Source organism: Enoplosus armatus, chromosome 3, assembly GCF_043641665.1.
Source record: "Enoplosus armatus isolate fEnoArm2 chromosome 3, fEnoArm2.hap1, whole genome shotgun sequence".
Lineage (NCBI taxonomy): Eukaryota > Metazoa > Chordata > Actinopteri > Centrarchiformes > Enoplosidae > Enoplosus > Enoplosus armatus.
In genome coordinates this window covers 21,134,427-21,278,605 of record NC_092182.1, presented here as the reverse complement: position 1 = coordinate 21,278,605, position 144,179 = coordinate 21,134,427, and the positions used below count along the sequence as shown (strand labels likewise).

The 144,179-nt window shown below is 38.7% G+C and overlaps 6 protein-coding genes across 6 annotated transcripts; 5 read left to right on the top strand and 1 right to left on the bottom strand.

Moving 5' to 3' along the window:
- The first annotated feature begins 32,367 nt into the window (after positions 1–32,367).
- On the top strand, positions 32,368–52,333 carry igfn1.1 (immunoglobulin like and fibronectin type III domain containing 1, tandem duplicate 1). Its single transcript, XM_070903257.1, has 25 exons — positions 32,368–32,416; positions 38,315–38,434; positions 38,912–39,054; positions 39,547–39,646; positions 39,778–39,822; positions 40,801–40,834; positions 40,978–41,161; positions 41,325–41,438; positions 41,526–41,694; positions 41,894–42,166; positions 42,346–43,038; positions 43,491–43,526; positions 44,955–45,032; positions 46,319–46,443; positions 46,595–46,736; positions 46,902–47,195; positions 47,294–47,590; positions 48,160–48,339; positions 48,431–48,559; positions 48,657–48,965; positions 49,817–49,902; positions 50,008–50,200; positions 50,307–50,603; positions 51,222–51,548; positions 51,667–52,333. Exons 1-25 carry the CDS (start codon positions 32,368–32,370, stop codon positions 51,669–51,671), a joined length of 4,422 nt encoding a protein of 1,473 aa, XP_070759358.1. The 3' UTR covers positions 51,672–52,333.
- A 3,290-nt stretch (positions 52,334–55,623) lies between these two features.
- On the top strand, positions 55,624–63,437 carry igfn1.3 (immunoglobulin like and fibronectin type III domain containing 1, tandem duplicate 3). The gene is made up of 23 exons (XM_070903255.1): positions 55,624–55,675; positions 55,866–55,988; positions 56,084–56,220; positions 56,363–56,462; positions 56,561–56,602; positions 56,690–56,735; positions 56,874–57,057; positions 57,184–57,297; positions 57,443–57,605; positions 57,753–58,025; positions 58,143–58,670; positions 58,766–58,890; positions 58,975–59,116; positions 59,258–59,551; positions 59,655–59,951; positions 60,083–60,262; positions 60,426–60,554; positions 60,650–60,958; positions 61,071–61,156; positions 61,259–61,451; positions 61,781–62,077; positions 63,014–63,340; positions 63,433–63,437. Exons 1-23 carry the CDS (start codon positions 55,624–55,626, stop codon positions 63,435–63,437), a joined length of 4,146 nt encoding a protein of 1,381 aa, XP_070759356.1.
- An 8,208-nt stretch (positions 63,438–71,645) lies between these two features.
- LOC139283268 (immunoglobulin-like and fibronectin type III domain-containing protein 1) lies at positions 71,646–85,769 on the top strand. Its single transcript, XM_070903254.1, has 24 exons — positions 71,646–71,691; positions 72,860–72,892; positions 73,399–73,521; positions 73,989–74,128; positions 75,117–75,216; positions 75,481–75,562; positions 75,643–75,835; positions 76,020–76,133; positions 76,584–76,752; positions 76,942–77,214; positions 77,397–77,636; positions 78,011–78,046; positions 79,681–79,746; positions 80,665–80,780; positions 80,998–81,139; positions 81,230–81,523; positions 81,702–82,004; positions 82,299–82,478; positions 82,567–82,695; positions 82,802–82,881; positions 83,083–83,275; positions 83,803–84,099; positions 85,342–85,668; positions 85,765–85,769. The coding sequence occupies exons 1-24, from the start codon at positions 71,646–71,648 to the stop codon at positions 85,767–85,769; spliced, it is 3,681 nt and encodes a 1,226-aa protein (XP_070759355.1).
- Positions 85,770–88,731: 2,962 nt separating this feature from the next.
- LOC139283267 (immunoglobulin-like and fibronectin type III domain-containing protein 1) lies at positions 88,732–105,976 on the top strand. The gene is made up of 26 exons (XM_070903253.1): positions 88,732–88,792; positions 92,754–92,876; positions 92,972–93,111; positions 93,378–93,477; positions 93,604–93,630; positions 93,939–93,978; positions 94,072–94,267; positions 94,558–94,671; positions 94,803–94,965; positions 95,107–95,379; positions 95,545–95,874; positions 96,164–96,288; positions 96,463–96,604; positions 96,714–97,007; positions 97,113–97,412; positions 97,828–98,004; positions 98,114–98,242; positions 98,386–98,694; positions 99,471–99,556; positions 99,685–99,877; positions 100,359–100,655; positions 101,457–101,783; positions 103,344–103,690; positions 104,626–105,095; positions 105,198–105,345; positions 105,476–105,976. The coding sequence occupies exons 1-26, from the start codon at positions 88,732–88,734 to the stop codon at positions 105,974–105,976; spliced, it is 5,412 nt and encodes a 1,803-aa protein (XP_070759354.1).
- Positions 105,977–108,470: 2,494 nt separating this feature from the next.
- Positions 108,471–115,192, top strand: LOC139283243 (protein phosphatase 1 regulatory subunit 12B-like). The gene is made up of 7 exons (XM_070903226.1): positions 108,471–108,728; positions 112,185–112,201; positions 112,368–112,500; positions 112,812–112,913; positions 113,307–113,357; positions 113,455–113,505; positions 114,806–115,192. The coding sequence occupies exons 1-7, from the start codon at positions 108,627–108,629 to the stop codon at positions 114,890–114,892; spliced, it is 543 nt and encodes a 180-aa protein (XP_070759327.1). The 5' UTR covers positions 108,471–108,626; the 3' UTR covers positions 114,893–115,192.
- A 5,858-nt stretch (positions 115,193–121,050) lies between these two features.
- On the bottom strand, positions 121,051–127,981 carry LOC139282506 (synaptotagmin-2-like). The gene is made up of 8 exons (XM_070902259.1): positions 127,777–127,981; positions 127,486–127,643; positions 125,269–125,400; positions 124,331–124,498; positions 123,356–123,523; positions 122,750–122,867; positions 121,408–121,541; positions 121,051–121,266 (listed from the first exon to the last, which is right to left on the bottom strand). The coding sequence occupies exons 1-8, from the start codon at positions 127,979–127,981 to the stop codon at positions 121,051–121,053; spliced, it is 1,299 nt and encodes a 432-aa protein (XP_070758360.1).
- Between the last annotated feature and the right edge of the window lie 16,198 nt (positions 127,982–144,179).

Sequence of the window (144,179 nt, the reverse complement as noted above, 5' to 3'; positions counted from 1 at the left end):
CAATTTATTTCAGTTTATGTAGCTTCAGCTCACCAGAAGTGCTCGAATTTAGCAACAGGGAGGTCATACTGAAGGACACTGATCATCACTACAGTCTGCCCACTACTGATTAAATCATTCTGATCTGTCTCCCATGATGTTAATGCAAACTCTACAATCCCTGCATCTTCTTCACACTAAAACTGTGGCTGGAAGCTTTTACTGTGAAGCGGGAAGGAGTCGAGTTTCCATTTAACACTAGAAAACACAGCACGCGACAACAGATCTAATGAATCAGTAGAGCTGTACAGTACTTCTGATAAAAAGCTAAACTCAAACCAACAACGTGGCGAGTATGACATGAGAGCAACTCATCAATTCATTTCAATTTTTGCCGTTCCATTATTTGGGGCCGGTCTGTATTTGAGAATTTATAGTATATTCAACACACAAGCTAACAACAGAGCTGCTATCTTAATAATCTCAACATGCATTAAAGGAACCCTGTGGAGTTTTTGAACGCTACCTCAATGGAGCAACGTTTTCAAGAGTGGGTTCGCGTTTTGTTTATATTTCTCGTGCACATGCATGAGACCCAACACACTCTTACACAGCCTTTCGTGCGATCGACTGTAGGAATAGAATAGCGTTATTCAATCGATCAATCAATTTTATTCAAAGTGCAGAATCACCACGCAGCATGGTCTCAATACACTTTACAATTAAACAAATACATTGGACAAAACGTACAGAAAGCAAATAAAATAATAAAAACAATAAAACAGCCACATTAGAAACATCAACGTTAAAGGGATGTTTGAGTATAATAATAATTTTGTTTATAAAACAACCATATTTAAAAACAGCAATGTTAAGGGATGTTATTCTACTTATCGACAGTTGGTGGCGGTAACATGCCTTAAAATGTAGCAACGTGCCAACAAAAGCAAGGAAGAAGAAGACTGCCAGTAAGCAAATACAGATGTTATTTAGGTTTCAAATTATTCCGAAAATCATGAATCATGAAAATGTTTTATGGGCAATAATGAAATGATTGCCCTATATGATAAATAGATAGAATCTGTAATGTCTCAGTATCACAAAGTATCACATGACAAAAAGAGAAATGATGGCACCACCAGTACTCTTACTGTGCACATCAGCTCCAGCCAGCAGAGACTTCAGTGTCTATAACTAAGGACTTCCCTCCCAACTGTGAGGAAGACAGGCGAGTATGTGTTGTTTCTCCAGCAGCTGGCCTCTCCTTGCTTCAGTGTGTCTGAGTCTGAAAGCCAGCAATTTTCAATAAACTCGAAGAATATTTAGGACAACTTGAGATGTTGTTCGGCAGCGTAATAGCAAAATACACACGACTATTGAGGGGTTCAGTGCGATCTACTCGACTGTGTAATTGCAGATCGGGAGATGCAAATGCTCAGATAGAGGTTGAGAGGTTTGTCCATCCGGCTTATATGAACTGACGACACTATGTATGTTACAACTACGCCACATAGTCCATGAGGTGGTGTTATGATGTGGGAGCAGACAACAAAAAATCCAGATTCCTCCTGAGCGTAGACCCCCTCCTCATCGCTACGTGATCACAGTGACAATGACAGCTCCTTCAGATTAGTGGAGTAAATTAATTCAAATACTGCTTGCACCGCAGTGGGGAATATTAACATGAGCATAAGTACCCACAAAAACCCATCACACGAGGACTGGATCACAGTGCAATTATTAATCCTTTCGTATGTTCTTCAAATGGTCTTGGCACACTTTCCATGTCCATGTCAAAGTCCGTAAGAAGTGTAAACGCAAACCGTCTTTTCTCGCAAGGAAGCTCTCAAAAAGTAATTTAATTTGGTTTCAGTCATCAAATAACTATTTCATTTCATTAACCATGTAAACTGCAGCTGATTGCAGTGGATGGGGACTGAGTCAAAGCTGTCTCCAGCAGTAAAGGGACAATCCTTGTGCAAGTATGAATAGCTGAGCTGATAAAATGTGCATCCGCTCAGCCCCCGCGTGCACCTGAAGGTAATACAATGCAACTGCCCTCAGGTGACAGAATGAGCACAGGAGCACATTTGTCTAGAATTGAGCGCCAATATACAGCAGGATTGGGGGGGAAAGAAATGCAGTGATGTTTCTCTCAAGGGTCCTTTGACTGAGCTCTCTCAGCTGTGCTGCAGCGCTATTGTATACCATCATAAACAGACTCAACACTGACAGTGCCTGCTTTGCAGTAAAAAGTCTGATCTAGAGGAGTGATTTTCCGACAGAAGAGACAGCGCCAGTCGCACAGGCTCAACAATTCACGGTGGACGGCGATAGAAGAGCGAGCTTAAGGGGAGAGAAGTAGCTGTGAATGTATGTGAGAGGCAAAATAACAAGAACAAATACGACTGTGGAAAGAAACCAACAAGCAGTCATAGCCTCACGTTCTCTCAAATAGTCAACTAATATTTCATTCACCTTTGGTCTTTGATACTGATGAGTGATGATGTGGTACTGTGGCTTATACACAGTGCATACACTACGTTGCTAGGAAACAGTACCTCATGAATATCCTGCAGTTATTGCACAATCAAAGGAGTAATGTTCTGATGGTTCAGTGACTGCGTAAAAGCTAAATGTTGGAAGGTTACCTCCCTGCAGGAAAAACAAAGCAAATGAGAAGTAATTAAATAAATCAAATACTTAAATGTTTCTATGTTAACTAAATGCTGTAACACAGATGCACCTTTCAGTACACTGTAACAAGTATCCTGCTTGCCCATGTGGATATAATAACAGATAACATTAATCTTGTAATGGCAAAATTGTGAAGAGTAACTTCTTAGATTGAATAGTTTTTCCCCCCCCAGTCAATAGAATACTGTAGTTAGCGATAGTTCAATAACATAAGAAAAGACATTTTTACTGACATTGTTCTTTATTAATTTTCTTTCAAAAGGCCTCTATTATTCTTACTATGCTTCTATTTGTCTTATTGTCAAAAAAAAATCCACGAAAAGACCAAAAACCAACAATGTTTCTTTAAAATCATTAAAAACTAGTTTATTATTAATGGTTTGTAATTTCCTAAAACAGCTGGTCACTGTAGCTTTCAGCAAACGTTTCTCAAACAGGAGTAAAGAGTGCGTTTGTTGGGGACTATTTTCAGCAGCAGGACGTTGTAAGTGGGATTGACTCCGGATAAAATATAGAGCCCAAGTTCATTGTGATGAAGGAACATGTCACCCAGTGCAACAGTGTGGCTCACTGATGTGTTTTTGGACAGTAATGGAGCTCTATTGCACTATATCAGGCTTTGGCTATACAGGAAATACTTAGGATCAATTCAATGTTGATTTCGGCCTTTTAATTGGACAAAAATATAGAATCAGATAGATTTGCTGAGTGCTGACAGGCAGTAATGTAATTAATTCTATCCATCTATCTGCCTGTAACATTAATGTAACTCAGTCACAGAAGATATGCAGCTATTGTACGAAAAGGCTCCACATTATCGGACGAAATTATCATATGAAGTGATATTCAGAACAATAACAATAGTTCATTTTCTCATTTATCTGAGAACAATGTATATAGTATGTATGTAGATTTCATATTATATATATGTTTTTTTATTATTCATAACGTATTTATTTTAAGGGGATATACAATAGTAGGTATAAATATTGCCATTTGATTTGTTGTACCAGAGTAAGCTTAAAGCAAGGGCAGGTTACTATGTATGTATATATTTATTTATGCTGTATATATGTATTTATTTTACAATGTGTATCAATGTTTTTGGGTCCAAAAATGTCCTTTGGGATGAATAAAGTTCTATCTTATCTCTTTTAGAAGCACAAGTACTTCTATTATCATTATCATAACTCCATCAGTCTTGATGTATTTAGATAACACAAGGGTGTAATCAACATCCAATACTTTTGTTGAGATACTGTGTTCCTCCGTGCAATTCACTTCTCCTCTCACTTCACTGATGAAGTAGATTCAGATTTAATTCATTTCATTAACTCCGAAGCAGTGGTCTGTTTCTGTCAAAGTGAACAATATGTAGCTGTCATCCACGGCAGACAAAAATGTCAGTAGTCGTCTTATCTCCGAGGTTGTGCTTTTTAAAGAGGACATGCTCGTCTGTCTGTAACACGGCCAGCGATCATCTCGACTGTAGAGTCCACTGAACGACGCTTCTAATTGAGCCCGAGGGAAGGCAGGGGAACCAGACGAGTGGTGTATGTAGAGATCCCCAGGTTAGAGAGACACCCGGGTAACATGTTTCCCTCAGGGAGGCAGGGGGGGGGGGGGGGGGGGTGTGAGGAGGTGGGTAAAACCTTAACAATGAAACTAGGCCATCCTAACAAGGACTGGGAAAGACTGTGACAGTAGAATACAGAGCCTGGTATACCGCAGCCAGGGTCTCTCATAGTCACTGCCAATATGGCTTTCATTTGCTATGCACCATTTCACTCTCTCCTTTAAGCTCTGCCGACCTCAAATGCATCACGGTGTTGTATAGTAAATGTATTTCCTTAGGTGTTCTGTCACTTCAAGTATCTTGTTATTCAAATCATGACAAAGAAATGTTTTTGTCTGAGCAGATTCAACACAAGAGCACCACATGTCAGCAGTGACATGTCATCCCTTTCATCAATGGTTTATTAATATTGTGTTAATGTTTCATGCTCTAACTTATTCATATTTCATAACTACTGAATTTCCATTTCTGAACCACCACTTCTCTTTTTGGGCACACGTATCCTAAATTTACTCATTTGGATTAGAGTGTGAATTGTGTTTGATACTTTACACGTTCGTTATGAGGCAGCAGTGCATCACAGTTTTTAGCCAGGCTTGTTTCATGTCGCTGGCAATGTTGGCCAGTCCACCGCTTTGGTCCAGACTGAGATATCTCAGCAACAATTGGATGGATTGCCATACAATTTGATAAAGATATACATGTTCCCTTCAAGATGAGTTGTAATTACTTTGGTGATCCTTTAACTTTTATACAGCCCCACCATCAGGCCAAAACACTTTGTCCAGTACTTTGTTTTATGACTAAATACCTGCAAAACTGATATTCCCATCTGCTCTCTGTGTTTAACATATATTAGCAAATGTTCGCACGCCAACACCTAAACTAAGATGATGAACATGGTAAAATGTTATACCTGCTAAACATTTGAGCTAGCACTGCTTTGCCTAAGTACAGCTTCACAAAAGCATTTTTTGAACTTTCTTGGGTTGTGATCAGTGACTAATTATACCGACCCCCCCAACACAAACACACACAAACACACACACACACACAATTAAGTCTCATACTTGTTCACCTGGCTTAAAGCTACAGTACACTCCCTGATTGTGTCATTACGCTCAATAGCTCCACAAATCCTCCACACATTTTGCTTGGAGAAAATGTGGATTTTAAAACCTCCTGATCACAGAGGAAACATGCTCCTGTCTGAAAAGAAAGAGAAACAGATCAGAACTGGAAATGAAACTGCATCAGCGCGAACTGATGTAACAAGCTGACGTCATCGGCATCATTCTCCCTGAGACGAATCTGGGTGTCCATCTCGGCTTAAGTCACAAATAACTGTCCTTTTGTATTACAGTATTATGTAACTGACTGAAAAATACAGTCACATTTTTACAATATGTCAACCTTATTTGAGCTGCAACAGAAGCATTCAGTTATAAAAAAAATCATCATCATGCAAACACTGAACTCTAGCATAATGCTGCTGACTGGCTAGAGAACTTGGCTTTTTTTTGCTTTTGTTGTTGAAGTCTCTCAGGACACCTCTCATTCTTTTGTTGCACCTCCCTTCTTTGCTGAGCATGTGAAAATAGCAGTAGCTGGTAGCAGGAGGGAGTTGTTTCAAAAGTACAAGCTGAAACCCAGAAATCCAGATGAAGAAATTGTTGAGGCATTGGTATTGATCAACAATCTATGGAGGCCCCCTGGGTACAGCTGAGAAAAAGAAGAGCCATGTGTAAATCTGTACTCTCGGTTTATAAACCTCATTTTTATATTTTCTAGCGGGTTTAGACGTGGCGAATAATATCTTACAGGTAGCCATGGAGCCACAACTGCAATCCACAGCTACACAGTGTATCTTAACTCCAATGAAGCTGAAATGATTGGACAATTTATTAATGAGACAATCTACAGAAAATCAATAAGCAACAATTCAGATAATCGAGTAATCATTTGAATCATTTAACAAGTAAAACTGTTAAATATTTCCTAGTTCCAGCTTCCCCACTGTGAGGATTTGCAGCTTTTCTCTCTTTTATAACATTTGCAAACTGAATATCTTTGAGTTTACTGTTTGCCGGACAAAACGGGACATCTGAAGATGGACTCTAAGAAACTGTGGGGCTTTTTGAACTATTTTTCTACATCGATCTTGAAAAGAATTGTCGCAAAAAGACACTGGAAGAATTAAATGGTGATTTGTTTTTAACCATTTTCTGGCATTTTCCAGAGTAAACAATTGGTTGGAAAAAGAATCAATTGATTAATAAATAACAAATATAATAGTTGGCTGCAGCCCTAAACACAAAGTCCACTTGCTAGTGTTTGCCAGAGCTTTCAATTTTGATCTGCAATCTGAACCTTTGAATTACGTCAAGCAAACATTACATATTTTATTTCATCACGTATACCTCATACTTAAAAATATCTTTTTGAGGACTAACAGTTATTAGACTAATGTGTGTGGTGTTGCACAGCACAATGATGGAGCAGGTGATTATGTAGCATGTATAACAAATGAAATGACAAAGTGGACAATGAGTGTTTAGGGAAGATCCATATTTGTCTTTTCCCACAAGGGACTCTACAACAACTTAGTTTGTGTGGACTTTGCTAAGAAGTAGGTCAAGTCTAGATAGAGGTGAACTCAGTCCCTGAAGCTGCTAAAAATCATGATTTATTGCGAGCATATTCAAACCCCCTCACCACAGTGACACTGCGGATGACACTGTAGGTAAATGTGATGCATGGGCTAAAAAAGCATTCGGTTTTTATAAGCAGAGAGGGGTGTCTGGTCATGGAGAGGATGGAAGCTCGAACAGTAACATATTTACATCGAGGGGACAAGATGCAGAGGAGGAAATTGCTGCTCATTTTTAATGTAGTTCCACTTTCCAGGCAGATAGTCTGCACGGCCCTCCTAATATGTCCACTCACATTTCAACAAATGTGGTCACCACTGAGCAGCACTTGCTTTGATTATGTTCACAGGACTTTGTGTTTCCCGTGTGAAAGACTTAATGACCAAAAGAGAAAGTGTTTTTCCATTGAGACAGGTTGGCAACAAACCATGAAGATTATGAGCTGCTAGGGAATGTTTATCTCCTACAGACTCACTTTTCAACCAGAGAAACTATAATTTTACTGGATTTATTGGGCTGTTAAACCTTCTATTGAGATTAATATTAAATCCTCATATTTTCTGGACCAGGAGACTGTTGTGCCCATAAATAAAGCTCCACTTAAAATGGCTTTAAAATCACTCTTCAAGCCACAAAGTGTTGATACAGTTATTTTGTGTGTGCGTGTGGAGCTCATCTGGTGTGAGTGGGATTATTATTCTCCACCCACCCAACCAAAATACTATGAAAATAACTTTTTTTTCTTCTATCTTTTTTGACTTGATCTGTGTTTGTGTCCGTGTACAGTGTGTACAAGAAAAAAAGAAAAAAAATACACAGTTCATAAAACTTAAATTACGATATTTACACCTGAAATAAAGTTCTGAAAAGCGTTTATTTATTTATTTATTTATAAATTAAGTTGTTGGGCTAAAAGTAGCAAAATTAGAACTTCTTAAGTTTTAAAAATAATGAAATCAGCTAATGAAATAGCCTCTATGTCTAAGCTTTTAAATTGAGAATTAAATGAATACATTTCGAGGACACACACTCAATGTCGTCAATGTTAGCTGTGGTTCTTGTTTTGAGCTTCAATTTGAGTTTCTTCAATCAGAGTCAGAATCGCAGCATGTAAAGCTGAAAGAGCAGATCTGAATCTCTGACAGCTGTGTTGAAACTTTCATTCTCATTCAAAATCCTACTTTCAAATCATAACTTAAGCTTTCATGAGTTACTTTTGACCTTTTAAATCTTAACTCTGGTTTTAAGATTTGTGTATATGTAATACAATCAAGCCCCCCCCCCCCCCCCCCCCCCCCGTGGCCTGTGGTTTCATGACGTCCCCTGGAGGGAACAGCTCCATTTCTAATGGACCCGCTGCACCACATGCTGAACCAAAGTGACAGCTTTAGCTTTTCTTTTTACTACATTAATATAATTTCAATGCAAGTGTCAAACCTAAGCTGTTGGGAATCACAATTTATACTGTGTTTTGTCCCACTGCAGCAAGAAAAACATTAATGACACTATTGCTTTTTGCCTCAAGGCAAATTTTAAATTCACCACTGGGTCTGAACAAAGTCTCCAAATGCAAAACCAAATGTATGTTCAACAACCTGTGACAAATGCTATTAGTCACAAAGTCCCTCTGATGTAGAGGGTCTGATACAGGGTCTCATCAAGTCTTATCCAACTTAATCGCTTGGAGTTTTAAGTCTTGATGAGTGCACACAGGTACCCTCTCTCACTTCATTTGTCGCCTTAAGGCCTCACGCTGTGCTCCTACGATCAACACAAAATATATAAATAAAAGACACAAACTTCAATGTTTCTGTTTCCTCTTACATGGGAGGACATACTGAACAAAACAACAGGAATGCCGGGTAAAGGATAATGGCTTATGAAACCAGAAATCCTGCACCAATCAAAAGCCAATACAAACAGCTGATTAGGCTGTAAGCTGAGGTGCTGAGCCAAAATGAGAAATCTACTGTGGAGGAAATGGGCACACTCCCGGTAACCACACTGTATCTTTCATCAAGAGCTTAACCACACCAGTCCTCACTGATGTGTCAATTAAGTGTGAGGAATAAGAGGGTGCAGTCTGGTTTCAGTGCAGCAGAGCCAAATACAATGCTCATAAAAGTGACATATTTCAGCCTCCTAATTATCAGCCACCATCTGCATAGTGTCGGAGGGATTATGATGATCTGTTTGGGGAATCCTGAAAAGTGAGCTCCGATAAACAAACTGTGGCACAAAGAAAACCAATAACATATTTTAGATACGTATTAGTTGATATTTTTCTTAGTGCACTAGTGAGATATTAATATTACAATGAAGATCTGTGTTGTCGCCCTCCATGTGTTTGCAACAGTTTATCTATCCGTCCACCACTTCTTTGCATCGTCTGTTTGCCTTGCAATCTAACAGTGAGGACAAGACTCCAGGAAGACACAGCGTCCGACTGTTAAGAAATAAAAAAACAGAGTTATTGGTTTTACATTTGTGTTTGTGCACCGCTTAAACAAACGAGATAAATTGTGACAACTAGTGAGCTTTATAGGTGCTGGTGGTCTTATTTTTCATCTTTGGACAGGGCCAGGCTAGCTGTTTCCCCCCGCTTCCAGTCTTTATGCTAAGCTAAGCTAATTGCATCCTGGTTCCAGTTCCTCACTTAACGCACAGACATGAGAGACGTATTAATCTTCTCATCCAACTCTCAGACAGAAAGTGAATGGACATATTCTCATATTCTCATAAGCCTAAAAATAATGTTCAGGGCAACAGTCTGAGGCACTTCAAAAGATTCTGAACCAAATTCTTAAACAGTCCAAAGAGGACGCAATTTAAAATATGCACTCTAAAAGACAAACAAATCTTACAGAATTGTTGAGAGCATTAAAGGAAATGAGTCGAGGGAACTGCTCCGCATCTGTGTGAAAGTTTACAAAGCATAGGAAATCATTGCAGCTCACTCCACTCGCGCTCACATGGTGTGACAACCTACACATGTTTTTCTGGCACTTTATCTGTCTGAAAATTGCACTGCCAATAGATATTAAGTGCTAAAGAACTGCTTAAGAGATGGTTCCGGGAATACGTGTCCAGAAGACACAGAAGTATCTGTTCTGAGGCCAAAGATAATAAATGTTTTCTATTCCCGTTTTCCTGCACTTCTTCTTCTCTGCCTTCCTGTCTCCTTCTGCCTCGACAACATACTCTCTATCTGCTGGGATCTGACATGTCCGGCCTGCTGACTGATACAGTAATTGAAAGACAGGTGATAAACTGTGTGTCAGCCTACCACTACAACGTGTATGCTCACTGCTGATACGAGAATTGATTAAACCAGCCGCGGCGTCTGAAGGCATCGCCACTGTCCAATGAGAGGTTAGAAATTACAAATAACTCAATATCCACGAGGAAACCAGCTCTGTCTGTAAACGGATTAGTGAATCAATGCTGTTTGTGTCTGATTATTTTTACCTGTCAGTGAACATGTAGGGTATCTGTACATATATGGATTATCTATATCTATAATAAGAAGCAGCACTATTGTTTTATGAAAAGCAAATATAATCAGATATGGTAGTGGGCTGTTATTACCTTATCTAGTGGTCATACACGCACACGCCTGCTTGTGAGATCAATACTGTTTTGTGTCAGGATTGAGATGGAAGCATTTAAACATAGCAGGAGTATTTAAACATATTTTGGTGAAAGTTTTTGGGACAAACTTTTAAGCTGACTGCAGCCTCTGTTCTCCACGAAAAAGCAAAATGAGAAACTTTTTACAGCCACCTCTGAAGTCTACAGAGTTTAGGGTTTCACACTGTTGGTTTTAGGTGGAGTATATCACTTTAACAGCCTGCAGGTGCTTGGGCAATTCACCACACTGCCTGTCAGCTCTTCGGAGAGCCTCCCTGCTGCTTTTGTTTTAGTACAATCATGAGTCCTTGAAGCTGACAAACTGCTTTCATCCCTCTCTAATGGCTGAAGACATTGACAAGGAAACAAACAGCACAAGAGGAAGGTGCAACCTTCGGTTTGCATGTACAGTAAAATGAATGAACCTCATCAGATGGACTCATGATTCATAATCTACAGACATAGGTGGGTGAGGCGAATGAGTAATACTGTCCCTTTCCTTGGAAATTACCGTCAAATTGCCTTTGATTAAGGCGCTGATGTTCTTATTCGGCAGGGAGGCCACAGTACACTGTGCTAGCTGTGGTTGTAACATCCCTATGGTGATTTTATTTGCTTTGTACTGTAACATTTAAAAATGTTGAGAAATAAAACATGCATGTCTTATTAGCATCACTGTGGTGGTAATTAGTGGTGCAGAGAATAGAGAACTTATTTATTTTGTTAAAAAAAACAGGTGGTGCTGAATAATCACGGATGAAAAGGATTATGATCAAAAAACAATGTTTTTACTTCACTGGAACTAACTAGTTGTTTGGGAAGACACAAAGCCCACTGCTGTATGTGTACAAAAATACATTTCAAACCATTTTTTCCTTTAAATATTTTTTACTCAAAACCTAATTTGTAAAAAAGTACGTGGTCACTAAGGATTCACTGATTACTAATCGCACCAATACCTGATTGATCTTTCTTTGTCCTATTCAGTCTTTTTTCTCCAGTGTCTATGGATTGTGAGCAAACATGGTGACGCATGGCCCGGGATTGTATTCTAAAAATACCGTATTGTCCCAAATATAAGACGTTATTATTTTTTCGTGTTTAACCTACGGGTGTTTCTGACGGCTCATGTGACGTATTTCACTGCCACGGAGGAAATGGATTCCTGACGAGTGAAAATTTGTCTCCCGACATCTTTACTGCAGAAACAGAGCGAGGACCGAATCATCTGTCAAACAGCCGAGAAATACCTCTGTCATAGATGAAAAGGAGCTCAAACAGAAAAATGCTAAATGACAGTGAAAATCAGTTTGACTGCTTCAAAGAGCCTGACAGGAGTGTGTGTGAGAGGTGTGACAGTCTACACAAATGTGGGATTTACGTTATATTTATAGAAGAAATATACAAACTTAATTCAGAATATATATATTGTTTGGGGTCAATAAGACACCAGTGGCCAGTTCAAAATCATGTATATAAGCAATTCTTGTAAAATTAGGAAACAATATGAAGCATCAAGCTGATAAAATAATGTTGAATATGTTTTCTTTTGTTAGAGGGGGCCCAGACCTCCAAACAGAACATTAGAGTTAATGACACACTGTAAAACTCGGCACCACAAACCTGCTAAAAGAGGTGTCACAAGACTCGTCTTCACTCACAATCCTCATGTGCTCTCTCATATCCTGAAATCATGCTTTACAGTAAATGTGTCAGAGCTGAACATCAAAGCCGAGAGAACATAAAAACATAAAATATCAAACACTTAGCGTAAGTGCATGCACTGCACACTGGTAACATGATGCCAAAACACACTGATAACAAGGTAATGTAGAGGAAATGTGAGTGATAGTGAAAGGGTCGACTCTGGAGGTAGTTTAGCCTCTTGCTTCTTTATAGACAGAGTTATCAGTCTTAGCAGCACCACCAATATCATAGTTGTGCGATGGGTCAAAGTCACTTTCTTGAGAGGGAATCATCCATTGGAGTCCAGGATTTGGGGGAGTTTCTTTATTAATGTTACACCATTTCTCCTTTTCTTACTCTTTTTAGCTTGAGGAGCTTAAAATAAGTGAAGCACTGCTGCTCGCACAGTGTGACAAGTGGAGAGCCTGGAGAGATTACTTTTTTACTGCTGTCTACAATAACGTAATATTGTAGCTTCTTACCCTCCGACCTCGGGGCTACACTCGTCACTCTCACCTACTCACACTGAATAGACGTGGATGTAATATATAACGTCTAAAGTATATGTTCAAAGTACTTAATGTGAGTCTGGCTGATCATATTCTGCACACGTCTCCTTGTCCGTCCTCTTTCTTACTGCTATTTTGTATTGTTATGTTTCTTGTGACTGTTTGTTTGTGAGATACAGTGAGGGAAGTTTGGGTTGCATTGGCCAGACGAGTGGATGAATGGTTGTTATGGTGGAAGGTGATAGACTGCGCAAACATAGTTGTTTTTTCTTCCTTATTGGCTGTTTCCAGCCAGGTCCGAAACAACGCAGACAGCAGAAAGCATTAAATGAGCAATTCTGCTTCACATATAAAAACTAAATTTGTGCACAAGTTTTTCTTCCTGTCTAATTCCTTCAACAACCATGTTTATTCTCTTGAACTGGAAATCCATCACAAAAAAAGGAGACTTCCTTTGCAAAAGTCCACTACAGCTGAGATAGACTTCTAAACAGGCGGGAGGTACAGGACTTTTCTTTCTCTTCAAGAGTAAACGCACAGTCTGAGCTGCTGCACTGTATGGTTACTTCAGCCTGCCTGCGAGCTGCCTGTGACATGGCACATGCTCTGTAACAAACCAAAAGATGACTCACATGCCTGAATTGCTCGATGGGCTTCACAGGTCGAGTAACAAAAGGCCATCTGATTTCTCATTCACATTCCAAATGCCCTTTTCTCCACGTGATCCATGGCAAGAAGAAGAAGAAGAGTATCTCACAGGGCCATTACTATGAGGCTTATCAGACAGCTCATCAGCTACAGGCAGATGAATTGCATTCAGCGTAAGCAAAGCCAGCGATGGGGACCTTAAGATATTTGCCTGAATGATGACCACTATTTCCCCCTGCAGAGGATACGGTTGTTTGGTGGGACAACAATGAAGGCAACAACAGCAAAAAACAAGAAATGTCTGTAGAAGAGTTTGGAATACTTCCCCTTATATTTTGAAAATGGCGGAAGGATACTTATACTTATACTTATATATTTATTACATTTCATATAATGCAATGAAAATGTACGTTTTGAACAGTAGGTAAAAAGAGTACTGAAACACAGCGGTGCCAATGAGCTAAATGTGAGCGTCAGCGTGCTAACATCCTTACAATGACAAAGCTAACATGTTGATATTGATTTGGTCATAAGTATGAGACAAATCAAAATGTTGACCCAATGATGGCGCTAAATAAAGAGTCAGAGTCAGAGAATACATGTAAATGGACTTCTTTAATGTACACTGATGGCGACCGAGCTGCCATGCAAGGTGCTAGCCTTCATCGGGAGCAACTTACGGTTTAGTGTCTTGCACAAGGACACTTGGACAAGTGGGCAGGGATCGAACTGCCAACCCGCTTTACCCTGGTCTACCTCCCATGTGCTAACCACTGCGCCTCCAGAGTCAGCAGGATTGATCCTCTGGGGGACCATGAATGTACAAAATTTCCCAAAGTGGAGGACCAACTAATAGGCAGACTTTGCCATCCAAGAGCGACGTTGCTAGCATGGCAAAAAAAAAAAGAAAATGTCTCAGCTTCATGAGGTTGACCTCTGGCACTGTGAGGCCCAGAAGTGCCTGGTGAAGTAAATACATTCACAGGATTTCTTTCAGCACTGTTGGACAACATATTATTCTGCATAGGGACAACCTTGGGCAGCTCAGACATACACAGGAGGTATGTGGGGATTTCAGTCTCCAAAGTCTTCTCCCACATGAGACTTCCAACATAAAAGACCTTTATTAAAGAAGTGTGTTTTATTAAGAATATATTCCTACAAGGGGGGCTCGTCTATCATCATGGCTGCGCAGAGGTCCATTATTACACCAGAGTTATCGCTCCTGTCCCTGGTAACACTGCAGTGTTCAAACGGCTACTATAAGGAAGAGTTATGGTGACCAAGACAGAGAGATATATTACGGCCAAGCATCACATGATGAATTACTGCTTTTCCTGGGCTTATTTGTTGGTACTTAGGGTTGGCTGTGATATATACCAAAAAGCTGTGGCCCGATACGGAGGTGGTTCGAGGTAGTCTGTCAGCGTAGTTGGGTATCAGACAGGCCAACAAGCTACGAGAAAGCGGAAGGTGGGGGTGTGAAAAACACAACATAATGTTCAGATTATTTTCGGTCGAACAAATAAGGTGTTCTCTATTTCATTATCCTGTCATCCATCACTACACCGAGAAGAAAATGTACAACGTCTTAGAGAAGATTCACGATTATGGCCATTCTACTGAGGTGTCCATCTGAAATACGTTTTCCACGCATGTAGATTCCCTTGCAGCCATGCAGAGAATAAGCAGTGTGGAAATTAGACAGGTGGATATCTGATATACTGACTTATATTAAATAATGTATTTGCACTGCATCATAGAATATATCAATTACTTGTCAGGTTTCCATCCAAATGTTGCTCAAATTTTAACCAGAATTTACAGAAAATCAGCAAAAGAAAAATCAAATGAATGTGCGTTTCCATCCACCACCATTGTGCAAATATTAGGAGTTGAGGTCATTGAGATTAAGAGTTGGTGGTGGTGCTAATTCTCCAGTTGGGTGCATTAAACCACAGCGGAGGAAGAGGGCGCAACAAGATGACGAGTGCCAGTTAAACCTCAAATGGTGGAAGTATGACATTTATGTTTTATGTTTCATGTACACATCTGATGTTTTTGTCTGCTGCTATTTTTAGTTTCTTCAGTGGAGCAGAAGCTTCGCTGGACGTTTAAGTCACATGTTTCATCTACATCATGAGTTATTCACTCGCTTCCATTGCACTTTGTTGCATTTTTATCAATACATCAACTTTTCCACTTCAGCCAAGCATCAACACATTTTTTCTCAAAAAACAGGTGGATGGAAATGCATCTACTGGAACAGCATAAACACTCACACATGATACACTGACATACATTTATTGGCATATTAGAATACACCAATTATTATCAACATTTAATGCTCCACCATTTATTTACCATATATTCACCATATGTGAACATGACAGGTCATGTTTAAAATAAATCACTGTTGACTCCTGGTAGGAAACAGGATGTTTTGGGAGCTTTCTGCCTTCAGCATGGTCTTCTTCAGCAAGTGAAACACACCATCAGTTGAACTGAGTGGATCATGTGACTGACTGTCAGTCAAGAAAGTCAAGAACATCTACCCAAAAAGTTTGACAACAAATAAATGGTGTCGCTGTAGCCTTGTTATGCCCTGTCATGATATTACAAACAACTTCTAGAGTCTGCATATATTCAATTCTATTTCTAATATAGTTGCATTTTTTCAATGTGTACATTTGTACTTGTGGCAATATTAAAATGCACAGACATATTTGACAGAATTCAACTGATTGCAGAGAAGTACTTTTATAATACACCAACCTGACTATTTCTATTCAACACTCGCTGTTGGGAAGAAGCAGTTTTCGATTTTGATGCTTAAAATCATTTTCTCAGAAAAGAATAATATGCTTATCTTCTTAAAAGTGTGCTGTAGGGTAATTCACGACGCAGCCATGAATCATCCCATTGTTTGATCACACATTAGTGTAAATGCATGACTACACTTTTAGAAAGCATCTTTGCTTGTACCTGTATCATGTCCCCGGATGATCCCCTGCTTTGAAGCTTCGTGCTTCGAAATGTTGCCTCAAGAATCTCTAATAAACAAATTACAGAAATAAATCCTTTCATCCAGCAGTCGCAGAGGGTCTTACTATAGTTGGAAAGGCGCACAAATCATTAATAGATCTGTTTACAAATGTTAAAACACTTCCATCATTGATTTATATTTCAGCAATCAAAAGGTTTTGTCCTGTCTTGTCAAGTATATCTTTTGTGTTTGTGTTTTTTTTTTCATTATGAATTGCCCTGTGACAGCTGGTAATCTCCATATTTTCATTTTATATGAACTTAATTCACAAATTGTCATTCAATGCCACCTCCAGTATGTTATCCACTTGAGAAATGGTTAACGTGACATTAAAAAAACAAAGCAATTGTGTTGGTTTCCCCTCGATGAAAGCTTGGAACAGTAGAAAAAAAATGGTTTCCCCTTGGCAGTGCAATCCAATTTTACCTCTGCCTTCAACACACTGCTGTATGCCTGCTAAGAAATGGATGGCCATTAAGAAATGGAGGTCTTTCTGTTTATGAATATACATATTCCAAGACACCACTTATCATCTAAGTGAATTTCATAATGCAATCAATACGTCATGGTCACACCAACTGCATCAACACAATGGGAGCTTAGCCTCAAAACCGCATTGTGATTCAGGGTCTATAAATTCTCACCAGTGTGCTCCAGATGACTCCATAACTTTATTTTTTTTAAATTTATTAAGCTCATCTCCTGCTTTGAGAGAGGCCTGTAAACAATAAGGTGTAACAATGCCATCTAGTGGCAACCCCAGACACAATGTGACACGGAGCAGTTCATCTCAAGCAATCAAGTCAAGCCTGTTACTCTGCATGGTGAGGTCTTCATCGGAAGTAACAGAAATGCATCATCTTCAAATGACCCACCATACACAATGTTGTTTCATAACGCTGACAAAGCCCTTTAAGTCTTGTCCTCACTCTAATATGGAGTAGAAATCTGATCTATCTGGTTTTCACTGCTGCTCAGCACTGAAGATCAGTTTCCCAGGGACTATTTTAAACCCTGCTGGCCACACACAGGCCACCGACACCAGAACATGCCTCTGGCTCTCGTCTGGTGCTGATAGATTGTAACTCTGTAGGTTCAAGCGACTCAGTTTGTTCATGATTAAAAGCAACAATCCATTCTCTCAACCAGGTCCAATGTCTGTTGCTTTAATGAAATATCTATGGATGAAAGTATCAGGAGCAAATACCATGCCAAACGGCTTTGATCCTACTTTATGTAAGTATGTGATGGATGAGGCCACATGATGAATGAAGGAGTCACAACGGGTCATCCTCAGTTCCTCCTGGAAGTCACCAGGATCTGCTGACCCACATCAACAGACAGATCAGTGCCACTGTTTGTGAGAGACTCAAGTTCAAAAACACTTTCCTGGTTAATCACTGCTGTTATGTAGAATACATGAACATCCAATGAGAGTACTGCTTCCTTAATTAAATATAGGGCAAAACAATTCCCGTCAACCATACAGAATCAAGAAGATGATTGTCTTCTTAAAAAACACATTTGTTTCTATCAGCCTACCTCTCTGTCGACCTTTCTATACACTTGCCTGTATTTCTGCCTAATTAAGTCTGTGAGAAAAAGAGACGGGAACAAAGAGTGTGTCCAGTAGCCATGGAGACTGAGGAGAATTAAAGAGAAGGATGTAATAGAATAATAATAATAATAATAATAATAATAATAATAAGAGGGAGCTGCTTCCTGTGAACCTGCATTGTTAAAGTAAAACACAAGGTCACCTTTTTGACAATGAAAAATACAAATATATTCACATAAACTGTATAATTGAAGAGTTAAGACATTAAGATGTGTGGTTCTCGGATCACAACAATGTTACTGAAGTAAACAAACATTAAAGAGCAGCAGAAAACATTAATTACAGCTTTAGTAGCGACTGTGTGTAGCATCAGAGTCTGCACTGAAAGTTATGGGTTTGTTTGTTTACATTTGGACCACGGATTGTGACTTTAAGAAAGAAATACGTCATTTTCTCTTGTTATCTAATCATTTCTAAATACTGCCGTTCAACATATGAGATTATGAGAAAATAAATGCTATCTGAACACTTTTAAGTGGGTCAGGCTTTTTTTTTTTATGTTTTTAGCAATTTCCTGTTAATTCATATAAATAAGGAGGAGATAAGTGATCTTTGCAGTCCTGTTTTACACAGCACTTCCAATAGAGGATAATCACTGTGTCGTCAGTACTGTGACTTCTGTTTCCATTGACTTTCTGTTGATAAAGTTTGGAATTCTGTAGGTGGCGCTCTTTTCTTTGTCTATTCAACCGCACTGGCTTCTAATACCTTGCTAATAATAATGAAACATCTTTTTGCTTCAGGCAAAAATGTATACATAAACTTTCTGTATGCAAGAGGATCTTCCATGAAACAGTAGAGGTTGTTGAGCAGCACATGTACTGTAAAAGCTTTCATGAACTGGACATAGACTGGATGTCATGCAGCATCTGAAAATAACAGAATATACATGTTATTTCAAGGAAACTGTCGAGGCTTATCTCTTTAACTCAGAGGCCTTCTGGAAACTCTGCAGCAGCATCTTGCCAAATACTGGAGCTTCAGAAAAATGGAGGCCGTTCATGTGAGAATGTGCCGATGGCTCAAATGTCTAAAGGTTCCTCTGTTTACTGTTGCAGAGGAGTCAGGTTGAAACGGGTCAGACGCTTTGAATCACAGTATCATCCATCATCTGCTGGGCAGGGTAGGACAGGGGGAAACTGGTGACACTCGGGCTATCCCAGCTGATGATAAAAAATCATCAAGATGCCAAGAGATGAATCACTCCATGATTATTTAAAAACTGCAGGTCAGCGAGAAAAAAAAACAACAACTATAAAAAACTTAATGATAATCATAGCATGTGGGCTCATTAGTTGCAATAGAAGAAAAAACAATTTTTTTTTTTTTAAAGTTTTAGCGCACAAAGTTTTATTCTTGTAAATAAATATGACTGTTTTGTGATCATTCCTACAATAATCAGTTGCCAGTATTCTGTGAGGTAGTCCTTACTGGAAGGCTGCGTTTACTCTCCCAGCAACCCCCATGAATGAAACTGTTAGAGATAGTCACGTTAACATACGTTAAGTCAGTATTTTAAAGCACATATTTGATTTTATTTCACAACAGTGAGCTGACCTGGTTCATTTAACGAGGAAAGGGCAGTGAATGATAAGATTTGCAAGCATTCTTCACAATTTGACCTTTTAGTGGGGGAAGTAACTTACAATAATTGGACAAAATTGCACTGTTTTGCAAATAATGCACCTACTGGGTACATTTTCTTTAATTCATGCAATTGCAGGATTTCCTGGAATAATGAAAGAGAAAAGAAGGTCTAATGGTGCGTCGATTAAGTATCTATCCAGATTAAATGTTTTATTACATTTTTCATTTCCTTTCATTATTTAACTTAAGGTCCTCTTACTTGTTTTTCTAGAGCTATTAACTGCTTCACAAGGTCTTTATGAGTGGATGGAATTTCTGCTGATGAAGACCGCGAGATGTGGTTAAAGTTCATAAAGACTGTGAGATACAGTTAAAAGCCCAGAAAATGCTATAAAGAGGACCTTTTAAGTGACACACTGTGTTTCAACGAACATGCCGGCTGACAGGGTGTCTGTATTAAAGAGGATCTCCGTTACAAGTGTGACTTTTCCAGTTGTTTGGCCAGCGTTTAACTGGATTTGTATGGATGTGTTATGGTGGCAGCCATAAGCCACTGGTCTATAGCAAATTGCATCACAGCTGCTTGATTAATTACCAAGGAACACGCGGGCATTAATAAACAGTAGGATATGAGCTTTTCACTGGAGCAGCTTGTATGACTAGCTTTTCTGTGTCAGTGGATTTCAAATATATAATTACAACCAAATGTACTGCAGTTATCACTGAAGCTGGCCTTACAGGCTGAGTTGCAGACCTGAAGTTTAAGCTTTCACGTGCCATTACATTCGAGTATTTCACATCACGTGCTTAAACCTACCAAATGTGACAGCAATAGAGCTGTGGGGGACATATTGTAGGAGCCATTTCAGATCTCTTTTAATCTGTAAACATATTTTCTACTAAGGAAATTATCTAAGGTAATCATAATTACTTCTCAACAGCTGTGAAACACAACATGAAAAACACATTTCCCCCATCGCAAAAAAAGCTTTTGCAAACTAATTTAGCAGAATCTAATGTCAAGTATCCAGGTTTAGTTCACTGAGCCTGCAGAGCATTAAAACATAAATAACAACATCATCATCAGAAGGCTACAGCCTGAGACTGAGCTGACTAAAGACGGAGGCATTGGGTAAGTACTGTTACAATTACATATGTTAATTCAAGCTGTGAAACTGTTGATCTCCTCTTTGAAGATGTTCATGTGATTATTTCTTGTACTGACTGATCTTCATTGTCCATTTCATTTTACCCGACAGACCTCAAAAAAAATTCAGGTTTCTGCAAGAAAACATCGGATAGAAAGGTGGAGATACGCTGCACTTTTATATATAACATTTGCTCTAACAGCTGAAGATGTTGGGCAGTGTAGTAAAACAAATAAAAGTCCTCCGAACTAAATGACAAAATACAGTTTATCATCCGTTCCAAAAATGACTCATGAGCATTTTCTGATCTCGTGTCTTCATCAGCAGAACAACTCCCAAAACAGCTACATAAATAATTCATATAACATTTTGCTGATCTGCTGCCGTTATGGTAAAGCCTTGGTTAGGTTTAGGCACAAAAACTACAGTTACTGTAAGAATGGTTAATAAACAGTAGAGGTCATGGTTAAAAGCAGTACTTGGTTAAGGTTATGGAAGGACACCATCATGGTGATAAGAAACCGATGCTGACTGCTGGCATGAAACAGGAAACAGTGTTCTCCTATGTTCGAGTCACGAGGTTTGTTGCCCAATCCATCCACCACCAAACCCCCCCCCCCCCCCCCCCCCCCCCCCCCCCCCCACACCTCACCCCGGGCTAAAAACAGTGCTCCTGACTGTCATATTTCACACAGCCGCTAGAGGTCCTTGTGAGGTATATGTAAACACAGGTCGTATTAGGCATCTGAACAAACAATCAATACTGTAATAATAGTAGAATTATGGCGTTACAGTAAAGTACGAAGGCGCAGAAAGAAAGCCCTATATATATTATTGTTGTACATTGAATACAATCCACTAGCATTAAGACTGCACACTGTAGGATATTCACAGATAGGACATATGCTGTGTTGATTCTAAAGATCCTAGTAATAAGCCACCATCTTCCTGCTTTTCTGCTTTACCTTCTGTTAGCAGTAGATTGAGCAGCATTAATTGGACACATGTCACCAGTAAAATGATACTGGGGCGGGGGGGGGGCTGAGTTGTGCCAAGTTTGCAGTATTCCAAGTTAAGCGTCCCGGCATGCACTAGCAACAGGTGGTGCCTTTATGAGTGTCCTGAGTGTTGCATGACAGCGACAGCTTTGGGTTTATCACCATGGTCAAGGAGAGAGACAGGCGAGGGGAGCAGGAACAGGAGTTGAATGTCAGTGGATGAGACAGTAGAAGTGCCACATAGCAAGGTGTGAGAAAGAAGGAGAGGGCAGATGATGATGATGAAAGAGAGTTTTAGGCACTACTTTCTCTTTTTTCCATCATGGTGCGAAGAAATGGAGCAGATCGCTCCTTAGCTGGAAATAGAGACATCTCAGTAATCCCAAACGCTGCCTCAGCAGCCGAACCACGTGATGGACAGAGAATTCCAGGGAGGCCACGCCAACCTCGACCCCCGACTCTCTCGAAGCTAAAAGAGCCTCTGATCGTGACTCTAGCCGGTCGGGCGGCCCCAAAGAATCTCAACCAATCACGATGCTAAAATCTTGTGACCTGCATGAAATACTTCCTAATGAATGAGTCAATGTTAACAACCACCTCCACCAGCCAACACAAATCAAAGACGCAGTGTTGTTTGAAAATAATCATGGATGAACAAAATAACTCAAGTATCGCGCCATGCTAACAGTTCAACAGCTTTGATTTTATGTTTGTGGAGGAGACAAGGCTGAGCTGACCCATATCCACACTCTAAATCTATTTCTACTGTTGAGTGAGAGACTCAAGTTCAAAACACTTGTCCGGTTAATCAATGCTGTCAAGTACAATGTTTAAAGATCCGAAGACATCTCATATAAAGGACTGATAAAGTGCTTTTTTTTTGTTGTTGCTCTGAATCAATCTCTAAAAGCAAGGGTACAGTTTCAAGCTCAACACAGCCATTGCTCTTTTTAAGGAACATCTAATTACCATAACCTTGCTTACACCCATCTAATTACTACCTAAATTTGATGACGTTAAACTCCATCTTCGAGCCAAGAGCCCTGTGAAAACCAATTTAGCTCAATGTGCTATGTTGACAGGTTGACACCAGCTCCCGCTCTTGTGATGGCAACACGCCAAGATGTGACCATTTCACATTCCTGCTAAATTGTCAATTAACATGTATGAAGACGGTATCATCTCTCATATCGAAGTGCTGCACTTGTTGTTCAACCATCTGTTAACGGCGCCATGCCAGAGCCGTGTATGGGCCATACGGCCAGAGAGAATTCAGTTTCTGCTGCACACACTTGTCTCCTCATTAGAGAAAAAGATTCATGTTGTTGAGTGAACCATATGATGGTTCACACCTTGAAATTGCGCAATATATTTAACATCTGCTTTAGTGACGTATTTAGCATCACCGAGAATATACTCTAGTTTATTATTGACTTAAAAGTACATCAGTTTTCAGCGGTGTAAAGCAACAAAATACATTTACTCAAGTACAATTTTGAAGTACTTGTTTTTCAGTATTTTCATTTTCTACTAAATTATACTTCTACTCCACTACAATTCAAAATGTGTACTTTTTACAGCTTTTTCCACTACATTGACAGCTATAGTTACTTTGCAGAATAAGAGTTTACATTCAGAACATATGAACACATTACATATTATAACATATTATATAAAAATGAAGTGTTAAAAATGAACCTGCCCAGCTTCTATAAAGCAGTTAAAATCAGCTCACTAATATATAACTGCATTTTACATATTTCAATTTTTACTCTTTAAGCACATAATAATTCTGTTCTTTTACTTAAATAAGATTTGAATGGAGGACTTTTAGACGTTCACTTTTAATGGAGTATTTTTACATTAAGGTATTCCTACTTTTACTTAACTAAAGGATCTTTTAGGTACTTTCACCACTGTCAGTTTTATTGTGTCACCACAAGAGAGAAGGCCCTCTGTAGTTTATTTTGCACAGTTTAAAGTATTTTGATTTCACAAGACTTGGTTCACTCAGTAGCTTCACATCTGTCCAGGACGAAACAGCATGTTCTTCACTGCACCACTGATCACAGTGATAATATAGTTTAAGGCTGACTACTCTTAAGAGTTATGATATTAAGATGGCAGCTGAAATCTGTCCCACCAACTCACTGAGTTTGTCTGTCTTACTGACAGTCAGGTGAAGGTAATACCACATGTATAGTACACTTGCTTCCACTTGATTCACATCGGACCACAGGTTTCCTGGGTGTGATAAGCATTTCACCACAGACGACTCCGGTCAGTGTCTCTTAGAACATTTTCAGTAAAGTATTCATTTGAAAGTATAACTCAGCCAAAATTGAGTTTTCCACGCTGTTGAGTCCATGACGGGGACATGATGAATGCCACTTTAGAGTCAGAGAAGGGTGAGAAGTAAGCATTCAATTACTCGGGAGGTAAAGTAAGAAGTTTAGCTGCCTCCTCTACTTCACTGGTTGGATGCATGTGTGCTTTAGGGAGGTGAATGTGTTTTGAAAAGGTTTGACTTACTTTGAACCTCCTGGTTCAGAGTTCAGATAGAGGCCAAATCTCAAAAACACACTGCAGCCAGAGACAAAACCATTTTTTCTTGTGTGACAGTTGCCATTAAACTTGAAAATAACATATGAATGCATGTCACTTTTGTGTGTGTGTGTGCCAAAAGAAGAGAGTAGAGAATGCTAAGTTCTACATGCTAACAACCCTGACAACCCTGTGCAAAGCTATGAACTGAACATGAAGAATGCATGGTGAAAAAAAAAGAGCAAAACTGAAACAACCTTCCACTTTTTACGACTACTTTTACAACCAAAGGCATCACAGACATCTCCTGATTTATATATGCTGTGGGCTGAGGTCTGACTGAGGTGTATCAGCATAGCAAAGCTAGCAGAGCAGTAAATCAAACACATGGTGTGACCTCATCAGCCACTCGCCTCTTGCAAGCACTGGGGGCATTACCTTTCCTGATCGCGTGGTGCCCTCCCTGAAGCTCCAAAACATTATCCACGGTTGATAAAAATGTCTTTCTGATTCTGACATTATTAAAGCGGTCCAAATGAAAATAGCGCAGCCGCAGACACCTGAGGACGAGAGCTGGTGGCCTGCACTGTCGCCTGGGGAGGTTTAACCCTTGCAGTCTAGCTGCTCTCAATGCAAAGAAACTCTTATCACGTTGAAATGTTCAACAAACACGGAGAATTATAACTGGCAACTTTTAAAGCAGCTTTCATGTCAAAACGATACAATAACAAACATTAAACCAATGGATGCTTCACAGACAAATATAAAATACAGCTACCTACGTCTGGATATAATGTAGCGGTAAAATACTACTTTGACCGAGGCGGATCAAACTGAAAGAGCGAGATAAGACATTGCTTGAGGGAGCACAGAGCAGGCTTAAAGGACGGACTGGAATATCAAAGAATAGGTAGATATTGACGGTAAATGAAGTGGAAGGGAGGCAGCAGGGAGCCAGAGGAGGTGGAGTGTGAATTATGAGACCATTAGAAACAGATACAGACAGTTGTAAGGAGCCAGATGGTATGTAGGTCAAGGAATTTGAAGAATACTAAGCCATCTCTGTACACATATACCTGAAAGGTTTAGTCTGGAAAACAGTGAACAGCAGTATGAGGAGGCGAGTGGCAGCACATGAGGGGAGAACCTGGACGAGCAGGTTATCTCTCCTTTTGCAACTAAACAAGTTGACCTCTGAATCTGTGGCTGAGTGTGACGACAGCAAAGGTGACGAAACGGACCTGGCACAAGATTTGCTGACAGCGAGTATCTCAAGAAGAGGGTCAGGAAAACTGGTAGAAATCACAAGGTAAGGCTCAAGTTACTTAATTCAAGTTGAAATTAAACATTTATTTCATTCATTCTATCTGTGATCACATATCTTCCAAAGTTTACAACTGATGAATCACTCCTTGTTAACATTATTACATTGTTCTTGCATTAGTACAAACGTGTATATCTGAGAGGTCTTTCTGTTATGTAGCCTAACCTCATTGATATAAAAGGGTATGAATAAAAAAAATAAAAATAACCTGTCAGTGTAACACAATGCAGTTCAACAGCACCACAAACTGCAGCCTCCAAAATGACCACAGAGTCACATCAACACCTCTCTGAAACTAAATTATGGCCTTCATGAAAGTAGGATTGACTGCACTGTTATATTAGACTGCATTAGCTTTAGCGTGTGTATATGTCTTTACTTTTGTTATGCATGCGCACGTGTGTACCGCTTATGTAGCTAATAAAGTGTGCATTTTACAAGAAAGTTCTCAAGTTTCATGTTAGATTCAATTATACTATAATATAATTATATATGAAACAACTGCTTTATGCCTTATTCACTGAAATTATTTTCTATAGGCATCTTGTTGTATTTGTGGTTTCCGATATCAACCCAAATATAGCGCGGGACAGCTTTTATGCTCTCCATCAACCCTTCCCAGACCCCGACCTGACCAGATGACATGGCTAAACCTCTGGTCAATAAACCACAACATGCCTGTGGTGTCATCTTTCCATGCAAGTGAACCAGTAAGCCAGTTAAGTAGCTGGCGAAAATGTATGTATGCTTAAGCATTAAACACTTATGATTGTATGACATCTAGAAACATGTGAGCTACCTTCGTCTTACTGTATCAGATTCTGAAATCTTATTGGATAGTTTTTGACAACTAAACATCAACATTAAAGCAGAAATAAAAAAAAAACTGAAATTGTATTTCAAAATTAAACATGAAAGCAGATCAGCAATGCTATTTGCAATGACCTATACATTTATCATGCATACTGTATGACTTAAATAGTTACAGACCCTTGAAGATGATAACTGGAGGCACATTTCTTTGAGTGTGACAGGTTTATGGTTGTTGTTATTGCAGAAGGCAAAGTTCACTGGTTTTACTGTCGAGGCAAGAAAGACAGTCAGGAGGACCGGCATGTGTAAAAAATACATTTCAGGGAGGTCTGTCGTATCTGTGCCTTTAAGATATACATTTGTTTGGTACAAATTTGGGTTGTTTTGTCCTTAAAACACATATATCATTTATAGGTAGTAAGTCACTCCAGTAATCCAAGCCCATGTTATTGGGAGCTAAATTTTAAATGCTGAGGAACATAAAAACACTTCAATGTAAGTATACTGTACTTAACTGTATACTGTAAATAAGTAACTAAGTTTATCATCATGTTTCATACATAAATAAATCTGGATCACTTGTGTGTGTGAATGCTTTTATTCCGTAGTATCATCATTTATTGTATGTGTATTTCTGGTAGGGATGTTTGTGTTGGAGTTATTAGCACTTGCTGATACTCTTGATCTTGTTTCAGATGTTCGTAGGAACAATACGGACTCATAACAGCTGCCCCCGTGTTTGTCACGACACCCAATGGGAGACGACAATGTGACGCAATCTCTTTACTTCAGCCTCTGTGGACAGCGGATGACAACGTTTACAGCATGTCTTAAAATAATACAACAACTCTGGGCATGACGTGCAACTGGAATACCAGAGTCTGTAATAAAAGACGAGAGAGAAGCATTCAAGGGCTGCAGCCTTGAACTTTGATTTGGTAGCTGTATTCATTTATAGATTTTATTCAAAGCCAAATGCAGAATAACATTTCTAAGCCGACCTATGGTTAAATATTACGTGATAAATAACTCTATTTAAATTCTAATGGTCTGTTATGAATACTTTCAAAGGGATTAAAGAGGGCACTTTGTCCTGGATATCAAACTTCATCCGATAAACATCATCATATATTTCCACTCCAGTTTGTCAAATCAATATTGAACATTTAGAAATGCCTTATTTTGTTAATTGAAGCTGGCAGGGTGGTAATTAATATGTCCCAGTTGTTGTCAGGAATGTATTACTTCTACTCAACATAATGCACTTTCCTTTTTTAGGTTTTATGCAGTGTGTGGTCTGTAATAAAAGTGTGCTCAATGATGTGAGATGGAGTGTATTGTTAATTATATGTCTATATGTCTACTGTCTTTAAGGATTTAATATGAAGATCCTTTATAATGTGGAAAAACAAAAACATCATGGGTTTGGTTGCACTCAGTCTTCTTTATTACCATAAAGAATCATTTAAGAGCACATTTATAAATCAGGACACTAAACTTTATAAGTGAAATATTTACAGCGCACTTACACATAACAAACCTAATCAAGCCCTAAACTTGTGAACTCCGATATATCTCGATTTCAGGCTTGTGAACAAAGAAACTTCATCTTCATTTGTGTCACTACATCTGGTTCATGGGAACAAATGATTCTTTAAGAGGTATTTAACCTGCTCTGACCTACCCTCCACTGTGCCCCCCCCCCCCTCCCCCTGCTTCACCGCCCACTCAACCTCCAATGTCTTTGGAGTCACCACAAATACAAAAAAGCCTAAACAGCTTTTGGCAGTCACTGGGTCTAGTCAGTAGAGGAGCATCAAGCACAGACTTGCACGCTGCTGGAAGGATCTATTACATTGAAAAAATTAGGAGACGGCACAGTGTGACCAGACTGCTGCCTGAAAGGGAACAGAGCTGAGAGCACTGAGGACTGTGAGCAGGTAGGTGGCCCTCAAAACGAAGGCTGGATGGGAAAATGTTCTGAGCAGAGAGGAGATATGGATTCCAGTCAACCTATTTCTTATTAGTCAGCCCCTGCGAACATAATCGGGAAAAATACAGGTGCTGTCAGTGTTAGCATCAGAAAGACGACAGCAGGTGCACAAATAGGTGCAGCACAAAACTTAAATTGGTCATGCATCTGTGTATTGAAGACATGCTTCTTTTTTGCTCTACAAAGACCTGAAGTTGTTGTGCTTACAACAATACAGTGACTTACAGTAAACAGGATTTTATGTGCTGTCTAATTTCAGTTGCTCAAATTACCAAGTATGTAAACATACTAATAATTTAGATATACGTTAAACATTGTATAGGATTTTGTTATATAGAGGACACTCAGATTTGGTGTTGGTGCATGAAATCAGCTTCTCAGTTTGAATTTCACAGTTTTAAATCTGCGAGGCTGGATCATAGTGGTGAGGTCAGAGCTGTGAGGTTGTTTGGTGATGACTAACTTTAGATGGAGGTATCAAATCGATATGTAGCCTGAGCTGCATGGAGGGTGTGGGTTGTATTTTGGCAGAAAATAGGATTTATTTTCACATTAAAGACACACACAGGACTGCGTTTGATACTGCTCGCACTGTGGCCGTTCCTTCTATCCTTGTGTCTCACATTGTGCACATGAAAAAAATTGTAAAAAGCAGTTACCTTCAATTACACTTCATAGATCTGAAAGGACCCGAGCAATTTAAAAGAAACGAAAAGTGAAGGAGAATAAACACAGAATGATCAAAGCATGTTGCCACACATAACATGCTAAGGCTTAAGCGTTTCTTACATGTTTTGAAAAACATGCTGTACATGGATCAACTTGTCAGCCCTCTTACAGCAATTGAACAAATGGGCAAATCCATTGGGAAGTTCAAATAACACCATTAGTGCTCATTAGACACCAAAAGGCCTTGTCACCAGGCCCAGTTTTGTGTGAGTTACAGAGCTGAAGCCTCTTTCTGTCTCGTTCGCTCAGCTGCAGTCGGCGATGTGTGGAGAAATGCAGCGAGGGACATTCGAGAAGCTACCATATGCCATTTCAAGAGTACGTGGTCAGTGGTGCAGTCATCTGCAGTGGCTGGCTGAATCACTGAGACATGTCACGTACTACTGACACATTAGGCGCAATTCGTGCTGTGAAGCATTTCAAGCGTGTTTTTTTTTTTTTTTACAAACTTCAAATAACTCACTGGCATCTTCTGAAGACTGTTACTGTATTAATAAAAATAATAATACGAGAAGAGGTCAACTTTAAGTAATGTGGTGTTGTACACAGAGATCTTTTAAATTAAGATACCAAACATCATATTAGGAAAATAGACTCGTCTATCATATTCATATCAATACTATTTTCTCTTTCATGATTGCGCGTACACAACGTAACAGAGACATATTTACTGTATATATAAACATGACATCACCAGTAAAGACATGGGAAGGCAAGAGCCAGAGCAAACTTTGAGTGTTGACTGACGGTGAAAAGCTGGATATATTTTCTTTCTGCTACAGTGGTCCAACATTTCAGATAGTCCTTCTCTAATTTTAAGCTTGGTGACTCGTTATGTTGCCCGCAGTGACAGCCAGCCTGCCTACATACTGGTTATATGTAATGATGTTATGAAGCATGGCTCTTCATTTTTTTTTTACTGTAATGCAGCCAACAGCATCTATAAAATCTTTAAAATCTCAGGGACAGCGACTTGGAAAGATGCTCAGGATCTACTGCCAGTTATTCTGTCTACAACGTCCCCTCCCCCACAGGCCAGAATTCACTCAATCAGACGAGAGCCTCGGCCAAACATTAAACTATAAATGTAATGAGCTAAAATGGCAAAACTATTCGGTGGGAGGGAAGAGGAACGGGTTTCCTTTAATGCAAAGGGCCTTCTGCCAAGATGTCTCCTGTTGCAGGCTGTTTTGCTTTTACCATATGTGTTGCGTAGTTCATTTTCAAGATCCGCCAAGAGCCAAGATCGGTGCTGGAGCCCAGAACCTTGCTGAACATATGCTGGAGCATGTGTACAACTAAAAATAAAGCACTTACTATTCAAGACAGCAGGTTTTATTTTCAGTGGCACATCAGGACAGACTGTAAATATTTAAAATTTGAGGTGAAATATTTAAGATTCAGTGTTTTTTGAAATTATGGTGCAAGTCAAAAAAGAGAAGCCCTCCGTTCAACAAAACCAGACACATGTTTCAAACAGACATTTCAGCTTTGTTTAAATTCGTTTAAAGCCCCTGAAAATCTATTTTCTCAAACAGTTTCTTATTATGGCCAATTGGGTCTTACATAATCACGAGATTAGCAGAGTGTTATTCTCTTAATAATTAATAACTAAGGATGTTTTTGTTTTCCAAACATGAACTTTGATTGTTGCTTATTTAGTGATGAATATTTAATGTCAGAGAGAAATAGAACATTTTCAGGGGCTTTAAAGGTTTAGAGGAGTGGGAGCAGGTTGAGTGCACATGCTGTTAGAACAGGTGTAAAATGTAAAAACCTTTGGTAAACCCGGCATCATACTACAGTAGGTGTGCATCTATTACAGTAGATGGACAAGATAATGACATTTAAAGAATCATGCAATTAATAGTTACTTAAGATGTTTTCATGCTAAGTGAGCTGTACACAACAGCAACCGTTCTTTGTATTATTAAACAGCTATTATACAGCTATGGCAGCACTTAACAGCACTTGAAAATCCATAATCATAAACAAAATCCTAATAATAGGTATTTTAAGGCACCGGGGGAAAGAATCAGTCATATTACCATATTAGGTTGTCCAATTAAAGACAAAAGTGCAATGTTATTCACACTGAGCACTGAAAGCAGAATTTAAACAGCACTCACCTCTTCGAGTCAACAATATTTTCTGGAAATCTACATTCAGCTGCAAAGTAATGATGACAATAATATGAATTACCCTTATGTAACCACACCTACTTCAAGTCCCTGTCCAATGAGAAGGTTAAGACCTCTCAACTTGAGTCATTAGGTCAAGTTTTACAAGAAGAAGAAAATAGCAATGGCATAAAGTGATGCATGTGACATTTCAAAACAGAGAGGGGATATGACTCATGTGACGGTCAAACAAGTGTCATATGAGTCAGTTGTGAGTGAGAGTCAGTTGAAGTGTCACATTACATGTTTTTTGTATGGAAAACTCCTGTGGTGTGTCAATGAAGATCATAACTAAGACTAAAACTAAACTCAGAAATGTTGTTTCTTTTTTTGAAAAATAATGGATATCATTTGGTAATAAAGTTGATAAATACTGTATATGTATATATTAATAAAGTGAAGGGAGATGCTGCATCTTCTAGCACTTTTTTCCCTCTAAAGCCTGTGAGGAGGTAATTTAAAACATGGTATACATACATTAATACATGCATATATGCGAGGCTGTAGCAGTGATAACGCGTACAGTATTTTAAAATAAGCCTAACTCTTCACCCTGTTTATCTAAGGCTTCAACAAGTTCCTTGCTTAATTAACGCATGCCTCAAAGGATTCCTGAGATAGGTATTCATCCCATGTTAAGGCCAACAGTTACTGTAAATGACATTGGTTGCTGCCTCTTACTGACTGGTTAGAGTAACTGCAGTGGGCTTTAGAAAAAGCCATCTGAGCAAATTAGAGCAGCTGGTTTTCCTCCACAAGTTTTAAATAAATCAATGACCACCGCTGTGTGGCATCTGCTTAAATGTTCAAAAAGAGAATGAGCAACTAAAAGCACAACCATTCTCAAAGTTAAAAAGACGGACACCTGAAGCTCTGAGGAGAATGTCAGTCAGTGTTCACTGATTTGCTTTTGAGCCATGCATGTATGCAGTGCTAAATATTTCCTCTTGTATCTTCTGTCTTTTTTGCTGCAGAGCTTTCTGAATCAGCAGAGCTCCAGAGGAAACCAAGATGTGGAAGAGGTCAAAGGTGACCGACCAAACTGCCGCTGGGCAGGCGGGTAAGTGCTGGGTGATGTACGGCCTCTCTGGTTAGGTCAGTCACGGGTTGGTATCGCAGCTGTCTCCACCTATTTACTCTTGCCCGCGGAATAAAGATGAACAGGATCCATTCGACTTACACAACTAATCTCTATACAAAATAAATATATATGTGGTATTGCATTCAAGAAAAAATGAAACGCTGCAAGAAAAGAAAACACCTGGGAAGCCTACCACTTCGAAGATTTCACAAGGTCGGTGTCTACAAAATACATCTTTTTTGAAGACGTGGCGTACCCAAGACATCTGAATAATGCTGTATGATGTTGAGGGCTGACCATTTCAGCGAAGAGAAAACAAAGATAAGCACCACAGCTTCTTTTATCAAGTGGAAGCCGTCCAAGTAATATTCATGGTGTTTCAAATCCCTGCAGTGTAGAGTGTATCCTCCATGATGTCAAGAAAACTCAACAGCAAAGACCACATTTATGTCAACAAGGTCACAGATGCTACTTTTTAAATGGACGCTATCTGAAAAAACGTTTGAATGTGGCGCTGACCATATTGTTCATCAACTTCTCCTCGCCAAGGATGCGATTATGAATATGTCGGTCAAATAAATGATCAGAGGAGTCACCGATGCCAGAAGATGAAATGCAAATAAGCTGTAATCACTGAACGAGTGCACACTGTGGAAAAAAAAAAAATCTCTTCATGACAAATAGAAAAAGTCAAAGAATCTCCACTCAGGGTCACTCTGAGTGTATCGGAAGAACAACACTGACATACAGATGATGGCTTCAAGGATGAGCAAGAAAATCATCATGGAGGATCAATGCAAGTGCCACAGCTGAAGAGAAAACTGAAAATGAAATGGTGTCCTTGTTTGATAGAAGACAAAATGAAGGCTTATTTTACATTAATTTCCAACAAATTGCTTTTCCACAAAGTACTTTCACATTATTTCTCTCAAGCACTGCGCAGGAATCATCCTGAGATGTCAGCCATGAGAAAATGCTGGAAGCGAGCTTGAAGTTAAGTGTAATCAGCAGTTGCAGTTGCTGCTGTACATATTGCTAACATAGTGTATTATACTGTGTCTATTACTAACCTTTTTTTGTTGTGTGATGTGTCTCTGAATATTTCGTTCTGCCTAAGTTGTGTCTGTGTTTGTGCTTCCCACTCCTGGGTGACACTGTATATTGTGGTGTTTCATGTTCAACGTGGCCATAATCCTGTCGAAGTTCCAACCTGCCATGGTGCTTTTGTCAGGATTAAAATTTACCTGTCCTGTTTCCTCTCCTGCTTTCTCGTTGCGTGTTAAGTCGACGGTTCTGAAGGAGTTCACCCAGACGACAAAGGTATGCGAGCAAAAAAAGAAATCAGATTTCACAAACGATCTGCCTTCTGTAAGTGCATGACTCCATGTTGGGTGAGTTGCATGTATGATGTGGTCTTCATCACTCCTTGAAAGGTGTCATCCGAAATGGATGATTCAACTTTCAGTGTCACAACAGATGCATTTCATTGTGACATTTTAAACAACCTCCATATGAATACTAGCTCAAGGCTGTTGCTAGAGGGCACTGCGGTTGATTTCCATGTGTCTACTTTATGTTGTAATTTAAGGGGAAAATGCCACTTTTTTACTTCTGTCCTACAGTCCTGCACAGTATGTTGGCACAGTTCAGTCTCAATAAGTGAACTTGCTCTACAGGGACTTCTCCGAGGAGTGGCATGATCTCACCTAAAATCTAGCTAATCTGAATGGCCACCCCAGTGCCCCCTTTAAATCGCACAAATCATCAAGCTTAATCATAATTAACTTGTATCTTTGGGTTAATATTGATGTAAACTGCAAACTGCATGAATTTGGTATGAATAAGTAGATTACAAGTCATATTTGAGGCTGTAGTTTTATACAATGAACAACAACGCAAACTGAGTCACCCCTTTAAGACACCCTTTCTGTATTCCCTTGAGATTTTTGGCCTTTTCATGCCTGACCCACAAGCTCTCTTGGCTTCACTGTGACGACCAGGACTGTCACAGATACAAAATTGCAATTTCTATGATCCTAGCAGTTCAAAGCAGGTCTAAGAAAACCGTGTGCTGTAAAGTTAACCCCAGAACATTGAAGGTCTCGAGGTAATCAGCTGGAATGACATCCATGACCTCTGGAAGCCCTGAAGCCTCGCCCAACTCTAAATATCTTTTGATTTCTTGTATTCCTGTGACAACTACTCTGGGACAACACAAGTACACAATGACCTGAGGTATCAAGTGCAAGTCAACCAGTTATTAGTTCACATCTACAAAAGAAAACTTTGTAGTAAATCTCAAGAGTGATGAACTGATGTAGACAATAAAGACCAGTGACAGAATCTAATTACCTTGGGACATAGACAAATGAAAACAGTTCAGCATTAGTTACTGTATGTTTGGACAGCTGAGCAGCAAAGAACGGCAAAGTTACTGCAAAGTCCTGACAGCCAACAAGGGCAACTGGCAAAAACTGCACTGATGACAATAAACAAAACATCACACAGAAACAGTGGGAACATGTTGGTGAGTCGGCAGGTTTTGGAAAGCTTTCTGAGCGTACTCTTTATCATTCATTCATTCATTTGTTCATTTATTTATTTGGCAAGGCAAGCCAGGTGCATTTAAAAAGCACATTTCATACACAAAGGCATTTCAAAGTGCTTTATAAGCCATAAAAGACATGCAATAAGAAAAACACAAATTCAAAAAGCTAGAAGAAGTTAAAAAGATGAAAGCACAGAGCAATAAATAGAAGAAAGTGCAGCACTCAAGTGACTTAATATTAAGTTTAAAGGCGGTTAGAAGACTGTAATATCCTCTGTAAGTTTGTTCCAGCTCTGTGTATCTTTGTGGTCAACATTGTGGGATGCACTGATACAAAATACATTGGATTCATTCAAGTAGAGGTCAGAGAGCCTATAGCTAAATGTAGTGCATAATAAAAAATAATGTATAGTACAAATTAAAACATGAATGGATGGATGAACAAGAGGAAGGATTGGGGAACACTTTAAAAAACTTTCCACACTATGCTTACATTTCTGATGAACTGCAAAATCTGAATAATTGCTTTTTCAGGAATGCCTATTCTGGTAACAATTCATCCCCGTGAAAGCAAAGCAGGGACATTGAAAACTGTCATTGTTTGGTAAAGAACTCTTTGACAGAACAAGCAGTCCTCCAGTGCAACAGTATTAGAGACACGATAAGAGCAGTTGTTATTTTCAGCCACAGGCGTTTCAGGTGAGGACTGAACGGCAAACCTTCAGCTTGCAGCCCATGTACATGCTTATCCATCTGACAGCCGTGAAGATCTTTAAAAAAAATAAGATATCAAGAGTCTGTTGACGTTTGCAAATGTCTAATATGACTCAAATATACAAAGATATACATTTTACACAGCACTTATCAAACACGTAAGTCATGTTAAATTACACTCCATCGATTACCTTTTGCTGACTGACCCATGAAATCAATGCCTGGCTTAAATACGCAGCTTTAATTGCTGTTCTACATTAATAGGCTGATCAATATTTCCATGCAAACATATGGCTTTTAATGACCCCGTCATCCTCGCGATTCCACAGCGTGATCGTTCTGCTTGTTCTGTAACACCTGCCGCAAGCAATTCACCTCCAATGCGCTTCAGACTGCAAAACGCTGGGGCACCCTGCTAATTTCTCCTTCCTTGAACTATATCTTCTATAGTTTATATTCTGCCTATTACAGGTCTTTCATGCCAAGTGAAAATTATTAAAGACCAGGGATCCCTGGACCAGCTGAACCTCTGTGATCAGCATTCAATGATGCCCCCCCCGAGATTACTGTGGGTCAGTCCATGTTGGTACTCTATCAATCACAGTATCTATGCCTAATTCTAAAGACTTTTCAAAGAGTTTTAAAAAGCTCAAGATGGACTTGTATCATTTGTACCCTGTGGACTTCTAGAAACTGGAGCGAGCAGAGCCTTTTTCCCCACAAAGAAGACTTCTGGCCAATTTTCCCTGTTTTGGGTGCTCACAATTTAGACTGAACTGTGCTAGAAATAGGAATAATATGTACTGCAGTTCAAATACGAACATAGGGTGTCTCACTCATTACAGATGTCCACCTTCATGACTGTAGACTTCTTAAATATATTTATAGTTATTACAAGCAAATTGTATCATGAATGACATAAATGTGATGTTCAAATGAAAAAATATCTAAATATCTAAACTCATAATCATAATGTTTTCAACCTCCTGCCAGTCAACTCTAAAGACATTTGTACGTGTGCACATGGCACATTTCCTAAAACAACTGCTGTGGTCATGAACTGCTTCTTTAGTCGTATAACAAAATCGTCATGAAATGTATTAATTCAGCCTCATCCATTAATTATTAAGTCAACTTTACAAATTTTAGTACAAAACTTCACTAAACTTGAAATCATTCATTTACAACATATGTAGACGTGTGCTATGTAGAAAAACACCAGATACAAATCTGACTGACATAAGATTTAGCAGATAAACATTTTATCTTTTTATCTCTTTATCTTTTAACATTTTATCTTCGTTTTTTCTTTATGACTAAAATTTGCAAGCTAGAGAGCTGAAAAACAACTTTGTGACTGAGTTATATGTAATATTGTAAGATGAATTTTTCTGCTAATTGAGGTAATCCTTTACCTGGAGATAAACAGCTAGCCAGTGAGAATCATTGTCAGTTTTCTTCACGTAAACTACAATGAATTTAAGGTTAAATGTGAATTGTCCAATATTCTAATTAATATTAACCACTCACGTTTTCAACAGGACATAAACATTGATGTTTATGGCAAGGATACTGAATTTATTACAACACCGACTATTATCTTATTACGCCTGCTACTTACATAAATAAAGTCCGTTGGGGGTGCATGTTTATATCAGTATTAAACACTCACTACTAATACCAAGAGGCCCATGATGTGGGACAGTCCAGAGTTCATTATAACAGAAAACTTGGCTACGTTTTCTTTTACAGAGATGTTTCACACATTGGAAAGCTGTCAGACAGTCACATTCCTCTGGAAAGGTTTCTGACTTCTGACCCGTCCGCGGGTCTTACAGTATGTACTGCTCATTATGAGCACTCTGAATCCAGTGGGAGTGCTCCATGTTAACTGTTGTGAGGGTGTAGTAGTCAGAGCAAAGCCAACACACAGGAGATATAAAGAAGATGGGGATGTAAATTAACTCACTTGCATTCTGTTCTTGCAAAAAGAAAATGAGAACAAGTACAACAAACCTTTGGCGGGTTACATTTAAGGAGGCAGAGATAGTCATGCTAATTTGGTTCAGAACTTGGCATAGCATTTGCTTGTGTTATCCCTATTTACATGTCAGTTTACACAGAAAATGCTGGATCATCTTGAAATATTTAATAATATTATCTAAATAGGATAAGATAATATAAATGACCACATAAAATACTGGCCTGAGTTCACCTTTAGGTAGTTCTTGTTTCTTTTCTTAGCCATAGAAGTCTTCAATCCATTATTGTGGCATTGTTTTGTTGCTTTCTTCAGATAAACACTTGACATGTTTGTGTAAATGTGACTATGAGTGAAGTTTACACTGACAAATGTTTACTGGGTATTTGTTTTCATTATCCACTCTTGAACTAAATGTGAATACAGCCTAGGTAAGCCTTTCTTAATAAGTTTTCTTTTTTTCTTCAACATACTGAACTTTTTCAGTTCACTCATTGACAGAAGTGGCTCATCAAAATAAGTCATTAACATTTTCATGCTTTAATGAATACATTGTGTACACTGTATATTTAATTTGTCCCCTCTGTACGCTAAGCTTGTCTAATTGTTAATGTTTTGGGGTTTTTTTGATTAGGCATCAAGAAGAAGTCGAAAGTGCCCGGTGTCATGATAACACAGTTTATGGAGGAACTTCCAGAGGGAATGTCAACCCCAGATTTCACTCGCAAACCCATTGCTCTGACTATTCAAGAGGGTAAGTCTTCATGTCTCTGAGAGCCAGACCCAAGTCCATCTTAACCCATAAGAACCCATGGTGACACCAGTGTAACACACACTTCAAAGGCCCCAGAATCTTCCTTATACAGCTTTGTGCTTCATCTTAACTCATTAAGTCCCTAAGCGACATATACGAAACATCCTGGTGTGGTGGCCGACCTGTCACAGTCATGTCAAAATGGTGGTGTGACATGTAAACACAAGTGAAGGAAGCAACTAATTTCAAAAAGCCAAATTTACCATAAACGCCCAATGTAACGTATATGTAACATCACAGATCTTTGACATTAAGGGGTAGTATAAAAAAAACCCATCAGAAATGTCTTCAATGTGGTGAACTTAACAATCCAAATAGAAAATGTACCATGCATCTGCACCACTGCCACCTCCACTAAAAATGCAGCAATGAATAATATGCCACTAATGAGAAAACCTTAATTTTTTCCCATTCCAGGTAAAGTTGCAGTCTTTAAAGCCATAGTAGTGGGCACCCCAACACCTACTATAACATGGAGCAGAGCCAACGGAGAAATACATTATCACCCTGATGTGTGCCTGCAGAAGTATGATGAGGCATCTCACGAACATACCATTGAGGTAAGATTTACATGTAGCAGTATAAATGATAATACTTTGCAACAAACCCTAAAGGCATGGTCCCATTACATCGCCATTTAACAAAATGATGCAGGTAATAAATAAACATTAATCAGAGCGATCACAGATTGTAAACAGTGTGTGAGAGTGACGCAACAATCTGCAGTCTGGTAGTGTGACAATGTACTACATATAGTGATAAAACAAGCTAGAATAATGACCAAACACAGCGCACCAGTGTCTCTATTGGTCGAGTTCATCCATTTGGTCAAAGCTGAACAAAAGTGACCCACGAATCGGCCCGAGCCGGCTGGAGATTTCAGTGAAACAAGAAAGGCACGCCTGAATTTGTCCATCCCTTTGGCTTAAGCAGAAGGGAATGGGAGACATGAATATTCGTAAACCGGAAATATAATGCGTCCACGTCTTAAGACTAATACTGCTTTCAGTGATAATAAAAATGCCATTAACTCTGTGTTTGCATTTCATTAGTTTCCCAAGGTCGCTCCGGAGGATGCTGATACCTACAAGTGTTTTGCAACAAATGAATATGGAAGGGCTGTTTGCACTGTTGTCTTGAATATTATTGAGGGTAAAATCCTTATTATTCTGTCTCTCAAGTGTGTAAGATAATATGCATTATATATCCTCCTGATAAGTTGGCATATTTGTATTCAATTGAGAAGACAGGTAATGAAAATTAAGGTGACTGATTCTTTACAGTTGGATTCTCTAAGAGCAAAGAGCTTCAAAAGAAACAAGGAGAAGGTGAGGTTTCAAATACATTTTGACCTTCAAAGTTTTACCTCAAGAGGTGTGCTAATTTTACTCTTTTTATTTGGCAAGGTAGTTTGTGTTTGTTGGGTGTCAGGCTGACCTTTTTAAAGGCAAAGTTTTCATCAAAAGAGAGCTCATATACACTGTCCTTCCCCCTGTCAGACACAAATAGCACTAAATAGCAGACAAACTAGCACTGCAATTAAAAACACATTCATCACATTTTTACAAAAAACATTTTTAGGGATTTGGGCAACCAGCTGTGTACAAAGATGAATAGAGGTTGATGGTTTTCATCTAAGCTATCAATACTTGGACTGATGCAGCACCTCTCAGATTCCCTGTGCTCCAATCTAGCCCATATATTTTCATATCAGCGTGACATTTTATTCATTAATTGGAGATATTGGGAAAAATATGCCTGTCATGGTGCATCTGTCACATCAGCGCCAGTGCCTCTGTGCGCTGACACTTGACACATTAATGGCTCTCTTAGAAATTGACTGAAAAATGTGAACATCAGCAACCAGAACCATGTTAGGCTGTATCTCCAACACATGGTTTCTGATTGATTGCCTTCATTTTTGTAAGTTTGCCGAGAAATATCAAAGGCACTTCAGAGATTAGAGATCTGGCCAGTTATTCTGGGTTTCTCTTGCCTGAGCATTGTTAAGGAGACAACTTAACGTAATGTTTGATCAGTCAGATAATGTGTGTGAGGAGCACAATTTAATTTGGGCACACGGGGGATACACTGTGGGGTGCCAATTAGATAGGATTGGACACTTTCCTCTATTAGCCATTAAGCTGAAAACACAGATGTACTTTATTAAAAAGAAACCAATTCTTGTGGATCTTTACTCAAAATGTACGCTAATGAAATTAAATGGAACCTTGTGTTTTTGAATAGTTTTGTAAAAGACAAAACATGACATAAACACAAACATGTTTTTCGTTATGGTTCCCCAGATGTAACAGACTTCAGAAAAAAACTGAAAAAACGGTGAGTGAAATATTGCAAGTCTGTTAAAATAAATTATTTATATTGGTATTTTTTTATGACAGTGATTTTTCTATGACAGTATGAGAGCAATTGTTTGAGCGTGTTGGTGTGTGTGGGGCTTAATGAAATCTCTCACTCTGCAGTAATCCTGATGGATCACGGGAGGAAAAGCCAATGGAGCCAGAGGAGAAGGTCTGGGAAATTCTCCTTAGTGCAGAAAAGAAAGACTACGAGCGCATCTGTGCCGACTACGGTATCACAGACTTCCGCGGCATGCTGAAGAAACTCAGTGAAATGAAGAGAGAGAGAGAGGAGGAGATTGCAGAGGTATGTGGCCTTTTGATTCTTCTTAAATTCTATCATAAGCATGTCCAACAAAACTGCTTTAACATAATTTGTTGTTTTAGAAGCGTATTTGTTTTTGGTGTCTATCTTATACTGTGTAAGCTTACAGTGTTTGTGTTTTTTTATCTCTTTATTTCTACTGTAGTTTGTTACACAAATCAGTGCACTGAAACATATTGAGGTCAATGATGACGACTGTGCAACAATTGAGTTGGACATGGACCTCAAGGATCCTAGCAGCAAAGTTTTCCTGTACAAGGTGAGGCAGAAACTACTTACTCCAGTCTTATCGTGCAGCATTTTATTATCTATTATCGAAACGGTAACATGTCACTAAATTCTGCAGAATGGCGTCATGGTTCCATTCACCAAAGAAGAAGGCGACGCCATGAAGCATAGTTTGAAACAAGTTGGCAAGAAATATATATTCACAATTAACAAACTAGGCACAGAAGATGCTGGACTCTACTCAGTGGATGTTGAGGGCGTCAACGTTTTCTCCACAGATTTTAAAGGTATGTCCTCAATCATGTGTGATTAGGTTTAAGTAAATGCGATTGTTGCTCAACATAGTTTTTTTTTTATTAAATGCACACATTGAGTTGCGACACCCACCAGTGACTCTGTACAGAATATGTACTTTAGAAAATGAATATGGATAGATTGATGAAATTAAATAGTCTCTCTTCTTTGTGTGTTTCTGTAATCCTGCAGTACCTGAAGTTGACTTTGCTGTCAAAATACAAGAGGTTAAGGCAGAAGAAAGAGAGGACGCTCTCTTCCAATGTGTCCTGACTGCACCTATGAATGAGATCAAATGGTATGGCAAAACCGCTCTGCTGTCAAATGGTGAGAAACATGAAATCATTGTATCTGAAGATAAGCTTATCCACAAGTTGATTGTGCGGGACTGTAAGCCTTTGGACGCCGGTATCTATGCTGCTGTGGCAGGTATCAAATCCTGCAATGCCTGGCTTGTAGTTGAAGGTGAGAAAATTATTGTCTTTCTACTTTTTTGTCTTTGGGGATTCTCATCATGCTTTCCAGTTGCATGCATAAATATGGAACATCTTGTAGATACTTTCCCCTGACACCAAATAATTGTTAAATTCCGAATTTAACAGTCAGCTAAAAATCCTGAATACATTTGACATTATCTTTTATAGCTGACAAAGATCCTGCCAACAAGGGCAAGAAGGCAGCTCGCAAAACTACTTTGGCTGGAGGCGGTAATGACGATGATCTGATAAGAATAGCTAAAGAACAGCAGGAAAAATATCAGAAAGAAATGGAAGAAAAAATGGAAATTGCCAAGAAGGCTCAAGAAGAGAAAGAAGCTGCAGATGCAGTTGCCCGAGCAGAAGCTGAAGCAGCTAAAAAGGCAGAGGATGAAGCCAAAGCTAAGGCTAAAGCTGAAGCTAAGGCTGCTGCAAAGGCGAAGAGGGCAGCAGCTGGCAAGGATGGAGCTGCAAGGAAAACTAAGAAAAAAGCTGGTGCTGCTGGTGGTGCAGGCTCTGCTGCGGATGGTGCTGGAGGTGCTGGTGCTGCCAGTGGTGCTGGTGGTGCAGGGGGTGACGGAACTGATGGTGGCAAAGGCATCGGAGCAGGTGCTGGTGGTGGTGCAGGTGGTGAAGGTGGAAGTGGAGATGGAAGTGGAGCTGGAGCTAAAGGTGGAGCTGGGGGTGGAGCTGGGGGCCTAGCTGGAGGCGGTGAAGGTTTTGAGGGAGAAGAGGAAGATGATTCATTTGAAGATTCTGATGAAGAATTTGAGGGTGAAGGAGATGGAGGAGAGGGTGAAGAAGGAGGGAAGCGAAGGAAACTTGTGAGAGACGGTGCACTTGGTGCAGATACAGCAATAGGTAAGAAATTCAATCATACTTCATAAATGCTTATCACAATGCAATACAATATAAACATCTTTACAGAGAAACTTTCTTTAAGAATTATTATTATTATTATTATGAATAGTAGCAGCAATGGAAGGTATTTGTATTTTGTTGTTGTTGATGTTTTTCTGTTTTGATATTAGTCTCTTCTTAATCTCTTTTGATGTTTATTATGTTACTGTTGTTTGTCTTTTTCATGAACTTTCAGAATCATTATAAAAGTCTATTAACCTTTTATCAATATCTTATCAGTAGCTTACAATATCTTTAATCAATAGAAGAACAATACTTATATGAATATATAAAGAATTTTGAAACCACATTTTTCAAAACATTTTCATCAACATTAATATGACAATAGTAAATGATCACATTTAGATATTCGTGACATTCTGTATAAAGTTGCCATTTATTATCACTAATAGGAGATAATATTGATGAGGAAACCACAAATCAACAAGGTGAAAAATCTGGGAAAAAAGGAAAACGTCCCAAAAGGAAAAATGTGGAGGTTGAAGAAGCTGTTGTTGGTAAGAGATGTCAAAGGTTGCATGCTGAAGTCAATTTACTGACTTTTAAGGTCATTTGAATGAAAATGGCTTTGACATCACAACACTTCCTAACTTAGATGCAGCTGCATTAACAATATATGTATATAACACTGACCAAATTAAACCACTGACTCTTTACAAAGCTCTGCACTGCTCAGCTTTGCCAATCATACAATTAGCTAAAAGCGCCCTGAGGCACGGGCCAATTTCAAAAGATATTTCAGAAAGGTCTTGTCAAGCCTCAGTGATAGAAGTAGCTTTATTCAGGATGTGTACGATTGTAGGATGAGTTTAGAGGCTTCACTAAAAAGTACAGTTTAGTTTAGTTTTCATGTGTCAAAGAAAATATAATTTCTCACATGGTTTTCAGTCTAAAAACTATTGAAAACAACAGGCTTTAAGTATTAACTTATTAACTATTTACTAAATGAATAATTGAGCTAATACTGATTAATAAAACATAATTTTATGTCTATATCTTTATATGTTGGTGCCTCTTCTGAGAAACAGAACGCAGTACAGCATGTACATGCTATTCTAAATTCTGAAGTCGCTATCTAATCCTTTACTTAAATAAATATAGATATGTTCTATATTTGTGTTTTGTGCTTAATATGTGTGCTTTCATGTTTGTCTTTCTGTTATAAATACCTTGTTCAATTCATGTACAAGTTTGTTATGTTAGAGGGTAGAAAAATGGAAAAGGTGACTGACAACTCAAGAGCGTGTTCATAACAGATTTTGAGGTTTGGTACTTTTGAGTAACAGAAATACTATATCGATATACCATCATATCATGGACTCAGATATAGTCCATTTTTGTTGAAAACTACTAAAACTATCAGCACTAATGTATCAGCACTTTTGACACTGGTATTACTCCTTGTGGTAAAATACTTTACAATATGTATTCATGTAGAAAGTGATACTCAATAGCAAAATAGTCTCCAAAAGGAAAAAGAAACACAATCCACAAGGCCCCTAACCAAGGTTAATCAAGTCACTTCACAGTGACACCATTATGGAGCCCATGTTTAATAACAAGTTGGATATCACCTTTTCCACCACCCTCTTCTTCTGTATTGAAGTTTGTTATTTCTGTTGTTGCTGCTGATCTTGTTTTCATGCTCCATGTTGACATTTTAATTGTTATTGTTACTGTTTTCATTAATGTTATTTGTAAGGCATATCCAACTGCAAATGAGAAACATTGGATTGATGGTAATTACGATGATATCCTCTAAAACTGAAAACCAAAAAACACAGAGGCGAGTGGTGCCAGTGGTGATAATGGCACCGGGCCAACATCTGAATCTGCTGAAAATGGTGAGGGTGCAGACGGCGGTGAGCCAGCAGCAGTTGGCAAGCGTTCAGGCCGTGCAAGGCAAGGCCCATTGATCATGGAGACAGTTAGTGGTAAGATTACTGCCGTTGCATTAACTGCTGCATGGGAAGCACTGTCACTGAAAAAAGTCATTTGATGAGCAGATGACTTTTCCAGTGATTTGAGGGTTAACATGAAAAGTGTGTGACCACTGAGCAGAATGCTACATTTGATCTCTAATTGGTTAAATGGCCTTTTAGAATGATCAGAGAATTCAGCAAGAGTGGACTTAACCTTGAGAGTGGCTTTAAGAAATGCTAATCAGATTTGATGCACTTTTGGTCTTATAATCATTTCTTCAGGCGCCATGACAGTGAAGTGAATCCTACATACTCAAACATACTTTAGTCTTGTTCTGCAGACAACAGAACAGCATTGGTTATACAATTGTATTTCTATGACCTACAGGTTGGATATCAGCAGGCATTTTATTGTTCTATATTAATGTGTCCACCTCTGTCTCTCATGTATTGTGTTTGCAGACTGTGTGAGTATGTGTGCAAGTATGTGTATGTTCAAATCCAACTGTGCTCTGTGTTAACAATCGTGCTTTTTAAATGTTGATCCAGGATGAGTCGGTGCATTGAGGTTATCAATATATATATATGAACAACTGCAGAACAGATCCTATTCTTGATAAAACAACTTCAACACTTGTGTGTAGACACACACTCTTACTGTACATAATTTGAAGATGGAAGACAACCCGAGCAGACTTCAGAGGATGAAGACCTACCTCTAAATCCGTTTCTGCACATTGAAGACTGAATTCAGATCAAACAGACAAAATGCTCATTTCTGACACTGACCAAGGAACTGTCAGTCTTGAGTGGGATATTTTATATTTTAAGAGTGTTTCAAGAGTAAGTAAGTAAGTGAACAGAGGCAAATGAAGGCCTCTGTGATGACATTCTTATGAGCTGTGCCAAGAGTTCAACTCTGCAAACTTTCAAGTTGAAGAAGGCCACTCCCAAACAAGACAATCAAGCTACACATTAACCAAGACGACATCTTTATCAAGTTTCAAATAAATGCACTCTTCTTACATCCCTTACAAACAAAGAATACAATCTCTTCAACATTAAATCTGCATTTTAACATGTATTTTATAATCAAAAGCAATTATAAAATACATGATACAAACAGAAATGCAGAGAGAACATTTGTGATGTCTGATGACTGTTTAAAAAGTGAGGTAAGTGTGTGCACATCCATAGATGGATGTACAAAAACTTTAAACAGCTAAACAACAACTTGTATGCAGATGTCAGCTGTTAGTGGTGTGCATTGACTAACTTATTGGTTGATAAATCCTCAGACCCAGGAGTTCACTTTCATGCTGGGCTTTCTGACTGCAAAGCCATTATTGGAGAAGCAGCAGAGTTGGAGTGTAAAGTGAGCAGGGAAGACTGTGAGGGAATCTGGTACAAAGATGGAGAAGAGGTAAGCCCAGGGTCCCCATTGCATATGGGCTTTGATGTTTGTGCAGTAATATAACCAAATAGGAAATGGTGATTATCATGTATTCATTAGAGATACAGATGAGATTTTATCTATATTTGTTGTGTTACAGTAATATGTTTGTTTTTTCCAGATGAAATCATCTGAGGGTATAACAATTTCAAAAGAAGGAACTTTCCACAAGCTGAAAATTCACAAAGTTACTGAGGAATTTGCTGGAAAATATAAATTTGAAGCAGATGGGCGGAAAACAGAGGCCTTGATTGTTGTTGAAGGTAAAAACATGTTCCTTACAGAAATGACTTACTTGCATCATTCATTAGAGAGTGCCCGCAGGTCATGGTGGTGATGTAAAATGGATTTTTAGCTTTAAAGTACGTAACCAGATAGCATGACAGTGCTTAAAATATCTGTCTGTACTGTTTTGCCAATCATTGTAGATCCGCCCAGATTTGATACTGAGGAACTGGAAGCATTTAAAACCCCTATAACCGTGAAAAAAGGACACAAAGCTATCTTCAAATTACCTTATATTGGACGGGAACCCATAAAAGTTCAGTGGTACCTTGAGGGTGAAGAACTTTCGGATGAAGGAAACATCAAGTTAGAGCACTCAGATGGTAGCAGCCGTCTGCTTCTAACCAAGCTGCAGCGCAAGGACAGTGGTGAAGTCAAGATAAAACTCAAAAATGAGTTCGGCACTGTTGAGGCCTTCAGCCAGCTTATTGTACTGGGTATGTATATAAAACATTTTTATTTACAAATAGCCTACAAATTTAGGCAACATGTACAGCACAGATTAATATTGTATATGCTACTTTGCTTTTGACAGATAAACCCACTCCTCCAATGGGACCTCTGGAGATTGTTGAAGCCTCCTCCTCTGTAATTGAATTCAAGTGGAGGCCCCCAAAAGATAGCGGTGGCTGCAAGATAGGCAACTATATCCTTGAACGACAACAAGTTGGCCGCAACACCTGGAAGAAGGTGGGGCCAATTGGTCCAGAGGCCAAATACAGGGACTCTGACGTAGACCACGGCAGGAGGTACTGCTATCGCATCAGAGTGGAGACTGAAATAGGCACCAGTGAGCTGATGGAAACAGAGGACATTCAAGCTGGTACAAAAGGTAAACTCAGACCAATATTATGAAACTGTGTTATCTTAGAAATACTTTTTAGTAAAGGCCGGCATTTGATTGCTAAATTTCCCAGCAACAACAATGGGACTGATGCGATTGGTAGATTCACTAGATTCACAAGAAAATTCGCACAGATCTCTCGCATCAAGTTCAAATTTGGTGAACACGCAAATTTGAATAAAATGATCCTGACAATGAGACCCCAGGGCGAAGAAAACTCCGCAGTACAGAAAATAGAAAGATGCTTAGAGAGCTATTGTGACTGCATAGCGCTAGCATGTTCTCGCCGTGCTAGCATGTTAGCCGTAAGCTCACCAGCTAAAGTAGTTCACCATCTAGCCCTGTGAGTAGTCCCTACATTATCAGGCCTCTACCATCACCTATTTCATGAAATAGCACAGATGAATTTCGCTGTGCCACTGTCTGGTGTGACCGGGCCTTGATTCTTCAGAACAAACCTTTGTAATTCCAACGTCATGACCAATTCCCCCACAGTACACAAAATAATCTACCTTTTAGACTAAGAAATTACAGATCCCAATATTTTGTGTATACAGCATACCCTGGACCTCCATCAGCACCAAAGGTTGTCAGTGCCTTCAAGAACTGCATCAACCTCTCTTGGTCTCCTCCAGCCAACACTGGAGGAACCAATATTCTGGGATACAACGTTGAGAAACGCAAGAAGGGCAGCAACCTGTGGGGCCCAGTCAACCCCCCTAATGAGATGATCACAGGTTGCATTATGATTCACACATTACTTTTGTTTGATCATGTTATGACAGCATGCTGTAATTCCTATATTGCATATGTTCTTTTCCTATACAGCTAAGGGATTTGGAGTTAAAGATGTGGTTGAGGGCATGGAGTACGAGTTCCGTGTGTCAGCAATCAATAACTCTGGAGCAGGGGAGTTCAGTACACCGTCTGAGTTTGTGTTTGCCAGAGACCCTAAGAGTAGGTGGACATTTAAAAATGTTATCATGGTCATTATTTTGTCAATACTTCATACAGCCTCCAAATTGCAGCACTGAATATGAATCATGTGTTACAGAGCCTCCTGGTAAAGTCATAGACTTTAAAGTGACAGATTCCACCTACACAACTCTGTCTCTGTCTTGGACCAAACCCAAGGACATTGAGGGGGTTGAGGATGAAGCCAAAGGATATTTTGTGGAGATCAGACCTGCAGAAAACACAGAATGGGATCGCTGCAATTCAAATGCAATAACCATGACTTCCTATACAGTCAAAGGCATGAAGTCAATGGCCATGTACTGGGTGAGAGTCGTTGCTACTAATGATGGAGGAAACGGAGTGCCACAGGACCTGGATAATTACATCCTCGCTATGCCCCCTCCTGGTAAGAAAATTCACTTCAAAGTTATTTATGTCAGTTATATGTAACATTGTGATTACAGGGACTCCCCTGTAACAATACTTTATAGTTAAAGCGTTGTATAATCAATGAGTTTAACCTATTGATGAAAAAATATGAATTTTTAAACTGATCTGAATCAATTATGTACAGGCATAGAAAAGCTTATTGTGAAAATCCTGACTTTAGTTAACCTAAAGAGATTAATAGATACTCCACAAACCCAACCCAGAGTTACCTTGATCTGGATCTTCGAAGCCTGGTTTAAATAATCAAGATAATTGATTGATGAACTGGCTTTCTGGGCGGACAACTGTGTTCAACACTTACCAACCTATTTGGCTTCTCAAGCTTTTCACCAGTAATGTAAGATGACAGCAGCAAGCAAGACTTTCACTTTCATTTCAATGTTTAGATCAACACTAAAATTTGTTTATCATTATACGTTTTGTTTCACTAAGTATCATGTGACTCAAGTTGAGGATGCAACTGGAAACGTGGTTCATGAAATCAGGATATGATATGTACATTTGCAAAAACATATGTTATACTCTCTTGTATACTCTTTTTTGTAAAAGACTAATAATAACAACCAACACAATAATGTTCAGATGAAAACTTTCATCAATAAGTTCAATTGGTTGGTGTCAAATGAACGAACACAAATGATTGCAGCAGTACTGTATATCCAACATAAAAGATAATTCATATGTAGTTTTGCAGTTGAATTGTGAGATTTTTCTGGTGTGCCCTCTATCCTTAAAAAGCAATTCTCAACATCAAGATTGACTATTGATGACTATTAATGACCAGCTTTCACCCTGCTGTTAACCTAGTGAGACCACGTTTCACGGATGCCAAAATCAAGAGTTTCATGGTGGTGAGAGCAGGGAATTCTGCACGATTCACCATTAACTTTGAGGTAATTTAGGAAGTAATTACGATGACATATATCCTCGACAATGCATATATAGTCTAATTTCTCATTTCATCTTCTGAAAAAAATATATTTTTACATTCTTTGTAGGCCTCTCCTTGGCCTGAGGTCATCTGGCTGAAAGATGGAGTGCCGGTGTCTAAAAAGGTGACCATCAGCAATGCAGAGGGCACATCCCAGCTTCTGATTCCTTCCGCTGAGCGCTTAGATACTGGAATCTATACTATCATTGTCAAGAACATTGTCGGCCAAGAAACATTCAGCGTTGAAATCAGAGTCACAGGTGAGTTTGGTGAAATACTGTACCTTCTTACTGTACAATAATTTACACCTATTCCATATGCTGTAGATAAAAAGAAAAAAAAAATACTTTTGTATTTGAAATCCAGATGAGCCTAAGCCACCAGGTCCTGTGGAGACTGACGAAAACGTGCCTGGCACAGTGACCATTTCATGGACCCCATCTCCAGATGAGAAGCGTGACGACAGGCTGCACTACATGGTGACTAAACGCGATTCAAGTAAAAGAACATGGCACACCGTTGCAGATCACATCTTCAACAATAGATTCACAGCCTGCAACATCATGCCGGGCCGAGAATACCAGTTCAGAGTCTATGCAAAGAATGACATGGGATCCTCCAAACCCTCAGAATCACCAAAGTGGTTGATTTCTTGCAAAAAAGGTAGGTAAATGTTTATGACTTCCAGGTTCAAAAAGTACAAGTAGACCAATATCTGTATTTGAAGAAGCACAAACTTAAGCAAATATAGTACTTACATATTACCACATATTTCCTCATAACAATGTTCAAAGATCACATCAGCCAATGTACGATATTTAATTTGAAAAGACTGATGCCACTGGACCACATATGTACTGTGCCAATGTACAGTAATGTTTCTGTATGCTTTTACGACATTTTGGCCTGTAACTCTGCATCACTGCATTTCTTTTCTCCTTGTGTCAAGAGTTAACTACGATCATCATACCAAATCAAGTATCTTTGAGAAGTCTCTTTTCATGGCTATCAATTGAATTGAGATACTCCAAACCATTTGGCCGTCACATTTTATTCATTTCATTAGCAGACACAGAAACACTAAGTAGATATTATTTATTTATGATATGTTGCTTTGATGAAATACTGTAGTATATGAATAGAATGCCAGAATGTACTGTACCTGTAAATTTTCAACCATACTGTACCTGTAGTGCCACCATCAGGCCAATGCTGAAACATATTCTCCTGTTAGATGATTACAATTCTAATTTGATGCAATGCATATCTGCTTTCTTCCAGAAAAGTTCACTCTGAGCATGCCAGAAACAAAGCTCTGTAATCTAGAGTGTCCCCCGAGGTTCATTGTCCCATTGAAAATGCACGCTGCTCCTCAAGGGTATGAATGCTACATGAGCTGTGCCGTAAAAGGGGATCCAACACCACATGTGACATGGCTCCGCAACAATATCAGTCTGAATACCAACACTAACTACTACATCTCCAACACCTGTGGAGTCTGTTCTCTGCTCATATTGAGGGTTGGACCTAAAGACACCGGGGAATACAAGGTTGTTGCAGAAAACTCTAAGGGGAGGGCCGAGTGCTCCACTAAACTGACAGTCAGAGGTAAATTTTAACTGTATTTTAAAGATGCTGTCACCATGATATGCATGTAATACAGTGATGATGTTTGAAATCTGAAACTATTAATTGCCTTTGTCTTTTTCCCTCCATTTTTTTCCAGAATAAATGAATACACTGAAGATGGTAGAATTGCTCTAAAACCAGAGCAGAAATCAAGTTGTTGGCAATTCACATACTGCATCTTTAGAGTTTAGCAAACCCTGTCAAATGTAGAATGTAATATTTAATATTGCCCGTGATACCTTCCTTTTAGGTTGTATTTGTACATCAACTATTTGATGAACAATTTCCTACAAAGGCTTGCATTTATTCAAAGTTAAACTCACAATAAGGTCTTAGGCAAACAGTATGTTTTGGCCATGTTTTGTTTGTTTTGATTTCAATTGTGCAATCTCAATAAAATGGAAGCTTGAAATAATAGTGTGCAATCTTGCATATTTTAAACGTAATAATAATAATAACAATAATAATAAATATATTACAGCAGTACAGGACACATTGTAGCAGTCATTTATTGATTTTAAAAATGCTATTTTAAGGTGTGTGTCTAAAGCTTATGAAACTATCTGCTTGTGTCTGTCAATACATTTTTTAGATGAAGGTTTCTGTTCATGTGTATCGTGATTGTTTAGTTTCAATTTTCCAAAGATTCCGTAATTGTGGATTTGCAATCTTCCCCTCAATTGAAACTGAGATGAGAAAAAATACATTCATTAAAGATTTATATGACACTGACTGTTATAGTCTGTTATACGTGTGGAAATATGTGTGGGTTTGGTGTAAATAAATATTCCATACTGCTATTGTGATGTGAAATTTTCAATCTGACCTGCATGTCACTTAGAAAAACACTCAACAGAAAATGCATTTATGTGTATAAAGACTACCGAAAAACACAAATTAACACAATACAAAACAATGTTTATACATGTATGATGATAGACTTGGGCATATATTTTGGCCTTGGGTCAAGCCTAGACATGGCAAGCAAGTATCAAGTATTCATACCACTTGTTCACCTTCATGATGTTTTATGTGAATAATTTATGCCCAGTCTTCTTGTATTACCTCTCTGAGCATTTTTGTTGGGTCAGACATTAGTCCAAGTTTAGAGAAACTGAAGAAGAGAGGGTGAACAGTTACACCCAGGGCTAAAACATGACTGAACAGTGCAGGATGACACTTCTCAGTTTCAAATATAAGTGCTTGTTACATTGCTAAAATAAAATCTACCATGTAAGTAATTTCTGTTCTGTTTCGATACAGTAAAAAAATACTGTGGCTCATTAGTATTAGAATGAGGTTTAGTTTGATTTGTTTGTTTTCCATGTGATATGTCCAGAGCCATGCCAGAGTAAATGAGAACATTCATGCAAATTGGGATAGGCTTTCAGCATAAAATTATGGTTCATTAATTCTGACATTTCTAAACATGTTTTATATTTTTTTCTAAAACAAAATAATGCAATGAGCTCAAAAGATCTGAATTTAATTGACACTTACCTCTTGTTAAATGTTGGGATGAAGATCAGGCAGCCTACACGTACAATTAAGCTAATTGAGAGGCAGCTCAAACCATGGCGCGTCTATGTCACTTCTCATGAGACTTTTTAATAAGAGCAGCCAAAAGCACCCTGCTGCAGTACTAAAGCTGAAATTCCAGTTTTGAGGGAGGGATTAGAAAGCTTCACTGCTGCATTTCCTCTGGTGGCCCTTTTTCAAGAACCTATAGCACTTCGGGGCCAAAGTGCATGTTGGTAAACCTATCCCCAAGAGCCACAGTGAAAAAGCAGTGGCTTAGGTTGCTCAGAGTGTCTCTGAAAGGCTTTATTGCCTCTCAAAACGAAGAGCCCTCACTCAAGAATCAGCGGGAACCTGGCTGGCAACAGACAGCAGAGAACAGCAGTTTAAATAGTAAGTACATTTACCAAGCACTGGGCAAATCATCAAAATCTTCTTTAATCTGTTAGCTAGTTTATGTAAATATGCATTTGTTCTATGTGCTAATCTGACTGTATATTAACCTTAGGCATAAATGGCAATGAGATCTCACCAGCTAACCTGTCACAAATAATACTGACAGCAGTTTTACATGATTCCAGTATCTCTAAAGTTTAATACAACAAAGAACCAATATGATGAGCTGTAATAATGTTGTTATGTTTTTAGGCAGGCAGAATTGTCTAAGCTTGAGAAAAAATACAAATAAGAAAATGTTGAAGAAAGATCAAGATCAGACTAATGATTATGCAAGAGAATAGAAACTTATAACTATACACTTTACACACAAATGTATTCATGTATTCACACTAAAATCACTCCAACAGTTTTGTCCTGCAAAGATTAGTAAGTAAGTTTCTTTGATATGATAATTAATTTAGCATTTTATCACAAAAGGTGACAAAGTAAAAGTATATGCTCTGCTACTAAATGCAGCTCTGAGATTTAGGACATAGACTTGACAAGTTATTCATAAATCAGTTCATTCAGAACACCCTTGGCACAGCTATTTTCTCTCCCAGACAAATATAGCTTCCCAGCTGCACAGCAAGTGTGCAAAACTGCTAAATATGCAGGCACTTCATCAACTGACAGAACTCTGCACAATTTATTTTAATTAAATGTAATAGGTAATGTAATAAGTGTCTATCAAATGTAATCTAAGAATAGAAGGCTCTTGCCATTTGACTAATTAGATCATAAAAATTAAGGAAGATCAACAGAAGCATGGTGAAGACATTAGTTTATACTTGAGCATTCAAGATACAATAAGACATATATAACATATACAAAGAAGTGATATTCACATATATGATATCTAATCTAATTTAGATTCTACCTCTCACATTAAATTAAAACTTTAACTATATTGTATATGCTTTTCTGAATGAAACCTTTTGTCTTAAAAATATGATGCTATGTCTTATGATGTCATATCAATATGCTTATGTGTCTTTGAGATGATATATTTTAGAATAATAATAATTAAATTACTAAATAATTAGTACCTTAGTGTAAAAATGTTAATTATTTTTCCATACTTGCTGAAATGCTTGTAAGACTATTCTAATTTGTCACGTACACTATTTTGACAAGTGGAGACTGAAGCTTACTCCTAAAGCAGTAGCTAGGGAGTCTGGAGCATGGAACCTGACTCATTACACACAGAAGTTAATAATGAATTGATTAAAGTGATTAAGGTAATCCTTGATCATCAAAAGGACCATTTTATAGTTTCAGAATAACTTTGATTTAATAACAACTATAAAAAACGAGGTTATTTTTAACAACCCGTATTTTAACATTTGCCTGTGGTGGTACCTTTTCTATTTTATCTTTTCACCTATTTCTTCAGATAATTCAGGGCTAAAAAGAAAGCAAAACCTAAATACAAGGATAGTTAAGACTAATGTCACATTTGCCGTCTGCCACTTACGCCACTTCCTGACTCATGATAGATAGTTTTATGAGGTATGTGACCTACTGCCTGCAAAATTAGGCCAGTCACTTGCAGGAATCTACAAAGGGAATGTTAAGTATTTTGTGATCACAGGAATTCTTTCATTTATAGCACAGATAGAGTTACTAACTCAGGGATCCTAACACCATTTGCCTGAAATGTAGATCTTACACACTGACATCCCACAATGCAACATTCCTCATAATATTATTTATCCCAATTATTGTAATTGGAGGGAGGAGTTAATTGTGTCCCATTAATTCTTTAAGGCATTACTTAAAAACATCATGTTGTTAAAGTGGGCAAACTACCTTAAGCCACTAGTTAAAACTGTGATAAGTGATACCCATTTCACATTCAGGCCATCTGGAAGAGATTAACTGCATGTCAGACAGATGGGGATTCACATGGTTACTAACAGTGGTCAAGCCATGCTAAAAGCTCCAGACTACATTGAAATACTCGGATATGTTTGGAATTGACATGGAAGAAAAATTTAAATGATATATAAGCGGTGTTGCCTAAATAATTATTAAGTGTTTTAAATGTGCATTATAATATCTTTGCATTAACAGAGAAGCTGTTGTATCAATCAAGATGTTTAAAATACGCAAAGCTAAGGATGAGGAGCCAACTGCTCCAGGGCAGGGTAAGTAACTAGAGTTTGAATGCCTGGCTTCAACTGTAAATTACTGCCAAAAAATAAAATATGTGATCAAAACTAAATGCATACATATAGCCTTTTCTGAGACATGAACTCAAATTGTATCAAAGCTGTCAAATCTTCACAGGTTCTTCATAAATGTGTAAATAATGCAAATTATCTCATTTAATAACAGTGAAAATTAAAAAGAGGTCAAAGGTGCCTGGAGTTATGATTACTCAGTATGTGGAGGAACTACCTGAAGGCATGAACACCCCAGATTTCACTCGGAAACCCATCGCTATTACTATTCAAGAAGGTAAGGTTAAATACCACCTCTAATCACATGCACAACCATTTCTTTTTGATTTAAGATAATAACATAGCAATACATTCTTGTTGTCATTTCTGTAGGAAAATTGGCTCTCTTCAGAGCAGTAGTTACTGGCAAACCAACACCAACTGTGACCTGGGTGAGAAATAATGGGGAAATTGATGAAGAAAGGTGCAAAATTGTCTACGATCCAAGTTCCGGGGAACACCAACTACATGTGAGATCACTGACCATGTGTCATAAGGAATGCTTATTCAAATAACTTAAAATCTAAACGAGAGTTAATCAGAATGATCAGTAGGCTGTCTTGCACCATCCTGGTTTTGTAAAAATACTCATAATCATGTATTGATTGATAGATTCCAGATGTATGTGTGGATCAAGCTGACACCTACAAGTGTTTTGCCAGAAATGAATATGGAAAAGCGGTTGTAACTGCTACACTTAATATCATTGAGGGTCAGTTGCTTACTTTTATTCCCTTATACACGAAATCAAAACAAATTATTAAGATAAATTACATTTGTCTCACGTCAATCTAATTTCTTCCATTGTAGTTGGCTTTAAAAAGGGCAGAGCCATGCAAGAATCAAGAACAGGTACACAGCCTACATTTAATCTTTAATTATGCAATGTCAGTCATTCATTGAATTAAAGTTGTAACCATGCTGCTGGTTTTAATGTAGCCATCCGAGAGACACCTGAGGACTTCAAAAAGGCCTTAAAAAATAAGTAAGTAGTACATTTACAAATGGGAAAAAGTACATGACAGTATTGTTGTTGTTTTTATGTAGCGGTTTTGTTTTTACCAAGCCATGCATGATTATTACTTTAGAGTGTTTAACAATATCTTTTCTTTTCTTTTTGTAGGGTTGACATTGAGGCAAAAGAAGTCCCAAAACCAGAAATCGATGACAAGTTTTGGGAACTGTTGATGAGTGCAGACAAGAAAGATTACGAGTCCATCTGTAATCAGTATGGTGTCACTGATTTTCGTGGGATGCTGAAGAAACTTAATGAGAGGAAGATAGAAAGGGAACAAGAGCAAGAAAGGGTATGTTTCAGCTTCATCTACAGTAAATGTAAAAATATACAGCACCTACACAGCCTAACATCTATAATAATGTGAATGAATGCTGTACAATACAAACTCTAACTTTCCTTATTCCAATTACTATAGGTTGTTGAAAGACTATGCAACCTAAAGCCCATTGAAATGAAAGAAAATGGTGGTGCGGAGTTTGAACTTGAAATGTCACTTAAAGACCCTACCAGCAAAATCTTCTTATTCAAGGTGAGATGTTTCATTTTACTTTTTTCTCAATGGTGAATAAATTAACAGAAGCACTGAAAGTCATATTACATAGTCTGCAACACAGAAAAATTCACAGGCACGCTACATATTGCTCCAACATCCATGACTGCTTATGTTTAAACAGGACGGCGTTATGATTCCTTTTGATGCTGACACAGAGATAAAACATGGACTGAGGCAGGTAGGAAAGAAGTATGTGTTTAGCATCAATGGTGTTGACCCCGAGGATGCAGGATTATACCAAGTGGAGGTTGATGGAATCAAGATCTTCTCGACTGATCTCAAACGTAAGATGATGCCGCAAATTATTGTTCCACACACTTTATTGTAACAGGCCATACAACAGTCAAAAAGAGCTACGATTGCTACATGAGCTGTCCTGTGACAGGAAATACGAGATACCATGTTGAGCTATAATTTTGTGCTTCGTTTAGCTCCCCCTGTAGACTTCTTAGTCAAGATTGAAGACGTGAAAGCTGAGGAAAGAGAGGACGCTGTGTTTGAGTGTGTTGTCTCACATCCCCTGAAAAAGATAAATTGGATGGGAAAGAATGTCACACTGGAGCAAGGGGACAAATATGACATGATTGTGTCAGAGGATATGCTGATTCACACATTGGTGGTGAAGGACTGCCTGCTCTTGGACAAAGGAATTTATGCGGCTGTGACTGGACTTAAATCCTGCAATGCCTGGCTTATAGTGGAAGGTACTGTTCACATATTTTATATTGTATCTTTTCAGACTGTTCAATACAAGTTTATCAAATATTGAAAATGTCCCATAAAGCATTAAAAATGTCCTGGTACTGTGTATTTTGTATTAGCTGACAATGATCCAAACGCGAAAGGAAAGAAGAAAGCTCGCAAAACAACCAGAGCAGGTGGCGGTGGAGCAGATCTCTTGAAGATTGCTCAGGAGCAACAGGCGAAGATACAAAAAGAGAGAGAAGAGTTGATTGCAAAGGCAAAGGCTGAGGCAGAAGCAGCAGCTGCAGCAGCCGCCGCAGCTGCAGCTGAGAAAGCAGAAGCCGAAGCTAAAGCTAATGCAGAAGCTGAAGCCAAAGCTAAAGCTAAAGCTAAAGCAAAGGCAAAGGCAAAAGTAAAGGCGAAGGCGAAGGCAAAGGCAAAAGAAGGGGGAGAAGGCGCAGATAAAGCAGACGCTGTTGCAGAGGATGAAGAGGATGTAGAAGAGGGAGAGGAAGAGGAGGAGGAGGAAGAAGGTTCTGAACCTACATCATCAGCAAAGGAGGGAGAGGCTTCTGCTGAAGTTGCTGATAATGAAGACGAGGAGCCAGTTCAAGAGAAGAGAAAAAGAGTGAGAACAGGCCCACTTGTCCCTGATACAGTCATTGGTGAGATCCATGAGAACATAGTAATTATACTCTACGTACAGCTATGTTGGTCATATAGTGCTGTTGGTCAACAGTAAGGTTGTATTTCCTTTTAGACCCAGGAGTATACTTCACCGGTGGACTGTCAGATGTAACTGCCATCATTGGTACTGAGGCAGAACTGGTCTGCAGCCTGAGCAGTGAGGACTGTGACGGAGTCTGGTACAAAGATGGGAAAGAGGTGAGAAATGTAGAAGTTGATAGAGTAATACCTTTCACCCTTAACATTCTGAGATTTAAGTGTGTTTACATGTGTGCATTTCAGATAACTGCTACGGATGATATCTGTATTGTTAAAGATGGGAATTATCGCAAACTAATTATCAAAAACTGCAAAGAAGATGATGCTGGGAAGTACCGATGTGAAGCTGATGGGCGTAAAACAGAAGCTGTGCTAAATGTCGAAGGTATTGTAATCACAATAAATTTGAAGTACTCCAACTAAAGCAAAACAAAAGCACAGACACTGTGAAAATGTGTAAAACAACATTCTTTTAAGCTCAGCAATAAAAGTCTCAGTTTGAAAAGATGTTTTTTTTTCCTCGTAGATCCTCCAAGAATTACCCCTGATGACCTCACCGAGTTCATAAAACCTGTTATAATCAGAACGGGGAAAGATGCAGTCTTCAAGCTGACCTTTGTTGGCCGGGAACCCATGAAGATCCAGTGGTACAATGAGGGCGAAGAGCTGTTGGAGGACACCCATATCAAGATCGAGAAGTCTTCCTCACACAGCCGCCTGCTGTTAACCAAGTGCCAACGCAAAACCACAGGAGAAATTAAGATTAAGATTAAAAATGAATGTGGAACAACTGAGGCCCTCTCACAGCTGGTTGTATTAGGTAAGGTTTGTATGCTGCTCAGTTCTATATATTACATAATATATACATAATAAAAGACATGGATATGAGTGCAGTTGATCTTTATTCTTTCGTCTCACTACAGATAAACCAACACCACCGATGGGCCCTGTGGATATCATTGAAAGCTCGGCGGCTTGCATTGACTTCAAATGGAGGCCTCCCAAAGACAATGGAGGTTCCCCTATCACAGACTACGTCCTGGAGCGCCAGCAAATTGGTCGAAACAGCTGGAAGAAATTAGGCAAGATTGGCCCAGAGCCTAAATACAAGGACATCGATGTGGATCATGGCAGAAAGTATTGCTACCACATCAGGGCGGAAACTGATCAAGGCATCAGTGAAATGATGGAGACTGATGACATCCAGGCAGGGACAAAGGGTGAGCCTTTGTACAAGCACACCACCATTTTTTTGTGACAGTGCTTCAAACACAGTGGGTATTATTGAACAAAAGGCTTTGTGTGAGCCAGTTAAAAAGTGTTATTTCTTTCAATTTGATCATTCTTTCAGCATACCCTGGACCTCCTTCTACACCAAAGATTGTTAGTGCTTTCAAAGACTGCATCAATCTTGCTTGGTCCGCACCCACTAATACTGGAGGAACCAACATTTTGGGATACAATGTGGAGAAACGCAAGAATGGCAGTAATCTGTGGGGCCAAGTCAACCCACACGATGAGCCCATCAGAGGTAAGGCCATCTTAGAATTACTGACTATGTTCAAAATGTCATGTATTTGTTTACAGCTTGAAGAAAGATGTGACATTGTCATGTGAAATGTGCTTTCTTTCTTAAGTTAATAATTAGTTTTTCTATTTTATAGTCTTAACTATACTGTTTGACATGCTAACAGAGAAAAAGTATGCAGTGAAGGATGTTGTTGAAGGCATCGAGTATGAGTTCCGTGTATCAGCTATCAACATTTCTGGTGCTGGAGAGCCAAGTACGCCTTCTGAATTTGTGATCGCAAGAGATCCGAAGAGTGAGTAACAGGCCGATAAAAGCTATATTGTTATTAACTCAAGGCTTAACTGCTCATATCTCAATACTTAAATGCCGAATTGTTTACACTTCCAGAGCCCCCTGGTAAAGTTATTGACCTAAAGGTGACAGACTCCACATACACCACCTTATCGCTGGGCTGGACCAAACCCATTGAGGAGGAAGGGGTCCAAGATGAGGCCAAAGGATACTTTGTGGAGCTCAGACCAGCAGAAAACCCAGAATGGGGTTGCTGTAACTCCAGTGCTATTATCATGACCTCCTATACTATTATGGGTCTGAAGTCTATGGCCATGTACTGGGTGAGAGTTCTAGCCACCAATGAGGGTGGAGACAGTGAGCCTCAAGAGTTGGACAACTACATCATTGCAATGCCTCCACCAGGTGAGACAGGGGAAATTGTGAACCGTCTACAGTCACGATTCAATACATTTTACCTTAATTTAATCACTTTTACTCATCAATTTTGTTTAAAACTCTTCCCTCATTGTCACAGTGAGACCTCATTTCACTGACAAAAAAATGAAGAACTTCATGGTAATGAAAGCCGGGAACTCTGCTCGAGTCAACTTCAACTTTCAGGTTCAATATAATATTCACATAAAACACCAACCAATGTCCTTTCTAAAGTGGCAGATTAGACACGTCTATGCATCTTAACCCTGTATCTCCTGTTGTTGATAGGCTTCCCCAATACCAACTATTAGATGGCTCAAGGACGGTGTTCCTGTAGCCAAGCATGTGACTATGAGCAACACAGAAACATCATCACAGTTGATTATCCCCTCAGCAGAGCGTCATGACACTGGGATCTACACAATCATTCTCAAGAACCTTGTTGGTCAGGAGACCTCTAGTGTTGAGATAAGAGTCACAGGTATAGTACAGTGAAAAAACAAATCTCAACTAATCCCTAAAAAAAATAAGTTAAATGAGAACCAAAGGTTTATGAATTTGCAGTGTGATCTGTATTCTCTTTTTTAGATTATTCCAAAATTGCTCTAGTTGTCATATTATCAGAATTAATAATTTAAGCTCTTAAAATATTTTATGTTCTTTAAGATGCAAAGATGAAAGTCCACTTTGGACTTAAGGGATGCTTGGGGAAAGTTTAAAGAGAGCAAGACTTAGTGTGCTGCCATTATTGTTGTAGTCAGCGTAAACATAAAAAATAGACACTAATAATCCCTGCCGACCTGTTTGTAGATGAACCCAAGCCTCCAGGCCCCGTGGAGCTGGACGAGAACGTGTCGGGAACAGTGACGGTCTCCTGGACTCCCTCTCCAGATGAGAAGAAAGACGACAGGCTGCACTACATGATCACCAAGACTGATTCTGTTAAGCGCACTTGGCAAACTGTGGCAGACCATCTCTTCAATAACAAGTTCACTGCCATCAATATCATGCCGGGAAGACAGTATAAGTTCCGGGTCTATGCCAGGAATGACATGGGGCTTTCCAAACCCTCTGAGTCAGCAACCTGGGAAGTGAAGAGAAGGAAAGGCAGGTTTAACAAAACGTGTTTCAAAAATTGTGTAGTATAAAGCTGAAATGATTATCCCATTATTCAAGTAATCAAAACAACTGAAAATGAAATAGCAACATTTGTGATATCTGATTAATCGTTTCAGCCATTTTAAAGCAAAAATACCAAACATTTGCTTCTTAAATGTGAGGATTTACTTAATTTTTATGTTTTACATACATTTTTAATACTTTAAGAATTATTAGTTGCAGCCCTAGTGTAGTTTAAAAGGCATCAACCCAGGTCTAAATAGATATAGATGAATTAAGAGCTGCAGCTCAAGTAGCCAATTAATCAATTAGTCGAAGCCAAAGAAAATTAATAGCCAACTATTTTGATAATCGATTCATAATTTCAGTAATTTTTTTTTTTTTAGCAAAAATGCCAAACATTTGCAGGTTCCAACTTCTCAAATATGAGGATTTGCTGCTTTTCTCTGTCATATGATAGTGAATTATATATCTTTGGGTTTTGGACTACTGTTGGTCAGACAAATCAAGCTATTTGAAGACTTCACTTTATGCTCTAAGAAGTTGTGATGGGCATTTTTTTGTTACTTTTTGACATTTCATAGACTAGACAGTTAATCAAAAACATAATTAGCAGATCAATCGATGCATACAAATCCTGTTTGCTGGAAACAAGTGAGTAAATGTAACATTCAAAAAAATGCCTCCCTGCTGAAAGACAATTAAAGAATATCAAGAGGCTAAGTGAGATGTGTAACTAAGTAATTTTTTTGTGCATAAGGGTAATGAATGTTTTGTTTGCCTCACATGCAATGCACCATGAAAGGCAGAGCATTTTATATTTATAAATGAATCAATGAACAGATGACTAAAGGGAATATGGGTATCCATCATTATGTATTACACCCTTTTAACTTTTCTTTCATGTTTCTTGTGTCCTTCCAGAAACATTTACTTTGAACCTTCCTGTCTCCAAGGACTGCAGCTTTGAGACGCCTCCCTCATTCTCTGTTCCGCTAAAAATGCACAACAGTCCAGAGAGCTATGAATGCTACATGAGTTGTGCAGTGACAGGAAACCCCAGACCCTATGTTACCTGGTACAGAAATAATATCAGCCTCAACACTAACACCAACTACTACATCACTAACACATGTGGGGTGTGCTCCATGGTGATACTCAAAGTTGGGCCCAAGGACAATGGGGATTACACGGTCATTGCAGAAAGTCCTCTGGGCAGAGTGGAGTGTTCAACTAGACTTGTTGTTAAAGGTAAAAACACATTCAAAAGTATTCATTACATCTTAAATTCTGCTCCCCTGGCTATACATTTTTAACAATGCCCTCTCTCCCTCCTCCTTCAGATTAGGATGATGCAGTGAGCCTGAACTCCTGACGATGCCTGTTCCATTTAAACGAATGGAACGTAAAGGATTTGCCAATTTGAAACCTGCTGTCATCTGTGTTTTTTTTGTGAATTACTGTATTAATGTGTTTAAATAAACCATGACGAAGAAAATAAAGGATGAAAGAGAGAAAGAAAGGAAGAGCTAAAATGTGTTAAAGCACCAATAACAAATGACAGATTCAAACAGATTCTGTTGTATTTGAGCACAAATTCTACTCAGTTTGTCTACTTGATTCAAAGAGCACTAAGGACATCTGAGATTCAACAGTAATAATCAGCTTGCACCCATATGAATTTATTTATTGACATGGAAAATGGAAAATTGACAATATGAAATATGGCTATAACAGAGTATGTTTTAATGTTTGAATAACTCATCGTTATGCCAAAATGTAAATAAATCCTACCTGTTCACCAGTGAAATGTCTTACTTGCCTGTCTTTAACCTACATTTAATCAAGAGCTTGTCTACAGGCATCCTAATGGCTCTGTGAGGCTGTACAGGCTTCGGTGATGAGATCACGTTGAGATAAATGCTAACGTCAGCATGCTAACACTCAGAATGACAATGTTCACATGCAGATGTTTACCAGGTTCAACATCGTAGCTTAGCGTGTTAGCATAAAGTACAGCTGAGGCTAATGAGGAATGCCATTAGTTTGGTTATAAATCAAAGTACTGGACAAATTAAAATTAAAATGTTTTACAATTTATCCTGAGGGGGACATGAAAAGTTTCATTGCAAATTTCATTGCAATCAATCCAACAGTTGCCGAGACATTTCACACTCATTAGGATTCATCCTCTTGAGACCATGAATGTCTTTACAAACGTTAATGGCCATCCATCCAATAGCTGTTGAGATGATTCTGTCTGGACCAAAGTGGTGGGCCAACAGACGACACTGCCATCCATAGAGTCAGACCTCTAGCGTGGCAAAAAAAAAAACTATTTCTGTGTTCCAAGATGTCAAGATAAAGACTCAGGCATTGGCCTTGTCTCTGGCCCATATTTATTGTTGTATTCGGGTGCAATCCAATCTTTCATTATTCTGTAACATCAAATATAAACCAATGCTCGCCCCAAAAAGTGTCAAGACCAGTCCAGTCAAATCAAACTTTATTACCGTTATTATTATAAAAATAATCAAGTAATTATGTATATCATATTTTGTGGCTGTACTTAACCAGTATTTGACTATGAAATGACTTGTTTGCTGCAATCACATTCAGCTTAGCACACAGCCCTGACATACTGTGAGGCATTTATTGTGCCTTTCCATTTTGTAACTTCACGTGCACTTCTTCTGCTTTGCCAACTGTCACATGGCTTCAGATTTCTCTTTTACTGAGAGCATGTGTTTGCACGCTTTCAGAGGATATTGCGAGTCTATTATGGAAGGTCATAAATGATACAATTTCATGTGCATGACCAAGTGCAACCTTGCAAACAACTGTGCATCTTCCTGTGTAAAGTCCTTGGACAGACTAATATTATATCAGTAGCCAAATGGCATCCAGTTATTATAGATACAACTCTTTACTGGGAGTTTATTGTACTAGCCTTTGACCTTTAAAACCCTCTAACAGTATTTAGCAATCCTTGTAGTGATATGCTGAGAAAAATATTACAAATGTTGGCTATTGTTTAATATACAGTACAAAAGAGGTCTAATTAATCATCAGACATCTTTCTTTGACAACATAAAACATGGATGCTGCAGAAGCTATTTCATCACTTATCTAGAGAGTTTTAGCCATTTTAGTTGAATTAATATATAGTCAATTATAAGTTATAGTATAATAATAGTTTAATTATACTGTACTTTCCTATACACACAGAAGGGGTTACCTTTGTCCATGTTGCATTGGGTTGTGTAATGTCATGCTGTTCTGTCATTGTTTTGCAGGGTAGAATTCAAAGCTCCTGACTTCACTGACCTCTTGCAATAAATGCCTTCAAGAACATCAAGCCTCTCATATCGGCTTCCCATGCCGGAGAACAGTCATAGTTCCTGTGCCATGCATCTGCTTTTATTACTCTGCTTGAAATATCCACACACACACACAATCGTGCTCAAACTGAGCATAGCTCTGTTATTACTAAGACCACAATAACTGGGTTGTGGTTTAAAGTGCCAGCAACCCAGTCTCCATGGGGAATCTGAAGGACTTTTCACATGTACATACTCTCAAGGTGATCAGAGTGTACAACATATACACCAAAGCAAATGAAATATTAGTGGACCTGCAACCTGTCTGCTCCACTGACTGGCTCTTCATACAGTTCTCCGCAGAGTATAATGTCAACAGTGAGGCTGGTCTTTTATAGAATACCTTGAGTCATGAAATATATGAGAAAGCCCTCTGCTGAGCCAAATTTACATTTAAATTTGTTTTATTTCTTACTTTTTTATTACTTTGTGACTAATAACATTTATAGCTCTAAATATGTATAGCCTTTATTACTTAACATATTGTTGTTTGTCATCAACTGAAATAATAATCTCCTGCTTTGTTATATACAACCATATATGGTGAGATATTCTCAGTGTACAGAATACAGTACTTACTGATTAAAACAAACAACTATTTTTTTTGTTCGCTTATTTCAGGACAGACTTGTCCACTGCCAAACACAAAGCCCTAATGATTGGCATATATCAGAAAAACACAATTGATATCTAAATGGAGCATCCATAAACATATAATAAGTCCTACATCAAAGTAGTAAAGTCATAAGAAATACAATAATTCCAAGATGACCAGAAATGTTGAAACATTAAAAGTCCTGATCTCCACAGACCTGCCCATTTATGAGATTACACTTCTTGAAGGATCCTGGGCTCACACTGTTATCCATGTGTTATGTTTAAAGTTGGTATTCAATACTCCTTAGACACCTAATAAACACATTGTATTTTTAGTTGGTGTCAATAGGAGTCATTAGTGCATCTAAACATTAATATAATGTTTTGTTGTTCTCGTAATTTCATCAGAGTGTCAATACGAGCATACTTGGCTGTCAACACTTGGCAAGTGCATCAATACTGACTGACATAACTGACCAATCTAACTGTCAAAAGAAAGACAAAATACATATTATAAAAAAAAATACACCCAACTTCCACATTTCTCTTGCCACGGTTTGTCTTGCCAAATGGAGGCAGAGAAAGTAATAAGTTGTAAATGATCACATGAAAAGATCAGGATGCCAATCATGAGGACAAAGTATTACAAAACAAAGTAAACTCAAAAGTAAAATTTCACACAAGCAGTTTAGCGTGCAACAGAACATCTATGTATTGATATCATAACAAGAATTTGCCAAATTCCATTTTTCAAACAGCAAATTCATATAATTTAAGACCACTCCCGAAGAAGGTCATGCCTCTGTCAACAAGAATCCACAGTCGTGGTCGTCCCACTGTGAGGCTGGTAGCCAAACTTGGCTTTCCCTCCTCCCTCTTGCTAGAGGTTGTGATTTATATCAAAAACAGAAAAGCAATCCCCTTTCTTGGCAGGCACCATGTCTGACAACGTCATTGGCATTCCTGTAAGGATTTAGTAGCTTAAAGACCAAGGAGGCAACACTCAAATATCAGACTGGGAAGCAGCACCACTCAAGAGGATCACAGGAGCACTGAGGTAAGTTCATCATTCATCTTCCATACAGCACCACTCTTACATTGAGGTGTTAAGTATTTAGAGTTGGTCACAGTCTTAAACACTCAACTAATCCTGTTGCTGATTCACTCTTAACATCTAGTCCAAAGATAACACTGAGTTAATGTGGCAAACTGTGGAAAGCGATTGCCTATAAACACGATTGAGCTGCCTTGTTTTAGTAAGTGCTCCGATATGTTATCTTATGTAAAGCATAGCAGAATGGATTCTAGATTTTGCTGCTTTACTCAAATGAGTAGTTTTTTTTAAATTTTGTATCAGTGTTAGAATTTGTGTCAGAAGGTTATCAGAGTCATTTCCTGGAGTTTAGACATGCGAATATATATGCTAATGTGCATTTCAAATAGCAATAGTTCAGCAGTTCAAATTAACGTTCGTCACACGCAGACACTTACCCAACAAACATATAAGCGATTAACCACTAAAATTCTTTGACGTCTTCTTTACTAGTCCTTTGTTTTTACTCACCAAACACCTTCACAAAAATCTACTCTTCTTTTTTTCAAACTCTTAGCTTTCATTTTCATAGGTACTGTTTATTTAACATGGCACAGCTTGCTTCATCTGTTCACTTGTTCCTCAAGTTTTTACTGCTACTGAAAAAGACACATTGCAAACCATACAATCTCTCTGTAACTACGGCAAAAAGAGAGCTGAGAGTGGCAGGGTGGCTTAATTCAGGTTATTACCAAGGCAAAAAGAGAGCTTGGTAATAGCCCAAATTAAGCAAACTTGCCACTCTCAGCTACTGCACATGCTTAGCATCAACGCCGACTCCTTAGATAGCCGCATGCCCTTAGTAGAGTCTTGCTTTTAATCATTTTAATGATGCTCTCAGTCTCTGACTATACTATCCCGTGCTGTATTTCAGCGCTGGTCGCATAAGCAGCTGGTAACGTTAACAGCAGCGTGTAACACAGGCCACATGAAACCCATAAAACACAACTCTCACAGCAAAGAGGCTGTTCGCTTAGGACCATGTCAGAAGGCAAGTACCCAAAACAAGTTTTAAAGAGAAAATGTTTGTTGAGCACAAAAATCTGAACTTCTTACAATCAGCATTCAAGAGCATACAGTTTGGTGAAAAATAAAATAAAATCAAGTCCAGTAGCATGCAGTATGTTGTCATGTGGAGTGCTCATCATATTTAGCATATACTGTATACAGTTACAGCATATTTAGCACAATATCATATACAGTACCACTTTGAAATGTTAAAATTATCTAGACACTGATTTAGTTGCTCTCGTGACAAACCAAGATAGGTGCAAACTGAAAACAGACATGTCAAGAGTCGGGGTGTAATAAAGATCAATTGCATATCTTTTTTTGTGCCTCAGAACACCAGAATATGGTAATCTACAGTGTTCAAATTTGCTATACTGAGCTGGTTTCACCACAGTACGACTCAGTCATCATGTCAACAGAGATTTACAAGCATATTAAGATGTTCGAGATGGGATGTTCACAGTTTTATGTGGCATGTGACCTATCATATTACAATCCAGTTATCTTCCAACAGCCGTGGACCATCGACACCCTATATCACGAGCCTATACTGGCTGGGTGCTAGGTTTGTGCAAATACTTACATGAGAGAGGTTAAGAGAAGTCAAAGATGACTAAATAAATTTTAAAATTTTAAAATAAAAATTAAATGTGTCTACTTTATCACTTTATCTGGTAAATCTCATGCCATTGCTCAGAGAGGTTAATTTTTCTTTTACAGTATGAATGTCGATAAAAGGCCTATTTTGCCAATCGAAATCCTGATGCACTTTATTCAATTAACTGACGGCTCTATGAAACGGCTCCAATAATCTGGTAGAATTATTTGGTTAATGTGTCTATGAAACTATGTTGGAAAGATGTACAGCTTGAATTCAGGATTTAGTTCAAAAATAAGACTTGCTGGTACCTCATAAAAGGAAGCTGCAGTAGCTTATAAGTGATGCTAGCAACAGCATAGAGCTCTAAAGACAGTAATGTCAGTTGGTCAGTCGGTCATTCAGCCAGTGAGAGTGTGTGTCTGTTTGTCTGCCTCTTCACCTTGAGGAATAACAAGCTTTACAACCTAAGGTGACTTCTGCACTGCTCTGCTCTGCTATTAAATGAGAGATGTAAATAGATGCACATAAAAAATTTTATAGACAATCCAGTCATGCATTACCGCTACTGTGCATGCATGTGCAGACACATCAAGCCATCCCAGTTGGGCATTTAGAGTATACAGCCTATAGTGACGATCAGAGGGCTTTCTAACTGGTCTTGTGACAAGAGAAATAGTTTCAGAGCAAAGATTCAGACAGCATCAGCAATATTTAGTTTTAGGAAACAAACTTACGCAATCAATGTCTCTTATTTACTCTCAAAAATGCACCTGAAGAGTATACCCAGTCTGCAAAGGGATTGTTTCAATCAATTTTCAATCAAACAGTTACAAATGTACAGTGTGCCAGTGTGTGGCGTCGTTAGTGGTGCGTGCAGATTACAATCAATATTTGGGAACATGAGCCTCTCTCCCCCAAAGCTATAAACCAAAGTCCTGGGACAACAAACGGTACACAGAATAACAGGAAATTCTTGCAGCTGTACCACAAAATATATTTTAGCTCCAGGCAATGTCCTGCCTGTTGTCACAGCCACTTTTACTGCAACACCAACATTAGAACCTACACTGTGATTAAAATTTAAATTCCTGAGTCATGCAATAGAGAATGGCTTTGGAAAAATGAGAGGTCTACTATACTGACTGACAGTCTTGACAATATCGACATGATTGCCTAAATATTATGGCATCCCACTTTAAGGAAAAAGGCTGTTGCTGTAATAGCTCGTACACTCATGTAAACATTAGCTTAATAGCTAGCATTTGCCAAACTGTTAGCTAACCATACTCGGAAGGCAAAGATCAAACACCACTTAGAGGTGGAGTTTTCTTGTAAGCATAATTAGTGTTTACATTCATTGTAACACACCAAAACGTATTGTGTGTTTCCTTGAGGCACACAGAAACATTCCAGCGTAGTGCTACTAGCAATCAAAAACTCCACAGGGTACCTTTAACCATCAGCACCGATTTTTTTTAATTTATGAAATGATGGCAACATTAAATTTAAGAGCAGCATAACAAATGCATCAGTCTATTGAGAAGTCATATGTATATGATGGTGAAGATGATGATGAAGTCAAAGTACTACAAAGAGCTCACTAAGGCAATACAATATGATCTCTGTAAGTGCAGAAAATACATTTCCCCTTAAGAGCAAACAGTATTTTAATTAAAATTACTATTGATGAAAATGACATGTTGCTGGTCTTGGTGTGATTGTGTCTTCCATATAGTTACTTTAGAGGCATACGGGTTTTTTTTGTGAGTCAGTACAATTATGTACCTCAGTCATGTGAAGTTTATATATGCCTAGCATATCGTTGGCTTTCTAAACAAATAGTTATGTTTTTGTAAATCCCCTTAAGCCCCAGCAACACTGAATCCATTACGATTAATGTTCCATCAGTCTATTTTTGAGAAGTGACATTTATCATTCTAAGTTTAGCAGCCATGTGGGTAATGAAAGATTGCTATGTACTAGCAGAGATTCCTGCTGCGAATGGAACTGACAGATCATAAAAATTGTTAATTTGATAAGCATGTAGACATTTGAACATCAAGCCAGCATGCTGCAGCTTAAAGTGACAACAAAAAACCTTGAATAATGATAGTTAAGGCCTGGTAAGAAATTACATCATGGGGTTGATGTGAAATTCTACACTCTGGTTCTAATTTTAAGGGGATTTTATTTTGGAGGAATGTGATAACACTCAGCATACAGCAAGCAGCTGACAGTCTTGACAATATCGCCACAGATGATTGTGTTTTGTGTCCTTTACTGTATACTGAGCTGTCAGTAGAATCATGGCCAAAGGTAATGTTAGGCAGAGCTTTTTTTCTTAAAACATAAGCATTTTTGACAGTCAAAACATTTGCTAGCATAATATTTTTGTTACGTTATTATTATTATATTATCCGTTCAAGTAATCAGCCCCTCCAGGAAGTTGTGATCTTCCAAATCACAATAATTACCACAGATTTAACTAGTGTTAGCATTACTCCAGGAGGTTTGCAATTTTTCTCTCATCTCCAGAATATCTCAACATTAAATTGTCAAACTGGAAGAGTACATTTGCAAATTCAGCCAAACAGTGCACTTTTCTGCATAAAATGATCCAATAAAGAATCAGTCTAAGTCAAATCAAATCACACCAAACAAAAACTGTTCAACAAATTTGTTCAACACCAAAGGAACGTTCTTGCCGTCACTTTAAGCTCTCATGCAGGGCATCTGCCTAAACTTAATCCTTAAACAAATACAATCTTTTTGAATAGTTCAGTGGAGCCGTACATACTGTACTTAAAATCCTTTCACCATCTATTGCAGTTGGGGAAATCTTGCTGAATCCATCCAGGAATCAAAGGACCCAAGATGTTTAAAAGATCAAAAGTGTCTGATGGGACAGCCACTGGCCAAGGTAACCACTTAAGTGTCATCTCATTTTCTACAGAACGCATTAAAGAAGAATGTCCAATATCAAGCTAGCGTGTTTGCACAACATCTCAACAGTTTATTTTTGATCTTTTATTCCAAACTGAAGAGCCATTTGCAACACAGAGGTGACAAGTAACCAAACCAAACCATTAATCTGAACCTAGAGGGGAAACTGAGAATCCTCTGATAGGATTGGTGGATACTATCAACCCTTTTAAATCTAAAGGAACTTGTTTTGAATATATTTTTATAAATTGCTACAGAAATGTAATTATTTGTACTACCTTACATAATCATCGAGTCAATTAGGATGTAGCTGCCTTAAAGGTTAGCTTAAAGGTTAGGTACATGCAATATGTCCATCATATCCAAGAAACAATATTTCTAAAATGTGTTTAATACAAAGCTATTTCAGTAAGTTTGATCTCCTTAACTGTGACAAAGTGATAAGATGACACATTTCCAGGTCAGAGTCTTACAGAAGTGATAGAATGAGGTTGGCATGGAGATCTATTTGTGAATAACTCTAAAGGAAATAGTGAATATATTCAATAAAGTGTATTTGTATGTCTGATGCCTCGAATAATTACTTGCTATGAGAAAAGCAAGTAGTCTTTGTGAAATCGTCAGCTATGATACAATTCAAATCAGATTGACTTTATTCAGAAAGTTCAAGGCTGCAATTTGTCGACCATAGCAACCATATTTAGAGTGTACAAGAGCATGTACACATAGTCTATTCAAGGCCAACAGGAGCTCATAAAGGGCTCAAATGTATGTCTACACATTGCATACTGATCACATCACTGGACACTGAGAAGTGCTCAGCTGAAAATGAGAAGCAGAATCAGATATTTTCCATATTCACGTGTATTTTTGTACATTAATAGGTTATAGTACACATATCCCATTGTATATTGCTGCATGGACAGAATGTCATTATTTTTACATTTTAAGAATATTACATTGTTTAACCCGTGCTGACGTGATTTAGCTTCATCTGCCAAATCTCACAATGAAGCCATTCAGCGCACTAAATGCTGCTCTAGTATTTTATTTCCTGTCCCTCAATTTAATTATCTCATCCATAATCCAATGCTTATACCATGTTGACATGTGCCGTTTATGCTCTTTAACATGTGCCTTATCAGGTCGTGATGCAGAGATTTGCAATGATAAAGAAGGTAGGCTTAGGGGACAAGCGAGAATCCGTCATCAGCTGTCTTTTTCTTCCCCGACTGGTCACGAAGGCATGAAGAACTGATATGCAATTTATTTATTAATATACTGTATGAGCGCACATATATTTTGTGCGTGGATATGTAGGTGCATCGCTACATATCTGTTCTCGGATTGAATTCTAGGCATGGATTCCCAAGGGAAACGGTTAAAAAGATAAAGTAATTGAAATGTAAATGTACTGAATATGTGACACAAAAGAGTCTTCTGCACCAGAGCCACATGCGTACAGCTCTGAATGATAATAAACTGATAGAGTGAGTAACATTAAACATTCTAATATATCATGTATTAGAATGGGTTTCAGCATGTGTTATGTGGGTGATGATTTGATTACAAAACAGCAACAGGTTTTGAGGGTTGGATATGATCATGGTCGTGTTTTTCATTCTCTTCTCCTTTTAAGCGTCAAATGTATTGTCGCTGACATTTCATTTTCCAATGCTGACAGTGGGGATCAAGAAAAAATCTAAGGTCCCCGGGGTGATGATTACACAGTTTACCGAGACACTGCCAGAGGGAAAGAGCCATCCAGACTTCACCCGCAAGCCGATTGCTTTAACCATCCAAGAGGGTAGGACTGATAGCTTAAGAATAATTCTAAACATTAATATCACAAGATATATTCCAAGATGAAATTTCCATGATTCTACATAATGGATTAGATTCATGACTTTTGTGCAACGGGCCAGTGGCAGCAGAGCCCTGACATTCAACACCCAGACTCCTGTGTCAGTCAGATAAATTTAAAATAATATAAAATAAATTTAAACACACTGAGTTCAATTTAAAACCAGGAAAAGTATTAAGAAAAGTCTGTTATTAACTGTACAGGACAAATTCTCCACTTTTTGCATTTGCCATGTAGTGGTGCTATAGGCATCAAGCATTCTATGCAACAAGAGTATATATTACAAATCAATAGTCAGACTAAGTAACAAAGAAATATTTAAATAAATATATTCTGCATCTGTTTCCAGTATTTCCAAAAAAAAACCAGAAAACTGAAGATGAAGTGACGTCTTCTGTCTTTTTTTACAGGCAAATTTGCTTTTTTCAAAGCCATTGTCACTGGAGACCCGCAGCCGACTGTAACGTGGAGCAGAAATAACGGAGACGTGTCTGATACATCAAGATACCAGACTAAATATGATCCCAATTCCAATGAGCATACATTTGAGGCAAGTGATATGGGCTATCAAATCACAGAGATACTATACAGCAACATGCTGATGTAAAGGAGCGTTAAAATAGCACAGAGAAAAATAGATAAATAGAAAGAGAAGGAGAGAGAAAAGAAGAAGAAGATGAAGAAGCTATTTGATTACATCAATGTCATCCAGTCTTCTGACCCATCTGTGTGCTTTATCAATTACTTTTTCTACAATAAGTGGATTTCACTCATCCTGAGAGGAGCACACTCAACAAAGTCACTTTCATGAAATGGGCTGGACACATCTACCTCCATATCCTGTCAATTCACTGCTGTATGTAAATGTAAAATAAAAAGTCATGCAGTTACGCATCAGGAGGCCATCTACCAATCACGCAGTGTGCAGAGCCTGTAATTGTATTTCAATTTAATTGGTCTGTCATTTGTAAGATGTCACAAAGGGAATATGTATCTAGTTCTATTACTATTCATTGGATACTGTACAGTAGTGATTCCTACAGGGGTACTACCTTAGTGGGTACCTCTGCAGTTGCCAGGGGATACAAGGAAAGATTGTGGAGTAGCTCAGCTAAAACACTAAATTATGATTTGGTTAAACAAAAAAAGATATATATCCACACTTGTCTAAACACACAAATAGGATAACAAGTTGGTGTTACGCTTATTGTAAATAATCAGAATCAGAATCAGAAATACTTTATTGATCTCAGGGGGGAAATTAGTTAGAAATGGGAAGTATGTAAAAATATAAGATATAAACATTTAAGTGAAAAGTAAAAAGTATATACAATAACAATGTATATGTATGTATATATATGTACTGCACTGGTATAAATAGAGAAGAAAGAATGAGGTTATAAATAAATAAAATGGGATACATAACACATTAGACAAAAAAGGTTGGGAACCACTGCTATTTAGTATAATAGTTATTGACAAAGCCATCTACCTCACCCACTGGGTCCATTATGTTTAGCATGTCTTATATCTTCCAGATGCCAAATGTTATGCCGGATCAAGCCGATACCTATAAATGCTTTGCTACAAATGAATATGGACAGGCCACGGTCACAGTTGTTCTGAATGTTATTGAAGGTAAGGACTGTTTGCTTGTTATCGATATGACAAATGAATGTAAGTAATATTATGCAGAGTCATGTAATCTGACATGGCATACAGACTCAAGCGTTTTCCCACATCTATTTCAAATTGAGCACACTCGGATCCAAATTGACACTTAACTACTTCACACCTTTGAGTGTATTACACTCATTCCAGCACTTATCACTCTGCGGCCCCCCTTGTATGTTAATTACATGATTGTACTAATAATGCGAGTACCCTCTTTTCTGCTCTCAGTTGGTTTCAAAAAGAACAAAGCCCTGCAACAAGCAGCTGAAACCACCAATGAGAATTTCAAGACCGTACTAAAAAGGAAAAGGTGGGTTTGTGGGACACATGTCGATTGAGTTCTAGATTTCAGTGGTTCTTAAACTAAATGCACCCAACTCTAATTTCCAGTAAGATCCGTCCGAAATCTGAGCAACCAGAGAAAAAAGAGGGCGAGATCGATCCTAAATTTTGGGAGCTCTTAATGAGCGCTGATAAGAAAGACTATGAGAGCATCTGTGCAGAGTTTGGAGTGACTGACTTTCGCTGGATGCTGAAAAAACTAAATGAAATGAAGAAAGAAAGGGAGGAAGAACAAGCTGTGGTTTGTCATTCGTGATATTTGCATATTGATGTGTTTGCTTTTGATATTGATGCTGACAAAACATGCTTTGATAAATTCTAAAAAAGTAGTCTCTGGTAACAAGCCAATTCTGTAACCACTAATTTAAAATAATGCTCACTTGCTTTCTGCTTGATAATTATTTCTTATTGTGTTTTTGACCCAGTTCGTCAAAAACCTGTCTAACCTGAGACATATTCAGGTTAATGCAGATGGTTCTGCATCCTTTGAGATTGACATGGACCTTATTGACCAAAGCAGCTCCGTATTCCTGTACAAGGTTAGTGTGAAACAAATAACTCTCGTAACAGCCCTGCTACCCGATAGGTCAGGAAGTTACCCAAATAAATCAACAAAAGGGACCTCTAGGGACCCTGAATTACCACAATTAATTCAATTGCCAGTACTTGTAAAGACACATCAAGACATCTTGAACCCGAGTAGGTGATGAATGGACGGACAGATGATGTTGGTCCATCTATCCATACTAGTAAACTCATGCCTCTTAGACACCATTTTGCTAAGATATTTACAACACAACCCTTTGTGTACAGTATATATCAGAGCTTATGGCTTTGAGTTTGAAAATGTATCGATGAAGTCCTGCAATGATGCTTTCGCTTTCAGCTCGAATGAGTGGCCTTTCTCCGGCTATTATCCTGCAGCTATGTTTTGCAAGCACAATTTGAAGCATCCCAAAAGGAAATAACATTGTATTCTTCCCCCACAGGATGGTGAAATGGTTCCATATACAAAGGAGTTGGGAGAGAAGATGAAGCACAACCTTAAACAAGTGGGGAAAAAGTATATTTTCAGTCTAAGGGACCTTATGCCAGAAGATGCTGGACTGTACCAGTTGGATGTAGAGGATGTGAATATGTTTTCCACTGATTTTAAAAGTAGGTTTTACACTTGCACACATGACAAATTAGTAGCCCTAAAAAAGCAAAGGAAGACAATGTTTTTGATGCATAACACAAAATATCCCTAATTTGAATAAATAACATCAACTGTGTTTTTAATAATTACCATTCATGCAGATTTAACAAACTATTTTAACCTAGAATGAACCGCTTGATATATTTCAGTCCCCATGGTGGATTTCTTGGTGAAAATTCAGGAAGTGAAGGCAATCGAGAGAGAAGATGCTGTTTTTGAGTGTGTCCTGTCAAATCCCTTCTCCAAGATTTTGTGGTTTGGCAAGAACTTGCCGCTGGAACAAGGGGATAAATATGATATCCAAGTTTCAGAAGACAAGCTCATTCACAGGCTGGTGGTCAAAGACTGCATGGTAGTAGACAAAGGAATTTATTCTGCCTGCGCAGGAATAAAATCTTGCAATGCATGGCTTGTCGTTGAAGGTAAGATATTATACTCCACTGAAACTGATGATATTAAATAATGGATAGTGATAATGGTTTGTCATGGAATAGTAATGAGAACGAATAAGATGTCTGATTCATCTGAATAATTATTGCTTTTTGAGTCATAATATGGTATTCTTAAGCGTGCACTCACTGCAAATCTATTTTTTCCAATTCAGCTGACAAAGATGCGCAAAAGGGCAAAAAATCAGCAAGGAAAACAACAAGGGCAGGAGGATCTGGGATGGATCTGCAGAAGGTTGCTCAAGAGCAACAAGTAAAACTAGAGAAGGAGAGAGAGGAAAGGAAAGAACAGATTAAAGCTGCGAAAGAAGCTGTGGCAGCTGAACCTCCAAAGGCTCCAGCTGTGGCCCCGAAAGAGCAAAGTAAGAATGCGAACCACAAGGTTTATGAAAAAGGTTGTTGAATTCACAAATAAGGAATCCATATTGGCAAGACCAATTACAAATCCAAACTCCTGAATTTCTGTCAAGACTAATACAAATGTGATAATCAAAACTGTAATTATCGACATGCTTATTTATTTACGCGGTTGTTTTGTGATTTGTTTTTCTTTTCATCGTCATTAACTGTAACTTTACAAGAACTGTACTACACGCAATATTGCGGGATTTGATTAAGTTCAAATAATTTAAGAAATTGCAATGGTTTGAGGGCAAGTCAATAATTACAATAATGGGGCCCTTTATTGTATCAATTTGCATATAATACTTGCTATGATAATTTGTTGACATGGCAACCACTAACCAGTTTTTATGGTTGATAGGAAAAGAAAAGGATCCACCGATTGTGGAGGCAGTAAGAACTGGTAAGACACTTGAAAGGTTGTGACAACCTCTGCATGCATTCAAAGGTGGATATGACAGCTATTTGAAATACAATGGCTTCAGTAATAAGTTTCTTTATCCTGATATCCTTTACTTTGATAAAAACCTGCATCACAAATGTTTAAACTGCTGTTGAGGTCACTGTAATGTTTTGTCTTTATTTTATGTTGTGTAGTGTTGTCAGGTCATTATGTGATTGTCTGCCTCTTTAAGGTTATATTGTGCTTAATATTATTTAGCCAACTTCAATTTACTGGTACAATCAATATTATTAGGATGGCTAGATAAACAGATCACCATGCTGCTACACAGTGGTATCCTGGGGTCTGCATCTTACTGACTGGTTAAATGTCAGTTTAGTGTTTTGGCTCTTGATCTTGTTCTGAAATATGCTCAGAATTAGTAGAATTAATAAATGCTGATTATTTTCTCCTGTCCGGAAACCATATAAACTTATTGAGATGTATCAACTGGTAATTTACATAGGAATTGATTTCTGCATTTCTATACAAATCATATACACTATTTTTCAAAGCACGCTGTAGTGTTTAAGATTTTTATGATTGTGTTTCCCACAATTCAATAAGCAGCCACTGATTCATTTCACTGCCATATAAAAATCATTTGCAGAGATCTGAAACATGCCTGTTTTAGCTGATCCATCTCAGTGTTATGTCTGGTCTTATTTTTAATGCTATAATCGCTTTAGTGTCTTTGTATGTGCAGACTGGTTGGAACAGTTAACAATAACAGACATTATCTTTATATGGATTACCTGTCTAAAGTAAGGTCTCTGCCAGCTGACTTTCACACACCCCTCCAGACACATTATGACATTTAAAAACATACACAGTTAAAAACTATGCACACCATTAAAAAGAATGAGTGGAGCTGTTTCTAATTGAATTAGAGTCATAATTCATTATTTGCTAGATGATTTTAATTTGTATAAAGAAAATAACATTTATATTACTTTACTTGTATATACTGTATTTGTGTATATATATATACATTTATATATTTGCCATTGTAACAGCTATTTGGAGTCATTTATCGTACCAAAAACACCACACTTTGAACAATATTTTGTCCTGTATGGACAAAAAAAGGTGTATGTAAGTATATAGAAACATCTGTAACCAACGGCCATAGTATTATCTTATATGAGTAAAACAAAACAAAAAAAGACCATTGAGAATTATTCAAGTTTTCATTAAAAGAAAACTTTCAAATGCAAATTTATAACAGAGAAAACCTAGACACCACCCATTTGATAACTCTATGGCTTTCTGTAAGTAGGAGAAAAACACATTCAAGCTACCACACTATGGCATGCTTTGGAAGATGGTACCTGATTTGTAGAAAATGCATTAAACATTCCAAAGACTATGACCCTTTATCAGAACAAGTTCCTTAAGTCTTCACAGATTAACAGGTGAAAATCTAAAATGTTTTCATACTGTCTGTGATCGCTGATAGGTCATTCAGACAAAACATCAACAGCAGCAGCTGGAGACTCTGGAAGTGGTAAGAGAGACCACGGTGGAGCATATAAAATTGAGGGAGTCATTTATGAAATCAAGTTTAAATGACTTAAGGTTGTTGTTGCTGTTAGGCCACTCGGCGGAGGAAACCGCTGGCAGTGACAAGCTTGATCAACCACTTGCAGATGCGGGAGGTGGTATGCCAGATATTGAATACTGAAAGTACAATAATAACACAGATATTAAAAGACTAACTTTTAACGTGCATTAGTAGCACAATAGAGTTTTAAAATTAACAAATCAATATCTAATCAAACTAGACACCACACCCACATACTAACATGCTGGGATAAAGTGATCCATGACTTAAAACGAATGTGGGCCAGGTAATGCACACACAGACTCACCAGGTGAAAGCAACACCAGTCACGCGCTGTGATGGCTGGTAACCACACGCTGCCGTGGCTGATGCCTACTATATTCTCTGTAACCTCCTAGATCTGTGAAGTTACCATAGTTTCCCTCAAATCAAATGCCAATTCATAAATGGGAGGTGTGAAATAACACAAAAGGGATCCTTTATAACTCGCATGTGGAAACACCATTTTTAATATCCTACTGATCCAAAGACTCACTGTTCATGGCTTCTTAGAAAGTCTTGTGAGCCAACTGGGTTTCTGTTAACAAAGTTTTATGTTTGCTGCTTGTTCATTGTGCTTGTTGTTGATGTCATTAACTTGTTTTGTAGCTTTTTGTGACTGGAATGTGCAGTGCCGTACGTCCACCGTCTAACACAGGTATAGGTTGTTGTTGTTGTTGTTTAAGTAATAGCTATGATTATATGAGTAACTCACTTTCCTCACTTTTTACATAGTGGTAGAATACGCAAACTTTTCAAAGCACACAGTAACATTAACCTTAAGCACAATTATGATATTATTCACAAGAGATACTTATATTGCCATTTAATTATTTAATCTAAACAAGCATATTAATGAGTAGAAATTAGAAGCATATGTGTAGGTAATTAATTTATTCTTGTGTACTTTTTGTAAACTGAAAGCTGCTGCACATGAATATGGAAAGCACAGAGTAACTTGTTTAATGTTGCCCAGAGGCTGGAATTACCTGCGGACTCTCTGATATTTATGCTCTTTGTGGAAAGCCGGCTGAATTAACTGTGACGATGAACATGGTCTGCGATGGCAGCTGGTTCAAAGATGGAGAGCAGGTAAAGCCTATGAATTGACATATTTACTACGTACTTATAATATGTACATTATCATTTAGAGTAAATTATATGAGCAAAAGTAAGAAAGGCTTTTCATTCCTACATTGTCAACATTAGAAACAACCCACTGTAAGAAGTGCAAAGTAACAAATAGTCTTGAGATAGTAATAAGACACAAAAAAGCATAAAGTTCTCCCTTTCACTTTTGATTTGCTAGTTAAACTCAGGTGCTGGGGTCACCATAACCAAAGATGGAACCTCTCACAAGCTGACACTTCAAAGCTGCAGAGATGACGACTCCGGAGTTTATCGTTTCGTATCAGGGGATCAAAGTACACAAGGAAAGGTCACTGTCGGAGGTACAACATACTCCTCTCTATTGTAGACCATATATTAAATGACACAACAGTTCCTGTGCCTTAAACTGAATTACACTGTGTGTTTCATAGATGTACCTGAATTTGACCCAGACGACCTTCACAAGTTCTCCAAACCTGTGATCGTAAGAGTGGGCCAGAACGCTGCTTTCAAGATGCCCTTTCCTCCTCAGGAGTCTTTGGTGGTCAGTTGGTTTAAGGATGGCACTGAGATCAAAGACGGAGGAGGAGTTAAGATTGTGAGGGAGCCCAATCACAGCCGGCTGCTGCTCAGAGACTGCCTGAGGACAGACGCGGGGGAAATAAAGATCCAACTCAAAAACCCATTTGGGGCTGTGGAGGCCTCATCTCAGCTTATTGTGCTTGGTACGAAAACACAGGGAAATGTAATGAGAAAAGTGAGAAATACTGAGAGATAAAAAGATGACATTTCTAGTGTTTGTTACATTCACAGCCACGTTCAAACATAAACCCAACTTTCACCTGACTAAGCATCACTTTTGTGTCACTACATTTGAAATTTCACACCATGTTTTTCTAACAGATCGGCCAGGTCCACCGGAGGGTCCAGTGGAGACTGTTGAATCCACCTCATCTATAATTGAGATTAAATGGAACCCTCCTAAAGACGACGGCGGCTCCGCTGTCACCAACTATATTATAGAGCGTCTGCAGGCAGGACAGAGTCTGTGGACGAAACTTGGGGATGTCTCAGCTGACAAGACCTCCTTCAGAGACAGGAATGTGACACATGGAAAGAAATACAGCTACCGCATCTACGCAGAGAATCCTGAGGGCCTCAGTGACACCCTGGAGACAGCTGATAGCATTATGGCTGGCATAATGAGTGAGCGTAGAAAAAAGAAGTCTCATTTAGCATTCCTCAGCAAATCCCATGTTAATCTCCCCCAGGTTGTAATAAATGAAAATGCCTCTGGATAGGTTTTGTGATTGCAAAAGAACGTTCATCACCGACACTATTTACTCACTGTAGAAATCCAACCTTTTAGCCCTATCTCCAAGAGGAATAGTCCTGCTGTAATAACACATAGATGTCCTTAATTTATTCCACGTCTTTAATTACTCCTTAATTATTAATAATGTGCTTACTTGATTAATCAGACTACTCGTTATTCCCTAGTACTCTCCGGTCCACCTGGTGCCCCCAAAGTGGTGAGTGCTTCTAAGACCTGCATTAACTTGACCTGGACCCCTCCAGAGAACGACAGAGGAGTACCGATCATTGGTTACCAAGTGGAGAAACGAAAGAAGGACACAAATCAGTGGATTGCCCTGAATGCACTTAATGAACCTATTGAAGGTTTGTCAGAAACACATATGCACATACTTTTATGTATTTATGTATTAATTTGTTTTTCTTCCTGTAATGCTATTAATCTTATTTTCAGACGTGAACTACGCAGTTAAAGATATCACAGAGGGAGCAGAGTATGAGTTCAGGGTTTCAGCAATTAATGAGTCAGGATCAGGAGATCCAAGCCCTCCCTCTGAAATGGTGTGTGCAAAGAATCCCAACAGTAAGTAATTAACTTTCATTGTTGTGCATATGAATGATTTAACGTTGTTATCCAGAGCAATGTTTGTTCCCTGTCTGAATATCATGTTTTGTGTGTTTTAATCCAGTGAGACCTTGTTTTAAAGACCCAGAGGACTTCATTGTTGTCAGAGCAGGAAATTCTGCACGTGTCAAAATTTGCTATGAGGTATGAATAAGCCTTAAAGCTGGTATGTATACTGAGCCCTAACCCTCTTCCATGGTATGAATCCTAAATCTATGTTTTCAAGTCTGTTCTGCCTTCTACATTGCAGCCATGTCATGTTCTTGAGCGATGAGTTTAGCACGGCGTGACATGACTGCATATGCCTCCCACTTTATCTAATTTATCCGATATTGATATCTCCAGGCTGAACCTCCACCTCAGATCACTTGGCTGAAGGATGATGAGCCAATATCCCCGTGGATTAATGTCATCAATACAGAGGGAATGTCTCAGCTTGTTATCCCCTCATCAAAGCGCTCAGATTCAGCCATTTACACTATCAAAGCCAAAAACTCTGTCGGTGAGGCTTCATTCGACATTGAGGTTAGAGTCACAGGTAAGAACAAACAATAGGGTTTTACACTATGATTAAAGCAGAAAGGTTGTGGAACAAGTAGTGATATTTTTATACTAAAACTCCTGGTGGCAATTACTTTGTGTTGATATTATCTCTTTAAATGAGGGATTCATTTAATTCCTAGCATTGTGTTCCCTTGGCCAGAGGAGAGCATAATTTACATCAACACTGGACAACATTAATTGGGTGATACACTGAGCAAATTAAACGCCAATGACACACCGATGTATTGGCAAGCCAACGTCAAACCCTAATTAACACTGAACAACTTCTAAATGGAATAAGAAATACATGCAGTAAAAGGGTATGATTAACTGATAACAGCTGTCAAATGCAAATGAAATCCTGTCAAAATGAAATGCCTCTCGAGGAAGGTAGGATTGTACAAGGTTTCAAAGCAGCCACATTACAAAGAAATTAAACAAAAATTGCTCCACTATAGGGGAAAAACAGGACATTTTTCCTCTCTTAGTAACATACATGCATCTTATCGTATTTGTTGCTAGATGAACCCAAGACTCCAGGGCCAGTGGAGCTGGAGCAAACAGTCCACGGCAAAGTGGTGGTATCATGGGCTCCCTCTCCAGACCAGGAGCTCGATGACCGCCTGTGCTACATGGTGTCTCAACACGACTCCAACAACAGAGTGTGGAAGACTGTAGCAGACCGCCTCTTCACTAACACATACACGGCCAACAACATCCTTCCTGGGATAGAATACCATTTCCGGATCTACGCGAGGAATGATATGGGCCTCTCAGATCCATCTCAGTCACCTACATGGGGCGCCAACAGCAATAGAGGTGCATTATTATAGCTGTTCTAGTTCAGTTATGTTTGATTATGTCATTACAGTAAACCAAACCAGCACGGCACATGGTGGGCTGACATTTTCATGTGTAATCAGTTGTATTTTACGCGTTCAAATGTTGTGTACTCCACACCAAAAAAGGAATATAGAATCATCATGTGAGCCGTTCTGTCCTTCTACATTATATCATTGATTCCAGCAAATCTGTTTCAAGTAGGCTGTCTATGATCTGAATATTTCAGCTTCTGTGTTAGAAACATATTACTTTTTATTATCAGACACAGACATTTCCATAATATACCTACTACAGTAACCATAACTCCTGAACAATCACACCATCATTACAGTTCTTGTGTTGTATGCCACAGTACTGTACATGCTCACTAACAGCCCTAGTATAATAATAACTTGCCCAATAAAAAAAACAATGTATTAGCTATAGTGGCAAGGATGTGTGTTTAAAAAAAAAAAAAAAAAAGGGGCTCTGGCAATGTTGGTCAGCCGATCAATCAGTGGGTACAACACTTGCACACCTGGTCCAGACTGAAATATCATTACAAATAGTGGATGGATTTCCATGAATTTTGTACAGATATTAATGGTCGCCAGAAGATGAATCCTAGTGGTAATCCCCTGACTCTCATCTAACGCCACCTGCAAGTCGAGGTTTTCAGTCAGTCAGAATAAGAATCAGAATCAGAAATACTTTATTGATCCCGGGGGGGAAAGTAAAATATCTCCACATCTACTACATGGATTGGTGCAAAATTAATGGTTCCTAGACAGTGTATCCTGATGGCTTTGCTTATGCCCTGATTTTTAATTTAGCACCATCATCAGGTCAAAATTTCAATTTGTTTAATAGTTTTGTTTTTTTGGCCAAATATCTGAAAAACTTATGACACTCCTATCAGCCTCAGGTGTAATTTGTGTTTAGAGCTAATTAGCAAATGTTAGCATGCTAAGATGGTGACCACATTAAACATTACACCTGCTAAACATAAGTATGTTAGCATAGTCATTGTGAGCATATTGCTATGTTGACATAAGCCTAACGCATGGCTGTAGATCACAACAATGAATCTTTGAAATCTCTGATTTGTTAATTGGAAGGAACCTATCATTTCTCACCTAAGTGATACAAGTGAATGTCTGAACAATTTCTGGATCTTTGATTATCATGTGACCTAAATGATCATCTCAATCCTTTCCCTCTTTGATTTTTCCCATCAAGTTCCAATAACCTCAAATGGGGTTAATTCAATGGAGGTCTGTTTTGAGAGGCCTCCATCCATCTTGGTCCCTCTGAAAGTCCACACACCACCTAAAGGTTACCAACTGTACATGACGTGTGCTGTCCGAGGATGCCCTACGCCCTCTGTGTCCTGGTACCTCAACGACGTCTGCATCAACTCGGACAACAACTATTACATCACCAACTCATTTGGTGTGTGCTCCATGTACATTCTCCGAGTCCGAACAAAGGACAGCGGTAATTATAAAGTTGTTGCAGTCAACTCTCTTGGCAAGGCAGAGTGTTCTACTAAACTTATTGTTAGAGGTAAGGTTTATCTTAAAAGTACTTTTTTTTTTCCAGAATTACCAATTTTGGTTTATTCTTATGGTGATTATTTTTATTTCTGCTTTTTCTCCACAGATTAAAATCGCATGAAGGCTTCATGCTGCTTTTCCTCTTTCAGAGATATTATGGAAAATAAGGAAGTGGAACGTTTTGTTTTACTGCATAGACTGCATAGAAAGTGAGTGATACTGTTGTGTAAAGTGCTGGTAAAACCATCTAAAATGGTCTAAATGCTAACTTATTTAATTTATTTGAAATGCGACTGATTTACAATTGTTCCCATCATTACAAATAATAACGCATGAGTGAAGTGACAAACTATAGTGCAAAGACATCTGTCAAAGTTTCAAGCTCTTGTAACAAACTGCAATAAATCAACAAACTGACAACTGTGAGTAGTGTTCTTTTTGGTCTTGATTTGTCACTGAATTCTGCCTTTATCAATAACTTTGCAAATACTCTTCACTAACTTCACTGACAGAAACAAACTCAGTGGCCAATGTTTGACCAACAGATGTTTCCAGCATGTGTTTCCAGTAGCACATGCTCCAATGTAAAGCGCCCTTGGGTCCCCTGACAGGCGCTATATAAATGCAAGCTATTGCTATTATTATTAATATCTAAGCCCACAACACCATGAACATCGCAGTACAACATTAAGTACTTATGAGCAGAGAGCAAACTTTCATTGCATTTCCATATATAACCACCTGAGCTTCCCGGTAAATTGTCTATAAGAAGATCCTCGGCTGTAAACCTTAAATTAGTCCTCTTTATATCTACAGTCAAACAACCATTAAAGGAAGAGCTTTCAGTGAGACAACTATGTTGTTGCTTGCAAGTACAGATCTGAAAGAAAGACTCACACATATCCAGTCATAATGTGACATCTATAACACATAGGATCACTGCTGGATACAACCTTTTGACTAAACACATACAGCCAAGGTGCCCATTTTATCAGAGGGCATTATACTTACTGTAAAGAGTGAACTAATGCAGCATTGTTCTTCCTATAATATTTTACCGCAGTTGTTAATGTATTTGCTTTCTGTAAGAGTCCTTACCTCATTTGCTCTGCCAGGTCAGAGGTGATATTTGTGTTTATACTCCACTCGTGTCACCAGGCTTTTCTTGCAGTTATGACACAGTCTCTTTTATAAGGTCGGGGTGACTATTCAAACTGTCTGGATAAGTCATGCTTGTTTAACCTTTGACAATGTGAACCCAAAAACTTGCTCAGTGCAACGAGTCCAACACACCACGAGCAACTATCTTTTTATAATGCCACCACAGGTCCAGTGAGACTCGCAGGATGCCACAGACATGCTGTGAGAATTCCCGTTGATACTTATAGAGGCTAATTGGAACAGCCAATTCATTCATATCAACCAGAGATTATTTTACCAAATAAAATGTCTCATGTTAATGTTTATTGACCAATAAAATCCATAGTACAGTGATCATATTACGAGAGACCTTGTGAAGCTGCCAGTCGAAAGCTTTTGGTTAGATGCTTTGACTCTTGCATGTACATGGCTATTGTGGAACCATAAATCATAAAGCCTCAACCATGAACATCAAGTATAGTAATATCAATCCCTAATAAAAATAAAAGAAACATGCTCTGATTCGTAATAGTTTAAATCGGACAGAATGTGAATCTTGATATTAGTATATAAGGCACCTGGTGTTTTTATATTGTCAACAGTAATGGTGGAAACTGTTGACTCGATATTTCCAATACCAGATTGAATGAACAGTCATAATGTATTTCCAGTTCCAACTGCAAAGTGATCGCTTTCATAGGGATGGGTAAGAGGAACCTCCACCCTTTACCACTGCTGTAATATGGGTTTTTAGCAACTACATTTCACCCATGTATGGGTTTCTATGCGCTCCAAACTTTTATCACCGAACAAAAAGGGGTGTCACCTTTGAAATACTGGATAGTGAGAAGAGTTCAGGCTGAAGACGGATAACCCGAACATAGACGACGAGGAACTGAAAGTAAGTCTGAAGTCTTTTAATGGCAAATTTCCCGTGTCAACCATTTTCATTGAATTAGTCTACTGACCAAAAGCAACAACATTTTATATGGCGTGAAACCCTCATGCAGGGCGGTTTCAGTCAAGTGGTACAAGTCAGGTGCGTCAACTGTATGATTATTTAAATAAACAGAAAGGCATTTTTTGTGGAGAGATGCCAATATCAGGACTTACAAATTGTACAGATTAGCTCTGGTACATTCTTCAGTTCTATAAATGTTGGCACTCTTTAATTCAAGAGAAATGTAAGCAATATAAGTGATTTAGGCAGGTTGATAAATGTAATATCATTTTGTAAAAAAAATTTATACATTTTATTCCTAGGATCTGTTTAGAATAGATTTAGCATTAGGTTTGGGCTATAGGCTGTCAGCTGCAGAAATCTACTAACCCTGACAAAAAGAACATGCTGCAACTTTATATACATATGTAAAAAGATGTTAGTGGCTGGTATGTTAGCATATCCTCTCTAACCTGGGCCATAAAAATAAGAGCTGCCAGAATATAAGGTACACAAGTGCTGTCTACAAGTCTAAAACCTAAAATGTTTACTTTCTTGTGCCAGGTTACAATAATTAATGCGGTGAAGTCTGAATAATTTTGAAACCCTGTAAAAAGAGAAAAATATGAATGGACCTCTTGAGATCATCCTGTTATAATGATTAAATACCTCTACTGTGTGAAGTGTGAATGTGACCTTACCAACTGCTTCCCCATGACTAACAAAGGATTGTGACTGTGATCAGTTTTCACTACAGAATGTGACACATCAAAGCCTTAATATAATACCTTTTCTGCTGAGTTTAAGAGGCTCAAGGTCAGATATCCTTTTTCACATTTTTCAGTGTTTCTCTTTAGGTACTTAAAATTAAAGGGCCATGCAAAGAAGCCTTATGGTCATAATCTTGATATACAGCCCATTATGTTCTAATTAAAATCCTCTCATCTCTGAAGATACTAAAATAATTACTCAATCAACTTTAAGATTATTAAGATGCCCTACAGTAACAGTTCGTTGGTCATTGCCATCCACTCGTACTTTGTAGGAATTGTGGGTGGGTGGCAGTCAAAGTAGGTCAAAGTCATCTCCAGCTTACAGCCTATAAACTGAGGGCCTGGTTAAAACAAATGACTCTATGTATCTCTCTCTGGAGAGGTTTTGTTTTTAAAATTAGTAAATCAACTACACAGTGTGCTTTTTCACCTACCAACAAAAACAAATCTACATGATCGCTCAGGACAAGCAGTTCAAGTTTAGAGTTTACTCTCAGTCTTTTGCTGGTAGTTAGCAACTAGGCACCTAACGAGAATCACTGTGCAAAACATAATTTTTAAGAGTTGTTGGCATAAAAGAGATTTACAGATATGTGCATCGGCTTAACAGTTTAATTCGTAGACATTCTGCTCCTGTCTATGTTTGGATCCTAAGCAGTTAAATTGCTGGCACAGCCACTTGACTCCACAGGCAGTTGGGCAGAGTCAGCCACTAGGTGGGATTTCACATTCCCCATTTACAGTGTCCCAGCATGTCTCCAAATGTCTGCATGAGTCACGTAGGAGTCAAGGCATCCCCACTTTGACGGCTGATGTCATACGGTAACATAGATGACACATGAGGAGAACCTCCAAGGCAGGGGTTCTCAACCTTTTCTGGCCCCCATATTTAGGTCTCACACGTTCTCATGACCCCAGCACTTACAGAATGAGTCATGTGACTTTGAGCATACTTGTGACCGTGGCGGGAGGGAGCTCCAAAAAGCTTAAATGATGAGTTAATAAATCAATTAGTCGATCGACAAGAAAATATCGCCAACTCTTTTTATAATCTATTAATTTTATAAGTCAGTTCTTAAGCAAAAATGCATAAAATCCACCGGTTCCAGCTTCTAGCTTTGGATTTTTGGGATTGTGATGTGCATTTTGTGAATCTAACAATTAATCTATTAACTGAGAAAATAATCGACAGATTAATCGATTATGAATTTGTTATGACTTGTTAAATATCTTTTTAATTATCTGGCAGATAATTTGAGAGCATTTGACAATTTAACATTATACTTTATGGACTGTGCAATGAAAAATGACTCGTCTTGAACATTGAGTATCATACAAAAGTTCAGGTTGGGTCATTACAACATGGAACTATTTTCCTTGACGGTCCAACGTCAGCCTTGTAAAAACTGTAAACAATGACACAATACGCTTGGTTCTGAATGATGACAAATACGATGAATTAATTTTTCTTTGTGTTTCAGCCAGAAAGTGACCAATCGACAACGCTGTGATGAATTCAACAAACCAGGACCCAAAAGCCTTAGGTAGGCTTGGAAAATATGAGTGACTTTTTGTGTGTGGAAATACGGAGTGGTTGTTTATGGATTACCATGTTGTATTATTAACTGTAATTTACATAAATTTAACATAAATCTTACCAATAAAGTTATGTGTATTCAGACAAAGCTTTTCACAAATGTTTAAATAAATATATATGGACATAAATTGACACACCAGCTAATGAGCTTTGATTTTCAAAAGAATTTCATTTGACGTCAGAAATACCACTTCTTAAGTTCCTGAAATGGAGTCTATCATGGATATATATGAAGGAAGAAAAGTGTACAAATTTCATTTTTTACCTCCAAGAAACATGAGTGTCTGAAACCAATCACACCCATAGTAGAGGCTTAGTGTTAGTGGCTCAGAGTGCTTTATGAAAGGGATATCAGCTTTATACAGCCAACAAATTCTTTCTCAAGGTGTCCTGAAGTCTGTTGGTGTCCAAATCTGACAGTTCTCCAGGAGTGATTGGTATGCAGAAGCTAACGACTGACTGCTGTTCTACCAGACTTATGTGTGAATCAGTGCTTGAGGAACAAGGTTACGAGAATCCTGCCTGCATTCAGATGATATAAACGCATAAACCAACCCCTTGAGAGATGACACACACACACACACACACACACACACACACACACACACACACACACACACACACACGCACAGTTTAATGAATATTCAATATATGCCCTCTAACTGGAGTAGGGCTGCTGTAATGAAGAATGGGTAATCTGACAGTAACTCACGTTGGAATAGTGAAATAATAAGCCAGCCCTTGAGTTTACTGTATGTCAGTGCAAATGATTTATTTCAGAGAGGAGGAGGATCTGGTTTCACTTTGAAAGTCCATTTATTAGCTGCATTCTTACATTGTTGCAAGAAATGCAATACATGTTATGCTATTGATCCGAAAAAAATATGTTTTTTCCTGTTTTTTCCATTGGATCCGTATATATATTTTCTTGCATTTGTATTTTTGTGAGCTGATCGTGCTTGGGATACAACTGATCCTGTTTCTGCAAAGCGTTTTAGAGGTCCATGCACTGCCCCCTTAGAAACCTTTAGTCTAGCCATGATTTGACACTGAGAAAGCCCCTCTTGGCTCAGAATAACAATTTGACTTCTGACGCTTTCACTTAGTTCGGATGCCATGTTTCTCACTATCTCTGATGAGTAGATCAAATGCACCCGAGTGTCATCTGAACGCATGCTTCGATGGAAGGGATACAACTCGAAATCTGATCTTTTGTACGTAGGAGTTAAGTTGGTCAATGCCACAAATTTCCTTAAATTTGATTGCTAACCTAAATATCTAAATCTAAATATTTCCTCTTCAATTTACATGTCATAACTTCTTATGTTTTTAAATGTTTCTGAATCCTCAAACTTTGCGATTATTTCCAGGTTTACGTGAAAATATCTGAGATTTTCAATGTGGTCACAGACTTTTAAATGTGTTGTTTATTAAAACTGAATCTTACGCAATTAAAAACATGAAACCCTTCTAGTGATTGATCTAATTTGTTGGGATAGACGATCATGAGGAGCAGTTGTATAAAGTGGTTTAAGTTGTGTCAATGCTGGCCTTGGTCTAAATAAATTTCATTTAAAAAACTAGTTTGGGACCAAATTGCAGCCAGTGTTTTCTTATTAAATACATCTGAATGTGTTTTAAGTTTGGGTATGGTATCTACATAGTTGCACAGACAGTTTAATGAATCATTAGACCACAATAGTTCCATATGGCTTAAGACCTGGATTTACTACAATAATTGTGGGACACATTTGATTCAGCACACAGCTCAACGGTAATTAGCCGTTTGGCCCTATCTATATTATGCAGCAGTAAAGGTTCAAGCCCCAGGGTGAATGAAGCAGCTCTGAGTCATTACGATGTATGATGCTTGTGCAGAGAAATGAGTAACAGTTGGAGTTTGTGATTTCAGCAGCTGTTGGATGAACTTGGTGTTATGTACTGAGTCATCCTACAGTTGAAATCCGAGAGAGGAAAGTGACTGACAAAATGTGTCATCTCTATTTTGCTGTCTCCACCACCACTGTAAGGAACTGCTAATGGTTCCAAGGTCTGGGCTAAAAAGTAAGAGTGATAGCGCCTTTGACATTGTGGCTCCTCGACTTTGTACTAGCCTTAGTCTCAGAGGAGCAAAGTTTTTAGAGCATCTTGAAAGACACTTTTTAAAATCAGCATTTTTTCTAAAATAAAGAGTATGATTGAAAAATATACATATCATAACAAAATCTGTTCAATTGTTCAGTTTAATTGAACTAAATGACAAAACAACACCAATTTACTGGTTTTAAGTGTTTGCCATGCATATGTTTGCTTTTATAGGGAAAAAGATAGATCATTTAATCCAAAACGCGTCTTAATCAGCACAGTTCAAAAAATAAACGTCTTGACAAGGTGTAGTTGCTGTAGTGGTTGACAAAGAGAAAGGAAATACTGACCTCTTGTGAAATTCTAGCGTAAATGCAACCAAAAGCAAAAGCACTGGCAAAGATGTTCATAAATCTTGGATATAACCGATAACATTACTGCTTTCAACACTAACAGTGTGAATAATGAATGTAACTCTGCTGTTTTCTGTTTACTTTGTCTATGTTTGCTTTAACAACCTCACACAGCTGAGTTTTACTGTTATTGTCTGGTCTTAACAGTGGCTATCAAGAAAAGGTCCAGAGTTCCTGGGGTTATGATCACTCAGTATGTTGAGATACTGCCTGTAGGAAAGTCAACACCTGACATCACCCGGAAGCCTATGGCTGTAACTGCACAAGAGGGTAAATAACAAACCCACAAAGTAAAACTGTCATTACAAAAACACTATCGACAACTGTATCCCTGTTGTATGGTTCTCTGTATTGTGATTTTTCAGGTAAAAAAGTGATTTTCAAAGCTATGGTTAGTGGAGAGCCGGCACCAACTGTAACATGGGGGCGTAATAAGGGCACGGTTGATGACCCAGAGAAGTACAAGACCAGATATGATGAAAGAGCTCAAGAGTACATTCTTGAGGTGAGAAACTAGCATTTAAATAAAATTCTCCACATCTTCATCTCCAAAAACACAAACTAATATTATGCTAATACATCACAACCTACTGTCCTGTACTTCCACACTTAACATATTTTTTGAGGGACATTAAAGTTAAGTACTTTGATTTGCTGTCAAAGTACTTCACAGTACTCAATTACAAAAGTTATTCTTCATGTAAATAATGGATAGACCCTAATCTTCAGCACTAAAGATGCAATCTAACTATGACAATATTGCTTTATCAGATGGTCAGTGTAAAACCAGATCAAGCTGACGCCTACAAATGCTTTGTCACCAATGAGTATGGACAGGCTGTCTGCACTGCAACGCTCAGTGTTATTGAAGGTAAAAGACAGATTATTACCATGCAATATGTTCATTGTAAATTCATTAGAGTGTAATATACTGTAGCGTTGACTACTCACTTACTATATGATCTCTTGTTTTGCTGTTATTTTCATGTTTTCCCAGGTGGCTTCAAGAAGAAAGGCCAGGCAGGTATGAAATATACCACATAACTATGATGGAGCTTCAGTTTTCTCTTTCTATTATCCATCAATCCATAAATGTATTTTTTGGGGTTAAAGAGATTTCATCATTGTGTTTATTCTTGAATTTGTATCTCAATAGCAGTAACAACAATGTGTGTTGAACAAGGTAATTAAATAAAATAATAAAGACCTGTACTGTAATTAAAAAGCAAATTGCAGAGCAAGACCCTATGGTTTCAAAGAATTGTTAAAGATGTACAAATCAATTCCACCCAGCGTGTTTTGTTTGTTTTTCCAATTTATATCTCATTTCAGCAAATGCACCACAAGATTTCAGATCAATGCTTAAGAAAACGTGAGTTTAAGTCAGAATCTAAGTTTGTTTGTTTCTTTTAAATATGTACACCCCTCAAATTAATTATGAAATACTCTGTTCCTCTCTTTTCAGTGTTGTTGTCACAAGAAAAAAACAACTCCCACCGAAAAAAGAGGGAGAAATTGATCCCAAACTCTTGGAACTGCTTATCAGTGCACCAAAGAAGGACTATGAAAAAATCTGTTTGGACTTTGGTGTTACTGACTTTCGATGGTTGCTGAAGAGACTCAACCAGATGAAAAAGGAAAGGGAAGATGAACAGGCAAAGGTACTGTACTGTTTGCAGTTTATGACAACTGCACATGAATTCCGGATCATGTATTTTAAACCTGCAAAATGTTGGTGAGGTTTCAAACAAGAAAATGGATTTTAAAGTACTTTTTAGTCTAGATTTTTTTTCCTTCCTGTGCAAGTTCGCCTCAAGCTAAACTATCCTCGCACATCTTAACAAGTAAACATCCATGCTCTGTTCAAGGGCGCTTGAGTTTAAAATGTCATGACTTCAGCAGTGAATTGTGAAGTTCAGAGCAAACAGGACTTTGTATCTTTCTTTTGTAGGTTGTAGAGAAACTGGAAAATGTGAAACAAATAGAAGTAAAACCCAATGGAAAAGCTGAATTTAGCCTCGAAATGACACTATGGGATCCCAACAGTGCGATTAATTTATACAAGGTGAGTTTAATATGTATTCCAAGATAAACTATTTAAAACCAATCACTGCTCAAATAAGAAAGAAATCAAAAAACCTAACTAGTACAACTCGTAGTATCTAACTCTAAATCTAACTACTTTTCTCTAAAAAGGATGGGACATTGGTTCCATATGGTGATGATGAAAGTTCAAAGCATAACCTTAAGAAAACAGGGACAAAGTATCTTTTCAGCATCAATGATCCTCAGCCAGAAGATGCTGGATTTTACCAGGTTGATGTTGACGAGGCAAATGTCCTTACAACTGACTTTCAAGGTACTGTGCAACTATTGCAACTGTAATAAAACAGGATGACTGTATTGGCAGTTGGCGAGACAATTCAAGGCACATTTAGGCATGAGAAGTTAGTCAGTTCATCCACCAGTTAATCAACTTCCACCCTTCCTCCTCTCTCAGTGCCTGCTGTGGAGTTCATAACCAAGATTAAGAATGTGAAGGCCGTTGAAAGTGACGACGCCATCTTTCAGTGTGTCTTGTCAACACCCCTCAACAGAATCTCCTGGTCAAAACAGGACTCGTCACTCGAACATGGTGGCAAATATGAGATCATTGTCTCAGAGGACAAACTAATTCATACATTGAGAGTTAAAGACTGTGAAAAGGCAGATAATGGAGCATATCATGCCATTGCTGGGATAACTTCCAGCAGTGCCTCCCTCACAGTGGAAGGTGGGACATCTTTTCTTTTTTTCATATTCATACATAAATAAATAATATTTAATCTTGATAATGTGATACCTGGATAAGCATTCCCTGAATATTTGCTTCTTTAAAAAGATGTTCCAAAGGTAAATGATTTATTCTCCCTATGTGTATGTGTTCACTGTGATTCAGCTGATCCAAATGGTCGTAAAGGCCGTAAGGGCTCCCAAACTGGGGATCAAGATGATTTGACTAAACAGCAGGCCAAGCTACAAAAAGAGAAAGACGAGTTGGAGGAAGCCAGACGAGCACAGGCCGCAAAGGATGCCGCAGCACTGGGGGATGGAGGAGATGGCTCTGGTGATGGGTCTGGTGGCAAGACTGATGAAGACGAGGGTGATGGAGACGACAAGAATAAGAACCTCCTGACAGACGGAGATGATGACAATAAAAAAGATGACGCAGATGATAAGAAAAAAAAGCGATTACGAACTGGCCCTTTAGTTCCCGACACCGTTACAGGTAAAAAACATCTTCTGCAGCCCTGCAGGTTGACCACTAGAGAGAGACATACTGAACAGGAAAACAAACAGTGGGAAGGCAGGACAGAAACAGGGATGTTTTGGTGAATGTTATCCTTTATTTGCTTATGACGAAAAATAGAAAACTGCACGTGCATGAGCTCTCTGCATTTTGTGTTTGTTTGCTCTGTTTACTCTACATTATTTATTTGTATGGAATTGAATAATAAAATGGTCCACTGACTCTGGTTGGAGACACACACATTTTCACTTTGTTGTTACTGTTGCAGACCGTGGCGTTCAGTTTGTCAGTGGGCTGTCAGACACCGTTGCTAATATTGGTGAACGGGCAGAGCTGTCTTGCAAACTAAGCAGTGAGACGTCTGAGGGACGTTGGTATAAAAATGGGAAGCTGGTAAGTCAACTATTCCAGGAGAATTATGAATTTTAAAGGACTACAGCCATACATATCACTGTGCCCTAGCTTAAAACTGTAAATGTTTTAGTCAAAAATATCATATAGTACATTGCATACCTTAATTTATCAAAATGTTTGTCTTATGAACATTGAATCTTTTAATCTGACAAGCTAACCAATGAGGATGGGGTAAAAATTATCAAAGATGGAGCCTGTCACAGGTTGATAATTGATTGCTGTAAAAAAGATGATTCAGCTGTGTACCGCTTTGAAGCTGAAGGCCGTAAATCAGAAGCAACACTTAACATTGAAGGTAGGAATAAAAATCAATAACATGGTTTGGTACCAACTGATAAATTATCCCATGGTTTAAAAGGGTTTAGGTTTTTGACAAAAACTTGTTTTTTTCTCTTACAATGAAGACCCACCAAAAATCGACGCTGAGGCACTAGGAAATTTCACAAAGCCAGTGATTATAAAGGCAGGTGAAAATGCCGAATGGAAACTGCCATTCTCAGGTGGGGCACCGATGAATATACAGTGGTACAAGGATGATGACGAGCTTTTGCCTGCCCTCAATGTGAAGATTGAAACATCAGCTACTGAGAGCAGACTACGCCTTGCCAAGTGCCAAAGGAAAGATAGTGGAGAAGTCAAAATCAAAATAAAAAATGAATTTGGTACAACAGAGGCAATTTCCAAACTTATTGTACTGGGTGAGTTGACAATAGGAGACTAATTTTTGCCATGCATTACACATTGGACTGTATGTAAAGAGATAAATGTTTATTTATTAGTATGATTTATTTATATTTCAACAGACAAACCCACACCACCACAAGGACCTGTGGACATTATGGAAAGTGCTGTAACATCTGTTGAGTTCAAATGGAAACCGCCAAAAGACAGTGGTGGATGTCTGGTCTCAAACTATATCATAGAACGCCAACAAGTGGGGCGCAATAAATGGTCAAATCTCGGTGAGATCCCCGGCAGCAACCCAAGTTACAAAGATTCAGATGTGGACCCTGGAAGGAGATACTGCTACCGGATCAGAGCCAAGAATGCAGAAGGCATCAGTGATTACCTGCAGACAGAGGACATATCAGCTGGTGTATTACGTAAGTCTTTAGTTGGAGCCTAATTTAGGCTTTGTAGCACAAGGGCTATTTTTGCTGCTGTCTGATGAAAACCTCTTTACTTTTTGGGAAGCAGGTAAAATAACCATTGAGAGAAACAAGCAAACAAAAGACACATTTCTATTTACTTAAAAAATAATATAATATTTTATATATATTCATGATGGCATAATTCAATCTAGATGCTCAAAGTTTTATATACAGCCATTAAGTATTTAAAAGGAACCATGAGGCAATTAGCCAATTAAACATTTTTCAGCTCTCTTGCCAGTTTCAGATATCTGATATTTGGTGAATAAAGCATGTTGTACTGGACTTATGTGAGGTAATAAAAAGAACAATAGAGCAACTTAACATAACAACATAGAATAGAGAGCATGTCATGTTTCCCACACAGGTTATCCTGGACCCCCGACAGCACCTAAAGTAGTAAGTGCCTTTAAAGACTGCATCAATCTGGCATGGTGTCCTCCATGTGACACTGGAGGAACCAAAATAGTGGGATACAATTTGGAAAAAAACAAGAAAGGCACTAATTACTGGAGCCTCGTAAACCAAGGAGGCCCTATTACAGGTATTCAACTTGTATGAAATACGTTGTGAAAATGAATGCCTGCTATGGATCCGCCTACATCAATGAACATTTCTGGTGACATGATAACCATTTCTTCCTTTTCCCACAGACACAAAGTATGCAGTGAAAGATGTTTTTGAAGGGGCAGCATATGAATTTAGGGTGTCTGCTATCAACCTGTCTGGTGCTGGAGATCCTAGTATTCCATGTGACACAGTAATCGCAAGAGATCCAATGAGTAAGACAATCACACTAAACTCTTATATTCTACTGCAGTTGTTTTCACTGAAAATTAGTCAAACGTGTGCTGTCTGTAGCTCCTTCTGTAATATAAAAACACAGCAATGCTGAGCCAATAACCTCCCCTTACTGTCATTTCAGAGCCCCCAGGCAAAGTCACAGACCTGAAACTAACATCCTCCAATTACACCACATTTTCACTGGCTTGGACTAAACCAAAGGAAATGAAAGGAGTAGAGGATGAAGCCCAAGGGTACTACGTGGAGATCAGACCAATAGAAAGCCTTGAATGGACCCGCTGTAATGCCATCCCAATTACTCTAACTTCCTACACCGTGCTTGGTTTGAAGGCAATGGCCACATACTGGGTGAGAGTAATTGCCACCAATTATGGAGGTGATGGAGAACCTCAGGGCTTTGACAATTACATCATTGCCATGCCTCCACCTGGTGAGAAAATTTGACATTTAAATCAAGAACTTGACAGTTTCCCAAAGCTTAATGATAATAGTGTTCTCTATTATTTCTAGAAATGTCCTGATCAAGTATCCGCATAAAGACACAGCAAATATTTAGTTTTTCTTCCATAATATATCCCATAATACACCCTTTGCCTTAAAATACTGCACAGCTCTGCACCAAGAATATGTAGCCTGCATAACAGTTTTCCTTTTCTTACAATATTTTGTTCAATATCCATGGATATTGGATTTGAAGGGTGGAATTGTTGTGACACGACTGTTATGACAGGAGAGGTGTTGCAACACAATTTTGGACAGCCCAACATGAACAACATCAAAAGGTCACTGTAATAAAGTGACTCGTTTTTGTTGCTTTTTACAAAAGGAGTTTCATGCACATCACTGATACAGGCTGCCTGTGTGGATATGTTTGTAAACTATGGTTTCTGTTTATTTGGTAATGCCACACTGTGGTTCAGTCATTTGCAACACTGTGGGGTACAAATGGGTTCCAGTAACAGATCGCAATGTGGTACAATGTAGTATTTTGAACAGCTGGTGCACCTAGAGAACAATGGATTACAGGATCGGAAATGTCTTTATCCTGATCCCGAATTTAAACAAAGGCTATGATTTCTTAGACAGTATTTCAGTATTTTACTTTATTTTAGTATTTTTTAAGAACAATGAAAAACTACCAGACCGTTTGCTAAATTGTATAAATACAAGAATCTAAACATTTTATTCTAAATTTCAACTTCACAGTCAGGCCAAAGTTTAAAGATCGCAACATGAAAACCTTTGTGGTGGTCAAATCTGGAAACACGGTCCGTCTGAACATCAACTTTGAGGTATTGTACCAGACGTTTTCATCTAATGGGTTCATTAGAGAATGTATTTTATTGTGTGAGCCTTTAAGATGACATAATCAGAATTTTTAATTAACAAATTAATCTGATATATTTCTTATTGTCCACAGGCATCCCCCCTGCCAGAAATATCCTGGCTAAAAGATGGTATTCCGGTGCCCAAACATGTGACAATTACCAACTCTGATAAAGGCTCTCAACTGTTAATCCCCACATCGGAACGGTCTGACAATGGCATCTACACCATTACTGTCAAGAACATCGTCGGCCAGGAGAGCTTCAATGTTGAAATCAGAGTTACAGGTGAATCTCAGTGTCAACTACTATGGCCCGATATATAAAAACATATACTGCAAACACAGTTAGGTTACGGACTGAATAGACTTAATAGACTCTTTGCTGGCCTCTTTAAATGTTCCTTCCCAGCTATTTAGCACACTAAACAAAATTTAATTTAGAAGTTTCACTAGAGACGTAATAACAAGTACAAAGGAGGTTAATGAGAATTTATACAGGAGATAAACTTCATCCTAACACTCAAAGTGAAGATACTGTGGAACAAAATAATCTCAACTCACTATCCAATTACTAGCTTTTTTTCAGAGCCTTCAACAGCATCTCACAGTCCACAGTACCAATCTCTGTCCTCAGACCCCCATATGCCATATTTACCATACTTCTGTTTCAGTCTAAAGATGGTCTCAAGCATTGGATGAGAAAGATTATTGTGCCACACATACTGATTTCGAGGTTGAAATAAATTAAAATCTAAATCTGGTTGTAGATGATCCCAAGCCTCCAGGTCCAGTGGGGCTGGATCAGAACATCCCAGGAACAGTGACTCTGTCCTGGACTCCCTCTCCAGATGAGAAAAGGGACGACAGACTACACTACATGGTATCCAAGCGGGACTCCTTCAAACGCACTTGGAGGACAGCGGCAGACAACCTCTTCAACAATAAGTTCACAATTGTCAATATTTTGCCTGGACGGGAATATTACTTCAGGGTATTTGCTAAAAATGACATGGGTCTTTCACCACCATCTGAATCCCCTGTGTTCAAAACCGAAAAGGAAAAAGGTTTGTGCCTCCAGTTCAATCACAAAGACATCTGAATCAATTCTCACTTTCCTTTACACAACTCTAAATTGTGGTTCCTTTGCTTGCATGGACTACGTCCAGTTACTTACAGGTGTATCTCCTGCAAAATCTGTCTCAGTTAATCACTTCTCTTCTCAAATTTAAAACAACTGCCCAGCAAACCAGATCTCAGAGCTGTTCGGGCAAGCCACAGATAATATTATACAGCTGTTCTCAAAGGCTGAGTGGTACTCCTTGTGACGAGTAAACTGAACTTCATGTGTAAACCTGATTTAGCACCAGTCGACCGGTGGTCTACTAAACTACATGATGCACAGACACTTTTAAGGCAATAGGGATTACAGCTAAAAAGTCGGAAAGTTGACATTAGAAGAGAGCATGGGTAGATATGGTGGATAAGGGAGAAACAGCTGATGTATAGTACTCAAGCTGCCACACTGGCAAAACTTAAGGGACCTGAAGTATTTTGAGAGCCAACAAATTAATTTTTTGACGTTGTTAAAATCACAAAAGGTTCAAATAAAAAAAGAGGCCCTGTGGAAGATACTCATTTCTCTTCCCTTTATCGGAAAGAGAAAATAAAAACACGGGACACAAGATTGCATTGAGTTACAGTTCGAGGAACGACGTAACATCAGGACTTTGACTCTCAATGGAGTTGTTTTGATTCTGTGTTAAGATGGGGAAAACTGTCTTACAAGGTCACTAGTACAAACTAAGTGTTTAACTATTATAATTCTATATATAACCCTAAACCTTATGCATTTCCTTTTGTTTCAGGAAAATTCAAAGTAAACATGCCAGAGACAAAATCCTTTGACTTCCAGTCACCTCCATCATTTATTGTTCCCCTGAAGATGCGCACAGCTCCACAGGGTTACGAGTGCTACATGAGCTGTGCAGTTAAGGGTGATCCTGCTCCACGTGTGACATGGTACCGCAACAATATCAGCCTGAACACAAACACCAACTACCACATCACCAATGTATGTGGAGTCTGCTCCATGCTCATACTCAGGGTGGGCCGCAAAGACAACGGGGAATACAAAGTGGTCATTGAGAACAAACTGGGGACAGCGGAGTCCTCAATGATGCTGAATGTCAGAGGTATTAACACTTGAACAAAGTTTAAGAATTGGATATTTTTCTGTAAAGAGACTGACTGGTGAAACATCTGAAAAGTATGTAGATAAAACAAACTGAGACAATCAATGTGTTTCTTTACAGAGTGAAGAAGAGCTGCAGCTGCTGGATAGAAGCTGAACCAACAGAGTCCTTGCTGTGTTTTAAACCAATTACGCTAAATTTAGTGACGATTTATAGTCTATTCGTTATACATTACTTCATTTCCCACACACGTGTGATGCACCGCGATTTAAACACTAAATCACACTGTAATAACACTGTCTTTTGGGAAAATGTTATATGCTGTGCTATTAAACTTTGGACACATTTCATCATCCTGCTTCTATTTTCTTAAGATGAGGTGCAAAATGGCGAGTTCCACTGTGTTCAATGATTTAAAATTATATGAAACAATCCAACTGAGTTATAGTCACTAAACACTAGTAGCACCACTGGGCATTGTTTTCATCAGCAGATCCCTGTTTTGTTTGGGTTAGGGGTTAGGGAGTGCACGCATGTAACACACAAGCACTTTTAGTAGTTTAATGTAGTTTAATGTGGCTGCACTAGATTAAGTCCAAGACATTGTAAATTCCTGTAAAGTCTTACATGATTAGACAGAGACTGCACTGTCTCATTTGTCTAAGTTATTGTCTATATCATGCTTTTGTTGTGTCGCATTTCAACATTAAAAAAAGTCTAAACATTGACAATTAACACGCACTGTACTATTTTCTTTACTTTTTCTAAGGTTTTTAATATAGTTCATTTGGAGTAAATGGGATACATTTTCATTCTTTCTTTCTATAATAGGGAATGTTTTGTGTTTGATATGAAAGTTTAGCGATTGTCCTTCAAACGGTACATGTGGCACTTCCAACTTGATTACCTACTGTTTTGGTTCCTGGGAAGGGACAAGGAGCATTATGCAAGAGAGACCATGAGAATCATTTGTTTCTCTCGTGCAGTAGACTGAGGTTTCTATACACATACAGAGGTGTTGCCATTGTCGGTGCCTTGCATTAAGTACAGTAAAAAATACTAAAATACAGTCCTGGGAACTGTGGTTCTGAGTGTGCACAACTGAATGAAAATGAAAATGACGAAATCTGAATCAGCAGGCAGCTAATCATGATTCAGTGAGTTTGTGAGTGAGTTACGACCTACAAACCATGAGGTGCTTAGCTTGAGAAGTGACACCAGAGATGGGAAGTAAATAAGTGCTTTATTAGTGCAGTTATTTAAATACTTTATTATATTTTGATACTTTTACACACTGCTGCTAATACTAATGTACTTTTACTTAGTTATGAAGTTATGAATGTAGTACTTTTACATCTAATGTAGTATTTTTTTTTTACACTGCGATATTGTGTTACTTTAGTGGTGGATCTGAGCACTTCTTCTTCCACAACTGCAGTTACATAATGTGTTGTCACGCCCCCCACCCCAGCAGTTGCTTTGAATGTTATGGGGGTCCAATGACTGACAAGGTCAAAAGGGTCTAGCAGAATAGACAACGTGATACCTTAACAAAACCAGACGAGAAGCCACACTTTGCTGAATCCACTTCACTGAAGGCACATCGCTCTCCACGTCCGGCCAGTCCCTCTCCTGCTGCCATGGCCAAGCGCAAGTCAAAGAAGCCGCAACAAGAAGACACTTCCATTTTGTTGGAGTCATCAGTGCCACAGTCCAGGAGAAGGACAAACTCCTATGCTTCTCCGGCTTTGTTGTTCATTATTATCTTCACAGTCGGGGCCTCTATAATGGCGTGGTTTTGTGTGCAACAGCAGCAAAGCCTCGACCAACTGTCAGAGTCTTTTACAACAATGCAAAGCAGAATCACAAACCTCCAGCAGGTGATGGAGATGACGACGGACGCACAGGTAACTAAGTTAGCTAACTAACTTTCTCACTCGTGTTTCCTGCTGTGCTGGTCACTTAATTGTAAAACACGTACATTTTATTCTTTTGTCTTGCATTATGGTATTGTAATATATAAATTAAAGCGACTGTTTCGGCGTTGAAGGGGAGCCATCCATCACAGCATGGTGTTTAACCGTTTAGCTAGCTAGCGTGACATACCGGAAGTCAGCTATTTGCCTTAAAAATAAACGAGTTACATTTGTCATTTTTCAATGAATGAGTAAATATGAACAAATTAACAATCAAGTAAGAATGTTTAGAATAAGAGCCATTTTAGTCACTGGTATTTTGTGCCATTTATAGGATAATAATAATAATAATGTTAGTCAGTGAGTTTACTTTGAAAAGCTAAAGCTGTAAGCCATTTTAAAGTGGCTGACTTGACACTGATGGAAACACCTGTTGTTATTTATAGCACGTCCTGACTGAGCTGTCACGTTTCACATTTACAGCCCCAACGGTTATTGTGAAGTATTAATAATGCGAGATATCTTTCATCATTGTAACCAGTAATTGCTAGTAGTTGCTCAGTCATGGTATAACTTACAGTATATCATTTTGTATCACAATATCAACGTGATGTGGTGAATTTTATGGAAAATCTATTGAGAAACTTGAACTTGAACTTGAAACTTGAAAAGTATATGTTTGGCTAGTCCAGGAAATGAAATACCTGACAAATCAAGGTACTTCATCACATTGATGCAAAATCATATACAAATCAATATTCCTAGAGAGCAGTTCTGCTCAGTGAAAAGTTTTATTGTCTCACTGTAGGATATATACTGTCATGTCGCACGGCCCTACTGACAGCTCAGTCATAAATCAATGACCAGATTTCAAATGTTTGAACTGAGTCAAACCACATGGCTTGAGAATTTGTCTCACTCTCTAGACTGATACAGATTCGGGTGTGGAGGAGAGGATCTTTGCCCTGGAGGAGGCTCAGGAGAGGACTGAGGTCGCCCTGGCCACATCAGAGAAGTCAAAGGACTCTGACCTCTTCTACGCGCAGCTTTTGGACCTCCACGATGAGATGGACACCCGATTGGCTGAGATAAAGCAGGTCTCACTGTCCGTCACAACTCTCCAGGCCATGTTCAAGAACCAGAGTGAGGAGTTCGAGGCCATGAAGGAGAGCGTAGTGGCCGGTTTGAGCTCCAGCTCAGCACTGGCTGAAAATGTGGCTGGGCTGACCAATGCTGTGGCCAGTGCATGCTCCAGAGTTGACGAGCAGGTTGCATCATTGGAGGCTCTTAATGCACACTTAGAGGGACAAGCCTCAGAGCTGAATGAGCTGAGGGAGTCAACACGCCTTCATAATGTTGCACTTTCAACAAACAACCAGGAGATAGCTTCAATAAAGTGAGCTCAGTTTGATTTCACAGACTTTACCTGCATGCCTGAACTGTGTTAATTAGCTGACTTTGCTGACTTGTGTTCATTTCTGTTATGTGTGTTTTTCAGGGAGCTTGTCGAGGCTAAGCAGGCCATGCGTGCCCAGGCATTAGAAGAAATGCTCAGTTCAGTGCAGATGACTCTGGATGAGCAGTTTTTCTCTTCACAGACCCTCCACAGCAGCATCATGGCTCAGCTGCAGACACTTCACACCCAGGTATAACTCTGCTACTTTTTCTAAGACTATTCTTTCAAATACCTGACTGTGACAGTGCACATTGTTTTTCATGTTGCAACCATTGAATTCCATTAGGATAAATAATTTATAACATATCTGTCTACCTCAGTTGGGGAACCCTCCTTCTTTGTCAATGAAACTTAAGTCAAATGAGGAGGGCCCTGCAGCAGAGGAGGTCATCTCCACTGCAGCACAGAATGAAGCTGACGTGCCGGAGAAGCTAGAAGATGTTGAGGAAAACGCTGAGCAGCAGGATGCTAAAGATGAAGCAGAAGAGGAGGAGGAGGAGGAGGAGGCAATGCAGCAAGAACAGCCACTGGAACAGGAAGTGGAGGGGGACATTGCAGAGGAGCAAGAGGAAGAAGAGATTATAGAAGAGGAAGAAGAAATTACACCAGAGGAGCCAGAAGACGAGAAAATTACAGGACAGAGTGAGGAGCAGGAGGTTGATGGGGAGACAGCAGAAGAGGAGGACGCAGAAGAGACTGTAGATGATCACGTTTTGGACGAGTCTTTGGAAGAGGAGGTATATGAAGAAGTTGTGGAAAGCTGGGAGACTGCAGAGGATGAGTCAGCTGAATTAAATAGTGAAAATGAGGAGGACGAGTAGTTGTACTTGAAACGCTCCAGTAGATTGAACATCTGTGATTTTTAAGTCTTATTTACATGAATGGGAACCATTTTTACACGCAGCACAATTTCTTTAACTAGTAGCTGCAAATGATTTGTAGTATTTGTTTTATTCCACTTGTGTGGATATAGATTGCGTCAGGTGAGCTGTCAATCACTGAAAAGCATGAAGAATTTTTTTTTTAGGGTTTTACTTCTCCTCAACAAAAATTATGGTCCTGTCAGACCTGACTTAAATTTTATAAATTTAAGTCTCAACAACAAGTTTTGATATATGATTACTGTTGTTAGTTCAATATGAAATCTATAGCCAATAGAAAAATGGGAAGGATGTGAAGAAAAAATTGAAATCACATGAAGAAAGTCTTCCTTGGTCAGACCTGAAAATGGCTGTAGATGTCTGTTAGAGCAACTGAGACGCTGAGACGTGTTGATGGAAATGACAGTTTATGTAAAGTAATTTGAACAGATTTACTATGACTCTGTTGTAGCATTGGCATGGGACAAAAATATTTGAAAAAAGTAATAAATTGAATGTATTTTATTTGTTATATGACAAGTCTACAGTATGAGAGTATGAAACATAATTTTTTGTTGCAATGTGAAAGAGAAAATCTGACTGTACGTATAACTTGTAATGTAACACAAGTACATATGTAGTGTTTCACACTGTGAAGTTATTTATGGTACCACTGTACATGCTGTACATGTGGGCACATATGATTCCATTGGTACATACTGTTCTCTTGACATGAAGCTATTTTGTGAAAAGGTTAAGGTACTATTTTCTGCCAGCAGGTGGTGCCTGAATACTACCGTAATGATGAAGGATAACCAACATTTGTGATAAAGGAACCAAACAACTTTCTTTCTAAAGAGGGGCCTGTGAGTGTCTCATGATTTTTGTCTTGGTTGTAAGATTACTAAAAAGGGGGATTCTGTTTACAACTAGCTGCATTTAGCTTTGTATGTTAGCCCTCTCATGTCGTGTAGACTACAGTTACCCCCCCTGTGACATCCTGTCTGAACTGTCGACACTGATTGAAAAGCAGCAGCAGCCACATGTTGTGTATTTCAAATGGCAGACTCTTGGGTTGCCATGAGGTTGCATTTTACAGGCAGTGTGATGTCCTGAATAGAGTTTAACACTCTATACTCTAAACCAATTGGCCTGTTAATGGTGATTTTTTTTGATTGTATAAATTTGATGGTGGGAGTAATTACATCAATTTCTCAGGACAAAAACAACAAAAGGGGAGCATGATGGCTAGGTGGAAACAAGCTAACATATATGTTTAAAGAACAGTTTTCAGGCGTCATAAGGCAAAAATCTCATGTTGTTGAATTAAACATTTACATGTTTGATAATGTTGAATATATTATATAAAATATAAAATTAAAATAACGCTTACATTTTCCCAGTACACACATTATCTACTTATTTAGCTCAAGATATGGGCAAAAAATGTTTATTGTGGAGCTGTTGGAGCGCCACATGCACTCATCAGTGTCACTGTAAGAATAGAAATTTGTGAAATGACTTGTTTTATTTAAACCTGTGATTACACTACAGCAGGTGCAGGCGAGGTTTGCTCTGACTCAGGCTGGGATTAATTAGAATCAAACTGAAAACTGAGACATGAAATTATGCACCTGGTGTGTCTTACCACCTGAGACCACTAACACCTGTCAACTTTGTTTAAGGTGTATTTTTGCCAAATATTTTTTGTTAAAACTTTTCAGTGTCAGCGTATTCGCTATAAAAATATTTGTCACATTCCCAAAGTGTTTACAACATGAGTAACGCACAGATAGCGTACCCCTTCAGATTCCCTTTTTAGGAGAATAAATTGCAAACAACTGACCTGTGCTAACATAATGAATGCAACTGTGTCATGGAACATACTCAGAAAGGTATGTTAGCTCATCTTAACTGTTAACACATGCAGCCCCCAGCTAGATTAAATTCAAGAGATCTAACAACAGATCTTACCCCAAGCACAGTATATTTGTGATTCTGACCAACCTGTTGTTATTATACACTCTTATCTCGCCCGAACACAAACCTGTGTGCGTCTGCTAAATGTTACTTTTACTTTCAGATGTACTTTCAACCAGGTTAAATGCATAGGGAAGTGCACTGTCACCAACATGAGCGTACTTCCCTGTGCATTACATACCAATACCAAAATAAAATACTTCACATGTACATCTATAGAAACTAACCCCCAAAAAAAACACTATTAATGAGACTAATGATGCTTTCCTTTTTTTCATTTTTGCTGAATGTCCCTTGAGAGCTCTTGTGAACAATACTGCTGTCACATCCTTCTGTCCACACATACACACTCCAGCCCGCCTACTCCCCAGTCCCACCACTTCCTCCACAGCTCTCACACTTGTGCAGTTCTTTCACTCTCATCAGATATTCAATGTCTCACCATCACATGAAGATCACACTTTAGTTGCTCACTTTCACTAAGGAAACAGCCACATCAGAATTTCATATGAGTGGATGATAAATACATCCCTCTACATCTTCTTTGCTGCTTTTCTTTGAACTTTTACAAAACTTTTTGGAAGTACTTTGGACGATATTACAGCTGCATGCAGAGGCCAGCTCGGGAACGATGTCATCTCTTCTTTCTAACAACAAAGATCAACTACGCATCAGAAAGTCACTTTCTGACTCTTCTCCAACTTCCTCCACTGCCACCACCAAGAGCCTGAGGGTAAGGCCGAATTGTCTTTGATCTTTTTAGTGTCTGTTTAGTCAGAGAAAATGCCACAGCTGACATCATGCAAACACTGACATCTAAGTTCAGTCACTGTCAAACGAATGTCTCTGTAACAAGCCACAGAGGTATTCCTGTGTGTTTGTATTCTTTGCCATAGAATCTTAGGACATGCCATACATAACTAAATCTGCACTCGTGATATCGCCTACATGATCAATGGAAACTTACTGCCTCATTTGAAATGAGCTTGAACACTGTTTACAAATGAAAGCTGGTGGAATGCAACTAAAGATGTTTTTTTTTTCTTCCTGTAATCCACTTCATAATGTTCAAGGCACTATCACTACTGCAATATGTTCCATTATATTATACTGCAATCAAGAGAAAGTATGTAAAAGTAGAATGTCTCAAGAGACAATATAATTAGTGACTCTTCAAGTTTTCCTGTAAAGCTATGGTATCTTTTTAAGCATTTTGGTACTTTTATTGACAATTAATCATCTACAAACAATTACAGATGGTGTTGTTTCCATTTGCCTGCTTTGACAGTGTATTATTTATCAAATCATGCACTATACAAGCTGATTTGAATGATACATGTTTAAATGTTAAACAAACGTGTTAATGTATTAGATTATTAAGTTAATTTTGTGTAGATTACTTTTTTGGGGGCATTTGCATTTATTCCTAATAGTGTACCAAGGATATTGTGGTTACATGGTACATACCTTGGATTTTTTTTTTTTTTTATCTCTCATAATACTTTGACATGCTTCTAACGGCTGGTATCAACTCACGTAAACTGTGAAACAAAATTGCATGTTGATGTATATGGAGGAACAAAGCTTGTAAGTGAAACCAAGGCAAAGTTGTAATGAGCAGTTAATCTTATATGTTTATGTAAACGAAGAATCCACTTGGGAAGGATACATGGAGCAATACAGGAAGAGAGTATGGATAGAGAGAGAGAGAGAGAAAGCAGGGGGTGAAAGACAGGATGACAGGGAACAGGGAGAAGGAGGGATAGAGTGCTTAGGACTGGCTTGTGGGAACTCAGTCGCAGTATTTATGGATGTTTATCTCACTGCTAATCCTACGGGAAGCTCACATTTTCCACTTGGGAATAGCTGGTCAGCAGGCAAGAAGTTCCTCATGGGATCTAAAAAAAGCTGGAGGACAGCTTAGTGACAGAGACGCTCACATACATGGGATATAATGTCACAAAAGCCTATGTTTCCATCACCATCTGTTTATATGTGATGTCGCTTGATCTAAACCAGAGCTTTTTCCAAGTCTGCATACTGTATATCATTAGTGACCGTTTACCAAGCATATCCAAGTGTCCAGAGACAGCCTTCAAGGGGCTGACATCAGAGTCTGGTGAAGATCCAGAGATCTTGTGAATGTCTGAGCAGAGGCACACTGTGTTTACACATAGTGTCTGTAACTAAAAGTCCTGTTTCGTCTTTAGAGGAATCCACTTGCGATCGCCATGATTATTATTAAACGTGTAAATGTTTAAACAGTGGTCACCAGTCCACTTTTTGCTTTAGTTTATGTGACTGTCTAAACAATAAAGTACTCCATGTACTTCAAAGTTATGTCAGCAGGGATAAGTAATCCAGTGCATTTATATCTCTCTGATATATGCAGAAGTAATTGCTACAAGCAAGAAAATTACCTCTTGTAAGTTAATACATATTGATTGCGAGCATTGGTGAATGTAATAAAACTTGCAAACAAACTCCCCAAAATACATTTATTTACAACGTTTCAGTGGTAGACCTTCATCTCGCAAGTTTGTTTGCAACTTTTGAACCACTCACCCCTCCTACGCACCTGTGTCATGAAATAGATGTGCAAAGTGTTTTTCTGTTCTGAATGTAATAAAACTGAAAGAGGGCGTCATTAGCTTTGCAATTAATATGATGAAAGAACATTTAAGGCTGCAGAGGGTGAGTCACTTTTATATAAAGCACTTTGAATAGCCTTGTTGGAAAGTGAGAAAGGAAAAAGCCTCTGTGAGGCTGTACTTACATCAGCACGCTAACATGCTCACAATGACAATGCTAACATGCTGACGCTCAGTGGATACTAAACACAAAGTACAGCTGAGCAGATGGGAAAGAAGTTTTCCAGGTACAGTATTTGATCAAAAAAAAAATTGACCTGATGACGGCGCTAGATAAAAAGTCAGGGGATCACCATTGTCATTAGGATTCATCCTCTGGGAACCATGAATGCCTGTACAAAGTTTTGTGGCAATCCATCCAATTGTTGTTGAGATTTCAGTCTGAACCAAAGTGACGGACCAGCAGACAGACCGAAATTGAATAACAAGGCTAAAATAACCCAACACTTGTATTGCAGCACTGAATACACTTTAAAGACGTGTGCTTAATATGAGTCTATGTGAATAAACTTGCCTTCCTTACATATACTGTATCTGCATATTCCATGGGGGTTCATATTACTCTTACTGGTGATTTAAGAATTAAACATTTGTCCCTCACAGTCAATCAAGCAGTGTTGAATTATGCTACAATTTCTCATCTTTTCAATAGAGTTGGCTTTTTATTGTTTAGCTGCTGTTAGACTCTGCTCTGCCACTTGAAAAATCTCTCATCAAGGAAATCATGTAACCCTTCCAACTTAAGCAGGCAATAATGAACAAATTGTGAAAGCCACTGCCAGAGCTATTACCTTTTTTGGATGTGTTTAGTTATCTGTGCTTGTCAGTTTATTTCAGGGATCATTTCCTCTCTCCTTCTTTAACTTGGCTTGGTATTTCAGACTGCCATAAATCTTTTCTTGGAAAACCGAAAAAAAAGTCTTTCATGAGGAATTCCTGGTAATGTCACTTCAAAGAATCCCTGAGCTTTGTTTGCATGAAGATGTATTGATAATAAGAATGTACTTGCTGACATTGTGCATGTAATACAATATGTCCTGTGTGCACATCAACTGCATGAGGAAATGGTCAACATGGTACAAAATACAACCTCATAAACCTCATAAATCTCACAGCCTGTCAAACAAATGATGAAGTCAAGCTGTGTGATGTCATTACTTGTGCAGTAATGAGCATCTACTGAAATGGAGGACGGTTCATGGTGAATGACGAATGACTTGTTTATGCCATGTAAGGTTAATAAGGTTATTTTGGTCACTGCACTGCTTGTTATTTATCTTATCTTATTCTTTTACCTTTATATTTTTACATGCTTGTCTGTCAGATTATATGTTATATGTTAAAAAAACAAAAATGTAGCACCATCAGACCACGGCAAATTCATTGTAATGTATGTTAGTTGGCAATAAACAGTTTCTGATTCTGATTCTGATGATAATCAGGTATGTCCTTAGAAAAACCTTAAAACAGTGGCGCTGTTGTTGCATTTTTCATTTTGGTCAGATAGCCAGTTCTAAAACATTTTTCCTCTATTCCAGCATGAGAGACTGTCTAGGTAAGCACCCTCTAATTTCATTCACACTAAATACAAGAGACATTCAATAATTGCCTGAGAGAATGACAGAAAAGAACTGGAGTCAATCAATGACTCAGTGATATTGAAGTCTGACAGTAACTGAGCTAAACGTCAGTTGTACTTAACACCGCTTTTGTGTTTTCAGATTGAGCTCATCTGGATCCTCCGATGTCTCCAACGACACATCAAACCATGCTGAGTCCTACGTCTTGCGGTGGGAGAACAGACTGTCTGCAAGGAAAAAGGCAGAAGAGACGGCAAACAATGACTATAAAAAGGCAGGTGATGTTGATAATATTTTAAGTGACTGATTTGGTGCTCAAGTAACGAAGAAACTGAATGTGATCACTTGAAAATTATTAACTTACTTAAAGAGTGCATTTCATTCAACCAATGGCTTTTAGCACAGGGCCTTACAGGTTTTACACAGAGGATAAAAGTCAATGAAAATTAGACACAATCCAGACTGTTAATGAAGCTGCACTGCCAACATAGAAATGTCAAAATAAAAGTACACAACCGAATGTTACATGAACAGTAGAGCAGAACCGACTGACCTCATGAGTCGTAACAAGTGCGTATTTTGTAGATGTATGAAAAGGCACTGACCACCAATCAAAGGCTCAAGTCGAGGCTGGAAACAAGTAAACAGGAACTCGCCATGATTCAGGACCAGCTGCAGAGAGCACAGGTACTGTACATACAGCAGTCAACGGTTAATGTGCCCGATCCAGACTCATGAAGGAAATGGTTGTTGGAAAAGTACCTAAAAGTTTCTGCAAGTCGTAATTTAAATCATTCAAATGTTTCTTGTCAGCAACAGAAATGTGTCTCCCATTTATTCTCATGATGATATCAGGAAATACTGTAATGTGAGAAAAATGTGACATGAAAGATAGCAGTTATACAAGGAAACTGCAATGTAATTACTGTAGGGTGCCAGGTCTGAATTTTGGAATAATAACAGTGAGCCGCTTTAGAGTTTCTGTGTGCACATATTGGATATTTTACATCAGAAACATGTGCTCACTGTGATGAAAGTGTAGCACTGTAATATTTTTTTGTAATAACCTCATTGTTGTAGAAGGGAAGACCAGGAGATTGTGGCTCCAACATGCTTGAGATAGAAAAAAAGGTATGAACTCACCATTATACTAACATTAATAAACATGTTTTTATTCGAAGCATTTTCATTCATCTTAATTATTTGTATTAAACATTCTTCTTTACAGGAAAGTTGGAGTCTAAAAAAGAGGATATCAGATATGGAAGAACAGTTGAAGGTAATTCAGATATTTCATAAATTAGTGATTTACTTTTGTTATTCACCATAGTATTCACTTCATTTTTTTCATATTCAGTCTCCTTTTAAAATATCAATAGTTAACCATATAGCAGGATCTCTCACCCAGGAGGAAGTTACGCTTATTTGACATAAGGAAAACAATGAACAATCAAATCCAAACAGTGTAAAGTGTCTGTGGGACTTGGAGCCGCGGTGTTAGCTGCTCTGTCTACGGTGGTTTTAGCTGACATCATTTGTCACCATTATGCTCTGTTGGCTGTGGAATGTGTGAGCACTTTGACACTGCAGCGAGTGAGCCATCAGTATTCATCTACAGTCTAACGTTCACAAATGTCTGCTGTGTTATGCCCCAGAGGGTGCACACAAAAACCTGTTGTTATCTGTGAATGAGAGGTCTAAACAAACATGAGATGCTGCTCCGAGAATAGACATTCACAACACAGAAGCACTGTTACGTGTATTTAAATGAAGCAAGTCTGGTCCAATTGTGTCTGTGTGTCACTGAATGCAAGTGTACAAGATTATGTGTACTTGTATTTGTTTTATTGTAATACATTATTCAGATTTATTCATCCTCTCACTTCACTGGCTCGAAACGGCATCAAGAAACATGTCTGATACACAAAAAACTAAAGATCTTGGTTTTTAGCTTAGTTGTCAAGGATAAGTTCACATTTGCCAAGTCTGTCTTGAAATAATACTCACACACCTATGTGTTGATTGCAATCATTCCAAGAAGAGATCCCTTCCTGACATGATTCTGATGTAAGTGATGGGGGAAAGACTTCACCGTCCTCGCTCTGTGTAAAAAAAAAAAGCATTGTGGAGCTCAGAGAGTTAAACAATCAAGTTGGTATCTTCCAAACTGAATGTCTTTTTTTGTACAAAATCCCCTCCAATGCAGATCAGCAAGGAACATTGAATTTGAATGTTTTGAGATAGACTTGAAAGAACTGTGTTTGGATCACCACATACTGTATGTACACGCTGGGCAGTAGCGTTACATATTTGTCATGAGTTTTCTGTTGGGCTGAAACACTATTAACTCCATTTTGATGTGATAGAGGCTGAAACGGTTGTTGGAATTGTCAGCAATGAAAACCAGGACTTACCAAAATACTACCAAAATATGAATTCACTTCAGAACTACAAGTAAGGGATAACCTTCGTGAAAGTGAGCTGTACAGTTATCATATGGTAAACGTAGCATGCAGCATGTATAGTAGACCTGTGGTAATGTCTGTGCTCCCTTCAGTTGTCTCGTGCTCTTTCTTCAGGTTAAAGCAGAGCTTAAGATGGAGAACCAGAGGCTGAAGGATGAGAACGGAGCTTTAATCCGGGTCATCACTAAACTGTCCAAGTGAGACAGGAAACAGGAAGGATGAGAAGAAGACGGATGGATGCCAGAAGTCATAGCTATACCCGCATTCTTCCCACAGACATCCCATTCTCAGAAAGAATGTATGTACATAGTTTTCCAGACGTTTTTGGAAACTTGACAACAAATATTTGCAGGGATAAAGACACATTTCACATCAGCTGTGAAAGTTACTGTACTGGATCTACAGTAGTAAAACATTCCCCGACAGAAAATACATTAAATTAAAAATCATATTGTATATTCATAAAATATTTCTACATAAAGGCAAATGCCAACACGACCACGTCATGTGTTTTTCTTCTTCACTGTTTACATGAACAAGTTGTCCAGGTGTAAACATATCAAGGATGTCCCTGCATACATAAATGGACAAAATATTGCAGGTATTTCCACGGAGGTATTACCATGGAAACTGCAATATTTTGTCCATTCCATATGCAGACCTTGAAAAAAGGCTCTGAGCTATCAGGAACATCGGATGATGGATGAGCCACATTTCTCAGGAACGCGGGAGCGTCATCTCTGATTTAAGAGCTTCACCTTGAAGTATGATGTCACCAATGACAGGCTTTTCCTCTCAATCTGCAAATATATAAACAATTGAATGCATAAAAGGTGGTCATACAGTTAAAACAAAATGCCTCTTATTTTGCACTAAAGCAAAATCAGACTTGCAGGTAAAATATGAATCAATCAATTCATGGTGAGAGGAGAGGCTCCAGATTCTCTTTTTTAAAATAATGTAATGATTTTAAAGTAATGATAATTGACGAAACAATCTCACCTCATGGTCTATTTAGTAGCTGTTCTGGAGTTTTTGGTCATGGTCTTCATCAGCAGATGGTGAGATGACAAAAGGGAGATTGTTTTGTCGGGTCCAAGGTCAAAAAATGTACTTTAAATCCTGACTTTAAAGTCAACATGAATCAGAAGTCCTTAAAGAGCTCAACAAAGGACCATTGGACAAATCCATGACAACTGGCGAACTCCACGTGCTGATGAAGACCGTGTGACATGACCTAAAGCTCCAGAACAGCTACTCAATGATCCTTGAGATGAGATCGTTCCGTCGACTGCTGTTTTAAATGTCAAGAAAGAACTCTGAACCTAAAGTACTGTTAAAAACATCTCAATGAAATAAAGGGAATTCTCTTTTGCTGTGTTTATGCACCACGCTGGCTATAATTCATCTTTTCACATAGAGAAGATTTATTTACATAGAGTCCCATTTATAATCTTACATTCACAAACAGGATCCCTGCCAGACTGAGTAATCATTTTCCATTCTGCTTAAATTTAATTTGGATTATTATATATTATAAATCATTTGAAGAAGAGCCCAAAAATGTGTCTCAACAGTGTGTTTGGTTTGTCATTTTTTTTGTTATATGTGTATATTGCATTGTTAAAACGTGCCGCTCAGCATTGTTATTTTTCCCATGTTGTGTATTATGCCACCTATTGGCCGTAAGTGGAAATGCATCCTCTGATTTCATTTACACACCACACAGGACAAGGCTACTTAAAATGCCTTTATTTCCTATGATTACATTTTGACAACACACAGACATGTCCTGACCACATCCCATATTTTGGTTCCCTTGAGTAATTCTACATAGAGTGATATATGAGTACAGGTTTTCTGGTCTTTTTGTTCCTTTTTTTTTTTGCTGGAAAACATGGGTTTTGCACGGAAATAAATCATGCAGTTCACAAAAAGGCACAACTATCGACACACCTCTACAACAAGACGAAAACAAGAAGAGTCCAGAAAGATGTTCAAGCATTTCCCATTGCATTGTCTATGCTGCTCAGAAAGTGAATGCGTGATGGAGTAGGATGATCATCAGGTCTTTGGATGTTCTGTATCATGGCTATGTTCACATAAGAGGACTAAAGAGGAACCATTATTGAAGCAGCAGGTTGGCAGTATTGCATTTTGAATGTTGTTCTGCACTGTTTTGGGTCTGCTCTGTGCTCAAGAGGAAGACGGGGATTTTGTTGCCTGCATTGCAGAAAAGTGACATAGTATTGTCCATTAACAGACCATCATTAAACAAATACAGGCTCTATTGGTCCTATCGCAAATACACAAAATAGCAGACAGAATCTGATGGCAGCTCATGTATGAGAGTGAGTATATTAAATGACCCCAGGACAGGATGACATTGTAGAAAAGGATATAATGTGCTGCTCCTCCACAAAAAGATCTGAACTTAAATTGAATCTTCAGAATAGACTCGATATTAAAAAAAGGAAAATGTGTCTATCTGGTATGTATTCCTCTCAGACCCTTGAACATAGAGAGACAGCTACATTACACTCTAAAAGATGGACCGTCGTGAAGATAAGGATTGTTCATCTTCATGCACTGTATTTTGTGAATAAAAGTTTTATCCAATAGTAAATGACAGGACGGGGTAAACAAATCCCCACATTAGAAATGTCATGGTAGACACAGCATCGATATCTCAGAGCATGCACAAGTGACACAACACCAGCTCATCCCATTGCAATCAATCAGTTTAAACTGTGTGTTCATTCGTGAAGTGACATTTCTAATGAAAACATTCTTGATTGCTGGAGCTACTTCAGAGAACTACATCAATAATATGCAGTAATAATATTCACAGAACTAATCCAGCAAATAAATAATTAAAAAAAAGAAGGTTTATTTTATATGCAAATGACTGACTTCACTAATTTGTTTTGTTAAAAAGTATAATCAAACATGTGAGAGCAGGTTTATTTGAAGAGCAATAAGATGAGAAGGTACATTTTAATGAGGAAAAAGGGGCTACGAGTCGATTAGTCGTCCACTGTATCTACATTTAATGAACTAAGACTTGACACCCATCTGGCAGGAGTAAATGAAGGAAACACTTACGGTACACTGAGATAGAAAATCAAGGAGCTGGCAAATACTCTCCTTTTTTTTTTAAATATATACAGTTTTCTGGTCAGTGACCAACACTTACTGTATAACAAGTGCAAGCAGAAATGAACAATAATTACATGACTTGTAGCCCCAGCATACTGTAACACTGGATTTAGCACAGAGGACACATACAAACGATGACAGAAAACCAGATGATCATGCAGCATTATGGTAAACTAAGGGGATTTTTACAGATGATACACAAAGCAATGCTTTAATTCCAGGCGTTAAAGGAGCCTGTGAACCTCAACATGGATTATTCAGACACACATTCAGTCCCATTCAGCAAAAATACATACACTTTGCAGTCAGTGCATACTCTTTTTTACTCCGTTTTATTATCAAAAAATGACACAGAACACAAACACACATACACAATATAATTATGGTTCCTCTTTAAAACATGCTAATATTTACAACATCTTGTAAATACATGCTGTAGCCTATTAACAAATTTGCGCGATGCATAATGTTAACAATAGGAAGAAGTAGTATTGTGAATGGACCAATCGGTGTGCTGCTGTTCACCCTCCTGCAGAATTATTTTTACTTCTGGTCACAATATGGCCTCCTATGAAAGAGACTGAGCTGTAATGATATTTATACTCAACTGAACGCCTAATTCTGACATTTGACCACTATTGAATCCTTAATGTTGAAATGTATATACCACTGAAACTATAGAATTAAAATATCTTCAAACCATCCAACATTTTCACATATTTTGGTCCAGTTTCTCAACTGAATTTCTCTTTGGTGGATTATATAACTGACAAAATGTAACATGACAGAGGATCCCAACTTTTTTTGTCTGACACGTCCCCACAGGTCAAGTACCTTTTCATAGACGTCAACCGTCATGTTCCAAAACAGTTCTTTTGAATTGATTTTAATCTGGTATATTATACATCACTATTAATTATATAAATGTAGATACTGTTACCATTCTTTTATTCATACAAGACATATCAAATTTGGGGTCAAATTTTCATTAGTACTATTACCACTTCGCTGGGCTAGTTCTCTATTGTTTATTGTGTAATTCTATTTGTGTGTTTATTTCAATCCTATACACTAATATGGATATTTATATTCCTTTTTTATCAAATCATAATCTCTATCTATATACAGTATATATATATATATATATATTTATTTATTTTTTCAAAATAGCTGAGCTACTCCACAATCTTTCCACGTTCCCCTTGGCAACGGCAGAAGTGCCCCCTGGGGTACAAACACCCCTGCTGTGGGATCATTTCATTCAGACTCGACTGGTAATCGTTGGTCGCCCAAACGTTCGAGATTGAATTTTTCACCCCTAATTTTGGTGAATAAACTTGAAGTTTTAGATCCAAAAATGACTAAATTAATTTGAGCAACTTGAATACAGTTTCATGTGAATTGAACACAATACTTAAAATCATTCAATCTTTGTCATTTCAAGGTCAGGAATTCAAACCACATGAACTGGTACATGGTACTCTGAGAAAAATATTTCGAAGCTATAAATTCAGTGGTATTAAATTGAGTGTACAGTAGTGAATGAACTTCACAATTAAGTGTTGAGTTGCTTGTAAGATTCAAATATTATGCCATTTGTTTTGCCTCCATACCCCTTCACATCACAGAAACGCAGTATGTCTGTGATGAAGTTGTAACACCACCATGTCGCAGCACTTTGGCTCCAGGTTAACAAAGCTTGTGGCTGATGAGTGAACGATCCAAATAACATGAAATACTGCGAGGCATGATACACGCTAGATTCTGCAGCTCTATTTGGTTCAAGCAAATGGTCCAAGATATGTTTATTGTATTACTTTGATGTAACATTGAGAGCAACGAGAAACCGGAGTCAAATCCCTTTTTATGTGCACACATACATGGCCAATAAAGCTGATCCTGATTCTGACGTAGCGCTTGCCGTGTTGAGATTTTACAAACCTGCATTTTGTACTTGAATTCACGCTCTCTTAAAAATTTCAAATTCAATTCTCTATAAAAACATCTCATCTTTGACAGAAATCCTCACGTTGTTTCACCAGAACCTATCAAAGTCTTGAAGTGTACTACCATATGTTTGGTAAACTACAACATTCGTCAAAGAAAGACATATAGTCCCTTTAATGGATACCAAAACAAAAATTTGTTAGATGGCACTGTTTTTAGGAAGCAATTCAAAAGAAGCAAAGTCATAATTGTATTGAACATCATTGGTGAGCCTTCTAGTATCCATACTTTGTCCATAGATAAGTAAGGTTTTACATCCAAGTGGTCCACACAGCTCAAGACAGATTCCAGATGGCACATTCACAGTGAATGATATTCACTCTGTAAAAAGTTTCCCTTCTAAATAAAACAATGCAGCTTAATGTATTTCTCAAAGTGTCACATCAGGAAAGGCACCCTTGTATTCCTGTCCTACATTAGATCCACCTGAAGACGCGGAAACGTGTGTTGAACCTAAATGCATAGACGTGCCTTCATGGCAACGCAAAACAAGCAAACATAGATCAGACAACTGTGTCATCCCTGCCACACTGTATACTACTGCACTGCACTGTGTGTATCTCCTCAAATGTGAGCTGATAAAATGAAGACAATCATTTCTGCAGATTTCTCTTGAAAATATATTGCAACATGGATCGCTGCAGTCAGTGACCTTGACCTCATTCATTCACAATTAAAATCTTTTTGCATTAATAGACTTAAACAGACTCTATGCAGGAAATAACCCAATACTACAGTACTTTCTTTTGCAAGTTATAGCACACTTATTAGCAAGATACAATACTGGGCATGGTGTATGCAGAGCAGTGGGAAGGTAAGTAAAGCATGCTCTATAAACTAAAGCTTTATTTCCAGCATTGTCTTCACCAAGACTTTCATTCAGTGTCAGCACCCTAAGAATCAGTTTCTTCAAACGAAAGATAGACCAAAAGTCGATCATTCAGGAACCAGTCACCTGATAACTCAACACCGCTCTTCTCAGCATACCCTAATGTGTGAAATGTGATGTTTAAAAAGAGTTTGTTTGTTTTTTTCTCGACTTAACCATGAATTAGCAGATATTCTAAGATGTCTCTTTTTTGCTGAGCAGGTTTCATGACGAGTCGTCATGTGTTAAGTCATGGGTTTCATGCAAAGGGGTTGGTTGGGGGTTGGATTTCTGAGTTAGTGCATTAGCTGGTCGGTGGAGCACGTTACTTCTTTGCAGCCAAGGATGCCAGCTGACCATCAATATCCTCCTCTGGCTGCAATGGATGCCACTGGGCAATGGGGCGGCGAGGATTGGCCAGCATGTCAGACCAATGCTTCAGACCCAGGCCAGTCGCCTTACTGCCCACGAAGATCTTTCCGATGGCGTCATTCTTACCAATCTTGTCATAATCAAACACTGTGACCGCCACCAGGATTTTCTAAGAAGGGAACAAGAGAGAGTGTGTTGTTTCTGTTACCAAGTCATCACAACATCAAAACATGTGTGAATTTAAAAGGAACAAGAATTTGCTTTCCTCACAGCTATATATAATAAACTTATATTTGTACTTGTACTGTACCTGCATCTGTTCCAGTGGGATTTCAAAGCTGAAGGATTCATTATAGTAAGGGTTTAGGGTGTTCTTCTTCACTGTAGTCTTCTTTTTCTTCAGACGCTTGCCCCCCTGCAGCAGCTGGATCTTTACATAAGGATCTGCAAAGGGCATCGATATGATCAGCAATAGAGACCATCAGTGCAAGTTGGTGTCAGATAAGATTAGATATTGAGCCATTGTTGAAATTGTTGCAGCAGCACAACGGCAGAGATAAGTACAAATGAATAGATAAAGCAGATAATAAGAGGTACATAAAACCAAAATAAGAATGGAAATTGTTATGGAAATCGAGATGTTAGAATGTTTAAGAACTTGTAAGTGGAGACTGTATTGAAATATAATCTAAGAGTGAGCACATGTGTGACCATGTAAGGGTGAAGACTGGAAAAGTACTTGACTATTCCAAATATACAGCAAATAATATTCAAAATAAAAAACAGAAACTATACAAGAGGTTAAGTGATGTGATTAATAGCAGCAGAGTCAGCCAGTTTAGTATATGTAAACAGCATACACCAGACTAATATATAATCATATATAAACTAATATATATATAAAATTGTTATGTATTAATATAGAATTATAATAGAAATGTAAAATAGCGTAGAATGTAATAAAACATATTAACATAATATAGTATAATATATTACTGTATAATATTGTATGGAATATGAGATATAGTATAGTGTAGTTAAGTAAAATATATAATCTATAATAGATGTAACAAAATATATAAATCAGTCGTTGTAATGTCAGGTTTCCTGTTGTTTTACTTCCCTTTTATTACTTCTCATATGTATTTCCATCATTTTGATTACTTTCTGTATTTACACCCAATTTTTTATGTTATATGTTGTATCTGTGAATTTCCTGTGTATTTGGCCTTGCTGAATCACAATTGTGAACTGCATTTCCCAAGTGTACTTGCATGACAAAGCACAGGCATGCTCTGTTTGAAGTTATCATAAGCTCTGGGTGTCCCTTTTGTCAAGTATTTGTCTTAGCGAAGGTCCAAGGTTCTTTTATCATTAAATAAGTGCATTGAATTTAAGTGTGCGGAGCCTACTGTTTGATGTTTTAGGCCTTTTTGCACATGATAACAGTGTCGTAAGCACAGTGATCTTCTAACATGTAGTTTTTATTGTTACATCATGTGTTTCGAAACATCACTCCAAACCACAGCCATAGAAAAACACAAATTGAAGCCTAAACTGTTTCCAACAGCACCAATCCAAATAAAAGTGTAGTAATCTAGATTCTGTTTACAACATTGTAATTTAAAAACAAAACAAAACAATTTCTCTACCAGATAATCCACAGGCGTCCATCTTCTTCAGGTTCTTCGCCTCCAGGATGCAGACGGTGAGTTTCCCGGCGGTGGGGACGTAACGGAGGGAGATGCAGATGTCTCCGAGTTTCTCAGGCTGAGCAGTCAGCACAGAGAGAAGAGACAGAACAAGCACACATGCTCATCAGCCAACAACAGAAAACGGCTTGTTTTAGAATATGACGATGGGCTAGAGCAAAATGCTCTCAGCTGCTATCTGTTGAACGTCTTGCAGTTTTTAATTTGGGCTGAAAGTCTTTTTGTCCTCGTGGCAACACACAAATTCTTGCTTGGAATTGCACATTTCTCTTTGGATTGAGAATAGTTTGATATTTTAAACCTCGAGGCTTTCAGCATCCACAGATGAATGAGATGGTGATTTGGGGTTATTTTTTTTCTGTATAAAAAATGACAGATATCTCAGCCTCAGAATTCCATGCAATGTTATCAAGAAACTTGTGATTTTGATGATTGTCTGAATGTTTGCGCACTTTCACAAAACATCTCTTTTAACAACTTTATATCGATCAATTATCTCAGTCTTCTTTAAAAGCATCATTTCAAATGTTTGATTCTTAACAGCACCTCCTCTTGATCAGCGCTCTCCAGATCCTTCCACTCCTCGATCGGCCGTCCGAGGTCGATGGTGTTCATGGGAATCTTCACCTCTCCAATGACGTCATGTTTGGAAAATCGGTCGTAGTCATAAACAGACATCACCAGAGTCTTCCCACCGAGCTCCTCGTAGGGCACCTGATCGACAGACACAATAATGCGTTGTTTTAAACCTTGACACCTTATATTTTTTCCATTAGTGATTATATGACGGTAAAAGCAAATTAAAACCTTTCATATGTTCAAGAGGAATTTTAATAATTCACCACGTGTTCACATGAACTTTTATGACAAAACAAATTAAATTAAATTACATATGATCTCTGATTTAAACATCAAAGAAAGATGAGAAGATTAGAAAAGATAAAAGGTTCCAGCTGACTTTCTTGAATGAAGATGAGGACAATTCTATAACATCCTTTTTTTGGTCTAGACATATGAAATTAATAATAAATCTTTCAAGTAAAAAAAGTTTAAAAATAAATTTATTAATTAAACAAAGTAAGTCAAATAAACCTTCCCAGTGAAACACTGAATGTGGGAATGAACATCTCTTGAGCTCTGTTTGAGAACAGTTCTGTAAAACAAGTTTTGTTTTTTTGCATCAGGCAGAGCTTCCAGCGTGACCCAGAGCCACTTGTAAAGTCCCTGCGGACTTTATTAGCCAGGACAGGGAAGAGCAGCATGGAGGCTGCACAGGCCAGTGACTGCACACATCCTGAGAAGCCTGACACAACACAGTCAGTCCTATTACGCTTACACACTACAAGGGGGACACGCTGGCAGCACAAACTTGCTCACTAACATCCATAAATGTTTGATGTCTGTCTCGCTTTCTGTTTACAGCTGCATCGATTCATATTAAAAACAGGATTCCCACCTCTTCTGAACCGAGTTCTCCAACAGTAGACGTGTTTCATCGCTGCACATACTGACAAGACTAACCTTGAATACAAATGTCTCATTGAAGACGGGGTTCAGTGTTTTCTTGTGGACTTTGGTGTCATATTTCTTCTTCTTCTCAGGTAGGAGCAGGACTTTAACGTAAGGATCGGAGGTTCCACCCGAGTCCATGGAGATGAGGTCCGCAGCTTGAAGGATGCCGACTGTGAGCTGTGTGCAGAGGAGGTGTGGGCAGGATGTAAGGGACAGGACATGTCAAGACAGAATCAGGGGAAAATCTGAAGTTTAAGTTTTAAGACCGTTCATTTGTGTGTCAGGGTCAATGCTGCAGAGATTGGTTATATAACATTATCTGACAATTTCAGACAGCACCATATGTTACTGAGAGCACCACAGTAATGATGATAAAGTTACTGAATCTTTGACAAACGTGTTCTCTTTTCCCTCAGCCAGATTTATTGCAAAGACATTTATTCCATATATCATTTTTTTAGGCTTTCTGCTAAAATGATCACTCTGTTGCTCTGCTGAGGTTTTACAGAGACACTTTGGGAAATAAGTTTTCTTGCCGAGGGTTAGATGAGAAGATTGATATCACTCTCATATTTCCCTTCAATATGGGGCTACAGCTAGCAGCCTGTTAGCTTAGCTTAGCATAAAGGCAGGGGGAAACAGCCAGCCTGGCTCTGTCTGAAGGTAACAATATCTGACTGAGCTTTAGTTCCTCTAAGCTTAAGAGGTGCTGGCAGGATGTTACCCTTTTCATCCAACTGTTAGTAAGAAATTTAATCAGTGGATTTCCCAAATTGTTGAACTTTAATTACTTTAAATACTTTAAACTTTAAATATTGGCAAATTTCAATCGCAATTAAAAACGTTTAGATCAGATCTTACACATCTGAAATTGTTCACTATCCTTAAAATGATTACTATTTATTTTGAAGTTTGTCAATATGTGGGATGTATTTATAACCACATACCTTTCCATTCTCAAAGTCATAATCTATAGAATATTGCAGCTTCCCCAGTTTCTCTTGTTCTTTCTCCTCCTCCTCTTTCTCCTCCTCCGTTAATCCGGTCTCTCCCTCGTCATCATCGTCATCCTGGTGTTTCTGTGGTGTGAAGGTAACAAGACAAAACAGGGTGTTAAAGGTCGGGGGATCGGGGATCAGAATACAGGGCTCCCCACAACAGCCAGCATGCCACAGACACTGGAGCTCCAGGAGTTTTTACGTGGGAGATACATGTTTTGGTTACTGCTTACCTGCACAGCACCTGATGATAATAACCAGGGATTTATCATTTACAAAGTGAGAAATCTCTATTGGTAACACATAAATACATGTTTATACTTTCTGCACATCTTGTCCTCTCAGTGTTTTTGGATCATTGGGCAATTCCTTCGACATGCTTGTGCAGTACAGTGACAGCCAGAGTCAGTGGAGGCTTTGCATGCTAGTTCCACTAAGAGGGGTAATAAATGCAACAGTTTTCCAATTAAGTCAGATATTAGCATATTTCTCTTGTTTGTCAAAGAGCTTTGATTTCACCGAATGAACAAGGAGGTGAATGTTTATATAAAAACCCCACAGGAACTAGCTCACAACAGCGAATGCCAATGCATATTAAAATTATAAAAGGCAAATAAGACGTAATGTCCAGTGCAAGAGAGATGGCTTTCAAATAACCTACTGCTTTTAGCAGGATTTGAAATTAATTGTTTTGTTAAACCCTACATTCACAACTTTCATATTTCAAGGTAAAATCCCAAACCCTTTTTTATCCTGCATTCCTTGCTTCACCTCGAAATCTATGTGGCACCAAAGATACGCCTCTTTTTTCAGCTCACCATTATTACAATAAATGGTTCAGGTTTAAAGGGCACAGCCAGCTATTTGAATAATGTAAAGAGTCGTATTGCTGCAGTGTTATTATTGTAGTTAAATTAAAGTCTCATTGCCATGGTGACCACGACTTTGAAATGTTTAACTTTTTTATTTTCAGGCCATCCATTGTCTCCACATCCCACCTCCTCCTCGAGTGTTACAATCAAAAGGACAGATTTGCAAGTATTTGGCTTTTCATGCAGTTTTATCATCACCGTTTTCATGTCTCCCAAACAACCAACCATGCCCTTCATCACATGCATAGATTAATAGTGTTAAAAGTGTCTTGCATATCATCTCTTAGTCCAATACTTTCCATATTGGTGTGAGTTACAGTTACATTGTCCCAGGAACAATGCGTAAGATGGTTAGACTCTCCTCTCTGGGGTTTATGGAGCACATCATAGCTTTCCATTATTGTTACATTCTCAAGCTGTCATAACAAACACAAAATAAAAGCAAAGGAAGCTACGACTTTCATTCCATGAAACCCCCTCCGCCCCGGGGGCCAGAGAGCGTCAACGTGAGCTATCCACCTACCGTAGAGCGGGAGTCCACCACAGTCAAGTAACACGAGGCACACACAAGACAGACACAAAGCAGGGGAAAAAAGGAGGAGAGCAGAGAGAGGAAGAGATTCAACTCACAAGACACCAAACACACTAGAGAGGCAGTCAACACCACCACCACAATTATGATGAGAAATGACACGCTTGTTTTTGACTGGGAACAGTAAATTCACATTGTGGACACAAGTAATTGATTGCTTTAATTAACTGTCACTGGATCTCAGGGCAATATATGGTGGTGTTAGTTGATTAGTCCCTCAAATGAAACACTGGCTCTTCTAACATTTATCCTCTGATTTACTTGGCTTTCAAAATCTCCCAAATATTTCCGCAGGTCTCGTCCCTTCAACCATTATCTTTAATTATAAAATGCATATTTTTGTACTTGCGGCTTGTCACAAGAAACTTTCCACTTCATTATTCTTTGTCACCCCCGTAACAAAGAGTGTCATTTTTCACCAGGGGCCACAATGGAGTACGTCACACATTTAAACGACCACCACAACAACATCAAATAAATGGAGGGGAAGAGAGCTCTCCTTGTGTCCTCTACAGCCTGGGTTATACAAGCTGCTGGTAAAAGATCAAATTTGGTTAGCTAGAGACATTTTTAAATCAATACAGAATTCAGCAATAAATGTCAGAAATAACAATAAAAGCTTGAATTTTAAATTGTTGTAGAAAGGAAGATGCAAAACATCACCCAAAACATCCTGTCACTCTGACTTTTCAGGCATCATACCTCGCCCTGCATGTTCTTCATGTTGAAGCCATCCTTGCCCTTCTTCCCTTTCTTGTTCTTCTTCTTCTTGCAGCAGCATTTTTTGATTATGCAGAAGCAGCAGGTGAGGATGAGCAACGCGGCCACTACAGCGATGGCAATCAGAGCCCATGGAGGCACTGTCAGTTTCAGAACAACAACAGAGGGAAATTTTAGATTGATTGGTAACTTTGGTGTTTCTCACAATTGTTTGTGAAATGTGAACATTTTGAATCTCAGCAGAAAGTGGAGATGCACTGCAGCATTGCTTACATGGGATTTTATCAATTTCATTCAAGAATTTGCTCTTGATCTCCTCAAACATGTCGTTCTTGTTGATCTCTGTGTTGTTGGAGCCAGAGGTGTCCGGCGCGGAGGTGGAGATGAAAGCCGAGGTGGGAGCCATGGTCATGGTGGTGGCACCGGTGGGCTCGGCGGCCGCCACGGGCTGTGGCCTTCTGAACAAGTTGAACTTCATTGTCAAAGACTAGGTGCAGCGTCCCTGAGGCACACACAGATCAGACAAAATGGGAGGATAAGAAATGGCAAACAACTGTACTGTGCTGACCTCAGTGGTGAGATATGGAACAAAAGTAAATTATCTTAATAAATTTGTATTAAAAGACCTCCAAGTAATACTTTCTCCAAAGGTTTGTTGTTACAGAAGTTCACTGAATTTTTCTGAATTTCAAACACAATAATATCTTGCAATTAGGTGCAATTTGTAATTTGAGTACAAGATATGGGTAATCCCAGGGCTTTATGAATCTACAGAGATTAAAGGTAAAAGGGGAGAGACTGGAGGGGAATAACAGAAAGAACTGGAGTTCCTGGGGACTTCTGAGATCAATCTGCGTCTGAGCTGAACACAAACACACAGGTACACTGTCGCACGCATACGGCCGTTGCATCCGTTGCTAGCTAGCTTACAGCTAATGTCTGGACAGTTGGCACATTAGTGTGTTTCAATCAACACAGACTGCACAAACAGTCCAGTGGTCAAATTCGGCGAATGGTGTGGGGCAAAAATTTGCTTCACACTCGGTCTGAACACACCTTTAAAAGTGTTAGTGGGAGAATTTTTGAAATGTGGCTAGCTGTTTCCCCCTGTTTATAGTCTTTATGCTAAGCTAAGCTTAAACCGCCTCCCGACTCCAGTTTGGCACTGGAAGCAAAGACGTGAGAGTGATATTGATCTCTTTATCCCACTCTTAGAAAGAAAGTGAATGAGCATATTTCCCAAATGTTACTAAACGATTCCTTCAAACAAAAAAAGAAAAATAATCAATCAGTAATTTGTTGTAATTCTACTTAAAAGCTTTTCATTCCTGATATATTGTTACTCCTTTAGTAAGTGACTAATGGATCAAGAGGATCCCATTTGTTTGAGAGATGATGAGATCAAGAGCTACTCGGCTCTGTGAAATATCTGCGAGTCACCACAATCAACCACTCAGTGAAGGATTAAACAGAAATCAGTTAAGTAAGTGAACACAAATTCTCAACTGAGAAATCTCATGGGATATAAAAGAAATTTGAGACTAAACACATCCATTGTGTTGATAATGAGAGAATTTACTGTCTGTGTGAAGAATGAGCAGAAAGTGAGGGGAGCTCGCCGGCCCCTCTGAAAACAACGATCTGCCAGAACTAAAGGAGACCCAGAGAGAGACCTGGACCTTAACAGAGCTATCACAGAATTAAAGGCGTTCTCCACAAAACAGGTAGATGGATGGTAGCTCAGTTGTTAAAGGAATAATAGAGAAGGTCAATACCTCTACAGTATCATTTCTGTCTGTTCATGTTGAACAGACAGAAATGATACCAGGAGCCTGATACCAGGAGCCAGGAGATGGCTAGGCTAGTTTAGCATAAAGACTGGAAACAAGCAGGAAACAGATGTTTCTGTCCAAAAGTTAATTGCCAGTAAAACTGGAACTTGTTTTTACAGTTCGGTTTTTGTATGAATTACACAAATGCGATATGATGTATTAATTAGCAGGTAGGCGGATATTACCTTTGGATAGAGCCAGGCTAGCTCTCTCCAGTCTTTATGCTAAGCTAAGCTAACTGGCTCTATATTTACTGTACAGACATAAGAGTGGTATCGATCTTGACTCCTCGGTTTGAACCAGTCTCCTGTGTTACATGGATTTGAAACATTTTTTTTGTCTGTTTATGTGTTTGAGTTTTAATCCTGTTTCCTGCCATCAAGAAATGCATGCTGGGATAGACGATGAAGGTAGTATGGAGTCTGTGAATGAAACGTAGAGGCAAGCATGCAAATAAAATACAATAAGAGAAACAGAACTGAAATAACCAGCTGATTCTCAAATGTGACGATTTGCAGCTTTTCCACAATTAGCTTTTTTATAATCTTTTGTGATTGTAAATTAAATATTTTCAGGTTTTGGACTGTTGGTCAGAGAAGATAAGACCAAACAATCAATCAATTAGTCGCAGATTAATCATTAGTTGGAGCCCTTAGAAGAATAAACTAAACAGTAAAGCTAAAAAGTGTCTCTTCACAATGTTTCACCTTTTTTATCCTCTGGAAATTCAATTGACCGCAAACAGAACAACAGCTGACAAAATCTATTTACCTACCAGCCCCAAATGACCATTATATCATTTATTCTCAGTTTCCTCTTTGCATAACTATGAGCGACACCAGCATGCCATTAGCATTTATTGCTGAGCATGAAGGTGTTGATACTCTGGTCTAAATGAGGCTTGCTGCAGATAACTGGACAGAGTCGACAGCTATAGCATCAACTGACTTTGGATTAAATTAGAATCAGTGCATTATTTGCAGCAGAGAATAATAAATCCCTCTTTTTGTGGTCATTTATTAGATTACATAAAGCAGACAATAATATTGCACTAATAAGGACATTGGGAGCAAAAGCAGTTTGGTGGTTTAGATTCTGTCAGCAAGAATGTTTTTACTGCAGTATACTTCTGGGATCTACTAGTCTCATAGGCTGGTATTATTTTCAGTACCGAACATCGTGATTTGGACGCTGCCTTTATGCTTTCATGCCCCCCACCAGTGCAACATAATGATAAACAGTAATTAGCAACTTGACTGTTGTTGACTTGTTCTGCAGATATAATGTCTCCATGTTTGTGTGTTTTTGCTTCAGGGTGAATAATTCGAAGGAGGGTTAGTGGAAGGAAGTGCTTTGACAGAAAAGGTCAGGAAATGTTTTATTCCTTCGTAGCTTAATATCACTGTTACAGTACGACTGTCAAGCAAGAACTATGTGGAGGTAGAGAGGCTTAAAACGTAAAAAGAGAAAATGATAAAATAAAAATGCACAAAACACTCAGCGTGAATAAAACATAAAACAAATTGCCTGCATGTGTCTGAGTGTGTGTATGTGGGAGTATGTGTGTGTGTGTGTGTGTGTGTGTGTATGTATCACTCTCAAATGTTCAGAGCTATCCAGAGGATTTTTATTTTATCTCCCTCAAAAAGCACTAAAAGAAAATGATCTGTCTCAGTTTAAAAGACAATTTCCATCCGCTGTTTAAACGAGCAAAGCACAACAACTGAGTGCAGGGTTTATGTGTCAAATTAGAAAGATATGCAGTGAGTTATTTTCTTATCTAAATAGGCTCACAGTGCATAAGAATCAGAATCAGAATCAGAAATACTTTATTGATCCCCGGGGGGAAATTACACCAGTTGCTCCCATTCAAGAGTAGAAGAGAAGAATAAATTTAGAATGAGCAGTATGTACAAATAAAGATATTAAAAAAATATATATATACTGTATATATACATTTACAATATTTAAGGGGACAATAAAAATAAAAAAGATATACAATGACAATGTATATGTATGTCTGTATATGTATATATACATATATGTACATAGTGCATGTGACGATTTCTGTATCACAACATGAAAGTGAACCAGCAGACTTCTCTGTCAACGTCTGGCAAACACGATCATGATGTAACGTCATCTTCATCGACTCACAGGCCACAGATCAATACGTATTGCATTCCAACATGTGTATCGTAGCGTCGACTCTCTCATCGTACGGATGTGTGGTCCAAAGCGTGCCTTTCACATACAGTACAATAGAGGCCCGTGTGCTGTGGACCGGCAGATTATTGTTGCTAAGCAATCCTGATAGTGTCTATCAGCTATCCAGGATTGCCCACAACCTGGCTATAGCCGAGGAGACCAGCCAATCAAATAACCAATTGGCTCAAGGCCAGTGTCAAGTCATTGCCTGAGCGGTGGGCATGGGCATGATGTGAATGACGACTGCTCTGCTCTGCTCTGCTACGATGTTTGATGGTGGGATTCACTGTGATTGTACCTTATGTGACTACATGTGACAAATAAACTTGATTGATTGATGATTATGAATAAAGTTTAAGCTGCACCAAGGGTTCATCCCAAAAACAGTCACTTGATGTCTATACAAGAAATCATCACTTCTAACAAAACATGTCAGCAGATGTAATAAACACAAAATTCAGGATAATTCCTGCGTTCCTGATCCAACTCTGGAATAACTCAACACTACAACTTCCATTACTTAGAATATGCCTTCTGTTGGCATTCAAATAAGGACTGATGAGGATAGCGGCTGAATACTTAACACACCAAACACCCCCCTGCTTGTTTTAGCCTAGTGTTTACCTCTGTGCCATTAACACAGTCCTTATCTGCCTTTGATTTCTGCAGCTCATCACTGGCCAGCATCACTCAGCCACAACAAAAAAAAAGGCTCTGACTGACACATCCTGAGTCACAAGGATATTCAGGTACAGAGTAATACAGTCACAGTGTAGGAGTTTGGCTCACTAAGTTTGAAAATGCAGAGGATCCTCTAAGATAGCTGTCCTCTAGTTGTACGTTTTGATTGTATTCATGTCACATAACTGCACCTTTAATTTAAAAAGATCTCCAAAACAAGACTCACCAGTCAGATGTGGTATTCCCCTTCGTGAGGTGGCCCATCCAACACCAATAACTGTATGAGCTACAGTCCCTCAGAGCTGTGGTAACATAGTCTGATCTCTCCCATAAGCAGAGACTGCAGTCTCCTCTCACTTCTCTCCACTGCAGCACTACACCCCTCCTCCTCCTCCTCCTCCTCCTCCTCTTCCAATGCACACCATCTCCCCCATTTTCCACCCTCCCATCACACACCTCCCTACTCTCTCTCTGTCTCTCCCTCAATGTACTCATGCACACAGCCTCTTTACCTCTTTTTCTCTCTCTCTCTCGCTCTCTCCCCCCAACCTCATTTGTGATGCTGCTCACACAGCTGATTGCAGCATGCCACTCTTTGGTCTAGCATTGGAGGGCAGTTGTAAAAGATCAATATGCACAAGCCTCGGAGTGGGGGGCGGGGGTTGAATAAAGCCACAGTTTGCACAGATCAGAGATGGAGAACAAGCAAGGTAGGTAGTAGGTCAGCTGTCTTAAGGGTGTGCTGACTTTACCACATCAGCTCCAAATGCTATCACGCTGAGCTCATACAATGAATTGGATCCCAACAATTGATCTCAGAAGTGTGATATAACCCTCTGGAGAGATCCCTCCTTGTTAAACCCATTCAGAACAAACAACTGAAACCAAAAATGATTAGGTCAACTCGTCTGCCTTTCACTGATCCCTCTGGAGACTCGTCAATGATAATTGGAAGTGAGCAGATTGCAAAGCATCTTCTCCGGTTACAATACAAAAATGCAGCCCGCAGTGTCGAGCTAAAACCATTACATCATGAAACAACTGATGTGTGACAAAGAAATCTATGCATGCATAGAGATGAGAGTATTAGGCCTCACTTTTCATATTCATTCTGCATGATAAAGTAGTTTCAAATCAACAAATGCATGAAAACATCCCTCATGTAGTTACTTCTGTACATATTTGAGCCCTTTTCCGTTCCAGCTTTCAATCTTTTTCCACAGCTCTCTCCTTAAACCCTCTTTCCCTCCTCGCTCTCCTTGGGGAAATACCTCTCTGTGTGCTCATGTTCAGCTAGCAGCTGTCAGGAGCCAGTGTGAGGTGGCTCCTCTCACTTCAGGTTATAGTGCAATGAGCTTCTTCTGCCAGAGGGGGGCATGGATCTCACACAAAATTGCTGCATCACAGAGCGTCCTTTTTGTTTTTTTTAGCAATTTCCTGCAAAGTAATGCCCTGAGATATTTCTCTTCCATGTTTCCCCCACATCACTTTTCATCTGCTAAATGCTTTTAGCAAAATAAAAGTGACACAGACAACAGTTTTTAAATAAAACATTTAGCTGTAACTTTGTACAAAAATGTTCAAGATCGCTGAAGTCTTTTTCTTTATAAAGGCTGGATGTCACACTTGCATCAGTTTCCTCTTTCATCAGATTCTCTAAGCATTTTCATTCTAGGAGTGAGCTAAGTGACCTTGCCATCAACTCAAATTAGAAATGATTGAATTTGGTAGACTGAGGTGGGTGTGACATGGCATGTGGGAGAACTGAAGCAGAAAAGTGAAGTTAGGAGGGTGATTTTGCTGGTTTGTGGTTTCAGGATTGAGATACTTAAAGGCAAAAAGTAAACATAACCTACCTCTGAAACCTTGGGGTGCTTTAAAGGAATAGACCTACATTTTGGAAAATACCCTATTCTCTTGACTGGATTTCACCTGGCAACATTTACTTGTGTGATGTGGTAGGAAATAACGTGGGTAGGGTTGTAAACATAAACTGTGGAGCTAACGTGGCTAACAGGCCAACAAGAGTAGTCCACAATGTAGTAGGCTACATTATGCAGCTTCTTATTAAACACACATTAGTGACAGTACCTTCTGTCATTGTCCTTGAACTCACTGCAACCAAGCACCCCCCCCCCCTTCTCTGCTGCTTGGAATATTTTCCCTGCAGTTAAATAAACAAGAATATAAACAAACAATAATTCCTGAACGAGAGGTCACCCCCCCCCCCCCGCCCCAGACGAGCCTCCAGGTGAGCAAAAGAGGCGGTGTTCACGACTGGAAGCAAACACATGTGGCCCCCGTGCAAAGAAATAATAACGTAATGTAATATCTTGTTTGTTTAATCCATTCAAAAACTGAAGAGTACAAAGGAGGTGCCAGTGCGGGTTTTGTTACCTTTAAACAGAGCCAGAAATGTTCTAGTTGTTTTCAGTTTGTTGGCAGAGAGTGACAGGGAAAATGGAAAAGAAATAAGGATCGATATGTGGTAAACGTGGTAGGACATATTCAAACTCCATTACACACAGCTTTAATGCTCCTCTTTAGAGGTTAGGGTCTGTGCTGTTAGGAGATTTGAAACTGTGCCTGCAAGTTAAAGGACACACTCCCAGCTCACTGATCATGGAAAGTTCCTACAGTCAGTAATTATACAGTGGCATTTAAAATAATTTAAGTATGGCTGCACCCACAATACATCTGCATTGTCAGAAGAGCAAACTTGGCAACAACAATAACTTAATTCACTCAAAAGTAGATTTAGGACACAGTAAACTCAGCCTTCATCGTGAAATCAAGCAAACAGGAAAAATTGAGAAAATGTTAATGGCAGAGAGCCAAACCAAGAAGTACTATTGTACAGAAAGAGAGTCAATTCATATCTGACATAAGACAATTAGCCACATTATTCTAAGTGAAATCAAATTTGACTTTGCCTCGTAGAAAATCATTTAAGGCTGCATTATGTGCTTTGCAAATAATTTGAATGACGTGTTTTGCTAAAACACAATACAGAGATTTCATTCATCTGGACTATTCTTCTTCTCAAGATCAACACAAGAAGATCAACAAAAAAATGGAACATTAACGTTTAAAAGAATAATCAACAGCAGCCAGATAACAAGTTTGTTTAAAAACAAAATGTTACAGTTAAAGTAATGATGTTTCATGATTCTGGATGTGGTCACCGGATGTATTCAGCTGATGTTCTTAACCAGATATGATAAATCTCTGCCTCTTGACTCAGCAGCTTTGGTGCCTGACAGAGTTTAGTGCAAGGTCATAATGCATTATTAACTGAAGCAGTGATAGTACAGTAGGATTGGTTCACTTGGACTCCCAGTGCATTGTGGGATACTCCAGCTCCTCCCTGGCAATCTTATTTCCTCAGAGCATCTGTGAATGAGTAAAGCTCTCCCCCTCTCTCTAGTCGTCCTCTACACAAAAGATGAGTCAGGCCCGAGGACTGTGCTGCGCTGGGACGTCGATCAACAGCAACACAACCACTATCAAAGCCCCAGATAACGAGCATATGCAGAGAGCAGCTGCTGCCAACATGTGTCGGTGCTGAGTTGTTCCGGGACGTTTTGGTCGAGATGATTTGTCTCCTCTGAGGCCGCAGAGAGGATGTGGAAAAGACTGCGCCCTCTCAGCTCCTGCAGGGAGTGCTGCAATGCAGGGGTGTAACAGAGAAACACAGCCAGAAGGCAGTTTATCCAACAGTCAGCTGCTCACACTCTTCCTCCATTTCCTGCCATGCCTTGCTTCTCCCTCTCCTCTTTGCTCTCATCTTTTACTTCTATCATTCTAGCCCTTTCTGCCTCACTGCTATCTCCCTCTCTGTATCTCTCTCTCTCACACACACACACACACACTTAAGGCACTGGTCGTACTCTGGCCCATCATTACTGCAGCGTAGACAACAGCAAACAGAAAGCACCATATGGCCGTAGTTGGCTCTGTGCATGAGCTGCAGTGTTTGGGTGTCTTGGAAGTAGCAGTGGGTCAACAAGGTGATGGTGTGTCTGTGTTTGCCTGTGTGTGTGTGTCTGTAAACACCGGGTGGATTTGTTGTGGAGTGTGTTGAGTGGGTGGATGGCTGATACTACAGTGTCAGTCTCCTCAGTGAAGGACAGGAGGAGCTGTGACAACTCAGTCAATGTCAACATGATCATGTGAGTAAAGCCATAATTGCTTAACCTCCTAAGACCTGGCATCCACATATGTGGACATCACATTTTGGGTTATACCATAATACTTAATTCTGCTTATATGGAAATTCAAAATTGTCCCCGTATGTGGAACTACATCATGTCAACAGATGATGCTTAGTTTTTATACTTATCAGGTCCCAATAAGCCCAAATAGCAAAGAGAAATTAAGATAGAGCTTGGGTCTTAGGAGGTTAAAACTGACGTAATTTAAGGATTTCTCCCTCCAAATGGTTTATCAACAAAGCAAACAAAGCCAATTATTAGGGCTGCTGGGCCAACAAAAGCCCAAACATCCCGGCCTATGTTTGTCTAAAAGCTAAACAATTATCCAGACTGTAAAAATGTATACAATTACTTTTAAAGCTGTATGTTTTGGGGCATCCTATGCCTCCTCTGAAGATTTGACGGTAAATAGATGACAGGAAATGAGAGGAGAGAGCTCCACCAGGGCACCCCTTAAAGTTGTGTGTTAAATAATGTTGGGGTTTGTTTTTTGTCTTAATTATATTCCTTTATACATGGCTTCCCTGAAACTGGGATAGACCTCTTTTATCACAAACATTTTGACTTGTCATAACAGCAAAAGCACTGGCGGAACTAACAACATTAATGATGGCTCATTTTAAGGCCCCGTACACTCACACTGGTGTTGTGACTTATTCTGACTGATCAGACCTCTGCTCAGGTTGCAGTTGGGAGGTGCTGTGCTGGGAATAATGTGAGGTCAACAAACTCAACATGTACTAATAAAAATGATCAAGGTTTAATTTGGCCCGCTCTAACAGGTGCAACAAAACTGACAGTAAAGTGATAGAGATGAGATTTAGTTCAAGCCCTGTTTGTACAGACCAGCACTGTCCTGAGAAGACATAAGTGGGTCTTTGAGTGTTTCAGGCCATACCAGCGAGCCATCATGCACTCATCCAGGGCCCTGGGACTGGCTAAATTAAATGGGATGCAGCCATCGTTAATGCTACTAAAGACAGTATGTGTAGATTTGAAAATGTCTTAGTTAGCCACCCCCCACTCGTAGTATGAAAAGAGACAGAAGAAGAGAAGAGAAGTTCCTCATGGACCCACTGACGTTGACATTGAAAACAACACATATCTTTTATCCATAAAAACGAATGCCATCAGAACAGACCTTTTTCACAGCACACATTTTTACTTGTCATGGTAGGGAAAGAATATATTAACATGACATGTCATTCAGAGCCTTCTATGATCTGCCAATGAACAGCGACTAGTCCTACTGTCACTACAAGGCAGAAAATCGCAATATAAACTTTTGTATTTACTTTAAGCAAATATACTGAAAAGTAACTGAACTTACAGAAACCTTAACAACAGGGAGTAGAAATGATCAGTGTCAACAATGAAAGGAATGCATGGATGTGTGAAATATGTGGTGTGGAGGTGCTGAGTAGTGTCAAAATGAGAAGTGAAGATGCAGAGTGAACTACAGTCATAGTGATCCAGTTACAGGCCCAAGGCTGACCAGGTCAGCCATTTGTCTCTTGAGCTCAACCAGGACTGTCCATCACTAAATAATTTGTGTGAACGTCAATACAAATGTAGCTCTTGAAGATACTAGTTTATAAAATGCACGTCTTTCAAATAATCCAACTGTCACTCAAATGTCTGCAAGCTTGTCCACTGGGAATTAGAAGTAAGCACTTTTATGCTACAGTGTATTGCCATCTACTTACATCATGAAACAAGCGGAAAACAATTCTAATCACAGGGGTAAAACTAACAAAAGTAATTAACTGCATAATATCTTTCTACTAAATTTCCCCTGCGAGTTCTTTCACATACATGAGCTTAAAGGCAAACTATTGCAGCTATAACGCCCACAAACATTTCCCTGTGGTCATGAAAAAATGTGACTGAGACAGTCAAGTCATCAAAAAGAGGACTTGATCGGCGGAAAAGCTTCAAATATGAAGGAAAAGTCGACAATGTGTGGCAATCTGACAATCTGTCTAATTTCCCTTGTAACTTAGTTGCTATATTGCACTACATGGAAACTAGATGAACTGTAACCCATTACAGTCATTCACCACACAAATATGACAAATGTATCTCTCTGGAGTTGATGGTGTGATGGTGACTGGCTTTCAAGTTTTGTCTCACTTTGAATGGACTCAGATTGACTGATGACTCGTTCACATGTGATCAGAGAAATACTTTTGCGGCTTTTCCTCTCTGGGTTTCTCAGATCGGACCAGTCTAACACTTGTGAAAACGCCTTACTCTCCTTCTTGTTCCTTTCCTCCAATCCTCTTTCAACACCATAAACTCAAATACAGATTAATTGTACACATCATCAGGATTTAAACCGACAAACAAACATACAGGTACATCTACACACACTATGCACACTCTTTTTTTTCTTCCTCCTGGTGCTGAAAATAGCCCAACAAGCAAGGGATATTGGTGCATTTAGGGTGTGAGCAGAAGGGAGGGAGAGAGCGACATTTAGAGACAGAAAGGGAGAACAGATAGAGGGAGGGAATTCATCTCCCCACCAGTGAAGGATGTGTTGCCCAACAGCACAGATCTGGGGCAACATGGCAGAGTGGTACTGAGTAAAGAGAAGCCAGAAGGGACACAAGTCCAGTAAGTAATTATCTGATCCTTCTGCACCGACTTCCTACATTTCCTCTTCTTGTCCTCCGGCCTCGAAACCATTTCACGTCAGATTTTATTCGAGACGCTAGCTAATTAAACAGTGACCGGTCATTTCATTTCACTACCCTCCATGCCTTCTTAAAACATGCGTAAAGTGACGTGGACGCATTTGGAAGCAAAAACTTATAAGTCTCTAGTCCAGACGGCAGCAACGAATACAAGAACCAGATGTGTCAATCATGGCATCTTCCATTTTCTGCTCCAGCTAATTTTTAAATCTGTCAAGAGGTTTCGTGCTGGGAGAGGAGAAGACAGATTGGTATCATTAAGAAAGCCCTTCATCAGCAAATCCTGAAAAAACAGGTCTGTTTTCCGCATCAACCCACAAACAGGCAGAAAGATTTGTTCTGTTATAAGTGATAAATTACTTTATTCAATGTGAAAATAGTCAGCTCATAAATAGAGATAATAGTCCTGGTTATCAAGCCTCTGCATCTAGTCAGCTGAAAGTGTAGGACTGAGTTGAATGATCAGTTGAGGACAGTATATATACAGTCTTTATTTTCCAGAGGTTACCAGTATCAGTAAAATGGCTGACGTCATGTACATTTCAGCATGTATGACAGAAAGTCACCCCTACAGTATGCTCATATCTGGCTTTCCAGTGGGTATCAAATCTGCACACTTACCGTGTCACAGTTAACGCCATGATTTTAGAGCACAATGCAGTGGAAGAGAACAGAGAGTACTTGAGTATGAAAATATTATAATATAGTATTTTAGCCACATGGGGGCAGCGGAACATAAACAGTTGCTTATTCACACATCCAGCAGTCTTGGAGAAACATTGTCATTCATTTAGAGTCGTTTTTCTGACCGCCTTATGCATTAAAGTCCAAAATTCACCCTCTTTTAGCTCTGCTTTTGGTCTCTACCAACTCCTGCGAGTGAACCAAAATAGTTAAGTTACAGCCGGACAGCTAAACAATGAGCTGAAACTCACTATAAAGCTCAGCAAAGCAGAGGGGAGCTGCAGATTCAGGTGATATTCTCTGAAGGTTCATCACTACAAATGACCCCTTTCACATTGTCACTTCATTTTTTATAGTCGCTTTAAGTAAAGGAGCTCAATACTTCTTCCACCACTGGTACCAGTTGCTGAAAAGCTGAGACAACTGCTTTTTATTTTGTATGTACTTCACTTGAAATGTGAAAAATGTTCCTTTCCCTCCTCTGACATCAGCTTCAGCTTTTAGCTTTACAACATGACAGCATGTGGACTGTTTCACTCTAGCAGAATAAGTAGACAGGCTCACAGACACACACATACAGTACACAATCTAAGCTACTGATTGTTGCTGCTCTGTCTGGTACTTAAATATATTAATTCACCCGTGAAGCACTCAAAATTGATCTGCTGAAAAGAATCGACCCTTCTCTGCAGGAGACTGCAGAGGTTGGCCTGAAACAGTCACTACAGTCATGTGCGCATGTAGTCTTCACTGAAGTGACGAGAAACTTCTTAAATAAGGCAAGCAGCAGACCAGTGTGCTAAGATAAGATATCACATAATGTTGGATTTCTTATCATCGTGGAAACACATTTAATCATTGATTTTCTGTGCGATGATATGACGATCAAAAGTTAGATGCCCCACTGTGCTCACCAGCTAGTTGATAACATTATCTGTCTGCCAATTTGTGATGAACAACTAGTGTACAGCAGGTTAATTAGAGCTTTTTTGCTGGAAACAATTCTGATGAGAGCGGTGAGAGTAGATGCTAACGTGCTCTGTAGAGTCAAGAGAGTGATAATTGTCTATGGGTTTGTCACTACGAGCGACACCTCAGGCATGACACGAAGCCATCTGATCCATTGTTAATATAAAAACATTGATTAGTGCAGCTTTAAGTCAGAAACGCTGTCCTGTTGTCTTCGCCCCTTCATCCTTGATTCCTCTTCAGTTGAAAGTCAACCACATACTGATGTGTTCTCATTAGGCTTAACGGTTATTTTCACAACACATCGATTCATCTGATTATTTTTTTCCTCATAAATCAATTTGGTCAATAAAATGTAAAAAAAAAGGTTAGAAAAGGACATCTCAGTTTCACAAGTCCTAGGTTTCTTGTGTGTTCCTTGTAACTTCCCCCGCCCCCTCTTGTATTACGGCCTGCTATTTGACCTGCTGCATCTTTTCCACCTTTTCCTCAGGGCAGGCTTCTGAAGGTTAAGCATGGACATCCGTTTTTGTTTTGTTTTGGTGTGTTGTTGATTTTGTTGCTCACAGTTTGAATACAGTTAGGGCACAAAAAAAAAGGCCAGAGGTTCAATACCTGACCTGTGACCTGTGTATGTAATGATACACATCTCTTATTCTAGGCAGGTCGAACCTTTCAAATCAATTCTACTGTATCCTCAGGCAGAGAAGTGTTGATTGCATTCAATTGACAGAACGCACCGCAGCACCAGCTAAGACATCGTTTCAGCAACTTCCACAGGTAAACTCTCAAAGTCTACAAAAAATCTCCCTTGAGATCACTGTCAGCGATATATGTCAAAATGTCTCTCAACACAAAAACATAATCAAATGCCATTTTGTGAACTGGTACGACTGTGTTTACCTACTGTAGTATTAGTGTGAATGAAAAACATCAACAGAGTGCTTCATGTGCATTGATGCACCTGACAACCTGTGAAAGAGGATCTCAGTTTAGCGAGGACGGACGGATTATAGGCTGCAGCACAGAATCCCATTTCATGAACCATCAAGCAGCAGAGGTGCTCCGGGCATGTACACCTCTCCTCAGGAGGAGCAGTTATGTGGAAACTTAAGGGGAGCTCAAGTGAAGCCTCCGGACTACTGCAAGAACTGTCTACAACCTGGAATAAAACATTACTGATATCCAGACAGTCGTCAATCTGTCGACCGATTTCACTGTTAGCTACCACTGAAGGTGCTCTCGTCACATACAGTCACATGTGGACCAGTAGGGGCCTACTAAATCTACTGGTAGGTAGGCCGTTCAACCATTAATATCCAACGTGGGTGGAGACCAGTAGGCTCAGAAGTTGCTGTACCAACAACAAGAAAACTAAAGAAGTGTTTGGCCACATACCAAACACAATGAAATAACAAGCCATGCTCACTCTGTGAGGCTGTACTTACGGTACAGCGGTGCTAACGTCAGCATGCTAACATGCTCACAATATCAATGCTATGTTCACCACCTTAGTTTAGCGTGTTAGCGTGCTAACATTTGCTAATTAGCACTAAACAAACAGTACAGCTGATGACAATGTCATTATTGGAGAAATTAAAACTTCAACCTGATGGTGGCGCTAGATGAAAAGTCAGGAGATCACCAAAGTAAATACAATTCATCCTGAGGAGAACATGAATGTCTGAAACAGTTGCCGGGACACCTCACTCAAAACCACAAATCTCTCAGAACAATGAAACTCGACAACATTTCATGGCGATCCATCTGATAAGTGATGAGATATTTTAGTTTGGACCAGTTTGGTGGGCCGACCCACCATCAGACCAACAGACCGACCTCGCTACAACACTGGCATGGCTAACAGAGAAGTGTGCTTGCTAGAATTTGTCACGGACACTAAGTATTGTAGGATTCTTATAAAGGGACACCCTATAATATAATCTCATCTAAGAGATTTAACGCTGACTTCATCACCAGACACCGAGCACAGACTGCAAAACTGTGCAGTATGATTAATCCTCTCTCAGTGTGCTGCTAAATGCAAATTCAGCAAGAAAACATTTTCTCTCTCTAGAGAGAGAAAGAATGTCATAGACCCACATACCTTTATAAACCTTATACAAATATTGAATTTGACTATTTTCCAAGAAAATACTTCCCTTCTTGTCTTGTTTAAAATGTACTGCTATACTGCATTGAACCCCGAGTATTAATCTTCTGCTCTCTCTCACCCTTTTTAATTAGTCACATTAGCAACTTAATCACGTCTGTCTTAATGGTTAATAAAAGAGGTAATAGAGGGGGGACATATCTACATGTAAAATGATAAATATAAGCATAAGCTCACTCTCTTATTGCATTGTTAGGTCTTACATTGACTTTACATTCACTGTATGTCTGCTATATGAAGACACGTTACTCCTGTTAAACATCTATTGCAGCACAAAATGCACCAAGGCAAGTACATACACTGATGGACTGGAAAGCTGCGTGTGTCAGTATGAGTATGAGTGTGTGTGTGTGTGTGTGTGTGTGTGTGTGAGTACAGTCATACTGCAGCTACACACCCCTTCATCCGCCTCTGCTGATGCCAAAAGGAAGTCCTCATTTGGCTCACACACACAGGAGTGTCCCAGTCATGTACTCATAACACCCCCAGGGACTGAAGAAACCACTGCATCACCTGATCTGTTCCCACCACTGCATCATAATCAGCCCAGCAACATACAGTACCAAAAAAATAAGATCATTTTCCCAAGTGTGTGGCTGAAAATAAATTATTTCTTAATTGATGAGAAAACCAGAAGAATGAGATGTCTGTGAGGCCAAATAAAGAGAATGAGGTGCCTAAATGACAAAGAAATTAAACGAATCAAACTACAATGTAATAAGTGTCTATCAGAGGCTGTAATGCGCAACATTTAAATGCACATTAATGAGAGCTTTATCGTCAGCCACCTTCCACTAAAGTCGGTGAGGGAAATATTCTACTTGCATTTAAAGAAAAGGTTGCAATGAGCTTAATAAACCCATTGGTTTAACAAAAAATAGAGCGACACAGATTCATATAAACACAATGAGCTCTGCAGACTCTTATGTGGGCCCTTCACTCTTGCCGGCTCAGCAGATTTGACACACTGTAAAAAATGCCCCAGTAAAGAAATACAGATGAAAAGAAATGAAAATCATCTAATTGCTAGCTTAAAACAACTTCTTTTCTGTGTACTTATTTTCTTGTTTGGGGAAATGATTATCCCCGTGTATTAAAAATCAAATATCTCTCACTTTTAATCCATTGAGAAACCAATGAAAAGTGTTTTTAGTTCCTTTTTACAGTGCAAGAAATCCCTCACACACACGTTTGTTGTTCATATGTAACATTATAC

Coding starts and splice junctions, on each gene's coding strand:
- igfn1.1 (XM_070903257.1), top strand. CDS start 32,368: ATGTGGAAGAGGTCAAAGGTGACCGACCAAACTGCCGCTGGGCAGGCG. Junction 41,439..41,525: donor GCAAAGTTTTCCTGTACAAG/GTGAGGCAGAAA, acceptor TAAATTCTGCAG/AATGGCGTCATGGTTCCATT. Junction 48,340..48,430: donor CCCTAATGAGATGATCACAG/GTTGCATTATGA, acceptor TTTCCTATACAG/CTAAGGGATTTGGAGTTAAA.
- igfn1.3 (XM_070903255.1), top strand. CDS start 55,624: ATGTTTAAAATACGCAAAGCTAAGGATGAGGAGCCAACTGCTCCAGGG. Junction 59,117..59,257: donor AGCTGTGCTAAATGTCGAAG/GTATTGTAATCA, acceptor TTTTCCTCGTAG/ATCCTCCAAGAATTACCCCT. Junction 61,452..61,780: donor TGTTGAGATAAGAGTCACAG/GTATAGTACAGT, acceptor ACCTGTTTGTAG/ATGAACCCAAGCCTCCAGGC.
- LOC139283268 (XM_070903254.1), top strand. CDS start 71,646: ATGTTTAAAAGATCAAAAGTGTCTGATGGGACAGCCACTGGCCAAG. Junction 72,893..73,398: donor GATTTGCAATGATAAAGAAG/GTAGGCTTAGGG, acceptor CAATGCTGACAG/TGGGGATCAAGAAAAAATCT. Junction 83,276..83,802: donor CATTGAGGTTAGAGTCACAG/GTAAGAACAAAC, acceptor ATTTGTTGCTAG/ATGAACCCAAGACTCCAGGG.
- LOC139283267 (XM_070903253.1), top strand. CDS start 88,732: ATGCCCTACAGTAACAGTTCGTTGGTCATTGCCATCCACTCGTACTTT. Junction 88,793..92,753: donor GTACTTTGTAGGAATTGTGG/GTGGGTGGCAGT, acceptor TGGTCTTAACAG/TGGCTATCAAGAAAAGGTCC. Junction 103,691..104,625: donor AGATGACGACGGACGCACAG/GTAACTAAGTTA, acceptor CTCACTCTCTAG/ACTGATACAGATTCGGGTGT.
- LOC139283243 (XM_070903226.1), top strand. CDS start 108,627: ATGTCATCTCTTCTTTCTAACAACAAAGATCAACTACGCATCAGAAAG. Junction 112,501..112,811: donor CAAACAATGACTATAAAAAG/GCAGGTGATGTT, acceptor CGTATTTTGTAG/ATGTATGAAAAGGCACTGAC. Junction 113,506..114,805: donor ATATGGAAGAACAGTTGAAG/GTAATTCAGATA, acceptor CTCTTTCTTCAG/GTTAAAGCAGAGCTTAAGAT.
- LOC139282506 (XM_070902259.1), bottom strand. CDS start 127,981: ATGAAGTTCAACTTGTTCAGAAGGCCACAGCCCGTGGCGGCCGCCGAG. Junction 127,644..127,776: donor TGAAATTGATAAAATCCCAT/GTAAGCAATGCT, acceptor TGAAACTGACAG/TGCCTCCATGGGCTCTGATT. Junction 123,524..124,330: donor ATGAGACATTTGTATTCAAG/GTTAGTCTTGTC, acceptor TCTGTCGATCAG/GTGCCCTACGAGGAGCTCGG.